The sequence below is a fragment of the Ptychodera flava genome, chromosome 8 (assembly GCF_041260155.1).
Source record: "Ptychodera flava strain L36383 chromosome 8, AS_Pfla_20210202, whole genome shotgun sequence".
NCBI lineage: Eukaryota > Metazoa > Hemichordata > Enteropneusta > Ptychoderidae > Ptychodera > Ptychodera flava.
In genome coordinates, this window is record NC_091935.1 from 38,097,942 (window position 1) to 38,218,203 (window position 120,262).

At 37.0% G+C, this 120,262-nt stretch overlaps 4 protein-coding genes and 1 pseudogene across 5 annotated transcripts in view; all 5 read left to right on the forward strand.

The window, feature by feature from the left end:
• The first annotated feature begins 1,431 nt into the window (after nucleotides 1-1,431).
• Nucleotides 1,432-65,827, forward strand: LOC139139265 (thimet oligopeptidase-like). 2 transcript variants are annotated; one of them, XM_070708112.1, is made up of 17 exons: nucleotides 1,432-1,857; nucleotides 37,600-37,739; nucleotides 40,147-40,265; nucleotides 40,964-41,095; nucleotides 42,088-42,125; nucleotides 45,547-45,659; nucleotides 46,687-46,741; nucleotides 47,297-47,461; nucleotides 48,114-48,275; nucleotides 48,801-48,866; nucleotides 49,108-49,320; nucleotides 53,096-53,169; nucleotides 54,326-54,557; nucleotides 55,297-55,428; nucleotides 60,623-60,739; nucleotides 60,945-61,876; nucleotides 63,534-65,827. In XM_070708112.1, exons 1-16 carry the CDS (start codon nucleotides 1,696-1,698, stop codon nucleotides 61,029-61,031), a joined length of 2,007 nt encoding a protein of 668 aa, XP_070564213.1. In that variant the 5' UTR covers nucleotides 1,432-1,695; the 3' UTR covers nucleotides 61,032-61,876; nucleotides 63,534-65,827. The 2 variants fall into 2 exon arrangements, with proteins under 2 accessions (XP_070564213.1, XP_070564214.1); XM_070708113.1 differs by lacking the exon at nucleotides 53,096-53,169 and adding an exon at nucleotides 53,686-53,759.
• A 2,985-nt stretch (nucleotides 65,828-68,812) lies between these two features.
• Nucleotides 68,813-81,342, forward strand: LOC139139266 (arylsulfatase B-like). Its single transcript, XM_070708114.1, has 7 exons — nucleotides 68,813-69,083; nucleotides 73,177-73,363; nucleotides 73,675-73,850; nucleotides 74,299-74,509; nucleotides 79,192-79,441; nucleotides 79,749-79,915; nucleotides 80,681-81,342. Exons 1-7 carry the CDS (start codon nucleotides 68,838-68,840, stop codon nucleotides 80,938-80,940), a joined length of 1,497 nt encoding a protein of 498 aa, XP_070564215.1. The 5' UTR covers nucleotides 68,813-68,837; the 3' UTR covers nucleotides 80,941-81,342.
• A 5,546-nt stretch (nucleotides 81,343-86,888) lies between these two features.
• LOC139139267 (arylsulfatase B-like) lies at nucleotides 86,889-93,924 on the forward strand (annotated as a pseudogene).
• A 6,550-nt stretch (nucleotides 93,925-100,474) lies between these two features.
• LOC139139268 (arylsulfatase B-like) lies at nucleotides 100,475-105,441 on the forward strand. Its single transcript, XM_070708116.1, has 7 exons — nucleotides 100,475-100,860; nucleotides 101,976-102,162; nucleotides 102,496-102,671; nucleotides 103,115-103,325; nucleotides 104,053-104,302; nucleotides 104,551-104,717; nucleotides 104,984-105,441. Exons 1-7 carry the CDS (start codon nucleotides 100,483-100,485, stop codon nucleotides 105,241-105,243), a joined length of 1,629 nt encoding a protein of 542 aa, XP_070564217.1. The 5' UTR covers nucleotides 100,475-100,482; the 3' UTR covers nucleotides 105,244-105,441.
• A 4,082-nt stretch (nucleotides 105,442-109,523) lies between these two features.
• The window catches only part of LOC139139269 (arylsulfatase B-like), an 11,215-nt gene continuing 476 nt past the window's right edge, over nucleotides 109,524-120,262 (forward strand). Inside the window, exons 1-7 of the mRNA XM_070708117.1 lie at nucleotides 109,524-109,835; nucleotides 110,586-110,772; nucleotides 113,406-113,587; nucleotides 114,788-114,998; nucleotides 117,032-117,281; nucleotides 117,551-117,717; nucleotides 118,051-120,262. The exon at nucleotides 118,051-120,262 is cut by the window's right edge and continues 476 nt beyond it. Coding sequence (XP_070564218.1) covers nucleotides 109,590-109,835; nucleotides 110,586-110,772; nucleotides 113,406-113,587; nucleotides 114,788-114,998; nucleotides 117,032-117,281; nucleotides 117,551-117,717; nucleotides 118,051-118,310 — 1,503 coding nt within the window. The 5' untranslated portion in view covers nucleotides 109,524-109,589 and the 3' untranslated portion in view covers nucleotides 118,311-120,262. The remainder of the gene's footprint in view (nucleotides 109,836-110,585; nucleotides 110,773-113,405; nucleotides 113,588-114,787; nucleotides 114,999-117,031; nucleotides 117,282-117,550; nucleotides 117,718-118,050) is intronic.

The window sequence follows — 120,262 nt, forward strand, 5'->3', positions numbered from 1 at the left end:
CATAAAATTATCGACTTGGTTCTGAGTTCATAATCTTATAGATAAAGTACAGAGTATTCATCCATGAAGACATGACCTTGATCCCATCAACAAAGACAGAATTTCTTTTCATAGTTCATATAGGAAGTGATAACGATATTTGATGGTTTGTCATTGTTAATTCCTGCTTTCTATTAGATTTGTATCGCTGTATATTTCCATTGAAATTTTCAGTGTTCTCTTACCTAACACTAAATACACTTTTGATTGTGGCTGTAGGCCACTGTGGAATATCTTCAAATGTAAGTCATTTATCATACAGTTGCTCAATATTCTTTTGTTAATTAAGGGTGCAGGACAAGTGTAGGGCCCTTAAAATGAATTCTCTGCACAAACAAACAAACAAAAAAAACCCAAAAAAAACTGTGCACCTAGGCCTAACCCATTTTTTGAAAGCCTAGATATTCAGTGGAGAATGATGTGATTTGTATTTTGTAATCGTTGTTACATAAGGATCATGTGACGATCAATTTGAAAAAATCTCTAAAAACTAGGTTTTTTCCTTCACTGGTATAATGTTTCTTCCGTGCCTTAAAAAGGATTGTTACTGGGTGCACAGTTTTTTTTTTCATAAAAGATAAATCAACAAAGTCCGGTAGATAAAACAGATCTACATAACAGTGATTTTGTCGAGTGAACGAAGCTCTAAAACAATGTCTGAAAAATGTGTCTTTAAACTAACAAGAAGAAAAAGAAAAATATGAAAAAAAAATCATATCATATGAATACATTCAGGATGGGACGGGCGTTTTTTTGAAAAAAATAAATTTATTCCAACAAAAGTGGCAAAAAAATGTGATCTACATAACTGTGAATGTGTCTAGCAAACGAACGAAATTACAAAGCAATTTGTCTGAAAAAATCAGTTGTACAAAATAACTAAAAAGAAGAAAAAGACAAATACCAGTATGTAAAAAAACAAACATATCATCATATAAATGTATTCAGGACCCATCCTTCTCCTTCAAGTCTTACGAGGCTCGCCGAAACTATGTGATAAAATCCTCAGCTTTGTTCATCATCTTATAGGTGAAATACAATGTATTCATCCATGAAGAAAGGTAACATTTTAATTGCATAACGTAGGATTGGAGGGTAACTTTAATCCTTGGGATGGATGGGTGTTTTTTTTCAAGCAAAGTAAGTTCAAATAGTGACTTTGATGGTAGTTTTTTGTTTACCATAAACACTAAGCGCCATGTCTACATAACTGTAAATAAGTAAAGCAAACGAAAAATGTACAAAAAAAATATTGAATAACAAAGTGATGTAACATGTTCATAGTGCAGTTTAGCCGTCAAAATGAGTTCAAGGCGCTTCCTTTAACACCAAGTCTCACCGACTCGAAGTAGGTGGGTGTTTAATTTTTGGCTCGATGGTGTTGCGCCCTCTGTGGACGAGTTTCTCTGTGAGAGGGAAGTGTCGGATCGGAAGTGTTTCTATATGGTTAAAATCCCGGGCTGTAAAGAGGACCTCGGGTAAAAGGATGGATCATCAGTTGTTTCGCTCTTAACTGCACATGTTTCATAAGTTCCACTTGCAGCGATCTTCTCCGATATTTTGCATGGGCGTCTTCATTTCATGAATTCGTGACACCTGTTACAGCATCTTCGTTGGAAAAGCGGGAGTAGCACCCCCGTTCACCGCAGAAGCAACATGGCCGAAAACTATCACTTGGAACTGAACCGTCTGAGCTGGGATTTGACCCCAGAAACTATCAAAACACGAACAGAAGAGCTCATAGAGAAGGCAAAAGCGGTGTATGATATTGTTGGTGCTCTCAGCAAGGACGAAGTGACATTAGAGAACACGCTAAAGGTAAGAGTTTGTTCTCAGCATCAGTACATGAGTGAGAGCTTTAGAATACTGAATAGTAGATCTCACCCATATGCATGCATGTGCGCACATGCCAGCGCGATTCGTTCACGAATCAAAGGTTTCGTACAGTCGCACAGAATTCGTCCGGTCCGCCGTTACATTTTATCACCCTTGTTATCAAACGGTAGACCGTGTATGCCCGTATATGTTTGCGCCGTGATTATTGTTGGCCAGCCTTGGCTTTTATCGTACGCGGGCCGGGACGCCATTGATTGCAGGGTGACAGACGCCGTTGCCAAGCCACTGACAGCTTTTACTCAGTGAATGTCAATGTTGTTTTATCGTACCTAACCGTGGCAATATAGCATGACCAGCAAGTTCGTAGCTCCATGGATTAAATCTCTTTACTTGTAATTGTTATAGTACTTCCAAATTACCTAGCTATTCTTAAAGATACTGTCAAAGATAGCTTGGCGTCTTCGTTATTATTACTGGTAACTTTTACTACCGCTGGATTATACAATAGTAGTTTGAATATTCAATTCCAATGTCATTTGCCTTTGTCCTCAGTTTATTCACTGCAGGTGGTGCATCCTTGGCCGAAGTAAATTTGTCTTTATATCATTATCAGTCACATTTTCTTACTGAACGTTCGTATGTCGCCCATTAAGGTTTATTCCGGAAAGGGAAAGTGTTTCATGGTGTGAAGATGCAGAGCTCTTTTATTTTACTCAGTCAAAGTGATAGTCATGCGACCATTATTTCATTGTCTTATAGTTGCTGACCTAACATACACCAAGATCAGAGTCAATATTCTCTCAGCATATGCAAATCACAACCATTGTGACATTGTGAGAGAAAGTGAAACCTTAATTATATTCAAGTAGATTCTATGGGTATGTGTGTACATACAGTAGGTGCTGACCTGCAGGGCCACTCAAAACCTGCTTTGCTATATCTTGAATCAACAGCTACTGAGTGTTTCAAGAAACAGAATTACATGATGGCATGGAGCTAGAAACGGATGATGGTGACCAATTCCAAATTAAAGTACATGTATTTCCCCATATCCTGAGATTTTTTCTTTATTTGGTAAAGTTCTGTAAAATAGGGAAAAATTCTTGGCAAATTTTTGTACTTTTCTGTAGGTCAGAGACCGTGCAAAAATGAAACTATCAGATATCCTTTGGGGCGTACCCCGTTTTCATAAGCAATGTTGCAGGAAGCACACATAATTATTACTTGTAATTGTGGCGCAAACAGTTTCGTAGTCTTTGCGTGTAAATTAATAACCATGCTTAATTTATAAATTATAGGGCTCTTTATCATGTTTCAACTAAAATGATTACTGCGCATGCAGATAAGGGGTCACTAAGGGGATATACCGTCTCTGTTGTGTTGTGATGAGGTTGCAAGCTGTCTGCAGCTGTAACAGTAATTTTTCTGATACATAATTTTATTGGCAGTAACTTGTGAATGGATTAACTGCGCAGTTGATTTGCCCATGTGTTGACGTGAGAGATGATCAGTTAAATCCATGAAGTGAATTGGATTCAATTCAACTTGGGAGAATCTTGTTGAAATGTAACAGGAAGGCAAAATGTTGCTCTTTGAGGTGTTCAGGTGTTCAAAAAAATTTGTGGTCTGTCTTTGTATTGGTTGTTTATTTAAGTAGTTTTTCCACGAGTTACTTTAAGTATATTGTAAGGCTTTTATGTGCAAAATTGCTGTGATTAAAATACACAAATTTATGCAAAGTGTTTTTGTACCACTGGTAGTGTAATGTATGTGTGTTGTTCAGAAAAAATGAGAAAGCCAAATGTGTCAACATTTTTTAGAGGTATTTTAGGAGTAAGATTTACTTGGCCATTTTTTCTTGTGGTTGTAAATAGTCAAGTTCTGAAAAAAGACAGCAGATACCAATTTCAAGAAATAATTTTTGATACAAACCATGAAGTCATGTAAATCGTTAAGTTTTGCTGTTCACAATAGAATTTGATCAGTATAGATATGTATGAATAAGCCAAAGTTTGGAGGGGAGGAGGGGGGGGGGGGGGGCGTGTTCATGAGCAAAAAAGCTACCTTAGTCACATACCAAATACAGTAAACTAGTGAAACCTGTAATGTAACCTTTGATGTACAGCCACTCACAGACCTACCATACCATTAAAATTTACCTGCCAATCAACCGACATACTGCACCTCTAAACACACTACATTTAAACATCTGCCAAGTCAGTAAAAAGTGGTATTTAGCCAAAGCCATACTTATTTCACATCTTTGGCTAGATATGTTACGGCAGCAAGTCCCTAAAGTCACATTGACGGTATCTGTGTTTTTGCAGGCCTTTAAATGTTCAATTTTAGCTACTATAGACTATAGTCTATAGAAGCTACTGGGATGGGTATCCGTCCGGCGTCCGGCGTCAGTCTGTATGTATGTATGTATGTATGTATGTTCGTTTGTGAGGCGTCCGTCCACTCAAATATCTTGAGAACCGCAGTACTTACTGATTTGATATTTGTTGTGTAGATGAAAAATATGTATTTGAGAAACCACTTTTTTTAATTTTTTGATATTGTTGACAATAGGCAAATTAATGCCAAAAAAGGTGTTTTTGGTAAAAAATCTTCTCCTTCATAACCACTGGTCAGACAGCTTTGTTATTTGGTAACAGGTCCCTAGGGACAACCCAACTTAGATTTGTTCAAATTGTGATGAAATATGCAAATCTGTATTTTTAAGGAATTTTTTTGTCATTTTTGATCAAAATTTGACTTACATTGTAAGTAATTCTTGTACTGTATAAACCCTATCAATTCACCCAGAAAAAAATAATTAATGTGATTTTAAATAATTGAATTAATTAGGAAATCATCAAAGCCAAATAATTTTAGTGTAGAATTATCAGAAAGTTCAACTTTTTTTGACAGTTCATAGTGAAATGCTTACCATCTTGGAGGATTGAAACATGTAAAGGCAACTTTCCTGAATCCCAACTTTGACATATTCTGAACCGTCATTTATTGTGCCCTGTATGTTATCTAACAGAAATTGCTCAAAATAGTTTGTCATGATAGGGTGGTCAAATAAATAGAGATAGAGAAAGTTCTAATTTCCATTTATGGTTGACTTGGTAAGGATAAAATAAAATTACTTTTTGAGGAAAACAATAGAGTGGTCAATTAAAGAGTGGCAAGTGATGGGGTTTTTATGGTAAAGCTGGGCTGTAAGATTCCTCATGTGCTATTTATAGCAATTATGCAATCTGTGTAAACAGTGCAATGAAAGTGCTACATGATTCCTTATAATGCTTTTGATGACCGTGAACTTCTTAAGTTTACATTTGTCTCTTCAGTGTGCTTTCTCTGAGTACGTATAGTCTCAACTTATTCAACAGAACTTACTTACAATGTTAATTTGAAAGTTAAAATGTGCTTGGTTAATAGGATGAAAATACTGATAAAACGATAACCAGCTTAAGATTCTTTATAACCTGACAGATATGCTGTTATTTTATGACGAAAATCTTGATTTATAACCTGACAGATATGCTGTTATTTTATGACGAAAATCTTGATTTAAGCAAGTCTGTTTACTTTAATTAGAATGTAATTAACTCTCATTTATTAGCTACTATAGACTAATATAGTCTATTATAGAAGCTACCTTGGGATGGGTATCTGTCCGGCGTGCACTGTCAGTAGTATGTATGTATGTATGTATGTATGTATGTATGTATGTATGTATGTCCGTTTGTGAGGCGTCCGTCCACTCAAATATCTTGAGAACTGCAGTACTTACTGATTTGATATTTGTTGTGTGGATAAAATATATGATTTTGAGAAACTCTTTTTATTAATTTTTGATATTGTTGAAAATATGCAAATTAGCACCAAAAAAGGCGTTTTTTGGTAAAAAATCTTCTTCATAACCACTGGTCAGACAGCTTTGTTATTTGGTATACAGGTCCCTAGGGATAACCCAACTTACATTTGTTAAAATTGTGAGAAATATGCAAATCTGTATTTTTACAGAAATTTTTTTTCAATTTTGGTCAGGCCATCCCGAAATGAGCTATCAAAGATATCCACCTTTTTCATCAATACATGTGTCACAAAAGGTTATTCTCTACATAACACAGCGGAGCTCTGTCAACTGTTGAGTCGCTTGTTTTTTCAAAACCGCTGGTCAGACAGCTTTAATATTTGGTTTACAGGTCCTATGATGACCTTAGTGAGATAATTTCATACAGTCAGGAAATACTTAATTTTGTATCCATGTCTATAGTAGCTTCAGGGACTTTGGCCCTATGTTTAGTTAAAATGCAACAAATGGGATATGCTATGCTTCAGTAGTTTTTACCGAATTGTTCTGATGGTGAAATATGAACTTGGCATGGTTGAATGAAGAGGACACAAAGATTTTTTCCTCACTTCTTGCAGGAATTAAGTCTTCACTCCTTGTTCCTTGGCGTCAAAATATCTTGAGGTGAATATAGCCAATGAATATATGGGTCTGTAACGTCTATCAACATATTGGTAATTATTTATAACTGTCAGAATCTTAAAGCCAACACTCAGCTAGAGTACTCAGGTGTCAAAACACATTAGCCGTGCTTTTAGCGCCTGAATTCATTCAAAAATATCATAATTGGCATTTGACAGGCATAATATTGGACTGGGATATGAACTACAGTAAACTTAATGTATTGTACATTAGTAACATAGACCTTACAGTAATTGCTGGATCAGATCAATGAAGAATGACTCCATTTCATGTCGTGGTACTATAAGAGAGAGTTACATTTCTTGATTTTCTGATATTTTCCCATACTCGTCAGGAATCTGTGAATTTTGTGCCAAAATTATTCTGCATTATTATTACATAAGGCAGCATTTTGTGGAATCTATGGAAAGGATTTTAGTCGTGTGACCCTGTAAGGTCATAGCAGCATGTAGATTACAGGTATTGGCCGCACCTATGAAGCATGCTATATGCAAACTGATGCTAGATGTCATTTTTACCATCTGGTACGTCAACTAATTAATGTCAGGACAAAACTGTAGCAAATCAATATTTTGAAAATATCATTTTGCCATTTCATGTGATTGCTAATTTTAGAGACATAGGGTTTACTTTGAAGCTGGACTTGGACTCTCAGGTATTACAGTCAGGTAATGTTGTAACAAATTAAATAGCGTCATTTTATCTTGGGAGCCATGGATTATGTAAGTTTTAAACCAGTCTGCATCGTCGCACTTAACTCAGTCGTAATCCATGGAAGGTATTGGTCTGATTATTTTTTTGCCATATTTGATCAGCTGAATCTACTTTATGCTTTTGTCTTGTGTTTGTGCATACATATAAGATATCATCTCGTGGTACTAGATGAAAAAGAGAGAACAAAAAGACAACATGTTATTAGGCATGATGAATTATAGATTACCGTATAACCAGTATGAGTAGCACTTATGTGCATCTGTCATATATTGATAGAGCTCTTTAGTACTTAGTAAAGGCAATAGGGACCTAACAGCGATGGGGACTTGAACATCCTTTTCTCAAATTGTCTGAATAAAAAATTATCAAGAATGTACCGATGCAGTTGTGAAAAGTGTGACATCTCAGTTACTCTACAGCTCAAGTGTGACTTTAGACTCTGGAGTGTAATTTGCATGCAAGTTTCTATTTGAAAATTTCAATAACATAGGAACGTTATAAATTGTACCTTGTTTTTTATTGCTTTACCTTTTGCTGTGTAGTGCGGTATATACTCCATTGATCAGCGTAAGTAATGATGATGGTTATTTTCCAGAGGCCTGTAGAAGATGTTGGCTAGTCAAGTGATTTCCTTCACCTGTACAATTTTTCTCAAAATGCAGCCAATTGATTAAACCGGTACCTTGGCAGCACTTTGTGTACCGGTATAACCCTATTCATTTACACACGAACTGTGTACTATTCTGCGTGTACCAAAATAAAAATTCTAAATGTTCAACCATACAGTTTTATCGAGAAGAGCATTGTGCAAAATTGTATAAAACTTGCAGGTCGGGCACATGTAAACTAATGCTCTACGTCACCAAAAATATAATCAAGATGAGCATGTATTATGTATGGGAAATCCAGATAAATTCATTGAACATAAAAGCACTGGACAGTGTGTACTGTACAATATACCGGTATGGAAAGTTGTGAGATGATACAGGCCTGTAGGTCATCATAGCATTGGGTGTGAAATAATTCATTTATTTAAATGTTGTATGCTATCTGTTCTTGTAGAACTATTTAGAATTCATAGAACAGCAATTGAAACATGGGTCAGCAGGCTGGGGTACAGTGTAGACTGTTTTACAGCATCCATCATGTGTGTGTCAATGAAATGCATGCAATGTGACTTCAACTTGCGGAGAGATTATACAGTTTCACCATTGTTATTTTCCCCAATTTCCAGTCATAACAGCATTCAATTTTCATATTTTAATCGTTGTTCAGATTCCTGTTGGCATCCTGATGTAATAGTTGCTCATAAAAATTCTCTGTACCAAAGTTCCGCAGGCAGTTTTAATTCAGCTAAAAAGGGATCAGGGAGGGCTCCCATTCATTAAAACGTAAAGAGATGATGTCATCGAAAATCGTAAACATGCCCAAAAATAGATGATGTCATCAAAAATACCTACATGCTCCCAAATAGATGATGTCATCACTCTTTTTTGGTATTGTGTAAAATTGATTCAAATAATTTCTGTTCATTTCAGAAACAATTCAGCCACAGATAATTTTGAGTAATTTTTTGAAGTGCTTGTGACAAGCATGTTTTGGTTTTCACCTTCTGTAAATATTAACCCTTTCCTGCCAAGTCGGTGAAAATCCGCTTGAAATTCGGTGTACATGTAGCCAGAATCTAAGTACTGGTGACCGTTATTCTACCAACCCGGTGGAAATCGGGCCCTTTTTGGGTACCCCCTTTCCTGCCAAGTCGACGGCACTACGTTTTGCTATCCCCTGTGCGTTTAGGGGTCATCCGAGGAGAGGTTTTCTGACAAGGAACGCCTTTTCCCCTCGAAATGGGTTCGCAGGGAGTCGATAGACAGGGAAAGGTGCAGAAACCTGTCCGCCAGTCCCCCACACCCGAGGGGGGCTGGTTTTTTTTTACCGCTTTTTAGCGGACTTGGCAGGATAGCATGGTGACGTTTTCTGGTGGAGTTGGACGTACTTGGCTGCCTGGCACTATAGAGATTGCTGCCGAACTTGACCAACTCGGCAATGCTAATCTAGAAGGCTACCTCTTGTAAACGACTTGGCAGATATGCCGATGGTGCGAGACGAAAGTCACTTATTCAGTTGTGCGTGACTGAAAATGAGAACGTATTTCTGACGGGACGGCTCGACTTGTTCCTCCGATGGAACGGATATGAACGACTAGGAAATACCATTACAAACTGGTGTCCGACGTACTAAGCTGGGCTTCAGCTCTGCAAGTTCAAGCCAGGCAAGTCCTTCACCGCCTTGGCCGTGCCATTCAATGGACGTAGCTTTGGATTTTTTATTTATTCCATCGTCCGAAGTATTGGCTCTGGTTTGCAGGCAAACGTATCCTCTTGCCGATGCATATAACTACGTACGCTGTTTGCGTACAGAGAATTCAAAAGGGGACATAAGGTCAATGCGTAGTCTGTACGGGGATACCGCCTGCATTTAGCAGGGACTGCTTTTGTTATGCAAACCAGCTAGCAGTACAATATGGCTGCCAGGCATGTGGACACGTCGATGGCTAGAACAATGGAAGCATATTGCGTTGCACCCGTGCATCGCAAAAGTGAACTGAAGACTTAGGTGTAGTGACTGGTTATCACTGGTTAGCTGCAGCCCAAGCCATGTCGGTACAAACCCGTACCTGACTGAGGACCACTCGACTCTAAGTCAGTAATGAACGGTAACACTCGTAAACCAACTCCCAACTGAGCTGGCTAAACTACGTGGAGCTGTGCTTCAATGGCTCAGCCATGTCGTTAATACAACGGCAAAAACGTAGTTTTTGTGCTACACTGCCAAGTCGTTGAAGGTACGTATTCAATTGACCCTACCCTGGGGAAACAGGACAGGTTTGCCGGTGCTGCTGCACCCCTAGCACGACCCTCAGGGTCTCTGACTAACAGACGAGTGAGGTGATGTTTGTGCCTAGTGGACGTGCGTAATACTGAAGGAGTTTATTCCGAAAAAATAAACATGAAACGGCAATAAAATGACGCACTCCCAGGGGCAAACAAACCCGGTGACCTCAATTTTTTTCTGCAGTAACCCTTGAGCTCCTTCCCCTGTCTACGGGCATGTAGAAATTATCGAAGTCTAACACGTATAAGTACGGCTAAAACAACCCTGAAAATGGGCGATTTCTGCCAAAATGCCTGGCAGGATAACATGCAGGAGAGCCAATCTTTTGCAGGCACATATTATGGGGCGGTTTTCTACTGACTTGGCAGGATAACGGACAAGGCGCTCGGCAGGAAAAGGGTTAACCATGTCAATGAAAAAGTGAAAACAATGTTTCAATTTTAAAGTCTAGTTTTTCCTGTCATTGCTGGACTGCTGGTATATGGTCCTTTTCAACTTATCCCACTGCATGATGCTGACAAATCCTTTGAGAATTGTGCAGAAATGACTGAAAAAAGATAATTCTAGATGGTAACCCAACCACATCCTTAAAGGAAAATAACAAAAGCTGTAGCAAAAACAGTTATGGAAATAAATTATTAATGCGAAAATCAAACCAAACAAGACTCTCAAATGAGATTATCAAAAGATAAAAACTCCTTATCTAATATTGATTAATGTCGGCAATATAAAGAAATAGATCAGACAGCTGAACAAATATTTTAATTTTGTAATAACAGTCTTCATTATTCTTTCATGAGTCTGAACGAGTACTCTTAGTCTCAGATAATGATAAGCTATCTCTTTTGACGATATTTTCATCCTTCCTCGATGGCGATTACTGATATTATTTATGCATCTCTTGAGATAAGGATAGCTCCCCGCTGAAGACTCATTAGAGATTGATGAAATTTTTCATGAAATGTTCAGCAACAGTGACCGTAGGTTTAGAATGCTTGTTGTGACCTAACTCACAATGTTTTTTAGGATTCTCCAGGGACTGTGCCAGTCGTCAAAAGACATTGAATGTGTGAGGTGAATGCACATAGCTACTTCTGTCTGCAAAAAATATGCAACAGCTAAAAATCATTGTAGCATTCAAGTTTTTGTATCGCAAATTATATCTAAGGTAAAACATTTTGTGAGTTTTTGTAAGCGATGAGTTTCTGCAACCCTCCTGTTGATGTGCTTCCTCAATAGCATTTTTTCTACATATCCCTGTTCTACAGTCTGCATGGCAAGTCTGCCCAGCTCTAAAAAACCTATATTTGCAAATATGTACACTTCAAGGATGGTACAGAATGTAGAACTTCATTGAAATTCAAATACATGTGAATGGTAGACAGTGATGGTTACATGAGAACGATCTTGCTCATACTGGCTTTTGCTCAAATTGGAACTACTCTGTTGTAATGCTGACTTTAATTGGCTGTTTGTGTTCGTCAATTGTCAGAGAATGCATGTGATATAATGGCATCAACAGCATTCTGTCCAATAATCCCTACAAACATTTATCTTATGGTGTGATGATAAAAAGTGTGAAAAGTGTGCAGTCGTGTGACAGGTTCATTATCATTCAAGTTGTCATGGAGAGATGCTCCCAGCTTTGCTTCAGACCATCTTCTGAATCTGTCAAGTATATCTAATGTTGTGTTGAAACATTTGCCACATTTGTAGCAACACTCGCGCATGATAGTGCAGAATTGAATGGAAATCTTTATTTGCCTTGCAATCCAGCTTGCTGATAAATACCTTATATGATAGACTGGTAATGTGGTATAGGTGTTTAAGCATTTGGCAACGTTTGTCGCAACACTCCCCTTTGATTAAAAGTGTAAAAATGTGAAACTCAATTTTAGGCAAAGAAAAACTGAAGCCATATTCATATTTGCTAGTTATTTAAAAATTTTCCTCACAACGATATTACAAATACATAAGTATTTACAAAAATTTTACTTACATGAAAAATTTATGAAGGTCAACTGTATTATTCCGTTGTGGATGAAATGAAATTTGAACATGGAGCTGTAGCTAGTAGCCATGTCTTATAATGAGCATACAATTCATGTCCCTCAGTGATCGGTTAGAATTCATGTTTTGTATTCAAAACAGGAATCTCCAAGGGGTATTCATTCTGAGTCCCAGAAGCGATGACGCTGCTTTTCGTCTAATGTGACATGCGTCTAATGTGATCAATGATTGATGACTGAACCTAGTTTTCAAAATCAGACGAGATTTTACTGGAAAAAAATTTTAATTTTATAAGTGTTTGTCCATCCCGCTGTCAATATTTCTGTCGGGGGAAAATTACCTTTCAAAAGTAGTTTCATCATAGATTAATTACTATCTCTAGACTTTTATGCCATCTCAAATATTAAAATCAGTGCCCACAATTTACAAGCAAAAGCGATAAATATATTTTGAGTCGTACTTTCGGTAAAATGTTCTGCCATTGGTGTTGACTCCTGCAGATCCAGATTACCCAGAGAATAATACACCTCTTGTCAACCTGACGGCAAGATTTCACCTTTTCTGAAATACACCCAGACACTGCATAATTCATGTGCATACACATAACTGACGATGCGACGAGAACTGCATATTACATAGATAAACTCTTGCCACCTCAGCAGAAGACGCTGCCAGAGGCGTGTTATCAAGTCACGTCGCAGAAAGGAGACGGCGTCTCAATGGAGCCACAGAAGCTCCTTACATTCAGTCTTGGCTTCTGTAACGTTCTTGAATCTTTTTTTCATATTAGTTGATTATGACTCTGATTTATCTTGCTGTTCAACAAAACCCCGTTGCCAAATGACAATGCTTTTCATCCATCATGGAATGCATGACGTTTCTTGTATCTAAGTGATACTGAGTGATAAAAAGAAATATTTCTCTTGTGATATATGCTGTTTTTGTTTACTTAATTAGTTAAATTTCATTGGTACAAGCTCATTCTTTTGAAACATCTGATTGGCTCACTCATTTCTGTATGCAAATTAACTGGATGTCAACAGATGAGCCTATCTCACCCTGTTTATTAGATGATAGGTCCAAAGAATTCTCATTCCACAGAGCAACACAGATGTTGTCCTGATCCGACATTCAGGCAGATATGGCTTCTATCAATTTCAAACCTTGATGACTCATGAGTAAATGTAATATAGACTGTGAAAGACTTAAATCATTTACTTCTGTAGTCAATTGAAGGTAATAGTAACCAAAATGAAGCAGAGGAACTCAGAATATGTCTGGTGCTCTGTACATGTAGTGGACAGGCTATCCAGAAGCGCATCCAAGATAGCATTCCACACTCAGATGTTTTCATCACCCTCCGCGATACGCTGCGCCAATTCCTCGTGCGTCCTGTGTGGTATTTTCCTAATAACCTCATATTAATGTAAATTACTCCCAAACAGTATGACACATCGAACATGTTTAAAATTTGAATCATGGATATAGCGTTTGCCTTTCTTGTAATATGTGGTTTTTGAAGAGATAGTTTTCAGAAACAGATGGTAATAAAATATATGCCACTCCTCATTGCAATCACCAACGTTGTGATTGAATGCTTTCAGATTTTGATAAAAACAAATAATCAGACTATATAATGAGTGTTGTTTTTATTTTGATGTACATGATGTGTCAGGGTTGAGTAATGTGGTCACATTCCACACGTCCCAACCAAGCAGGCACGATCCACGGTGATTCTAAACGCTTCCCCATAATTCGATGCAAGTGCACCGAATCGTAAAGAGACAACCTGGGAATTCTCTATCAGTGAAGATTACACTGCTTGTCCACAGAGCAGCTGCTTGATTTGAGGCTTTTTTCAGTCAGAGGGAAAATTTCACCTGAAGATACTCATATCCAGCACTTTGCAATGGCTGAAGCTAATAGATGGCACTCATCATTCAAATTTCTACAACAGCTTGACTGTGCAAGTAATATTTTCAACATTGCTGATAACAATGCAATTTCTGTATTGTGTAACGATGTCAACATTTCTGATTATGATCAAAGCTGTTTCCTTGCAAAGGCGTTCAGAGAAATTGAATTTTCTACATGAAAATAAGGGTTTGGGTAAAGTCTATTGAAGCAGGATTCAAGCGGGTCCATAAATTGTCATGGCGATGTGTTGGGGCAATATATATTGATTGTGTTTGGAGAAGGGCCTCGCCAGAGATCAAATGCTGTTTGGCGTATCTCAGGTTACCAGACATCAAACTTTGTTCAGGGTATAATATCCAGTTATAAGTAGCATGTCAATATTGAAACTGCATGTCTTGCTCAATGTGAGCGTTACATTGTATATGCTGCTGGGTGGCTGCCAGTGTAGAGATGCGTTCAGTTCTGTCTTGTTTGCATTGTCTCTCTCTAAGCTTGGTGAACAATTATACAAAAAAGTGGGTAATGCAAGCTGAGGGAACATTTCAGCCGTGGGCCGCCTAGTGTTTTAGGGCAAATCTATTCATATGTTAGTAACCACACCAGAAAATACATTTGCACAATACTAGAATATGCAAAGTATACATTGTTATGTAAACTAACCACCCCTCTGTTTTTGCAGGCTGTGGAAATCATTGATAGGTAGCTCAGCACAGTTCTATTTAGCCTTGATGTGCACTAGGTTTTGTAATTATCAAAACATCCAATAGTACAAGAGTAGTAAAAAAAATCATTTGGCTCATAAATTTGATTAATATCTCATAATTTTTAATTGAACATGCAAATAATTTTTGTCTCCTGTTTGTTCCAGTGTACGGTATATAGGCATAGAATCCACACAGATTAGCCTGTGTTCATATACGTTGTTTGTATTAAGTTGGCTGCTGGTATCCACCAGGTACATTTAATCCCATACATACATCTGCCTTCTAATATCAAATTTTTATTAAATCTTCAGATACATCTTAAACTACAACAAAGTTAATCTTCAGATGGATAAGCTTGTCAGAAAAATATGCAAATATACTGAGAAATTCGTTTGCTTGGATAATCATGATCAAATTTGTCAAATTATTGGAAAATTCTCATAGGCTATTTTATCTTTGAGGATATTGTTGTCCTTAACTCTTTTCCTGCCAAGCGTAGTTTCAAATGAGCAGTTTCACGTTATCTGATTTTCTGTATACACAGAATTCTTTCTTTGAGTAGATGATTATTTGGAAATCATAAAGTATCATGTGTAAACTTTGTACATTAAATAGGGCTCCAGTTCATTGTAGGAAATGAAATTACTTCATTGAGCACCTGTTATTCAAACCATGTCAAAAGTTTATCTTTGTCCAGCCCTACATGAAGGCAGGTTACCAGGCACTGAATTCATAAACCTGAAATTCAGTGCATATCAGCTCATTTGAAAATACCACGCAGTCATTTAGGTTGTCAAAGGACTCATATTGACAAAATATTCTCAGACTGAAATGACCCATAGTAACTTTTCCATAAGATCATGATTATTCAGATGAGCACACAAGGCACAGAGCACATACGTGGATGATATACATGGACAATTGTATTAACGCTCGTTCTGTAACAGCGTATTTTGCTCAAAATCTATTTTTCAAGGTCTGTTCAACTCTCAGTAATCTGTTCACCCAAGATTAAATATTGATTGGCTTCTCCTTGTAAGATGACGAACAGTTGCAAGTTTGGTGAGAAAAAAGTGCATCTATGCAAATTGATGCAAATCACCCAATTTCCTGGCTTCTTGTTTGTCCCATTTCAGATATTTCAAAAGAATATAACTCCATTCTGGCTGAGTCAAATTTTGTGAAGTTTTCACACTTCGTTCTTTAAATACTATACAACAACTTCTGTAATGATATCTCACTTACATTTGGAATAAGAGAAATTTCCATTTTGGTTATCATGATTTTATTCACTGTTTTGAATGCTGGTCTTTCAATCTCTGCCAGAACAAGAATAGACAATGCAAATCAAAAATGCATTTTTCTTTTTCTACATAAACTCTACCTTGCAATGAGGTATTAAAATTCATTTAAAGTACAGTAGTTCGTATATTTTACTTAAATTAATTCTTACAGTGTGTTTTTACTCCAAATTCGTGCCACCATCATCCTTCAAGTAAACTGTTGCTAGGATACTATAAACTTAACCTTTCACCACTGTGGTTTGAACCAATCCCATTGTTTTCTTTGATATGGTTGGACCTCCGTAGAGAGAAATTGGGTGAAAGGATTCAGGTCCTCTGCTTTTTGAAAACATTATAGTATTAGGGAGTCTTACATGACATAAGAAATATTTCTGTGATACAGAGTGTGTTGGTTAAGTGCAAACCTTACACAGTTGTATCCAGTTCTGGAATTCATGTGGATTTTGATGTCCTGTAGGCTTTCCTCTATTCTCATAGCAACAGATTGTATAACAGATGTGTTTGTATATCAATCATTCAACTTGAGAAGTTATTTAGCTCGAAGGGGCTGAGATATCCAGCCAAGTCAACAATGACTGAATGACAAGGGGTGGGAGAGAAAAGCACACTAGCCTGGAGAATGAGGGAATATCATTCCCTGTACGATACATGTAGAAAGGTCACAAGGACCTCTGAGAGGCAAAATATCAATGAGGACTTTTTCATATGAATTGATATAAATTTGGGATGTCGTTGCCTGTATTAGTTTAGAGGTAAGGAGTGGTAAAGATATATGTCAAGTTAGTATGCATCTCATAATTGAAAGAGTTAAACTTTAATTTTCCTCAAGGAGACCTTTAACCATTCTCTTTCAAAATCATGAGTAATAACAAATTACCATAAATTCACCAATATATGAATTTCAAAATGATCCTGTTCCTGTGTCAACTCTATGGGAAAAAATTAAATTTTCGATTTTTACAAAAATAAGATGATGAAAAGTTTATTTTATACTCTCAGAGCTTCAAAATGATCCCAAACAAGTGGTAGATCACAAAAATATCCTTGAAATTTTAGCCATATAGATCAGGCCATGTGAGCCAGTGAATGACAATGGAAAGCCTGGTCTCCTTGTATGAGTAACACATCAGGTACCAGTACCTTAGGTATACCAACACCTGCATTCCATAAATACCCTGAAATTGCATCTTTGGATGCCCTTTTTACAGTGCTGGGTTGCTTTCATACCTAAAGTATTTTGCTTACCCTGCAGGTGTATGTGATCATGGGGTATGCTGTAGTTGGTTTAACACTGTGAGCGCCCGAAGTCTATTTTTGTCACCTTTATAAAATATACCACAGTCAAATTTTTCTGATTTTTGCCAAAATTTTGGTAAAAACTGTAGCTGATGAAAAAATGATATCTTTTTGGTCCAAAATTATGAAAAAACTTACAGAAAAGTTCACAAAAATTGGTAAAATATTGCATTAAAATTTTGGTGGGAAAAATTACAGCAGACCAGTCAAAGAGTTAATCATTTGCCAGGTTTGCATTGTAATCACAATGGACTGTCGGTTGCTTTGACAAGTTCCAATATTGTCCTGTCTCAGAAAGAAATCCATCATTTGCCATTCGTCACTGAGATGGTATTTTACTAAAGGTCACTCAAATACAGTGGTAATATCAAAATTCAAATCCAATTTCCACACGAATTTCCCGGGAGAGCTTAAGTTTGAGGACGCAGAAGCCAGCTCGTAATTTTTGTAGTGCATTCTTTGTGTATGTGTACTGGTTTGTTGCATACTGGCATTCATGTCCATCAGTTCAGACTTTACAACTATGGTAAAATTATGAGTGTAGATAATAGCAAATTATATGACAGTGTGGCTAAAATATGCAGTTGAATGGTAAGCCCAGAAAATATATGACGTAAAATTGTGCAGCAGTGAAATAATGACAATTAGCTACATGATTGTACCATAGTGGGTATTGTGTCCCATTCTGTCAAGATTTTGCTGATAGTGATTCTCATAGTCGGTTTCTGACTGTTTGCAATGACAATTAATGCTGATTGTGTCTCTGATGTTTCTCAATCTACTAAGAATCAGGTGGTTTTCATTTGCAGCTTTCAATTCTGATCCTTTGAACTCAAGCTCTTACAAAGTCCTTGAATACGATATTTCATGAAGAAATCCAGAGTGACAGTTGCAATTGCCACACCTGCTGCAAGGTTCACACCAACTGAAAGACAGAACATCACTTTCTGTTTTGACGCTTACAGTGCAGTCAGTCTTTCTGCATGTACATGTACATGTACACACCTTATATAATGGCGCATTCTTGATTTCTGATCATGTGTGGCATCCACTGTTCAGTAATTATCTGCAAAATATTTCTCATACAAAGAGCAGCTACATGTATGCCAGTATGTTCTCATTATCACTTACTTTTCATATTCTACTTGAGCAGTGTTGACCTCGACCTTTCACCTCAGAGCCGGTAATTTTACCTGTAATACACTCTGGTAATTTATCTCCGTGATTTTTCAGCTGTCAATATCAAGGTGATATTTAGATCCATCATCAGATTGGATGTATCATAATCGATGCTTCCCAATATTCACATCTGCATCTGGCATAATTTATTTTTATTCTCTGCATCTGCCCTGATTAAAGGTGCACAGAGCGTGAGAGTAGAGATTTATTTGGTGTGCTGATTGGAAAAAGCATTGCTGACCATGCATGTTTGTAATTCTACCCGGCCAGTGAGTAATAATTTCCTCTTCACAGTCGGAATTGAAGTTTAGAATCCATTGAGGGCTTTAGCAGGATCGATTGGCCTTGTACAGTTCAGGTGTGTGGCTGATGTAAATCTGACTTGAGTGGGTGGTGTATTGTATTAGAAGCTTTTCATCGTACGGTCTGAGAGTCCATTGAGATGACAAATCCATTACCTGTCACAGGCCATTGAATTAAACACATGGTACATCAGCTCAACAAAAATCAGGTTCAAAAAAACTTTAAAATTTGTTTCGAGATACTTGAGGATGTCATGTTTTACCTGCATGTATTCACCATATTGAAATATTTTTATCTTCTCTGATGAATAAATTTGCAATTCGTATTACACCTATGGCAATATAAAACTTTGCTTTTGTGGGTACCTGCAGATAAAAAAATACTCAAATGCTTCTTTCTTCTTGGAAAAAATCATTTATGTAATTCTTGAAAAATTGATGTTAATATAATAAATGTAGGCTTTCAGGCAAAAAATGACTGAATGTGTTCATATGCTTGGAAAGTGATTGTGGCCATGTAAGCAGTAATTCCGCAATATGTAATTCCTGTTCAAATTTTATGGCACAATGCACAACTTGAGTGGAATCATTTTGTGAAAATTGAATTTCTTCTGTCTAATATCTTAACAAAAATGGAACATTGATTTTTGTTCACATTGAGTGTTGGCAGTACACGCCTTGAAATTGAAAGACCTGAATTTTTTGCTCAGGCTTTCCTCGGGATACTTTAAACAATTACATTTTGAAATCATAAATAGAAATTAGGGGTCACTGTGCAAAATTTGGTCCTAGCAAAACAAATTTTCTACTATATATGAACAGTTGAAATTCAAAATGGCTGACACCGTGGTGTTAACTCCAGCGGAGAAAAATTAAATTTTCAATTTTCATAAAAGTAAGATGAAAACTTTATTACTTTTGGAAGTTTGAAACGAGTCCACACAAGGGGTAGACAAAATATGTTTTAAAATTTTGAAAGTCTGAATATCTGACTCTGTCATTGAGGGGCATTATACCTTAATATGATAAACAGACGCAATTTTGCAATTGGATGTTCAATATTGGTAACTTTTGGGTGATTTGCTTGTCCAGAGTACAAAATATTGCACTGCCAACCCTGATGGTTTTCTTGCTGATAGTATAGAATAATATTTTATGATGTTTACGCAGAAAAGTGCAGAATGTTTCATGCGTAATTTTTTATGCAAGCCTGTAGTCATGTCTCAAGTTCACAGCATAAAGGAACACCAAGACTGATGTTACCTTGACACATTCGGTCCCAGGTTGTTTGAAGGAAAGCAAGCATAAAATTGTTACATTGTCAAGCAGTGGTTATTTTGTATTGATTAATAAATAGGTAGTGCTTATGTATATATAGTCCCCACGGACACCGTCCGGGGGGACTTATAGGTTTGGTCGTGTCCGTGCGTGTGTGCGTGTGTGCGTCCGTCCGTCCGTCCGTCCGTCCGTCCGTTCACGCAGATATCTCAGAGATGCCTGGAGCGATTTCATTCAAACTTGGTACAAGGATTACTTCATATGTCATACAGATGCACGTCGATTTGTTTTGTGATACGATCCAATATGGCTGCCAGGCGGCCATTTTATTATGATTTTTCATGTACAGAGCCATAACTCAGACATGTTTCAACTGATTTTATTCAAAGCTGGTACAAGGACATTGACCAATGTCATAGATATGCACATCAATTTGGTTTGTGATACGATCCAATATGGCCGCCAGGCGGCCATTTTGTTATGATTTTTTCATGTACAGAGCCATAATTCAGGCATATCTCAACCGATTTTATTCAAACTTTGTACAAGGACATTGACCTATGTCATACATATCCACATCGATTTGTTTTGTGATACGATTCAATATGGCCGCCAGGCGGCCATTTTATTACGGTTTTTCATGTACAGAGCCATTACTCAGGCATGTTTCAACTGATTTTATTCAAAGTTGGTACAAGGACATTGACCAATGTCATAGATATGCACGTCAATTTTTCATGTGATACGATCCAATATGGCTGCCGTGCGGCCATTTTGTTACGATTTTTTCATGTACAGAGCCATAACTCAGGCATATCTCAACGGATTTTATTCAAACTTGGTACAAGGACATTGACCTATGTCATACATATGCACATTGATTTGCTTTGTGATACGATCCAATATGGCCGACATGTGGCCATTTTATTACGATTTTTTCATGTCCTGAACTACAACTCAGACATGTATCAAGCGAATTTATTCAAAAGTATTTTTATCACAGACCTAAAGAAGAGGACTCTATCCTCTCTGAGGACATGTAATCAAAGTACCCATTAACAAGTGGGGACTGTGTCATCAACGATGACTTATGTATATATAGTTCATCATTGTCATATTGCTCTGCAATTGTGTCACAAAGACATCTTGACCAACTCACAACCAGTCATGAACCATTTACAACCCCATGTTGCCAACAATGGTGCCAAGGCACCACGGTCTGTGCAGTCACTACCCTCTTTGGTAATCTCAAATATATTTATGTATGCTAGATGTCCCGTTTTAGCAGAGTTTAAAAATGTACTATACATGTATGTAGGTTGTAGGCCATGCTAAAGGTGAATTAAATGAGATTTTGATAGATGGGGTCAGACAGTCATCCTGATAGTCAAATTTGGAAAGCGAGAAAACAAAGGGAAGAGTTGAAAGGTGAAAGTTGGGGAAAATTTGAACATGTGATTATAGTCTCCATCTACCATGTGTTACATCTTTACTGATTATTACAAGACTGGTAGCTTGGTTTATCACAATTCAGGGGTTTACAGCCACAATGAATGGTGAAATCTTCTCCCTCTATGTGCAAATATGGGCAAAAATGTGATGAATTATGCACTGGTAATTTCATGCCTAATTTTATGAATCTAACCAATCTGCCGTGCACGGAAGGTACAACATGGCAGCAGATGGGTGTTGAGAAAAACTGTCACTGCAAACTCCAATGAAGGAAAAGCACTGTTCAACGCCTAAAACCACACATGTACATACAGGTTTAAAATACATGCACTCATAATGCAATGTCATGTTTCTGTTGGGATTGCATAGTGAATTTAACTCAACAGTTGCATTTTAATTTCTTGTACCTTGGTCATTTCTCCTGACCTTGAACAAAACTCGACATAGTCACGAGTACAGGTACTTGATTTGTAACAGGAAACCTATTCGTGCAAAACTGCTGACTCAGCAAGTTCCTTACAATCCACAAACTTTTATCTTCCTCCATCTTTATGTACCTCAGTTCAAGGCTTTCAAATTACTGGCAGAAAACAGGCAAAAAATTTGGAGGGAAATGCAGTATACATTGTGTGGTTGGTATTATCGTTCCAGGCTGTTATGATTAAATCTGATTCAGAAAACAAAACTGAAAGCTACCGGTACATGACATGCTGTGCAGATGTGGGCCCACAGCCATTGGTTTGGTTGATGATACACGCTCATTTATGAGTAAGACAAGCGGCACTGTATCAGCGTAATTTTTGTGACATTAAAGGTTTCATGTTAAATGAGGGCAAAATGTCAAGCATGGCTTTGAATAAAAGATGAGTAGTAAATTGATCGATGTCAGAGAGGCCAGATACTCAAAGAAAATAATCTGATTCTTTGCTCAGCTGCACAGATAAGAGAGAAGATACACATGTATTTCACATATACAGAATATGCTTTTGATGCAGTATATCATGTACCAAAAAGTTTTAAACTTTGCTCAAACTTTCTTAAACCATTGTCTTTTATAATACTAGTAGAATTCAATTGAGGGTCGCTGTGCAAAGTTTCGGAATTTAGAAACAGCCGGAAAGTTAGATAGAAAAATTACCAATATGTGTACATACCGTAATTTAAAACATCTTCTACACCCGGTTATTCCTATGAGTAAACAAGTGATAAAAATTCCACGCAAACAACAGACCAGCCAATTATTATCAAAATAAAAATGGAAAATATTACTTATTGCTTATTGCAAGGCAAGTCCAACTGTCCACTAAGAGAGTAGTATCACAGATATGGTGGGAGATTTTCAAAACACAAAAAGGCAAGATTTCTTTCATTCTTCTTTGTATTAGGGATCCATGGATAATAAACATAAATATGCATGGCAAACAAAACTCCTTGTGTTGTTGACCTTGAACCCCTGCCCTTGAAAGCAGTTTGAAAGTGCAAAAGTCTCATCTTTGAAATTGTGATTCAAACTTCCATGAAAGGCAGGTTTATTGTTGACATTTGTTGTTTGAAGTATTTTCAGATTGTATATGGATTCAGAAATGCTCAGAAAAAAAAAGTATTATCATAATAATTGATGGTCAACATGACTAGCATTGGATGTGATGGTGCCGACTTGGTGCCGACTTGATGCCGCCTTGTATCAGCGCACTGTGCATAGCCAAGTAATCGACACACAACTTGCATTCAATTACTCTGTAAGATAACCTAGACCCTACATTACCTGCGGTTGAAAAAATTGAATGGTGAGAGAAATGGTGAAAAATTACTGTTTTTTTCCAACAATGTAAGGGAAAATTACTTTGCCAATGAATAAAGAATGCATGTTTTTTGAGCTTACCATGTAATCCACTGATTCATAGAAGGTATGTATTAGAAATTTGTCAGTCTCATTCCCCTGCAGTGCAAGACTTTGATATTCATACTCATGAATTTTTATACACATCGCCTGGATGAGATGAAGAGGTTGCATCTTATACCTTTTCAAATTTTCATGAAGTGCCCATAGCCAGACCCATCTACTGCGTTGCGTCTTTTTCAGTCTCCGTAGGACTCCCAGGAGAATTGGCTACAAGTTGTTGAATATCCACTGCTTGGAACATACATCAACAGAGAGAATAAAAAATGAAAATAATTTTGAAGATTTGGCACAAACAATATTATATGAAGTACTATGCAAGGCAGATAACAATTGTGGTTTTGTACTTCAATTTTTGATTCATCTGTTGGAGGTTTAATCCAGCTTTGTGTGTACTTGAAATATTGTCAGCAGTGACTGCCAGGAGCAGTTGACCTCCAGGTCATGACCACAGCTCTTGGAAATTTACACTGAAAGCCAGTCCCATGGGATATTGCATTACCCGACCTTCAAGACATGTCACATGACCCCAATCAAGGTCAAAGGTAATTTGCAACTTTGGGTATATAATGGTAGTTTTCCATTTTCTTATTATTTACATCGTGGAAATTGTTACTTTCCTATGTCTATATTTTTGATCATCAACGTTCTCTTTTTATTCCCTTTTGTGTTCAATAATTTTTGGAATATTTTCCACTGAAAATGTGATAGAGTTATAGAACCCACCTTGTAATGCTGGTGAAGTTTGTCACACATTTGATGCAAAGCGACTAACATTAAGATTGATTTGATAAATGTAATCATGTGTGTAGACTTAGAGATGCAAAATAAATGAATTCATTAATGAGTTATAGATGGAAGAACTTCCACAATATTATTCAAAGCAGCACAATTATCCATAATTACTGTTAATACAGAACACAGTTTCAATAGTATGTGAAGTCTGCACAGCCCACAGCATGTTGCAAAGATTTCTACATTCATTCCCTATACATTTCTGAAGAATGACCCCCACTTTCCGCATAAATTCAACATTTTTCAAAATTTCCACCTTTTTCAACCTTTCATGTGCAGACACAAGAGTGTCAGCCAATGGGATCCCTGTTGATGGGACAATGTGGTAATAATGAAAGGACTCTTTGATATGAAATTATTGAAATTGTACAGACTCATATTTTTCTCCCTAAAGTGCATAAGATTTCATCAATGAGGTACCGATTAAACCCTGTCATTTATCTATTTCCCAGCCTGCATGATCATTTCTATGTTCAGAATTGTATCATTTAGCCTTTATGCCAAAATCATCTTAGAAAAACCCAGAAAAGAGTGGACTTGAGACTTTGTACCATTTCTTTTGCATCATCAATTCTTTATTCAGTTGTACCAGTATGGTACAAGCATAAAACAGTACAGATTAATATTACTCTAGTATCTAGACAGTAGTTTAGGGCTCTGTTTAGGTTTTACATAGCTCCATATCATACAGTGAGATAGAAAACTGAATGAAAGTTGCCTGGGATAAAGATTAACGAGATCTTTTTAATCTGCTTTCATGAAGATTGCAAATGACTGAATGGATGTGTTTAAACTCACATCAATATTTTACTGTACTAATCACATTCAGCTGATGAAACACATGTATTCATGCATCTCTTAAGGTAGGACGCACCTTGGGGACAGACATTCGGACTCTCAAACTTTTACAATTCTCTTCTGATACACCACATGTGGGGGTTCATTTTAAAGCTCTTGGTAAAAGAAAACTTATCACTGGCTTAGTTTTTCGAAATTCGAAAATTTTTATTTTTCTCCATAGAGTTAACACAGGGATGGCGGCCATTTTGAATTTCTAATATCGGTGAATCGTTGGTAATTTGTTTCTCTATAGTACCAAAATTTGCACGGTGACCCCCTATTTTTATTCCTGATTTTGAAAGAGAATGATTGAAAGATTCCTTGAGGAAAGTTAGAGCAAAAGTTTAAGTCTTTCACTTTCGAGGTGCATACTACCTTAACTGTGGCTTTATTGGTCAGATTTACCACAGCAGCAGAGCGATATTCCCTAACTACCCATCATGCTCTGAAGTGTGACATCCAAATATTTTCATTGAAAGGGATGGCTTCAATTGCTTCAGATGCAGGTATTGATGATATCGCGCCTTGTTCACTGAAATGGTTAATGCAAATAATGATGTTCCAGTCAAATTGTCATAAGTGGCACTGGGGAATTGAGTCAGACATTGTCTCTTCAATGGAATTAATGTTCTATAATGAAGTATTTTAGAGAACGGTTTTTTTTCACCTTTCAAGGCTATTATATGATGAGAGCATTGAGAGTGAACACAGGTGTTTTGTATTCTATCTTGATATGAATTGTAAAATGTGGTTGGATATTAATTACAGACTAAAAGAATACAAATTGCTATTTCATTTTGCCAGGTATTTAAAATTTCAAATCTTGATGTCATGTGACCATTCGTTTAATTTTTTTACATCAAAAGTATTGAACTGAGTCGTTTTTAATCTTTTCACAGAAAAAAGTAATCACTCAAATCAGTCTGTTTCTGATCAATTATAAATGATTCAACTTGGCATTTGGTCTTTGGCGGGTTACATTATGAAAAGTAATTCCTTGATTATTCTGTTCTGTGTATAGTGTAATTGGTTGACTGTATGTTCAGGATCTTTCAATAGAGTCAGACCGGTGTAAATCTGATTATCAAGGCATGCCACACAGTCTGAATCTACACGTAGATTTTTATGAACTTATTTAGATAATTGTGCAGGTGGCTTTTGGATGAACTTCATAAGACTCATTTTCAGAAACCCCTCTATATATCATATGATTTGTTTATATTTTACGGCTATCTGCTGATATTACAATTTTATGTGCCTCTTCTTCATAGAAGTGTTTTGTAAGTTTAGAGGCCTCATCAGTGGTTGTCAAGATACCGGTACATCTAGCTTAATTCAGATTTCAGTTCTTAAATTTGCTATGGTTTCAGAATGAAGTACTCTCTGTTTGCAAACCAGGAAAATAAAATAACTGTTTCAGTTCAAGGAACTGTAAAGTGTCAGAATACTCTATCATCCTCACAAGATCTACTTGTGTGCAAGTTTCTGTATCTGTTGCTATGGTAGTTACCCTTTGGAATTTGCATGAGAAACATACATGTTGTAGTGACATATACATAAAATGTGATTACTAGGATTGCAAACGGGATAAAATGCGTGGTAGATTTAAAGTAGGCAAAATGACAGTGCTGTTAAACTGTTTATTGTAAATTGTATTAAACTAGTCAAGATGCTGACAGTATGTTTGCATTTTGTCAGTCGTACTATTTTATTGTTGGAAAAAACAAGGAAAGCCTACTGGCAACAGCTATTGGTTTAAATTTATGGAAACAGCACAATGATCGATAATTATTCTTTTAACACTCACATGTTGACTTAAGTTTCAGTCTGTTGTCTTAGACGATAAATGCAAAACAGGAAGCAGAATGTCATAAAATGCAGGATTTTGTTTCAAAGACTGCAAGGCCGTTTGTCTGCAAAGTGAAAGCACTGTTTAATTGATGCCTTTGAGAAGCTGGGATTGCCAGATACAAGGCCGGAAAGCAGCCTGGCGACTTGATTGGATTTTTTCCAACACAACTTGAAAGTTGTCATCTGTTATGATTAGTAGCAGTTAAACAGTAGCGCTTGTATAAAAAAAATCAAATGCAAAAATTAAAATTACACGAGTGATGATGTCATATTCTACATATCATAAGATTGTATTCACAAACCCATAGCTAACTGCAAAAATCTGATGACTTATTTCCATCATCATAAGTGTAAAGTAATCTTTCATAGCTGACATTTTTTCACATTTGGTACACTATTGGAGGCCTCATAGGCAGGTGTTGCTCTGCCATGTAGCAGAGAGATACATGATGGATATGATTTACCTGGGCTTTCATTAAGGTGTAGACACCTCAAAATTGAAAGACTCAAACTTTTGCTCAAATTTTCTGTAAGGAAATTTTAAATCATTCCTTCTAAAATCAAGAATAAAATCAGGGGTCAGAGTGCAAAATTTGGTGAAGACAAATTACCCAATATTTATGAACTTATTAAATTTAAAATTGCCCCATCTCTGTGTTAACTCAATAAGGAAAAATTATTTTCTGATTTTCACAAAAATAAATTAGTAAAAATTTTAGTAATTCCATGAGCTTCGAAATGAGTCTCCACAAGTGGTAGACCAAAAAACCATTTCAAAAGTTTTTTAGAGTTTGAATATCTGTCTCTGAGAGGCATTCTATCTTCACAAACTATACAGCTGGACGCTTTACAAACCCGCTCCACCTGTGGGCTGTACATGAAAGGTATTCAATCATTTCATTGGTGGCTGACATCTGACAAAAGCAGTGATGGATTTTACCGGCCATCCTACACTTCAACTCTCCTGACTTTTATTCATGAACAAAAACACCTACACAAAGAAATAATGAAGATGGTGTTGTCTGTGCGATACTTGTAAATGTCTTTTCCGTTTTTTTCACGGTTACTTGACAAAATAAAACATCTGACAGATGCTGGTGTCATCCAATTTGTGCAAAGAATCTCTTGAAGCAGACGTGAATGGATCATTACAGATTGCACATCTTCCTGTTTTAATCTTGCTTTCTTTTGAATCGACAGTTCAGAGCAAAGTCTGCAAGGCCTCTGATTGTGTGAAGGCATACTCGTATTTCTGCTGCGTCTATCCTTTTCTCATGTGGCGCATCTTAATTACTGGTTTGCATTGATGGTGACATGCAATGTGTCATTCACATGTATAGTCACTCCTGTGAGACTATGAATCCATTGTAAAGATTTTATTGGAATGGAAAAATGAAGGATGGACAGGCGCTGAGACGTGAAAGTTGATTCATACTGTGCGTAGTGTAGAGTCAGTTTTCCATCAGGAATTGTCAGTACTTTGTATCAAGGGCCGGGTGATATGTATAATTCTCATCAGCATAGTTCAAGTATGAATCTGCGTTAGGTATCATTTTATAATCGTTTAAAACTGGCGTCACTCATATGAAAATCCTGGCATGTAGCAGCTGCCTCATGACAATTTTTTGTTTGTTGAAGGAGCAATCTCAAAAACTCGTGCAATAATATTTTCATAATATTTTTGTGCCCTTTGCATTTTTTCCGTCAGTCTCATTGTAGTTTAATCTTCTTGCAACTTCATAATGTGTAAATGAGTAATACAATATACAACAGAAATGTCTTCTTAATTTTACAATCATCAGCGTTACACATAATGCTACAATTACCAGTCCGGGTCAGCTCCAAAATTGGAGCGCTATACCATAATATTTTCCCCCTCTCATTAGCCAATCAGCGGCCAGCGCGCCATCAGTAAAAATTGTATTTCCTGGCAACCTCCACATGCGTCCTTCGTTACGTACGCCATACTGTGTCGAACTCCCGCGCCGTATTCTGTCATAGTGTGGCCACTCTGTCTAAACACAATTTCAAAATCGCGTACCAGTTTTATTCTGGCTAAGACAACCAAACCCCATATATCGCTGTGATTCCTAGACTCTGGCTTGAAGTCCTGCGAAATATAAATCGTGTACCTACACAGATCGTTCAGAATACCCCATTTGTGTCGGAGATGGCAGCGATACAAATTCTACCGTATGGGGAACAGTTGTGTGGCCACTCTGTCAACACATTTTCAAAATCGCGTACCATTTTTAGTCTGCGTTTGACAACTACAAAACAGGTATTGTTCTAAAGCTCTGACATTGCTCTTCTTTCTTGCAAAATGTTATACGCGTACCTACACAAATAACCTTTATAACAGTATTTCTAATAGAGATGACGAACATCCACAAAATGATTCTCGGTACTTGAGCGAAATCGATAAACTTGGGGTAGAAATGAATCGTCAATATTTCGAATATTTGTTCACTAATCGGACTCCTTGTTGGACATGACCTTCTGCAGAACACGTGGATTATGTTGACTGTCGAAATTCGTCGAAATTCACAAGACAGGGGCTTAATAAGCGGCCCAAAACTGCCGATCACACTTGGTGGGTAATTTGTGACAAAGCGTGACCCGTACTTTATTAATGATGTAATCTAGTCGATGATTGGCTGAATGCCGGAATACATTATCATAATGAGTCTCCAATTTTGGAGCTGACCCGGACTGATTACCTGATGTACATCCTGTATATCAGTCGCCCACCAAATGTCATTGTGGTTTGGTGTAGGGATATTTAGGGGCAGTCTCTAAAGCAACATATTCTTTCCATAAGAATGACACCGACTCACACATGGTATTTAATACTACAATGTAGTTACCACTATCATTATTCAATGATAGCAAAGGTGTCCGTATTATTTTCATCGCATCTCATACTGTCATGTGATTGTATCTATACGATACATGTAGGTGATTTATTCTCAGTAGGAGTGTATTTCAGACTGCACATCAACTTGCATAGTATTGCTGGCATTTACTGCCCATATAGTTTTTGGATTCAGTTTATGATCATTCCAATGATCACAGTTGTAATGGAGGAGCAATGTATTCAGATTGTTGTCGCAAAGTGTATCACAGTCTTGCTTCACAGTAAAGCATGCCATCAAATCAGAGAATGTATGTGTGCCGTGAATTGTAAATCCCTTCATTTTTGTTCAAATTACCTGGCAGATATCATCCTTGCATATGCACTTGACTTAGACAAATACATTTTTTATTTGTTATTTGTCCACTTGTTTCTAATCATGTGTCGGAAAATGCCTTTGATGGCACCCATGGGTAAATACACATATTCTGTGGGAGTGCTTGCCGAAGGTCAGTGAAAACGCTGAAGGAACAGTGATACGATGGCACTTGGAATTCAACTGCTGAACCACAGATGCAAGTAATTTCCTCAAGGCCACTTGATAATAATGATTACAAACCTGAACAGAATTAAGATTAAAGTCATTGCTGGCAAGGAGATTGTATTTTAATTGATGACGTCACAGACCGGGATAGCAATATTAGCTTACGTCTTTTGATACAAGATTGACACCCTTGCAAAACTCGTAAAGTATTTAAAAGGGAAATGAATAATTCTGTTTTAAAAAAAACTGTACACTGAGTTCAAGGATAGCCCCTGTGCAGGTGTCTGGATTACTTGAGGTTAATTTACGTGGAATTACAGTCTAGTTACTGTGATCAGTGATCAAGATGTCTACTTTCAAATGTTACTGCGCATGTAGCATGCAAATTTTGTTATTGGGTAGATTTGCTCTGGTTAGAATCTGCCAACAAGGATAGAACTGCCGTGTGGAATTAAAGTACTGTAAATTGCTTTTTTTGATTGTCCACTTGCATAATGCAATTTTACGGACTTCTGAAGTATGTACCGGAGCAGTTCCAACAAGTATGGCCTGGACATGTTGAAACTGCTCTTATGTAGCTCCCACAGTAGTGTCATTTACAGCAATAAGAATTTATAGGTTTTCTGCATGAAATGAGTCCATAAATAGAATATGTAGTGGAATATGTAATGTACTGTACATGTACCAATACAGGTACTATATTAGGTGAAAACCCAAGAATCAATGCATTTGAAGTGTCCTTTGTAGCACTGCCACTGTATTCTAGACTGTTACTTTTGACAATAGAATGCTTACACTGAGTGCAGTGAAACCTTGTTAATGAAATGAGAGAGAGAGAGAGAGAGAGAGAGAGAGAGAGAGAGAGAGGTTGCAATACAGGACAATAGACAGGAGACAGGGTACATAAACCATATCTGATGCACAGTAGATTTCATTTGAGTGTTGAAAACATAACACTTTCAGCTACAACCCTTTGATGGATTGATTGCAGTGTTATCATAGCAATGGGTTTTTTATTAAGTTACATGAAAATCAATGGCCTTTTGACGTTTACAGTATTAAAAATTCTAATGGTTTGGTATGGCTCTGATATTTCTTTTTTCCATCAAGCAATCAATATCAAAGTTGTGCAGTGTATTCAGTGTCAGTTTTCAACTTCCTCCGTGACCTTTTGCCATTTACCACAGTGATGTACCCACTAGAACTGCTACTGTATAGTCAGCCATGGTGGAGGGATCGTGATTCAACTTGGAAAGACATGAAGCTATTAGTAACATATAATGACTTCAGGTTAATAAAAGGAAATGATATGCAATGACAAAAGAAACCAAATATGAACTTGAATCCATTACTAGTACCCTAACTTATTATGTGATAACTATATTTCTGTGGGGTAGGGTGGAGGATGTTGAACTCAGAACTCTGCAAAATAAAATTGTTTTTATTTGTAATTGTGACTTCGAATGTGGATAATTGTGACTCTCAAATTATGGCTATTGTTATTGGGATCACTCAATGGAAATCATCAAAATGTGCTCACATATTCAACAGCGATAAATGATGGAAATATAGGAACTGTATGAATAGCTTAAAAAGGAGAAATTTTCCACAAAACCAATTTCATTTCAGTAATACCCCACAGCATGTAGTCAGGTAATGAGTTTGTTGGAGTTGAATCTGGCACTGCATGATGGTATATTTGGATTTTAAAACTTGGAAGTAGGTGCTAATCTCGTCAAGTTACAGTAGTGCCAATTAAGTGTATACTAACCTAGATGCAGTGTGAATTGTCAGATAAAGTGGCTACTTGTATGGATGTGAGATATTCAGGTTTCCAGGCAACCATTTAGTGTTGTGCCTCATATTACCCATAATATTGCTTTTCCTGTAGAAGGTAGGCTGCATCAAAAGACTTTCCGAATTGTTTCATTGGTGAATGTCTGGCTTGTATGGAATCATCAATGAAAAGAACATCGACTGCTTGTTGCCGTTCTCCTGCTTTGCAAAAATCTAATTTTTCTCATATGAATAAGCAGTCTGGCTTTTGTGTTGAATATCAATTGCGTAATTTACTCCATTTCATAGCATGAACACTTTTAAATAGCAAGGGCACTTCAAAATTTCATGACAAAGAGTTTGCATCATCCTATGATCTGCTTGACAATTCCAAAAGAAATTTAAACAAAAATTATGAAATGTAGCAACACATAAAATATTCCAATATTTACATAGTTAATGTCATGTAATATGATTCTGGTATGTCCACTTCTTTTGTTCTCTATCAATTGAAAACACTCAGAAGAATATTCTAGATGCGCATGAAATTACCTTAGAAATAGCAATATTATGTGATAGATGTGTTTGAATGTTAGTCAGACCATCTCCTCAAAAGTTTAAAAGAATATGCAGATATGCTAATTCCTGAATACACACTGTCATTCCCATTATTAAGTGCTGGATTTTTGAAATTGATGGGCCGCAGTCGTCATTGACTGAAAGTAACCAGGAACTATTTTCAACTTGACGATTTTGGGATTTAAAAATGATTAAATTACATCTTTTTCATATGAAATACAATTGTTTGTAAATTATTCCTAAAAAATTTGATAAACCTTATAACAGTGATTTAAATATATCTATGTGCCGTTCTATGATGAAAATACTTCAATTTTTAATGGGTTTATGCCTCTCTCACGGAGTATATGACTGTCATTCACAAATTGACCTAAAAATTGGGAGTGAAAACAATCTAAGAGAGACACATAATAAAAATGTTGCAGCACAAACAAGGAACTATGTACCTTCGAGGCTTGATACTATTCGCCCCCATGTCAGGAGGGTGAATGGTCACCTGCCCTTGGGCATATAGTCCCCTGTTTGGGCTATAATAATGTGTGTTGTGTTTGTGTCTGTTTGTGGATATAGATATACATACTTGTATATATCCTGTATGAGACTGTAGACAGTACATGTGTAATAATTATTCTAATTATTTGTAATGCGGCTGCCTTTATTCCCATGCTTCAGTATATGCACTACGTCTGTACATACTGCAAAATTGATGAAAACTTGTAATGAGGTTATCGGCTAGTTCATCCCTTTGTGTATAGTTGTTTGCTTCATGTACCCCGTGGGCTTTCCAAACATCAGGTAACTATAGTGACAGTGGATGTAATATGTGCTGTATTGTACAATTAATGAAAATATGAATTTGTTTTTGCCAGTGTTGCAAGGGTTCTCTGTGTAATTGAATCATTCCTTTTTGAAGCCCCAGTAGGCCTTGTCAGCCATTTGTGTGTGTGTGTATTATAAAATGCATCCTATTAATAAATCAATGAAAAAGCATAAAAAAGTACAGGAGCGCGGAAAATACGTGATCCATTCAACTTATTATGGGTAGTTTGAGGCAGTTCTCATCCAAGGACCCTGACATCTTCAACAGCGGATGTAAATCATCGAGACAACTGTCATAATATTAATGAGTTATGTTGCCTTTATGTGTGCGCTATGCTCATAGACCGAAGATGTATTTCCACTCAGTGAACACAAGGTATCAATTCAGTCTTTGCAGAGTGAGAATTAAAGCAGTGAGAAGAATTTACTTTGATTTGAAGGAAATGAAATGTTGTAATTCAGACTTTATATATCTTCAGGATATTTTTCATGATATATTATGAGTGTGTAGCCTTGCAAATTACGTCCTTCAAGGTTGGCATACTGTTATTCTCCAAGGTTAACCATTTTCATGGAATTTGGTGAGAAACTTGTGCATACTGCTGAGTCAGGAGAATATTAAAAGTAAGAATTTAGTTTCTTACTTTTGATATGATCCAGTATTACAATTGTACCTGTATACCTGTGTAACAATATTTACTTGCATCAGAGTGTGTGTGTTTATAGTATTTGCACTGCACTGTAGTGCAAATACTGAAAAATTATGCCTTTCCTTCAATTCTAGATCTTTTGTTCTTACTCAAGGCACAAAAAGGCGCAATGTTTTGGTATTTGCACTACACTATGTATATGCACCACTTAGTCATACAGCCTACAGTCCCTCGCAGACCTGTGTAAAAGTTCCGCTGTACAACCTGGTCTGCTAAACCTGCATCAGGACCTTAAAGATTAATCATAGCACTTATACAAATACAACTTGCCCTAAAATGTCTTAAAGGGTCTGTCCTGTCATACAATTTTCATGATTGGGGAATACTGGGACGTAGAGAAATAAATAATTTGTGGATGTCAGCTGATATGAAAGAACCATATCATGAGGTGAATAGAAAGTACCACACCAACATTGCAAGGTCATAGGTCAATACACGTTATCAGGTTAATTCTGTGTGGATTTCTTCACAGCGAAGTCACGGTGACAATTATGTTATAGCAGTAAACTTTGCAACTGCTGCAAAGTGTACAGAAGGATAAATTTAGATGCTGCTGTGGTATCTGTGCAAGCACCTGGCTGGAGTAGTTTGTTGCGCTGGCATCTTGAGTTCATTTCTCTACAGATTCAGGGAAGATTTGATGTTTTATTAGAGAACAAAGCGTGCTGTTCATTTTCAATGACGACACATCAATCCAGGGGTGTACCTGGTGCAACATGGTCCATTGAGGTACCATGAAAATTTAATTCAACCCTTATCAAACAAACTGTGTGAATCATCCTTAGTCATTTTACAATCATGCCAGATAGTTTGGTCACCTGAAGTTTGTTCATAAATATTTTAGTATAAGGCTAATCGGAGACAAGATTATAAAGACTGCTCCACAAGGGGCTTTTTAGAGGCGGGCCACCTGTCAGTCTTTCAAGCAATCTATTCATATTTTCATATATAACCATACAAAAGAAATCATTTTCATACTAGAAGAATATGCAAATTATGTATTGTTATGTAAATTGTTATCCCCCTGTTTTAATAAGCTGAGGAGAACACTGAGAAAGATACATGTACAGTGTATACTATCTTATGTACCGGTATTTATAGACTTTGAATGAATTTCATATGGTAAAGCCACCTATAGACACATCATATCTGATTTCTGCAAGATAAGATAATGCCAATTTTCATAAAATAGGACAGTTTGCAAAAATGATAATAGACTGTCACAGAGAAAAGAATGTCTCCTCATCAAGCAAATAGTCTTGCACACCTATGCACAATTGCACACGTCAAAACATATGGAATTTCATTGCTAGGTTACTCAGGTTGGTTGTCATGGCAGTGAAATGATACCCCTTAGTGATGACTTCCTCCCCATGAGTGAGTCATGGGTAATCAGTGAGTGGATGTCTGTTGTTGCCTGTTGCATTGCCTAGGAGCAGAAGACTGCAATGGTTTACATGATGTGTTGAAACGCCTGGATTTTGAGAAATGCAGGATTTTTCCATCCCACTTTACATTGAAACAAAACATTGTAAGATTTTTCAGAGTTTACTCATGAATTTTAGAGAACCTCCTTGAATCTTGCCACATTATCTTGGAATAAGTACCGTAATGTATCGTTTGCCAAATGCAATTATAACTTCCGTGATGGGAATTGTAATTACCCTTTTCCCATGGGAGACATTCTCGGAATTAAAGGAATTTAGCGTGCAAATACTGATGGAAAATGTCAATTTATATGAAAATTCCCCTGACTACACATTGACTAGGACATACATGTGACAGAGTCCTGCAGTGATTACTGTACAGACTCACCAAGCAATGACTCATACAGGCTGTGTTTTATGTAAGCACTGTGTGCCCAAGTCAAACAGACTCACCTCTGTCAAAGAAGGGGGTGTGACATTTGAATAACATACTATGTTTGCAGTGCATGACTTTTGAATAATGTGAGGATGCTTAATATTAATATCAATTTCATTAAATTATAGTGGATTGCAATGTTGTAGTGTCTATATTTGTGAGGAGGGATTTTCCACAGTGATTGTACTTTATCCCTCAGTGCTTTGCAATACATGTACGAGTACCCTAGCAACCTGGCCAGCAAAGATTAAAATTTTTCTCACCAAACATAAACTTCTGCTTGTCAAATTAATGATTCCTAGCAATGGCCTCATGAAAATGTTCATGTTGAAACAACTCTTTATAAATCTTCATTGGGTTGGCCTTAAATTCTCTGTTGCTTCCATTGCATTGAGAAATAATTCATTAAAAGAAAACAGAAATCCCTCCCAGGTTTCGACTGGAAATGTTGGGATGGTGAGACAGGTATTTATTCATTTCAGTGCATTTACATCAACAACAATACCACTGTTAAACACCTGTGTTATCAAATATGATGGTCAGACTTTTATTTGTGGGTCAGTCATAATCAAGGGGCTCTAGATGATTTTCATTTGTTATGGACATATATCTTCTATTCTAACTGATAAAGCAGTAGTTGTATGTATCTAACTTGGTCACATAAAAATATTTTGCATATTTTATTCAGGTTCGGCTGTGCACCCCACAAAAATGCCTTAAAAAGTGTAAAAAGTAGCATTATGTTATGTCACTTCAAAATGTACAAAGTTTACGATGTTTTGGATATTGCGTTAAAATTGTGGAACTTCTAGCTTTAATACACATGTTATTCCAGATTATATTACCAGGCCCTGCCAGTGGCATTTTGATTGGTCGAGCTGAACCACGTGACTGACCACAAATACACAGTAATGATTTTTTTACGTGCCCGTGAATATGAATAATAAGATAACAACTCAAAGTATCGTAACTCTACAGCTGAAACGTAAATCATAATCAATCACAAAATAAAATGGAGCACTTGTAGGTCAAGCTGAGATATTTTTTCTGAAAACATCTCCGGATTTGCCAAATTTTTACAGCGCACATGACAGTGCGTAGCGTATTGCTCAGTTACTGGGGCCCAGTTGTCGTTCGCTCCTGAAATTTTCGGAAATTTTGACGGTTTTCTTGGGTTTGTACATTCGCTGATAATATAATGGAAATAACAGACTCCGCTCTGACCACTAACGATTCTTTATGGGTGGGGGCTCGAGGAAAGTCAAATTTACGGGCTCGGCAAGCCTCGCCCGTTAATTTTTAGCTTTCCTCTCGCCCTTGCCCACAAATAAACGTTAATGGTCAGCGCGTCGCCTGTTATTTCCAAAATACCTATACCTTTTTATCTTCATGTGATTAAATCTAGGGTGCATAGAATAGCATTTTGCTGTGAGTGAACTCAATGTTTCTCTTCAGCATGCTGCTGCCAGTTTTAATGTGAAGAGAGGAACCTCAGGAAAGATTGAACTTTCTCAATAATTAAAAAGTATCTCACATTTTGTTTTAGTAGGGCATTCACATTTACCACCAGAAATCCCGTAAGGAAACACACATACTGAACACTCTTTCACATTCCATAATTAATGGTGGATCTCTCCATCTTTCCCCCAGGCCTTGGCTGACAACGATGTTGACTACAGCGTGGCACGCAATGTCCTGGATTTTCCCCAGCACGTCTCTCCAGATAAAGACATCAGGGAGGCTAGCACCGAGGCAGATAAGAAGTTGTCAGACTTTGACGTAGAGATGAGGTGAGCTGCCGGGCTTTGATGTGCGTGTTGTATGTATTTGAAAGACATTAGGGCCAATTTGCACACTGAGTATCGGCAGATAAACACATTTATTGCACATTACATCTGTGTCCAGGCATTGGCTGCTTTCTGAAAATGAAGGTTTTGGAATACCTGTGGTTATTTCACATTTATGGCTGTGCACACTTATGTCATTTCTTTTATGACATTTGATATCTTATTGCTGAGTTCAACATTCTCTTCATGGCTTTTTTACGTCAAAGCCTCTAACGCTAGACAAAGAAGCTGGATAAGTTTGCTGTCGTGTCTGAAAATTTACTACTATGACTGTGATTTCAAGCCTACATTTATTATAAATAATGGCTACTCCAATATCGGTTGCATGCACAATGTGTGGTTTTCACAGTGTAATAAAAGCTTCCTAAATTACCATTTAATGAAGAAAGTAAATTTTCCTTTTGCCGGTCATGGCCTGTAGGCATTGCATATGACCTAGCATGCTCTCTGACTGTGTTCCTGATAGCCATACACCATCATCCATCAATATAAATGTACCGTCATCAATTTTAAAACAGAGCTCTAAAAAATGCCCAGTCCACATTTCGACACTGTTTACGCTCCAATCCAGTTATCATCCATTCATTTTTGCTGCCTGCACTTCTAACATTCACCCAGTAATTTCCTTTTTAACTTAGGCATACACGTTACGGTAAATTTGCTAACTTGATCAAGCAACATTCCTATAGCAAGTTAAATTATCATCAGTTCCTCTTTGTTCAATGTCATCATTATTCTCTGTGAGTAACTCATTTTGGTTTGTCCGTTACTTTAACAGTAAAGGACACTAGAGGGCAGTGCTCATATCTACACTTCAGGCTTCGTAGCTTTGGATCACCACATGGGCTTTTTACCTAATAAGGTGCAGAGAGATAACAATGTTTTTTCACATGACATGTTCTTCTAAACTTGAGGGAATAAAGGGTGACGTGCTTATCATAATTGTCTATTTATTGGCAAGGGTGAGGGGAAAGTAAATAATTAACAGCTGAGGTAAAGCCCAGCATGTTCATTTGGCTGTTGTCTCACCCAAAATTCATAATACCGGTAAATATTTATGGTCAGTGTGGAGCACTTCATTTGTATTAAATTGCCAACAAATCAAAAAATGTCTGCACTCTTCTCAAAATTTTGTGTGTGAAAGATCAGGTTGCCCTGGACCAGCAAGTGCAAATTATACAGAACATTCAGATACGGTACACCGAGGGGGAACCCTGATAAAATGCCGTGGGAAACCCAATAACACTTATGTGCTCACCAACCTTAAGAAAAACACTGTTGAAAGAAACCCAAATAGCACTGATGTATGACAAAACTATCTGTATAGTAGATGGAATGAATCAAAGTCTATGCATCAGGTTGTATCAATAAACATTCATTAAGACCTGTTTTTCATGATAACGCATGTTCTGGAGCCAAAAAATGTCCATTATATTAAGTGTCAATGGTCAGTCACATGGTCCCCAAAACTGTCAACTCTCAGAGTATGTCAACTTTGTAGCAGTACTTGTATTCCTACCATGTGACATCTGTCACAGATGTTATAGCATAATACTCTGTGATAATTCTAGGGGGAAAAATTATACTTTTGTATTTTCAAAGGAAAACCAAACCAAACTGGAAAACCTTCACTTAATCTGCTGGCCTAAAAATGAGTCCACACAAGTATAGACTAGAAAAGTATTGTTACAGTAAAAACTTAGGCCTTCTCAAAACTCTCCAAAGCACCATCTGGTTGCGAAGTAAATTTTCTTGTTCTAATCCCAACTTGTCAACTCAACCAGTGTATATGGATACTGTCCACTGTTATTGTGGACTACTGAATTTTTGTCTCGGCTAGAATTCACGTTTTGACAATAAGATTGCTCAGTGTAAACATGGTGATGTGTTTTCAAGGCTAATATTGTTTAAACCAACGTCATGACTTTTGAAAAGAAGAATGTGAAATTGTTTTCTTTGAGTGTTAACAATAGCATTGTTTTCAAAGTTTATAATTAGTGTCACTTTCATTAAATTGCGCAGTACTTGTTAACAGACTCCTAAGCTGCTGCAAAGTATATTTAATGTAGCTTTAAAATGGAGCACATTTTATGAAAATTAATATTTTGAGCAGCAGCCACACAAGTGTAAGATATTTGAGCCCATGTTAAACGTTGCCTCTAGAGGGCGCCATATAATGAGATTTTTATGTCTGCACATAATTGTGCAGAGTTCAGTTGTATGGGATGCCTTTCAGAATATACAATGTGTTTAATGAAGGAAGCATTTCATGATTACTTATGTAACTCTGCATAAATAGATAAGCATGGATGTAGTAAGTTTCCTCACCTACCATTGTTTCTTTCTCCAGCATGCGTCAAGATGTGTATGACAACTTGGTGGTCTTACAGGCGAAAGTCAACACAGATGAAATGGAAGCAGAGTCCAAGAGATATCTTGAAAAACTCATCAAGCTTGGCAAACGAAATGGTAACAGACATGAAAATATCCTGCATTAAGCAGTACAATTTATGTCAAAGTGCACCATGTAATAGAGCACATGGTGGGCAGATCAAAGATTGAGTGCAGCTGCTAGTCACAGAGTCTGTTATTGTTATCATGCAGAATCTCTAGCAAAACAACACTGACAGCGTACTTTTATTGTGATAGTAGAGCTGTGCATATCTACTGATACAAAATGCATTCCAGTACAGCCTGGATGGCAGATAATGGATTTCTATTCACATTTTTCCATAAGAACTATTTTCTGTCTGTGCACAAAGACACCAACCTTATCAAAAGTTATCCAATGTCACCTAGTAGTTTTACATCAATATATATGTTTGTAGATGTCTATACAATATGTGTGTATATGTTTGTGCCATATATATATATATACATATATATATATATATATATATATATATATATATATGTGTGTGTGTGTGTGTGTGTGTGTATATTATATATATATATAATGTACATATATATATATATATATATATATATATATATATATATATATATATATATATATATATATATATATATATATATATATTTTTTTTTTTTATTTTTTTTTATCTGTGTGGGCCTGTCTACCTGTCCCTGTATGTGTCTACTGATGTATGACTGAAAGATTGACCTGATATACGCTTGAAATTGGTGACTGTTGCTTTGGATTCTAGGATTGCATTTACCAAAGGACATCCAAGATCAGATGAAAGCTCTGAAGAAGAGAGAAAGTGACATCAGTATAGACTTCAATAAAAACCTGAATGAAGAAAATACTACATTGGAAATGACTGAAAGTGACTTAGGTACAGTTAGGTGTTTTTTAATTGTACCTGCCACCACTCCATAATCCTGAAACAAATAACTGTAAGATATCTAGGTTCATTAATTCATATACTTCTGGCCATTAGGCAAAAGGCTAATGGAAAAAGGAAAGAACATTAATTTGTCAGTAGTTTTGGTATTGTTGATTAAAGTGTAGGTGGTTGTGAGTAATTGTTTTCAAGTTAGTTTTGTTTTTATTTTTGTTCACTTGAAGTCCTTATTAAAAACGTGATTTACTAGACACAACTGTAATTATCAGTTCTGCTACAGCTGCCATTGGTATGTGTATTTTGGTATTATGTCTTTTGTAGGCAATTTCAATCACACAAGCCATCTGTCGCCAATTGATGTATGCAATACCCATCTGCTTTGATTAATTGTACATAATTTATGTAACTGTGTTCCATTTAAAATTGTTCATCGATGTGTGTTGCAGCAGTGAGGGACGTTGGTGGGTGGGGTAGAGGAGATGGGGTGGGGATCAGGTGTTTGAGTGGCTGCCTCATAGAGGAAGCTCCTGCACTAACACTTTCACCACCATGGTATGATCACATGACCCAGCCCCATTCTCTACCTTGACATTAGACCTTTCTGCAGGAAAATTGATTGTCAAGGTTGAAGGGGCATATTTTTGATGCATTACATTGATTTCAATATACCGGTATGTTCTTACAGTACTCATGCCATGACAGTTTGTGTTCGCCACGGAGATTTTAAAATGAAATCCATGAATAAACTTCGCTTTCTGTTCAATCATGTCAGGAATATATCTCCTTAACCCTTTAACTGCCAGGTTTTGGTACATTCCTGTTGTTTTCATTCAGGAGGTTGGACCTGTACACAATTCAAGAGGGGTGAAAGGGTTCACAAAACCATGACAAATACCGGTAAATTGTCATGGCATGAAAAGCTTGCCTTGCCTGACAGAAGTAACGTTATCTGATTCTATTCTTTTATCACTTTCCATCAATAGCTGGAATGCCCGAAGATTTCATCAAGAGGCTAGAGAAGGTGAGTGTTTACCATGGTTACAGAATCTTTGAAGGTTCAGATCATCCTAGCACAATGCACGTTTATATACATGTAGTAACCCAACACAAGTCATGCTTTGTTGGTAAGATGTTGTTAAATACTGAAAGATTTGTAGAATTCTAAATTTTTGTTGAATGTTTTGATTTTGAAAGCATGTCAAAGTGCATGGTTTTTAATTCAATGCATGAATGTGTTTATCACTTTTAAATGATAAGGCTGAGAATGAGAAAAACAAAAGTAAACAAAAATAACTAACAAGTGAATGATATTTTTTAGCTATAGGAAGAATACATAAATGTCTGTGAAATTGTGTTCTGACCTTAAAATATGTAAATTCCTTAAATTTAAGTCACAGATGGGAATGACACTTAATGGGAACCTTATGACAGATGACCAAATCAATTACAATGTAATGAAATGATTGTCTTGAGACAAAAGTAGCAATATACCTACATTCTGTTACACGTACGTAATTTTTGTGTTCTCAACAGACAGAGGAAGAAAAATGAACTAGTTTTATGAGAGAGACGTGACAATGTTAACAGTAAAGCAAGAAAAGCCTGGAGATGTAATGTAAATCAGGGAAATTTGATGCTATGAATGTAACTTTTATTGAAGGGAGAGGTTGAAATTATGATGCAACTGATATTTGTAGCAAACTGATTCACTTATAAAAATTATTCCTACACCACACCGACAAAGTTTTACAGCACAAATCTGCCAGTTCACATACGGTACAAACAAGTGCAACACGGAGAGTGAGAATTTGGCATTTTGGCTTTACAACAAATTTGAGCCAGCCAAGAAATAGATTACTTGAGAAGCATGCACTGAAATATTACCTGGGAAGATTAGATTGAGCAATCTGGAGATCAGATCAGATTATAGCATGCCAATCTGAAGTACAGCCATATTTGACCTGACTATGTATATAAGCAAGCAAGCAATAAGCCAGATTAGAAGTGCTGGTATTTTTGGCAGTAGTCCTTACAAAATCACATTTCATAAAGTTAGGCTTGATGTGATATGCACAATCAAAACCAGACCTCAAGTAAATATCAATTTTAAAAATTTTGAAAAAAAATTGTATCATTATCATTTTTACTAAATTTTTATATTGACTGAGGGTCTACCCTTCTCAAAATGTGCTTTTGATATTTCAACCATTTTGTGTGCGCTAAACTAGCTTTGTTACGAAATATCAAAGCTTCTGTGGAAAGATTTACCTGTAGTATGAGTTGGAATTGCCTTGGATAAGAGACTTAGCATTTAATCAGACACTAGAGAATGTTACCATGGCATTTCCATGGCAATCTAATCCAGGGTCTAACTTGGCAGATGAAGGGGACGTGTATAGTGCAATTGAGGTCAAATGTCATCCAGGTTCATTCTAATAGAGCTATTGTTTCCCCTTTGGAGAGTGAATATCAAAGTCTTCCCACTATTCACCCTGTGCTACTGAGTAAAGTTTACTCTCAATTGTGAAGGCATATCTTTGCTCCGTGTCTGTTTAAGGAAGCAGTGACCATCTTGACCGTACTTGTTCATGACAGTACCTCAGTATAAACTCATTTGCAAGTTTAGTTTCATTTGAACAACCCATCCAGCAAGATTGTATGTTATGCTTTGAATGAAAGTTACTCCCTATACAGTGTGTACAAAGTTCAAATATATCTACCTCTTGCATGTATGATAAACTATTTGAGGTTTCTGCAATGAAATTTGAATAAAAAAGTTAATACACATATAAAAAGCATTCACTTGCTGTTTTTCTCTTCCTATCATATCTAACTGGGTTTCAAATTGTACTCTTCTGTACTTTGATTTGTTGAGATTGAGACACATTTCAGTCACTTCAACAATAACATAACAACAATGAAGAAAGTTTCCTTGTGCCAGCAACTTTTAAAAAAAAAATAGTTGTCAAGATCTGAGATGATTAGTAGGATGCTGTTAGGTTTCTAAACATGATTTCTTTTCATTTGAAACAAGTTGATGTATCTTTCATAAACTTATCAACCTTCATTAACGTTCATTAATCATTAAGTTCAATCGTCATTGCTTACCTCTTGGTAATGGTTTCACCCTCTCAGATAAAATCTTTCTGGACCATTCCAATTCTGTCTTTGAGGTGTTCAGGGGTGTCAGGTTCACTCGCAGCTAACAGGGTGTACTCCTTTACTCCTGTCTTTCTTTGCTTCCGACCGGCCTCCAACACCTCACCTTCAGTTCTATCCTCCTTGCAAGAAATTCCCACGAGGCTATTTCTGGGACTGCTTTCGAAAATACCAACAGCAAGTAGGTATAGAAGTAGTTTTCACTTCTGGCTCATTTACATACTGTCTCTCTCTCTGTCTTTCTTTCTCTCTCTCTCCATCATCTACCATCCTATCCCACAATCAACCCTGCGGCTTCTCGATCGGTGCTCAAGGTTTGTTTCAAAGAAAGCAAAAAATCATTGCAAATATTTTCAAAAAAGTCAATCAATCAATTTAAAAAGGAAATGGTGGCAGAGAATAAAGATGTTGGTTGAAATATTAGGGGCAAGAAACCAAATTAACACAAATTTGTTATTGTTTCTTTAATAGTCAAGTGGGAGAGTTACTATAGTAAGTCATTGTACCATAATAGTAACAAAGAAATAATGAAAAGACAGCAGAAAAGACTGATATTTTCAAACTATTGTTGGATTTATTACATAGAAGTTGTTGACTACATTGAAATTGCAGTATACATGATATACTAATTAATGTGAAAACTTTTAAGTAAAACGTTTTCTAATACATTTGACTCTTAGAGTAGCAACTCAATGAAGGGGCACCTAATGCTAGTATGAGTCGGTGTGGAATGAATATCCTATGAACCACTGTCCAGAGTAAAGTCTGTGTTATGCATATCTGACAATCCACTGTGCAGATCTAATTATCAATTGCAGCCACTCTGACATTGCTGAGTCTTTTCACAACTAAACCAAGCCTGAGCACTTTTTTGTCCCAGTTTTCATTCCTCCTCCCCAAACCCCAACTTTTTACAGATATTTCCCAACCAATAATGCATGGTATCAGCATGTTTAATTCATCTACCATCTTCTCTGCACATGCTTAAAATAATGTCTCCCTAACAAATAACTCGCACCCGACAAGATTCACACATCCTAATACTTCATGGATTTTAAATTTTCAATAGAACACCAAAAAATGAAAAAAAGAGTAGTAACCAATATTACAAGTCTATTTGTTCCAACCCCGTCCTAAAGAATCACAGAATAATCACATGACACTTTCTGTCTGAGAATTGAAAGTACCAGGATGTGCGACCTCTTGCTTCAGCTGAACTGCATTCATCTTTTCTTCTGCAAAGATTGCCTCAGTATTCAAAACTGTTTTCATTCAACTTATAGAATGCTGAAGGGAGGTATAAAGTTTCTCTGAAGTATCCAGACTATTTTCCAATCATGAGAAAATGCCGTAACCAGGAGACCAGGAAGAGAATGGAATTTGCCTTCAATTCCAGGTATGTATGTGTGTGTGAATGTACTGGTAGTAAGTTATAAGGCTTCATGATTTTATCTTTTCATAGCCACTTATGTACATATATTGACATCTGTCTGACACAATTGAAAACTCATAAAATCACTTCAAATGTTTGACCTATCACTATGTATTATGTTTTATATTTTTCTTGAAGTGCCAAATGTCGGGTCATTCAGAGTTTGACTTTCAAACAATAAATTGTAAATCCAACTTCTTTATTTGTTCAGGTTAAGTGTAATGTACCGGTACATACTCATTGTCATCTGAATCTCAATGAACATATATCATTCTTGGTCAAAATAGGTACTCAGAAAAATTGGATTATTCATACTTCATACAGGTAACTGTGAATACAGACTGATTGCTGTGGAATGAAATCATTGCACACGGCATTCATTGGAATTGTCATCAAATGCAAAGTTTATGTTTGTTTATTGTCATGATTCTTCTTTGCAACCTACTGTCAAATTTACAGATCTTTCATACATAGTCTTCAATCAGAAAAGTTACCAGACCCTTTCTAGTTCAATAGTTAACTGATGTAAAAACTTTACGAAAATCATTATTTTTTTATACTAGCATTGTACAGAGGTACTTTGTCTGCAGAAGTGTCCAGTGACAGTATGCTCCTGACAAGTTCTTGATAATCCATAAAATTTTGAAAGCTTTTGAGAAATCTTTGAAAAGTCCTTGAGAATGAAATTACGCCCTGGAAGGTCCTGAAAAATTGATAAACCACCAGTAATTTCCAAATTGTGAAATTATCGGTTGCGATTTCACAAAAATTTGCCACCTGAAATATGGTATTTGGACCTCAAAAAGTCCTTAAACATTGCTGAAAAGTCCTTGAGTGTACAGACAATGTGTGTCATACAAATATATGTTTTTCTTCGTGTTCTGACTGGATAATAGTCAGGACAACACCTAATATTGAAATTGGAGATGACACTCTTTATTCTGGTATTCATTGTTTCATAAATATGTGTTCATATTCTCAAAATTTTCAGATGCATTAGTGAAAATACAAAGATTTTAGAAGAACTTGTAGAAATCAGGCAAAAGGTAGGTTATAATTTACTCACTATGTTCATCTTTTGAAATAGATAGCTATGACTGTATGGAACTACTAGCTATTTTACAAATATATCCTATGGTTTTCTGTATGTGCATGTGTTTGCTTGTGTGTATGTATGAGCAAATGTAGATGTATTCTTCTTTGTTGCAATGGTAAAGATGTATTGGTGTGTAAGTAGGCTGCGATGGTAAAGACCAGTGTAGAACAAACTTTCAACGTTGTCTTCAGTAGATCAAGTCTTGCATATAGTTTGGGTACGCAGAAACTGAAAAAGCTTTTAATGAAGCAAAAAGATAAGTAAAGTTTAAAAAAATTGCAACAAATGTTGTGGTTCATGTCACACAAATATTGACCATTGCCTGATGTCGGTATTAATCAGTTAAATTATAGTTAGTAATGCTTTTTGTGTGTTTATTAATCTTTGGAATTTCTAGAAATGCTGCGAAACATACATAGTTTGACAGACAGTGTAAAACTCATCTGTGGACTGGAAATCAGTGAAAACCTATGATATACTTTAATTTCCTTTCGTTACATTCCAGAAAGCTGACCTGCTTGGCTATCCAACACATGCCGCTTTCATCTTGGAGCTGCGCATGGCCAAGACTCCTGAAGCGGTGGTACAATTTCTCAGGGATCTTACTGAAAAACTCCGCCCTCTACAGAAGGAGGAACTTGAAGTTATGTTGCAATTTAAGAAAGAAGAGGTTTGTTTTCCATTTTGCTTCCCTATTAACTTTTGTGTAGTCAACAATGCAAAATGCTCATATTGGTAAAATGTATATTCTCATTCTGTTAAAGCTCCAGCACATCCAGTTCACCTTTTTGTAGATGTGTCAGTGACGCAGAAGGAAATCGCTGTATGCTACATTTACTTTGCTCGCTTTGTTTGTATTTTATTCCGTGCATTTTGAAAGAGAATGGTTTAAAGTTTCATAGAGGAAAATTCAGTTTCAAAGCACATACTACCTTAAAGCAAATATCATCTATCAAGCATTGAACTCAAGTGAGAATTGTAACATCAATAATACTGGTCAATATCAAAAATAATCTAGTATCCTTTTCGAGAAACATACTCATATCAAACACCACCATTAACCTTCTGAGTGCTGTAATTTCTTCTACAAAAATTGTAGTGCACAATTTTACCAATTTTTATGAATTTTTCTTTAATATTTTGACGATTTTGGACCAAATGGACATCACATTTCATTGGCTACAATTTTTTCTCAAAATTTTGGCAAAGATATGAGAAAAATTGACTGAAGTTTATTTTATGAAGGGGACTAAAAAAGACTTTGGCACTCAAAGTGTTATAATGTCCCTTTTCTCTTTATTGTGTGGTTTTTAAACCCTCAGTGTGAGAAGTACAAGCTTGAGAATGACAACAAGATTAACCTGTGGGACATGAGATACTACATGACCATGGTAGAGGAGAGAAAGTACGCTGTGGATCAGAATAAACTGAAGGAATACTTCCCCATGGAAGTAGTCACCAAGGGATTACTTGACATTTATCAGGTCTGTACTTGTGGTTTGGATGCCTAATCTCCTGTCTTTGAGGAAATATCAGAATTCCCACATTTTTTGTATCATTCAACCATGTAAGGCAAAATTCTGTATGGAGAATATCAGCACAATTTCATTATGACCATTAATTCCTATGTAAGTAGAACATGATTTTGCCGACAATTGTGACCATCATCGTGCTATGAAAGAAAAGTGAGATATTTGCCCACGTAGCTGATGCTGAGGTAAAAAACAGTTTGCGTCTGTGCAGCCATCTTGTTCACTACGAACACAAGTGTTCAGAAAAATAAGAAAATCTTTTCATGTGCATTGTAAAATTTGTGACAGTAAATTTTCTCTAAGAATATAGGTGAAGGATTTTCTATTACAACAGCATATGTCACTATTCTTGTCAAAATGTGGACTGGAAACTCACTATTTATTTCTCACATGTTATAGCAAAATCTGCTTTCAGTTTTTGCCTTTGTGTCATTGCCCTCACAAATGAATGAATTATCTCTTTTTCATTTGTCTTAGGAACTTCTTGGTTTGAAGTTTCAAGAAATTCCAAACCCTCCAGTTTGGGATAAAGACGTTACAATGGTAAGAGCAACTCTGGTTTAGTTTTCCTAGGTATTGATGTGTAAGCGTCTTGTTTTAGTAGGTCATTTTAGTCATTCTCTTTGCAAATTATTTTCTCCAAGACTAAAGAGCAGAAATAGCAGCTTACGAGATGAACTGTGTATTTCTAAGAATCAAAAAGCAGTCCACCAATTTACGGAACCAGTTTCCTATTTGAAAATTGCTCTATCGTTCATAAAAAATGGATTTTTTTTCGCTGCAGTTCAGTGTGGCAGACACTGCCACTGGTGAGTTCATGGGTCACTTCTACCTTGACCTCTACCCTCGGGAGGGCAAGTTTGGTCATGCAGCCTGCTTTGGCCTTCAACCAAGTTGTCTCTATGGTGATGGCAAACGCCAGCCAGCTGTCGCGGCAATGGTGGCCAACTTTACCAAGCCAACTGATGAAAAACCGTCCCTTCTTACCCATGATGAGGTAGGTCCCAATCCATCCTTGACAGCATGTGAACATATCATCAATAAGACAAGTTCTAGAAGTTCCAATGCAGGATAACTTATATCCCGCTATGTAAATCACTTCTCTCCTTGGAAATGAATATTCATAACAGTAGTATTCCATTGTTATGCAGCAACTGTCTATTGCAACAAATATTCCGCCACCTGCGTAATCCAAGATGTGTACCCGATGTAGATGTATATTCAGACCAGTTTAGTCTCTTTACGTGTGAGTCACGCGGCTCTCGAAACAACATTTTAGAGATGAAATTGTAAAACCATTTCTCCAGCAACCCATATGTATATATATATATATATATATATATATATATATATATATATATATATATATATATATATATATATATATATATATATATATATATATATATAAAAAATATGTGTTGGTCATTCTCATGACTGCATACACTTAGTCACACACACATATGCACACTACTGTAGAAATCTTCAGAGAGCTTTTTACACAACAATCAACAATGTAGAATCCATGAGTTGATTATACTAAATACTGCCAGCTAGTGTTGACTAGTTCATTTCACACATACCGGTACTGACAGGACAAGGCAGCTGCTATGTGCCCCTCCCACTGTCTGCATAAGTAGGCTAATCACTTATATGATGTACGCTCAGAACTGCATTTCCCTGTATGATCAGAATACCATCAACTGTGTGCTGTGTAGCAACGCATGAGGAGAAGAGATTTTTGTTCACAGCTGTGTCGGGCAAAGATTACGGCTTAAAATTGTGACACAGCTGACACGCCTTAGAAATAATGCACACTGATAAAAGATTACTGTAAATGAGAAAGATGTTGCACGAAGAGTAGAGGCTTTTAAAGAATCACCATCAAAATACTTTTATCAATAATATTTCATTATTGTACCAATCAGTAACACTTTTCGTAATGTATTGGTGTGATATGATATCTTTTGTATCACAAATATCAAAGTGTATCAGCACTTCAGCCATCAAACAAACCTAAACGCTTCACCCTTTCTTTAAACCAACATGAGTTGCAAATGTCATTTGGTGGCCGGATAAGATCAAGGAACAAAGGCAATAAGGGTTTTAGATGCGTGAAGTATGAGGAGCTTTGTGTACTTCTGATAATCACTACCACTGTGCAGTTTAAAGGAATCATCCACCCACACTTCAATCAGCCTTTAAAAGTGTAAGAAAGACTGTTTTTGTAACATCTATGATCTATGATGAAAAGATGAGAAATGCACCATTTATTTTTCCGAGAAATTAATTTTTATTAGCTACTATAGATTATATCTATAGAAACCATCAGTATGGGTGTTTGTGTGACATGCAGTCTGTATGTTTAAACATGTCTCTGTGGATTGATTTAATATGTATATGTATATGGGGATGTCTGACCATCCAAATATCTTGAGAACTGAAGTACACGCACCTAATTAGCAAAATTAGTGTGTGGTATATAAATGCATCATGGGTATATTGCCAAAAGTTTTTCTTTTCATTACACTATCAAAAATATGCAAATGAAGTAAAAAATTCCACATTCTGTCAAAAATCGTCTTTAAAATCACTTGTCAGACAGCTTTAATATATAGTATGAGGTCCCTAGGGATAACAAAATGCAAATTTACTCAAACTGTGATGAAATATGCAAGTTTGTATTTTTTAAGGCAATGTTTCGTTTGGAATTTTTGGCCAAAAATTTTTTTCTGAGAAACAACATGTTAGATAAATTTGAAATTTGATAAACAATATCTTGTGGATAAACATTACCCTTAACTTAATTTGTTCAAATTGTGGTAAAATTAGCAAGTGTTTGGCAATTTTTGGTCAAAAGATAATCTCAGAATGTGTTTGTCCATGGGCTTTGATATTCAGTGTAGATAGACATAGAGATGACCATTGTCCACTTTGTTCACTTGGAGGTAAATTTAGTAAGATTTTATTATGCGGCAATTCTTGCAGAATGGCAGTTTCCATCCTGGTATAATCCAAGTGATGACGGTGTATTATATACCTAGTGAATACTTCTTATGTTTAGCTTTGAGCCAGAATTCAGCACATCCTAATGTTCCCAATGAATTATGTAAATTAATAAATTTATAAAAGGGAAACAGAGTGAATGGTTTGCCAGTTATGTTCAAGCACTGTCTTGAATGTGTGTGCGTATAGTTGCGTCAATGTGATGAAACATGAGCAAGCAAAAATATGGTCAGATTTTGGTTGATCAAGCAGTATTTAGAAAATAAATTTGGTGAAAAAGGTGATCACAACACACCTCTCCTGTGGTTACAAAATATCACACATGCACTTAATAGGTTTTGAATCATATTGTATGCCTAATATCGGAGTCTGGCTCACGACCATTTGTATATCCGTACTTACCTACAGGCAGGCATGTTTATTTCTAAGTTGATGACAAGACTCCCATGATTCCTTAGCCAGTGCATCAAACCGTGAAAATTTGATCCTATCATCAGGGCATTGCCCCAGCATGCTCAATGGAGGAACTAGCCAATAAGGCCGGACAAATTTTGGTATCAGAGGCTCCATTTTGCCTGATAGCAATATGTGTTTTTGTGTATGACTTTTAAAAAATCACACTTCCTGCGCAAAAAATAATGATAAAAAGGCTTCTCTGACGCAAGTATAAATCTGTATATAGCTGATTACTGTGTGGGCGGATGATTCCCTTAATAATGATGTAGAATATTTGCATCTGTTGCATGATGCATCAACGATCAAAAGATTGTGTCTTGATGTATAATAGTTGCGAGACCTAGTCTCTCCTTTGCCAATCTGTAGACTTGTTTTCAGGCCTTCTGCAGTAAAAATACGATTTTAATACAACTTTCTCAGTGTAACTTGTTTTAAATGGGCATCAAACTCAAAGTGTCAAGACTCATATCGACCACTGACTGCAAGTGTTACATATGTTACACAATAAATCTTACTTTAGTTGATACAATTTTGCAGATGAAATTCGTATGGTAGCTTAAAAGCTTTAGCAATGTATTTTCAACAGATTTACAGATACTGTAATCTGCTTTGAGTTATAATATGGAAAAAAGCATTGCTATACATCAGGATAACATGGAGAGACGCGCTGTTAAAGCATAAAAAAGCATATTTTATTGTTATGGTAGTGCATCACTGATGATCCCTGCTTCTTTTTTATTGTGAAAATGAACTGAAAGAATATAATTAGATCGAGTGTGATCATGCAATGCAACAGCCGTCAACTCAGCTTCAACCACACGGTGATTTCATCACAAAATGGTTACCAACTTTACCTACAGGCATACTATTTCTTCTTTCATTTGAACTTTTTTCCAATGTCCGGATCTCGTTGCATGTTCTGTACAATGCTTGATAATTCACATCACACAGTTGTCCTTCTTAATCCTCTATTTCCATCCCATTCTTTGTTTGTACATTTATGTTGCTATGTGAAATCAACAGGTGAACAGACGCAACACTATGTGTATCTATGCCAAACTGAATCGGGCCATGGCGTTTCTGAAAAATGGACACAAATGGCGATAAATTTTTGATATCACAGTCATTTATATCTCCAAAACTTTGCAGTAAATTCTTTAACTATATGTGTATAATTCCATATGATAAAACCTTTATAGCCCTCATATGTGTTTTGCAGACCTTGGTCATAGGCTGTAATAATTTTTTTTTTTTATCATGAATATCTGTGAATTATTGTAGCTATCCAATGCTTTGTCCGCTTCTTACAGGTTGAAACATTTTTCCATGAATTTGGTCATGTAATGCATCAGATATGTGCCCAAGCCAAGTATCGAATCTTCAGGTACTTTTATGAATCTCATCAGTTGCCATGGAAATTGGTTGCCTCACCTTTGACCTTTCTGCTCACTCTCATCTACCGTGCTTGAGTTATTTTGGAGTATGAATTTTTTTTTGCACGTTTTATGTCGGTTTAAATAATCCCAAGAAGCATGCTCTTTTTATGAGCAACAGATGTTCCCAGTTACAGCTTTGCAAAACCCTAGCAACCATGCGACTCAGGGAATTTTATGTCTTCGCTTAAATCATAAACTGAAAATTAAATTTGAATGTACACGATAAAAAGGAGATGCGAAACAAGATGATGTTGGATGCAGCAGAGAGGAGATTATCATTGTGTGGCAACCAATAATCCTTGTGGCAACATTCCTCCGTGTATGTAAAACTATTAACCCCATGGCCCCTTTTACATGTTGCCTTTTGCCATGCTCACAGCTTTAACAACAAAATTCATCCTTGTATAATGTGCCATATTTTCCTTTCCTCTTTTTCTTTTGCGATTACCTTATATTTCTTTTAGGTAGAGACTTTCTTTCATGAGTTTGGCCATGTAATGCACGATATTTGTGGCAAACCCAAATTGGTATTTTTCAGGTCAGTTTACCCTGGTTATAGCGATCTCTAGTGTGTGTTTCCTACATGTATGTTTGTGTGTGTGTTGTAATGTGCCTCTGTATATTTGCACTCCATACTATGTGTTTAACACAGTTTGTGGAGTGACCGTGGTTTTGACCTTCATGCATGTTTGCATGGTAGTCCATATGAGAGAATATTTGTTTGTGTGTGTGTGTGTATGTGTGTGTTTGGCTGTGTGTGTGTGTCTGTATGTGACCTTTACATAGGATCAGTAAGATAGTCAAGTTGTAGACAAATCTTCAGCATTTGGCAGTAGTCAAATCAGTATCATCCTTTGTGTGAGTTTGTATAAGCAGTGTTCAATGCTCAAAATTGCCACATGCGATGACTGCAGTCAGGGCACACATGTTTACAAGCAGAGATCACAAAAAACAAATGGAGACATATATATTTCAATTCAGTCATTCTGTTTTTCACTCATTTCCTTCAACTTTTATGTACAAAGGCAGGGAGAAAAATTTAATTTCATCATTCTAGAAATTCTCCTGTATCAAATTTCATTTGCTTCCCACTTTCCTGTGCAGTGGGACTCGCGTGGAAAGAGACTTTGTGGAAGCTCCCTCACAGATGCTGGAAAACTGGTGTTGGGAGAAGGAACCCCTACGACGCATGTCATCCCACTACAAGGACAACACTCCTCTTCCAGACGACATGATAGAAAAATTGGTCAAAGCCCGGAATGCCAATGCTGGAGTTTTCAACCTCAGGCAGATCCTGCTTGGAACATTTGATCAGACCATTCATACCTCAGCTAAGGTTAGTAGTACAAGGTTGGTACAACCCGGGAAAGTCGTGGAATGTTAAAGTCTCCTGAAAAGTCCTTGAACAAACCTCTAAAATGTAATTATGTCCAGGAAAGCCCTGGAAAATTAACCAGCCACCAATGATTTTCAAAATCGTGAAATTATCGGTCTTGAGATTGTAAAAATGATGTCTACTGGTAAACATGATATATTGTAAATTGATACTTTATTATAATGGTATTTTGGACCTCAAGGAGTCCCTGAAAATTGCTATAAACTCATTGAATTTTTAGTCGCTTGGAGTGTATGGACCTTGGTAGTATGAGTTGTTCAGGGATAGAATGACACATTTTTGTTCTTCATTGCTATTTTTGTCGTGAAGTGTAAATTTTGACTCCTTGTCTTTGATTTTAAAGAGCATATTTGATTGTTTATGGCACACTAATGTGAAAAAATCCAGGAATATGTTCATCTTTGTACCGTCATCATCTATTGTAGGGATTTGAATAGACATTTTACAAGGTAATACTGATCATATTTTAGTCCCTACAGTAACATATTGATCCCTCATAGAGACAAAGTACAAACAATTTCAGAACATCTGTTCCTTCATTTAAGAAAAAGGTGGTTGATCTTGTCATTGTTATGGGTTTGGGGTTAAGGGAGCAGCTTGTTTTCTATTTGGAGGGAAATGGAAGCATGATTCTGCAATTCTGTAACTTCTGCTGTCACTGAACTCTGACCCTTTGCAGGCTGATACCAGAAGCATCTACGCTAAGCTGTCTGATGAAATCCTTGGTATCTCAGCAACCCCAGGTACTAACATGTGTGCCTCGTTTGGTCATCTAGCTGATGGCTATGATGCACAGTACTATGGTTATCTGGTAAGTAATTTTTTTCTTAAGCTTCATTAACCATCCCCAAGCTGTGGTATTTCAAAGACCTATACTAACTGCTCATACTAGTATGAGATCCCAAGACTGTACTGTTCTGTTCTATATGTTATTGAATGGTAATAACTTGGGATCAGTAGCTGTTTCACCAAACTGTTCACACTTAGAGTGCTGAAGTCAGTTTTTGTCGCCTTTGTAAATGTAATGCGGACAAAATTTTTTTTCAGATCCAGACTGTTTTTTCAGATTTTTACCAACATTTTGATAAAAAATCTGTTGCCCATGAAAAGTTATGACCATGTGGTCCAAAATTACCAAAAATTACAGAGCATTAACAAAAATTGGTAAAATGTTGGACAAACATTTTTGTGGGAATAATTGCAACATTCAAAGGAACACGATTGGAACTTATTTGGCATAATTGGATGGTGAAGTAATGCAGATTTAATCTACAAAATAATCTCATCTGCTTTTCTTTTAGCTACTATAGACTATAGTCTATAGAAGCTATTGGGATGGGTATCCGTCCGGCGTCCGTCGTCAGTCTGTATGTATGTATGTATGTATGTATGTATGTATGTATGTATGTATGTATGTATGTCCGTTTGTGAGGCGTCCGTCCACTCAAATATCTTGAGAACCGCAGTACTTACTGATTTGATATTTGTTGTGTAGATGAAAAATGAGAAACTATTTTTTTTAATTTTTTGATATTGTTGAAAATAGGCAAATTAATGCCAAAAAAGGTGTTTTTGGTAAAAAATCTTCTTCATAACCGCTGGTCAGACAGCTTTGTTATTTGGTATACAGGTCCCTAGGGATAACCCAACTTAGATTTGTTCAAATTGTGATGAAATATGCAAACGTGTATTTTTAAGGAATTTTTTTGTCATTTTTGGTCAAAATTTGACTTACATTGTATGTCATTCTTGTACTGTATAAACCCTATCAATTCACCCCCCAAAAAATAATTGATATGATTTTAAATAATTGAATTAATTAGGAAATCATCAAAGCCAAAATAATTTCAGTGTGGAATTATCAGAAAGTTCAACTTTTTTTGACAGTTCATAGTGAAATGCTTACCCTTTTGGAGGATTAAAACATGTAAAGGCAACTTTCCTGAATCCCAACTTTGATATATTCTGAACCACCATTTATGTTATCTAAAAGAAATTGCTCATAATAGTTTCTCATGATAGGGTGGTCAAATAAATAGAGATAGAGAAAGTTCTAATTTCCATTTATGGTTGACTTGGTAAGGATAAAATAAAATTACTTTTTGAGGAAAAAAATAGAGTGGTCAATTAAAAGAGTGGTAAAGTGATAAGGTTTTTATGGTAAAGCTGGGCTGTAAGATTCCTCATGTGCTATTTATAGCAATTATGCAATCTGTGTAAACAGTGCAATGAAGTGTTACATGATTCCTTATAATGCTTTTGATGACCTTGAACTTCTTAAGTTACAAACATTTGTCTCTTCAGTGTGCTTTCTCTGAGTACGTACAGTCTCAACTTATTCAACAGAACTTACTTACAATGTTAATTTGAAAGTTAAAATGTGCTTGGTTAATAGATTGAAAATACTGATATTAAAAGATAACCAGCTCAAGATTCTTTATAAAACATAGGGTTTTGAACTCTACAACGTGTTGAGCGGTCTCAGTCAGAAAAATGTAACAACTTAGCCGGCTATTGAACCACTCTTTTTTGGGAGTAGAGATTTAGCCGAGTGGTTCTGTCTGTGGCCTCTCAGCTAGGCGACTGATGCCGTATGTTGTGGGTTCGAATCCGATTGAAAACTATCCGTATTTTATAACCTGACAGATATGCTGTTTTTCTATGACGTAAATCTTGATTTAAGCAAGTCTTGTTTACTTTAATTAGAATGTAATTAACTCTCGTTTATTTGCTATTATAGACTAATATAGTCTCATGAAATATGCAAATCTGTATTTTTACGGAATTTTTTTCCATTTTTGGTCAGGCCATCCTGAAATGAGCTATCAAAGATATCCACCTCTTCATCAATACATGTGTCACAAAAGGTATTCTCTACATAACACAGCAGAGCTCTGTCAACTGTTGAGTCGCTTGTTTTTTCAAAACGCTGGTCAGACAGCTCATAGACCCTCGAGAAAAACGGGACAGGCAACTGCGATAGAGAACAAAGGGTGTATGGGATTAGCAGCTTGCGATCTATCTTGGAATAATTAAGAGGTGTTAATGGGTCGGGGACTGCACAACGTCCGGTTCATAGACACGTGCATGCGGGTATACGGTAATAATGTTTCGGATTACAAGTTATTTCGGATACCCGCAAGTCCATTTTTAGAAATAAAAGTGTTACAACTATTTTGAGAAGAATTCGTCAAAATGGTTTTAAAGTACTTTTTACATATTGGTAGCGAGATTCGACGCAACTAGAAGTCTGCAGGGAGTCAGTATGTTGCTGTAAAGTGACAAAGTTTCGAATAGAAATCTGAAACACATACCGCTGCAGTTCCAGATTTGACAGCAGTTGACATCACAGAGTTGTTTACATTCCGCAATCGTCCGTGTATCTCCGAATTTTCCCTCGTTTTTGCAGTTTTTTAACCGTCGGAATATTTTCTGTGCGAGGAGTGCTCCATGATTCGGTAAAGTATGTATGTTAACTACTGAAATGTTGTTGTTTGAAAACTGTGAACGGCCAAATTTACGAGGACAGCGTTCAGCTTTGTGTAAATGCATGTCTACCTTACTGCTTCTGAATCCATCAACCGATGGATAGTCCCGATTTATCGCGAAGTTTCTCCTGACAGCGAAAGTCAGTGTTACAAATGTATTTTCTAGTACTTTGCGGATGTAAACATGTGTAGCTTATCCGAACTTTGGTGTTTCTTTAGGCTAAAACAGTACCAAAATGTTAGAGGTCGTGTATTTGAGCTCCGATGGAGTAGTCATTTTTGTGTTCCCTGATTTTCGTCAAATGTTGCGTGACAGATGAAATAAAGGTCAGATTTTCGTTTCGCAGGACTGGGGAAGTGTAAACCTGTCTAACTTGTAAATGTTTGTTGTTGTCGGAGATTTTTATGGTAGGGAATGTAAACTTATATTGTCGATATCTAGCAAGAGTTTTCTGTAGCGTCTATGGCTAAATGTACACAGTTTTTATCGTCTAGTTTTTCCCGTTGGCTTCGGCTTGAATCCAAAATGTGATCTTCATCGTTACCAGAACATTCACCATGACTAGTATCAAAAAACCCTCAAAATTCTCTGTGTCATTACTCGGAACGTGCCATGCAAGAGCAAAGTGTACATATTCAGAACGTCAGGTTCATCGTTAATGAGATTCAGTGTTAAGTACGAAGTATTGTTGTTGGGAACCGCTTGGCAAATAAACTTTAATGTATTCAAAGATAGATCGCACAAAGAAACCTCAGCAGTTGCCTGTCCCGTTTTCTCGAGAGTCTATGGACAGCTTTACTATTTGGTTTACATGTCCCTAGGATGACCTTAGTGAGATCATTCATACAGTCAGGAAATACTTAATTTTGTATCCATGTCTATAGTAGCTTCAGGGACTTTGGCCCTATGTTTACATTACACACTTGTATTATCAGTAATTTTCAATATTGCAACATTCAGCTATATGGCACCTAACACTTTTGAGAAATTTGAAAAATTTGAAAAATCCAATTATCCCGAATTAGTTCCAATCGTTTTAAGGGTTAATGAAAGTGTCAGGTCTTCTAGTCCACAAGTCACAATCTTTGAAAATCAGGAAATGATTGATCATGATATCATAAAAAATGATATACCTTGAAAAGTTATTTTTTATCTCAAAAAGTCCTTGAATATTGGTGGAAAATGTCTTCTAAAGTCCTAGATTTTTAAGTGACTTTAAGTGTACGGATGCTGTACGTGACACCTTTCATATACCAATCTGCAACAGTCATCAACAGAAACTTCTCTAATAGATTGTAGACCAATGAATATTATCCTTGACAAGTACTCATAAATTTGTAAATTGATTGACATACTTAAACAAAGGAAACATAAATGAATACATTAACTGACAAAATGAGATGTTCTCAGGTCGTATAATTTTGAAATTTGTTCATTGAAGAACTCTCAGGTTAGGCACTGTACATTCAGTCAAATGTCAAAAATCTGATGTTCACAAAATTTTATGAAGAAAGAGTTATTCTCTCCCATACAAATTTTCCACAGAATTAAGTTATAGAGGTCAATTTTGATTTCAAATCTCCATAAATGTTACAGTGTACCATCGCTTTTCCTATTCAGAGGCTGTTTTATGCACTTTGCTTTCCAGAATTTATCAGAGAATAGTTTGCATTTCTTTGAACTCTTTTGACCACTTGCATACTCTTGCTGTTTCTGTATGGGTGTCAAATGAGCCCAGCATAAAAATGTGGTTTAGCCAAGCCAAAGAAGTGTGTAACAGTTTGGTTAAATAAAAACAATAAGCTGAATTTGCAATTTTTGAGTCGTATATATATATATATATATATATATATATATATATTATATATATATATATATATATATATATATATATATATATATATATATATATATATATATATATATATATAAAATGAATTTAATACACATCATAGACAGAAAATTAGAAAGGGTTGAAACACCAAGAAATGGAGTATTGGAGTATTCAATTTGTGGAATGGCCGTTTTTATTGAGATATACTTTCAAAATATCTGATAAAACTGCACAGTCATGCTGGCTACTGAATTGCATCGATTGATGGGAATAAAACGAAGAGAAACTTGTGACAGCTGCCAAACTTTATTCCAACATAGACATTCAACTGAGATTTGGATAGGTCTTATCACTTTTAACTGGGAGACTTACAGTTGTAATGCTCGCTAATTATCCCACTGTTAATGAAGTACTGAGGCACTGTAGGGCAGTGGTTACGGTACCAGACTCAGTATCGGATGATGGTGAGTCCAAGACCCAGTAAGTCCAGAGTAACAGACTCCCTGTCAAAAGATAGTGAGTTGGAGACGCTAGTCTTGTGTTGTGCCCCTGAACCAGGCACTTTACTCCTTATTGCTCCATTTGATAGTAGGTTATGGATACCTTATCCTGTTTGATGAGCATAAGAAAATAATACTAAAAATATAAAATGCATGTATGTGATTTTTTGTTTTGATTACAGTGGAGTGAAGTATTCTGCATGGACATGTTCTATTCTCGCTTTAAGAAAGAGGGCATTATGAACCCCAAAGTAGGGATGGATTATCGAAAATGTATACTGCAACCAGGTGGCTCCACTGTAAGTAAATCAATGTTTACTGTACAACATTTTTTGAGTCATGCAGGTAAATAGGTTTTTCTATTCTGAGTGCATAATACCATTGGAACATCTACCGGTATGGTATCTTGTAAAGAAGATTAGGATTTTGCAACATGCATATGTACCACATATTGTACCTAAGTCACACAGTAATCATTATGTACTTTTTTGATCATCACTCCAGGATGCAATTGACATGCTGAAGAATTTCCTTGGAAGAGAACCTACCCAAGAGGCCTTCCTGATCAGCAAGGGACTTCAAGAGAAGTAGTGACACAACCAGACATGCTCACATCACAGACAGATACCCACTTCCAAGTGTATGTGTAAATGTTCTCCCGTGAGCGGCTACTTCTGACACTCATCGCGATAGTAGGAGTGAAATAAATGTGATTGTAGTGGATGCCAGTATCAGAGAGATCGGTCAAATTGATATCCTGAGTGCAATTTTCTGAATTAACAAAAGTCTCAACCCATTAATTGCAGTGATTGGAGCAACAACCTCCTGTGTAATTGACACTTAAATAAATAAAGACCAAAATCATATTCCAAACTTTTCAGATGAGCGTTGAAATGTTTAATATATTGACTATCATTAATGTAATGTCTTTCTTAAAACTAATCACGTAAGATGAGAATGTTCATGTGTCTGATTCTTGTTACTGATTGCAAAAAAGCAAATGAGTACAAATTTTATAATTTGACAACGAATTAAAATTTGAAAATTTGGGAACAGAGAGGTTTATTTTGAGGACTCAGTAGAGGCTAACCTGTGTTCCTCTACTCTGATGGTATTGTCAATTTTACATTGCAAGTTCTCATACTATGCATTTTGTAGATGAGTTTTAAAAGGGCCAGTACCTGTAACGTTGCATTAGTTTTCCACAGTTTTTTTTAATGTCAACTTCAGTTTCTTGTTCTACTCCCAAAAGCATGTTGAGATACACAGTATTCAGCTTGACAGCTTAGCCTATACGTGCGTAGACTGCGTTGTTGGCAAGTGAATTCTGATCTGGATTAGAATTCAACTATAAATATTAACGGTGTGTTTTAATGCTTACAGATGCTGTATTGACAAACTACTACCCTTTCAGAATTAGAGCGCGAAGCACTGCAGTGAACTGCAATAAAACTGCTCACACTAATTAGTTTCAGCTGTAACCAGCTGCAAAGTCGACAACATTGTATGTCCCATGCAGACAGTTTGTCTGGGGAAGTTGAAATAAAAAAGATTTGTACATGGACCAGTGCATGGTAATGTTACATTGTATCTTAATCTTGAACACAGGGTGCCAATCGTAAACTCTCATTTACAACTCGAGCCTCAGACAGAGCTAGTTTTGCCTTTGTACAAGCAGACTTTTTGGTCTTTATCAAGTAGCCTTGTTCAACACCAAAGTGGCCACGGCTACAGCGAAACTAATTAGTGTAAGCAGTTTTATTAGCTACTATAGACTATAGTCTATAGAAGCTATTGGGATGGGTATCCGTCCGGCGTCCGTCGTCAGTCTGTATGTATGTATGTATGTATGTATGTATGTATGTATGTATGTAAGTATGTATGTATGTCCGTTTGTGAGGCGTCCGTCCACTCAAATATCTTGAGAACCGCAGTACTTACTGATTTGATATTTGTTGTGTAGATGAAAAATACGATTTTGAGAAACTATTTTTTTAATTTTTTGATATTGTTGAAAATAGGCAATTAATGCCAAAAAAGGTGTTTTTGGTAAAAAATCTTCTTCTTCATAACCGCTGGTCAGACAGCTTTGTTATTTGGTATACAGGTCCCTAGGGGTAACCCAACTTAGACTTGTTCAAATTGTGATGAAATATGCAAATCTGTATTTTTAAGGAATTTTTTGTCATTTTTGGTCAAAATTTGACTTACATTGTATGTAATTCTTGTACTGTATAAACCCTATCAATTCACCCAGAAAAAATAATTAATATGATTTTAAATAATTGAATTAATTAGGAAATCATCAAAGCCAAAATAATTTTAGTGTAGAATTATCAGAAAGTTCAACTTTTTTTGACAGTTCATAGTGAAATGCTTACCATCTTGGAGGATTAAAACATGTAAAGGCAACTTTCCTGAATCCCAACTTTGACATATTCTGAACCGTCATTTATTGTGCCCTGTATGTTATCTAAAAGAAATTGCTCAAAATAGTCAATAGAGATAGAGATAGAGATAGAGAAAGTTCTAATTTCCATTTATGGTTGACTTGGTAAGGATAAAATAAAATTACTTTTTGAGGAAAAAAAATAGAGTGGTCAATTAAAAGAGTGGTCAAAGTGATAGGGTTTTTATGGTAAAGCTGGGCTGTATAAAGATTCCTCATGTGCTATTTATAGCAATTATGCAATCTGTGTAAACAGTGCAATGAAAGTGTAACATGATTCCTTATAATGCTTTTGATGACCTTGAACTTCTTAAGTTTCAAACCTTTGTCTCTTCAGTGTGCTTTCTCTGAGTATGTACAGTCTCAACTTATTAAACAGAACTCAATGTTAATCAAAGATATCCACCTTCTTCATCAATACATGTGTCACAAAAGGTTATTCTCTACATAACTCAACAGAGCTCTGTCAACTGTTGAGTTGCTTGTTCTTTCAAAACCGCTGGTCAGACAGCTTTAATATTTAGTTTACTTGTCCATAGGATGACCTTAGTGAGATAATTTCATACAGTCAGGAAATACTTAATTTGTATCCATGTCTATAGTAGCTTCAGGGACTTTGGCCCTATGTTTGCAGTTCACTGCAGTGGCTTCGCGCTCTAATTCTGAAAAGGGTTGTAAATAGTTGGTATTTCAAAATGCTTCGGAGAGTAGAACAAAAACTTGCAATTGATATGCAAAAACAAAACTTATGAAACAGTCCCTCTAACAAGATCTTTATCATGTATTTTATTATTGTAGAAGTATTTATCACAACTTAAAGGAAAAGTTACAAACTTCAGCTCTGATATTTATGGTTTGCTGTCATCTGACATATTTATGTCAACATTTACTGTCTTTCATACCAAAATTGCATTGCAATACTGCAGTGAAAGCCTATTGAACTTGTATCCTCGATCGACTAGGCAACTGGATAATATATTGAACATGATTGTGAAATGAAATGAAATTGGCTTCAACAGACCACATTTACTGTACAAATACATGTAACAGAGCTCAAACTTTAATGTTTTTTGTGATTCTGGGAGTGACAAATGACACATGGTGACAGACCAAACCAAACATACTCCTGGGAACATGTATCGCTGACAATGAGTAAACTTGCACATTTCCTAACTCTGGCATTTTCCCTGATAGTAATTTCAGTAACTTTGATGGTTCATGGAACGTAAACCATCCTTAGCATATATCTGACCAATCTTTCTGATACTAATTAGTTGATCGATGTCAGTAACCTGTGATGTACTGTAACATATCATTCCTGTAATAAAAAACAACATACATTTTTGTACGTGTAAGAAACTTAAGCTGTGAAAAGTGACAACGATCAACAGTGATTGGCCGGAACTAAACCTATTAGGCTTGATCTTACATAGGCAACAACTTCACAAGAGTAGAATGAGATGTCGGCCACCAGTATACAAGAAGAAAAAAATAAAAACTTTTTTTTCCAAACATTTTGAGGTAAAAACCAGCACTTCATTGAAACTTTGTTTTCTCAGTCTTCCCGGTACACAGCAGCAGTTTCTGTTCAGATGCTTCATCAACATTTGTCTATCATGGACCTCTACTGATGCCCAGCTTGTTCCTGAATTCCAGTGATGTAATTGTGCATTAGTCAAGTGTGCTCTGCCCATCCACCCATTGATTGCACAGTGGAGACAGGATTTGTCTAACTCAGGGGACATAAATTCCACACATATACTCATCAATCATATGTCTGCCAAATGTCAGGGATAAGGGCCCTTATGTTGTAACATCATACTTGTATAAGTAATTTAGTCGGTACTTGAATGGATACCTTTACTGTGATACCTCTGCCATATGGTTCTTCTAATCCATAGTACACACTGTCTGCCAATGGCACCATAAAAAATGCCCTTTCTACTTTAATTAAGGCAGTTGTCATAACTGCAAAATTCTATCCACGCAAATGTTTGATGAGTCAGATTTCAGACTATTTGTTTGCTTCATGGCTGATCTCATCATGGGATGGCATTTTCCTCTTTCAGTTTTCTGGATGTCAGCCATTGATATTTATTTTTGTCCTTGAAATACAGAATCTGATGTGAAATTTCATAAAGCAAATCAACACATTGAGGGTCTCCTCACTAAGGTACTTTCTGGCTTGCTAAGACCTGAAATCACACAAAATTCAAATGCAAGGATTCTGATTAACTTGACAAGAGAGGGGCATTCGTTAGGCCAAAGGGATTCTTTGTACAGCATCTACTCAAATTTCTGAAAGATATAAGGTAGGTCAGTAGTTTAACAGCACATGAAAATTTGACACAAAATCAATATGCCTTTACTTGACAGTGTTCACATACATTATGCACAATCCTATAACTGTGTGCCTCCAGTATAGAGGATACCACTTTACGTCACCACATGGTTCAATAAATTTGCTTCATTTTTGTCACTTTACTGTCTAGGATTTTGATCATGACGATTCACAAGCTTGGAAAGCATCAGCTAGAACTTCAGTGAAGGCTAAGATTTTGAACATTACCAACAAGCTCACTCCAGGGTCTGTGTTTAAACTCACAGTGACTGAATCACATGTGAAGGGATATATTTCACGTGCTTCTATCGATAGTTCTACAACCTGGTTCTTTGCATATGTCAGCTTCACTTGAGTAAACTTAATCAGAATTTCTGAAGCTACTTAATTTCTTTCTTCCTGAACACATCAATATGTTTTAAACTCTTTTTGCCTCTTAAAGTGTGATAAAAATGAAAGTTGTCATATATTTTTCTATTGAATTCCTTTGCCTCTACGAGACTAAGAGAAAAATGGACCCAGTCTGAGCAGCAAATTCTGCCAAAGCAAAGCATTGGTATGTGTGAAGTAACAGAAATAAATGGTCATTTGTATGGATACCTAGTTTGCTTTGTGGTCATTTTTAGCTCACGTGTGTAAACACGTGGGCTTATGTCATAGCGATGTCTGTCTGTCTGTCTGTTTACACGATAACTCAAAAACGCCTAAACGGATTCAAGTCAGATTTGGTACACAGGTACCATATGCTCCTTGCAAGAAGTGATTAGATTTTGGTTAGTGTGGCTTGCATATTACACCATAGGGACACAGTGTTTTGGGCAACCCTCAGACCTGAAGGATAGGTGCGATAATGTAACCCGGGGCCTTGCGACTTCAATGTTTCTGCTCGAGCGCAGACTCCCGGCGCGGCGCTGACCCTCCATGGCAACTTTTGTGTGGCATCCAGGCTACATTATTGCAGATATTACCCAACGGAAAGCAAGCCTATGTTGTCACCCGAATATAATGGCCAGTTTTATGTGTGTTTGTAACGCACATGCAATTTTATTGAAAATGTAAAGAAAAATCCTCTACTGTCACTTGTGCCAGTCGCAGACGACACCGCAAATTTCTTTTCAGTGTTCTAGAATGTGCTCATGCGTAGACGGCACTTTTAAACTTTTCCAATCAACTGATAACCGGTATTATAAACAGTTTTGAAAACATCCAGTAACTGGTATCTTTGCATGTACCGGCTTCAAACTCAGTCTTCCGTAACCGTAAATGAAAGAATCCCGACAGATTGCTTGCGTGTATACATTAGATTAAGGTACACTGCGTTTCATCATAGACCCGTTTTTCTCGAGGGTCTATGGTTTCATATATATGATACTACAGAGGACGAAAACGACAATTCTCCATACCGTTAAAATTGCCGTTCTGTTAAAATTTTCTCCGTTTCTGACAAAAAATTGTCCGTTCTGACAAAAATTAATTTCTGCCCGGAGACATTTCTCCGTTCGCTATCGAGTGCTTAGAAATCAAATAAGAGCTACTCATCGGCGTACCTGACACACATATTACATATGATACTAGTAAGGCCCAAAAAATAAAAAGTTTGTTTCTCATCCTCGCGCGCGTTAATTCAGACCCGCCGTGTCAATCATTTTTTCTGCTCATGAGGAAATAAAATGAAAAAAAAAATAAATAAAAATAAACGCAAAAATACGCGACGATAGTGTATAACACAGTGCTGTATAAAACAAAACTGTAAACAAAATAACTGACACTAACATTCCATTCAGAACTGTACACATATGTCACTATTCTAGTAAGCTGTAATGACTGTGCATTGCTGCACTAAAGTCAAACCACAGAACTGTTGCTGTACAAAAATACTAAAGCAACACTGCTGTGCATTTATCTCTACGTGCAGTCCTATGTTGTTTTCACATTTTTTGAAGAATAAAAAAAATTGAGAAGAAAAAAAACCCGCGTCACCGCATCATTTTTGCAATATGTCTAGGATGAGAAACAAACTTTTATTTTTCTTGGCCTAATAGCATGTTTACCGAAACAGTTGTGTAATGACGGCTGAGGAGGTGTAATTGAAGGGCGACACATGTTCTACATCATCATTTTACGGAAACCTGACAAATAAGTTATTTCATGCGGATATGTGTGGATATATAACTATCGTTAAATCCCAGCCGAACTACATTGTACACTTCGATTCCCACCTCTCAAATGATATAAGATGCATACGTGTTTTGCTTGTTGTGTTGTGCTTTGGCCATAAAACCATATTCCCTGTCAAAAATGTCTTCGCTAGACATTTCTAACCCGTCGAACGCCGGTCTCTGTTATCGTGCCATTGATTACCAAAGACAAAGAAATAGTCTTACAAATTTACTCTTTGAATTTTACAGTATCCATCGGTGCAATTGAAATGAACTCGTAAGCTTAGAGCTTTCTGACCAAATACCGTACAACCACATCAGTCACGGATAAGCTTTGACGTTTGACGTATAGTCAAAAACCTTCCAACCAACCGCGACCAGGGGGAGGGGATACTCCCGATATATTCACAGGGGATGTGCCGCCAAACTTAGAAGCACCTACCCGTGTATACTTCAAAACGTGACCTATTATTCTGGATTTATTATCAAAATCAGGTCTACAGTGAAGGACTTCAACTGCTATTCACTAAAACTCTTAAAAGGGATTAGATTGATACCCCAAGGGACAACCTTACAAGTTCGCAGCAGTTGAACAGCGTAATGCATATCACGGCCAGCCGGCGGTCTTCACAAAGTTTGGAAGTATCTTCAAGTTGCTTAACGTCATTCTTGTGCGTTTTCAGACGGAAAGTCTGCTTAAAAAGTTATGTTTTTGTCGTTAAAAGGTTACTCATTCTGGCTGCACATGCCCGTAACATCATTCAACGGGAGTACCCCACCCCGGGACTGCGCCTTTAATTTAAAACCGCCGCGTATCTGGGAAACCAGCTAGTATTGTTTCGAAACACACACACATATACACCTGCACATACAAACACACATACACACTCATCTGCATACACACATACAAATTGAATCAGGTGTGGATTTGATAACAGTCAACGCTCGTGAAATCGTCCGGGGCTGTGTAGTATACACTGATCCCGAGCAGAAGTGGACGTCGATGTCTTGACAAAAATACATTTCACAGTAGAAAATCCGTCTGAAGAATCAGTATCAGCGTGACCTCGACGCCGATTGATATAGATTATGGTAACCATAACCAGGTGCACCACTTGCAATATACAGATTAACTGACCTGTCGATACCCACCCGGTCAGTTACCCTACACGTCAGCAGTAACACCATATGTAGGACAAGTTTAATATGCAAATGAACATAGACAGGAAACACATTTGCTATGTGCACAAGGTATATCTCTCTTCAATGAGTCATACCAACAAAGTTGTCGAGCATGAAATGAATAATTGCCTCTTGACACAGTTATTGAATTCTTCTTGTATGCCTCAACCTGTTTGACACAAATGTATATTAATTTTTAAAATGCATATTAAACCCGAAGCCCTATACCCATACTGCGATTAATATAGCACACACTGGACACTGAAATGTTAGTTCTACTGTTGTGGTTATTTTATTTTCCAATTTTCGCAACTGGCCTCGCCAGTCCGAAACCACACATTATCTTCATCCTAGCCGATGACCTTGGCTGGCACGATGTTGGTTATCATGGTTCGATCATCGAAACACCGAACATCGACCGATTGGCCGCCGACGGAGTCAAGCTTGAAAACTACTATGTAACTCCTCTGTGTTCACCAACCAGATCTGTACTAATGACGGGACGTTACCAGGTAACTTACGATTACGTGTCGAAAAGAGTTGAAAATATATCATTTTTTATTTTAAGTAGTTTTCTACATAGCCTTTCGGCAGTAAAATATTCGAAACCAGGTGAAAGTCGATAAAACAATTCAATACTAAGAAAAAGTAAAACTCATAAATGCTAAATCACAGTAACAATTTTGTTGAAATCGTAAAAAACTTCCAATATCATCGAGAAAAGATGCGTCTCTAATCTTGAATATATGCGTTACAAATTGTCGTCGCGCTGGAGCGACTTCGGACGTTTGAACGTCGCAATATAGGCACACTCCATACTTACTGCAAATGCCATTCCGTGGTTTCGTCATGTGCATAAAAAAGGAAATGTTTTAAAGTTTTGTTTCACTGTGTAATAAAAGCATTTCAATATACTTCCAAAGAATAATAGTTTTGAAACTTTTGTTTCTGTTTTTAGTATTAGTCTTTTAACATAACCGTAAACTTGTTTCATCTGCGCATTACTTATGTACTGAATAATCTTGTCGCCAAATGAATCAGCGCAAAATGCGCCAGCCTGTTTATCTAACAATATGCAAACATCAAATTTCAAAAGCATACAGTAACCATTACCCCTCATCTATTTCCCTAATACATTAAAGTCTATACCATGCCCTGCCCGTCGCATTTTGATTGGTCGAGCTGAACCACGTGACTGACGACAAATATACAGTATTAGTTTGTTTACATGACCGTGAATACTGTCGTAACTTTACAGCTCAAACGTAAATCATAACCAATCACAAAATAAAATGGAGCACTTTTGGGCCAAGTTGAGATACTTTTTTCTGTAAACATCTCCGGATTTGCAATTTTTTTTAAAGCGAGCGTGACAGTGCGTCGCGTATTGCTCAGTTCTGGGGCCAAGTTGTCGTTCGCTTGGGAAATGTTCGCAAATTTTGACGGTTTTCTTTGGTTCGTTGATAAAATAATGGAAATAAAAGACTCATCCCTGACCACTATCATTTATGTATTGGCGCAGGCTCGAGCTCGAGGAAAGCCAAAATTAACGGGCTCGACAAGCCTCGGCTCATTGACTTTTGGCTTTCCTCTCGCCCTTGCCCATAAATAAATTAATGGTCAGCGCGTTTCAATATTTGTTCTGATTATCTACTCTGAACTTTTAGCATAGCATCTGTATTTTTATTCTCGACATGTATCTTGGTGATACTTTTATCATTTTCAACTGTTGTGTTTATTTTTGGTACTATGTTATATTTTAATTGTAAGTGTTTGTAGTTTGTTGTATATTTTGTATTTTTATTCAATGCATGAAAATCCATTTGTGGATGACTTCGTTACAGTGTTAAAAAAAAAAAGTTCAAAATTCAAATATCCATGTCGCACCCGTTCAGATTAGTCCAAAATTGTCAAATCTGTGATGCAGTAGCGTATGAACGACTTTATCGAGTCACATGTATGCATGCTGTCAATCACGTTATAAAAGTCAAGTTTGCGTATCCATTACCCAGGTAGGGATCAAATTACTTACATCATATTTATCCTGGTAAAAGTTGGAAATCAAAGAACTCTGCTTCATATCTTGATATGTTCCTACAAGTAGGTACTAATGGGCTACGCACTAGCTGTATGACACAATGGATGATTTCGAGTTTGAAATCATAAATTATCCCCACTTGTCAAGTAATATTCCCTATATCATACCAGTATATTGATGGCGCAAATGCAGCGATCTGATTGGTCGAGACGCAAAATGAACCTTGATATATTGGCGATATACCATGGCTTGCACACGCGCGAGCTATCGGCAAGAGCCAAAATCTTTTTTTGACGTTCTATGCGAGAATTTTAATATACTGTTATGATATAATAGCAATAAACACACCAAGCGAAGGTATACCACTCGATTTTGACCAATTCACTTCATATATGCACTCGCTATCGCTCGTGCATATATGTGGTGAACTGGTCAAAATCTCGTGGTATACCATCGCTGGGTCACGGTGTGCTTTATTGCTTAATTATTACCACCTTTCTACAATACTGAACGATGTAACCTCGGCAAACATGGTTCACACGTGGCAATTTGCTTACTTTGCGCAGGTGGCTGAAGCATACGCTAAACTTGACTTTCGATATGTACCACGAAACTTTATGAAAGACCAACGCAGTCTGGTACCCCTGCCTAAACTACTTTTGATGCTACTTTACTGCATATATTTCCTGTAATCAATCCTACAGCATGACGTGGAAAATGTGCCGTCTAGTTAATTAAAATAAAAAATAAAGATGACGCCCTATAAAGTTTTCTAATTAGCATGGGAATAATTTACTTAGTCATTTTGATATTCGAAGCGAGCAATCCCTATTTTGCTCGAACGCTGTGTGTTTCTCATAGCTGAGCCTAACATTCCGTGACATTTCGCGGCCAAATGCTATATCTAGTTGAAATAGGTATATCGACGTATCGATATTTCGGCAGAGAGAGACTTGCACAAGTGAAAGTTTATTTGATTTTCACACTTGCATTTTCGGTCCGTCCCTATATATACCGATGTATCGATATCCCCCGTATGACAATCGACATACGGGACATTCTGGATTATCTAGTACTTCTGTTTTGCAATCAAACTCCATCAATCTAACTTTTTCAGAATTCACAGCGTGTGCAGTACATTTTGCGGCCATTCAATTGTTGAAATAAGATATTATATAACTCAAATTTGAAGTTATCTGGGAAATATGATTTTCCGTAACATGTTGAGGAATGTTCGATTCTAACCTTGCTATTGATCGAATGCTCGATGTTGTTATCAGTGTACCCCTTGAAAACAACGATTACTGCCGCGGAAGTAAAGGCTCCAAAAAACGTGACCGTGGGCAATTTTATTTGAACAAGATAAAGAGTAATGATGTTATCATCATCATTTTTATGTCGTAAACCTTCCATGTGTGCATTGTACACATTTGCCACATCACATTCCGATGACGACAGACATACACCGAAAGTGACCGTTCGTCACTGATATTTGCTACTTCTACTTGTACAAGTCTATCTTCGCTTCTCTTTACCATGTCATCTATCTTGAACGACACCATGCTGTTCCATCGGGACTGTGTCAATGACAATGACAATGACAATGACAATCCTCAGGGGGGAGGGAGGGTACCCGACGCATGACATCCACGGTATTACCTGGGCAAAACAATTACTAGCTCTCATGTTATGACTAACCACATTTAATCCTGCGAGTGAGCTAATTTACATCAGACTTTCACATTCGTCGCCATAGTTCCTTTTCCAAGCTAGGTTTTATATAGTTAGCACTTGGAAATAGCTTAAAATCCATCCACAAAGAAACAGCGAATAACGATCAAACGAACGCAAATGCCACTACCAACAAGGCTCTGTAGTAACATAAAATTGTATAAATCCTTAACACTTTGACATTTTTCGACATTTTTTGCATTCTTACATCTTGCAACAACGTCACAAATAACCTTGCAACGAATTTAGCCCATAACGTCCCTCGCCCGCATCCCCGCCAAATCGAATGCGACATCCTGGCAATAGGTAACTCTATTAGGCTAAAAACTGAAGTACCGAGTTCATATACATGTTCAGGAATTCTTCAAGCATTGCAATACAGAAACCGGGAAGCTCAACCCTTATGACGTAACAAAACAATTTCTTTACAATATCCTTACTAATAACATATTTTAGATTACTAATGCCGGTGAACTTGTGTCCCGAAGGGTATACACTCAGATTTACAGTAACCTCACCCGAATGGAGTGAATGAATTTCACACAGTATAGAATTAGTTTACCAACTTAATGTAAAAATAGTATGAAAGTATATGTATTTGCATCAGAAGAATTTCTATAAATGCACATATACAGTATAGAATTTCTATACATACACATTTACATTCGACTTCCTACCTACAATTATTTTACGCATTCCCAAAAACGATATATATTAACCATCAGACTGCATATTGCTGATCAATAACCACAACAATAAACGAACACCTTGAGAATTGTGTATACATGTCAACTAGTTCTATTTAACAACAGATAACCGTTTTTGTGATTCAACAGACTCACACAGGCATGCAACATAATGTTCTTGTTGCCCAAGAACCAAAGTGTCTCCCACTGGACGAAACTCTTCTTCCACAGAAATTGAAAGAAAATGGCTACTCAACCCACATGGTGGGAAAATGGCACCTTGGATTTTACAAGTGGGACTGCGTGCCAAATCATAGGGGTTTTGATACCTTTTTCGGTGAGCGACACTTCAGTTGGTTTGCCCACGGTGCATGAGCCTGTTAGTTCATTTTCTTTAAAAGGGGCGTTATATGCAACGTGCAGTTTGTTAAGATTTCCATGAAAGTACCCGCGTATTGTAGTGTTTGTTTTTTTCGGTTGTAGATTTCCCAAGTAGAAGGAGAATATGAAAAATGCTATCGACATGCCCAATTTGCAATATTTTGCATAAAACATGTAATGGGAAGCACGTCATCGTCATAATTATCGTTATGATAATAAGTCTTATCACCAACACTGACATCACATTTCCCTTGGCATTTGTCTCAGGTTTCTATTTGGCATTGGGAGACTATTACAACCACTCAAGACCCACTGGTGGACATTGGGCCTATGATCTCCGGGACAATGACAAAATGGTGGCAAAAGACTACGAAGGTGAATACTCAACCTTCTTGTTTGCCAGGAAGTCACAGGAAATCCTTTGGAATCACAATCCAGATGTCGTAAGTATTATTGTGATCCAATGTCTTGCCTAGAGTCCATATTGCATTTACTTCTTGGACTTTTCTGTCTGTTAAATATCGTCAATTTTATTTCACTTCTTTTAAATTACACAATTCAACTACCTAAGCATATTGGCATATCTCCATTAAGTTATGTTTCAGAAAATGCAAATTATCAAAACACCGTCATCACAGTTATCATGTTGTCGTTTGACATGGATTGAGACCAATATCAAGTGTTACTGTTGAAATTTACTCTTAGCTGAAGCTTGACTTTCCATGTCCCATACCCTACATGTTTAGTTGTTGATCGTTTCACAGCAATATATATTTACGGGTGTTCTTCATTGCATATCTAAAAATATACGGAAACTGGTTTATTTATAGGCTATGTAATTCTTACGCATGTTTTTTATCCACAATTCCTATCTGCTGTTTTGTTTTGTAGCCCCTATTTCTATACCTGTCATTCCAAGCCGTTCACGGCCCTCTCCAAGTTCCTGCAAAGTACTCCGACAAATACGTCGGTAAGATAGACGATGAGGACCGTAGAGTGTACGCCGGCCTCACAACGTGCATGGACGAAGCTATCGGTAAAGTCGTCAACACGCTAAAGACAACTGGTCTCTGGAATAACAGTCTGATAGTGTTTTCGACAGGTTGGTGTCTTCTATCATTTTTGTTTACACAATATAGGCTGTTCTCTGTTTCAAATCCCCTTTCTTATTGCACAATAAGGAAGCATCAACTAACTAACATGGTAACTTCATCTATCAGACACTGCTAAAAGACAGCGACAATAGATTGCGCAGTCATCGGATCATTATTTCAAAATCTGTCTTTGCATGGTCGCTTTTAGACTCGATGTTTTAACGTGAGAGAAGAAACAAAACGGTAAACTCAGCAATTTCCTTTAAGACGAAATTTATTACAAAAAATAAAACTAATCGCTAAGTCAAGGGATAGAATAGAAACTGTAAAAGTTTACCGGCTACTTGTTTCAGCTGGGACGGTCCAAAGCTCCAGAGTTGAGTCTGACACTGAGACAAATGAACAATCCTTTGGCTTGATTGCAGGCTTGAGGTTGTGCAAAGTCCATAGAATAAATCCAGCGTGGCAGTGAAGGTCTTGAAAATCTTGAAATTAATACTGCATGAGTTTCCAAAGTCTTGGTGTAACACGCCGGTGACACGATCGCAAATGTCTGACTGAAAATTGTTCATTCCCCTATTTATACTCAAATGGTTACATAAGAGAACTTAAGATCAATCTAGAACTTCTATTGATATGCTAATTACTGCTTTAAAATATCTCCACTTGTGAATAATTGAATTTCCAGAAAGTTGTAAACATGACTAATTTACTTCAAGGTCATGAAGGACAGTGACCTTAAAGGTATGGAAATCGATCCCAGGGCCTAGGAGTGGCACATGTAAAACAGTGTGTATCTTTGCGTCAGAGGCGGAATAAATCTATTTATCCAGGAAATCTTAATCCCGACTGCTATGTTTGTACGCACATAGAGCCAGTCGACGTTAGGGACACAAAAAACAACACAAGGAACAAACAGGCAGTGGTTTGAACAAAATCAATGTACCCGGTACTTCACCGATGTCTGTAACTCAGTACATGAAAATATTCGTAGCTTGACGCACTTTGAACATAGCTCGTAACAAGTGAGAGCGGAAAGCCCACAGAACTACGTGTACAACTATAACAGCCACTCATGTAGTTGGCGCTCAGTGAAGATTTTTCGATCAACAACTTTGACGGATGATGGACTGACCTTTTCTACCGCAATTGTTATCTCCCTCGATTCAGCACAAAATTTTCGTATGGACTATTGATGCGGTGTTTACAGTTGTTACGTAGTGGTAATCCTAGTCGTATTTACGAGTGCTGCGTAAACAGTCACTGAATAAATTTGCACGCATTTACGAGCACTGGATATTACTACCGTTTTTAATCGAAACCGTCCGTATACGCACATGACAGTTGTGACAAAAACAACACAAAAATCTGGCGTACATTGTTACTGCATTACTTTGACCAAAAAATCACCCAAATGCCGAACGGTGATCATACAGAACTCTGCTGCAGGTTTCTGGACTAAACGACCCCAACCGACGGGTCCCAGTCAACTGTGCCGGGCTCGACGTCTACTCTATCAGCGTCAACTCAAACTTTCACTCCAGAAAACTTTACCCCCACAAACTGGGAATATACTAAATTTACCTTGAAAAAAATTCAAACTTTGTATCGTATTGAAAAAATCTTCCCGGGCCACGGAGCAAATTAAAAAACCAACAAACCCCAACAGAAACAGTTGAATGATCATTAGTGTGCAAGGTCGCTGTATTATATGTCAGGGTGAAAAAATCTAGCTTGAAATTTCTGGACAGTACAAACGGCGGGGCAGAATTAGACAAGATTACGACCAATGTGTTACCGCCGATGGTACATAACTTACTGTTGATAGCAGGTAGTTCGGTGTCCAGTGAGAACACGATTCCGAATATATCACGGCTGTTGATTTGAGCTGCCTCCGATCGAAAATTTTCAACACAAAGACATGATGTCAATAATTTTGCGAGATTATAAGTACCCGCTGTCTTCTCGCCAAATAGCTGCGATCAAGATCATTATGATAGAAGCAATTGACCGCCGAACACCTGCTTGCTGATCTTATACACAACGTGTAAAAATTGATTATTCCTGCTGAGAAATACGACAGCAAATATTGCAATGTGAATTTCTTACTATCTTCCTCGCAATGGTTTGCATCTGTGTTTATTTTATCACGGTCACTGGACCATTTCTGACGATCATTTACATACAAAGAATCAGTTGACACTCATCGTGGGAACACATTGCAAAGACGTTCACAAAATTTTCATCACATTCATCACATTACCGTAATCCCCGTTTCAAAGACGTAGGAAATGTATAATGATTTGTTTATCTTGAAAATTCCCGAACTGAAGCCTCTAAATACAAAATGATTTTTCTTCTGAACAACTTCCCGACAACTTTACAATCACACTCTGGTCATCACATGACGGTTGTAACCGTACATGTGCTGCTGCCATGGAGAATCAAAAGACTTCAAATCAACAGTCAAAACGTACGGAAAAAATATCAATATCCAAGCAATGTAAAACAATAATTTGATAAGGTCAATTTATTGTATATTGTAAAAAATCTCCAGACCACTCGGAACAGCGTAAGATTATGATCTCACTCATTCGAATACTACACTCACACGGTAGGGTAAAAATATGGGAACTCAGATCGTTATATACTGCTTCCGTCAAACGAGTCCGCTTATCTAAAGACAGTAAAAATGGTAAAAAAGACGGTAAAATGACCATAATTATTATTGCTTGTCTCTGTAAATTTTGCCGACTATTCGTTAGTAGTTGTCGAATTTCTTGAGTTTGTCCGAAAACTATTTCAGTGAATGACGTAAGTTTCAAGACACACCCGAGTGCGAACGCAATATCGATATGGAGATAGCAAAATCAGTCACAGACAATCGAGGAAGAACATAAGAGTCTATTAATCTGCGATTTAATTCATCCTAGGTTACCATGAAAGTAAAAAGGTAATGTTGTGCCCTGGTTGGGAAAGAAAAGTTGATTAAGTTTTCAAAAAAACGTCAGCTAATACTCGAACAATTTAGTAAAAAACTAGCTCAGAAAAACGTATAGAGAAGAACGACATCACTGATCACGGCGATCTTCAGATCTTTTATCATGTTTCAGTCTGAACGGTCAACATTTGATGCTATAATCTATGTCAAGTGTCTCTTTTTGGTCAAATCCGACAGAGATGAATCAATCACGATTTAGTTTCATCGCCCCGACCCGACAGGAAATACATGGGCACCTGTATACATGTAATCGTGGCATAAACGTATCCAATGCCCGTCCACTGCATGAGCCATTGACTAACCGTGCATCGCGAGCAAACAACGGTTTTGGACGTCACGAGAGCATTTTTTTTCGCAATCTGTGAGCGGTTGAGTGGTTTGGGTAGGCTGCATACATGTAGATCGGAATCGAGTTGATTTCGGCGGAAAACAGTTAGAAAGTAGTTTTTCGTGCTCCGTCCAAATTGGATCCGCATGTTGCCGGTTTTGTCCATGGTAATCAGCAGAGCTGTGGTGGGAGGCCGTATAACGCCGGGAATACACGTCATCGTACGCAGGGCTATGCCACAACATACTTCCAAAGGCGATCTATCGTAAAATATCGTACTGCAGGTCAACATATACACATCACCCATTCATAGGCCTACAGGTACACATATCAACGAACAAAAAGGGAGAGGCAATCTGCTTGAAACCATGAAGTAGTCCGTTTGTGTCTGAATTCATTGAGGCGCGTGTTCAGTAACCGTTGGTCAAGTTTTTTCGTTCAGTAGTAAGAATCGTTTATTCATTGTTGACATCGTAATCGATCCGATGTACACACCAAATGTTTGATCGTTTGCACCTTTGCGCGTCCCCTCGTGATTGGCAGCTGTTGAATGCTTTCATCTATTGTTTGTTGGACGCTTCGAACACAGCATCGAAGCAGTTTTGGCATAGAAAATCAACTTAAAATGGAAAAAGTGAGAGAATTTCGCCAACAGGGTGATGCCACAAGTATTCACAAAACGTAATATGTTGGAACAGTGCTTTAATTTACACAATGGTTGTTGAAAGATCCAGATTTTCGGGAGCATTCGTTGACGTTGTTACCATGTGCCACTCATGTTGGATTATGAATCCCCAGGGAGATAGGGAATGTTCTAGATTGATTAAACTCAGGTCATGAGTATGGGGAAAATGACCTACATAACAATATAAATCTGCGACCAAGACATTCTCAAATTGCATTCTCTCATTTTCAACATCGTTTTAATGAGTATTGTGTCATTATGCTTTTATGAGAGTTAAAAGATATGTTGCATTAAGTCAACTGCGCAGACTCGACTGGACAGAGCTAGTGAAAGAAGCAAATGTTCACCCGTCAAACTTAACATATTCACAAGTGATCACAGAATTTACATGAGAAGCTATTGCAAACAACATTTATTGTACTGACAAGTACTTAAAGCAGGGAGCCTGAACGAAATAAAGTCTTTGTTTTCAATACAGCCATGTTAGGAAGTGGAATAGCATAGTTTATTGTTTGTTGTGACGGCGAGGAAACTGTGACTTCATTCCCAAAGAAGCACGTGACTTTGTGGATTTAGAAATGTAAAAGCAAGGGTCAAACTGGGGCGTTCGATTGAATTATGTGATAACAACCATTCTCAAAACCCTGAGCATCAATAGCAATTGTTTCTACTTCAGACAACGGAGGGGCTGCAAATCATGGAGGGAGTAACTGGCCATTGAGAGGTCAAAAGGGTTCTCTTTTTGAGGGAGGCGTGAGGGGTCCTGCCTTCGTAAGTGGTCCTGTCTTGAAAAACAGTGTCAGAGGAACAGTTAACAGAGATCTGCTGTACGTTGGCGATTGGTTCCCAACGTTTGTACACCTGGCCGGCGGCACAACCAATGGTACAAAGCCATTAGATGGTCTAAACCAGTGGCAAACTATCAGGTACTTACTGTCACACAATTTGTTACCTAATAAAGACTTTTTCCTCATCGGAACACCTGACGGGCTGATTAAGAAGCAGACGCCTTCAGAGAGATTGAAAGACAGGGAGTGAGTAGTGTGAAAGATGAAAGACTGTTATAGATAGACAGAGAGAGCCTGTAAGAGAAACAGGGTGAATTTCTTCTCGAGAAGCAAGAATAAGTTCATATACCTTTTGTCTCTTCAAGACAAATCTTGACTGTCGCGTATAAGTGTCAGATACCTTATTTCCTAGCATCTTCATTAATATTTTTCATCACATTTGCAGTCGGGATATGCCCTCACCGAGAAAGGAAATTTTGCACAACATAGACCATCTAGAGTCCCACCCACTTCATTCAAGTAGCGAACCATTCCAAGACCCTTCTCTATTTGATATCCGGATCTCAGCGTCTATAAGGATGGGCGACTGGAAACTCTTGACAGGAAGAACTGGTAAGCGTCGCACAATGCACACATACTATAAGAACCTCTCTTACAGTCTGGGGGAGTAACTAATAATGTTAAACCACAGGGGACAGGGGTAAGTCCCGTAGGGTTGGGGAGCAGTGGGGATCTTTGTGCAATAGTTTATGCCACGGTTTATTTATTAATTTTGATTGTGAAATAAATATTTCGACGCCAAACCGCCTGACTGCTTTCTTTATTACCTAAAAGTCATTTTCTCCTCTCCAACCTGTGTACGCACCATCGTATTTGCTCCGCAAACATTGCCAACTGGTTAATAATCGGCTGTCCGTATCAGCGGATTAATTGATTAAGTCAACGCCACATCTGTTCAACACGTCATATTTTAGTCAGTTGGCAATGTTTTCGGAGCAATTAAAGTGGTTTGTGCACAGGTTGGGGAGGGGATATGGACTTTTGGATAATAAAGAAGCAGTCAGACGGTTTGGAGTCTAAATCTGTTTTAGAAATATTACGGTCAAAATTAATAAAACACAACAAAATAATATAAAATAAACCGTTGCACAAAGAACCCCACCCCAACCCAGCGGACTGACCCCTGTCCCCTGTGTTTTGAAATATAAGATATTGCCTACCAGCATTACCGAGTGCAAGTGTCTGCAAAACGAAAACAGAACTTATTAAAGAAGACTGTACTAATATCTTCCTAAAACTGTCAGGACGTCTATCGCCCCATCCATTCTTGTACAAGGCAGTCGTTATGTCTACCATTACTTTTAATTTTTTCAACAGGAGCTAATTTTTGGACAACCCCTCTTGGGCTCGGCTACAGCGAGGATAACACGGAACATGGTAACCCTGTGTTATTTAACATCAGAGATGATCCCGAGGAGAGAGAAGACTTAGTTAACTGCCGGCCTGATATTGTGCACAGACTTCTAAAGCGACTTCATTTCCATAATAGCACCGTAGTGGTTCCAGTTCATTTAAAACATCAAAAAGAACTTTCTGATCCTATATTTCATGACATGGCATGGTCTCCATGGGAGTAAACTCCGAGAGGTGATTAATGCGAGGAGACTCTCGTAATGTTTGCAGATATGATTAAAATGAGTGTAATATGATAATTCTTATGTCTCTAAACGTAGCCCTTTTAAACAACAAAGTACCTGGAAAGTGCCGGCAGCTGAGCGATGCTGTTTTAAATCAAGATAGTTGAATATGGCAAATCTACATAAAATGAGAGATAGCATAATTGTTGTGATTCATTACAAATTTCGTGCCCACAGAGGAATAGACATTCTTTCTGCTGGTGACGTTCTCTAACGCCAATTACCGCTGAGGTCCTTTGTTCTGTGTCATAGGCTTTGAACTGAAATAGTCATCAATTTTTGTAAGAATCTCTTCTAGAATAAATGCCCTCGCACTGGCACAGCCATCTCTAGAAACCTAAAGAGTGTGGGACCTCTGTGTTGTTGGTTCTTTGCATCGTGATCTCTCACAAGTGTCATATATATTGCACCGCTTAAATATTTTGTCGCCATCTAGTTGTCTGCCATCAGAGTAATTCAGTAAATTCTCGATCGGTTTCGAACTCAAACCTACAATATCCATTCACCTAGCGAAGACATCTGCGATCATAACCGCTCCGCTAAATTCCCCACCACTTTTTGAGTATTCTTGACACGTGGAGTTATCACCCCCCGCACCAGTTTGGTAGTGTCAATCGTCGATTCCGCTTTGCGCTTACACGGCCCATGGACGTATATACACGTCAAACTCTTGAGTGATTCCAATGAAGGGTAGGAGTAAGTTATTACAAAAATGAAGGGCGACGCCCTGATCATTAACGTTTATTTATGGGCAAGGACGAGAGGAAAGCCAAATATTAACAAGCCTCGCCCGTTAATTTTGGCTTTCCTCCCGCCCGTAAGTAGTCAGGGCAGAGTCTGTTATTTCCATTATATTATCAACGAACCCAAGAAAACCATCAAAATTTGCGAAAATTTTCCACGCGAAAGACAACGGGTCCCAGAACTTGTACTACTCAAGCCCGGAGGCTTTTTTTGGAAAGAAGTTTCTAAACTTGGACCACAAGTGCTCCATTTTATTTTGTGATTGATTATGATCTTTGTGCAAATCACAATTTAAGTTTTAGCTGAAAGTTTACGATACTGTAAGTTTATATTCACGAGCGTGTAAATAAACCATCGCTGTGTATTTGTGGTAAGTCACGTGGTTCAGCTCGACCACTTAAAATGCGACGGACAGGGCATGGCAATATGATGAGCCACAATAGAATAGACTCTCTATGACCTGCGTAATAAACAGTCGAATATCGTGGCATCGTCTTGCAACTCTTGTCCCATGCAGGACCAGAGGAATTAACTTTCCACAGACAGCTGTATCTGCATGGTGGATGAAAAGACGTTGGCCTATATGGGGAATATTGGATGTCTAGAGTTGAAATCATGAAGACAGAAAAACGACACCATCCCCAATCGATCAAGCCACCCGTGACGTGGTCAAGTATTGTTGTATTATGTGAAAAAAATCGATTCCTGATGGTGCAGTGAAAGAATATAACGATATTTTGAAGTTCTGTCCAAAATAGTGAAAGCTTAAGAGAACAGATAATATAGTCCGATGTCTATCCACACGTCATCGTAGAGAAAATGCAAACATGCCATCTTTACATAGAAGATTATTTTAAAATTAATGGTCATTTATCATCATAAAATACAACAAAACAGTGAATAGTGATTTCATAGAGTAAGAGGCACATACAAACATATATTTACTCATTCTGTACTGTGTCAGTTCCCTATGTCATATTGCAAAGTCAAAGGATAAATATTAAAAGTTTTCTGTAGAGTGTTCAAGAACTACAGATTTCGCTTACTTCCACTGTTGCTTTTGACGGAAAATCTCATCGAAGCTGCATCGTCCCATATGTCCCCTGTTTCAATCATTCATTTCATCTCAATACCCAACGAGACTGCTAGTCTTCGAATATCACTCAGTCCATCTTGACATAGAGCCAGTTTCTTAATTTTGTATAATATCGCTGATAATCAACACTCAGTCTGCTATTCATCTACGCTCATACGCTAAAGCTCAACAAAAGGTGTCTAAAAGCGTAATTATTTGTTCATCGCCATTAAAACTAATCTATACCGTGTGAACGTGCGTATATGAGGTGTACTTATGTACACCTCATATACACATTCAACGATTACTTACACACTCTGAATTAAAGAAATGAATGATGAATGTCATGCATTTAACCTTTGAACACCACACGTGATCAGATGGCATCAATCACTACGTAAATACCCTTATTAGTTTTATTAATGCTACTTATTTACCCAAAGGCAAGTTAACCTTTGCCTTTTAAATTAACGGCACCGTGTGCATTTCCGCCTTGCCTTTGCTTGGGACAAAATAAACTTATTCTCACTTTGAATTAAGCAGAACCTTGAAATTTGACCTACAAACCTTTCAGAGAAAACATAGCATAACATTGTCGCTAGTAATGGGAAAGCGTTGGGTAACAGATTTATTTGAAATCCCCCTCAAGCTGATTCACAAAAGCGCAATATATTCAGACAGAAAAGGCGAAAGTCATCCATTCTGCGATTATCGCACACGCTGAGCGATAGAATGTTCGTTCTGATGTTTTGTTCGGTGTGCTTGCCAGTTTTCGCAGTAGGCTTCGCTAATCCGAAACCACACATTATTTTCATCCTTGCCGATGACCTTGGCTGGCACGATGTTGGTTACCACGATTCGATCATCGAAACGCCAAACATCGACCGATTGGCCGCCGATGGAGTCAAGCTTGAAAACTATTATGTAACACCAGTGTGTTCCCCGACGAGGTCTGTACTTATGACAGGACGTTACCAGGTAAATTACACTTGCATGTTCAAACGGTGCAAAAGGATCTTTGGACTTTTTTCGATGATAGACGAGAATCGAATAACACTTTTGTCGAACGTTATTTAAGCAACGTATTATTGATAATATACTTGTAACATAACTAACATAATACATTAATGTTAAACATAGCACAAATGTATATGTCACTTTTGATAATGGTTTTGACACTGTAAGTAAACGGCTGCTTTGTCATGTGAACAAAAGATTTGTTTCTAGTCAGTGCGGGTCATCTCAGGACCTGTAGTGTGCGTCATGTCTTTTTTTGAGTTACGTACTCATCGCTACAGCTATCCTTGATATCCCTGTTTTGCATGTCTAAAATTGCTAAAAAGAAACGGAAGTATTTGCAGCCAGTAATAAAAGCCAATAACTTATGTATCAATAGTGACAAACCAGCATTGTTAGGAATAAAAAGGGAAAAAAAGAAAATCGCATCATTGCTTTACTTTTGCTGAATGTTTATGACTAGGAACAATTCTTTTTGCCTAAAGCTTTGCTAATAATTACTGAGTTCTCGATTATTATCGTTTCATTCACACAGACAAAGATTAAAGTCCACAAGGGTGCTATATCGCTCAATACAGACACCCTTTTTCACCTCCAACAATGTGTTTCCCCAAACCCATCTGTACGTTTTATGTGTGATAGTTTTCAATGGAGCCTTCTCAATAGTGATATACACGAAAGGGCTTTACATCTGCAAAACGTCAGCAGCATTTATCAATAAATGTAAGGCGCAGAAATGCTAAACCATTTCAAATATCTATATTGTTGACACTTAGCAAAACATCAGAGTAAGTCAACTTTAACTATAGAATCATCTTGAAAATAGATCATGAGGTGCTTTCTGTAAATACTAAATGGCGCTGTACACTTTATATGATCGAACTGGTGATTATGTGATTCTTTACTTTGATACTCAGAGCAAGACATCCCTACCTGCCAGTAAAATTAGTCATTCTACATTAAATTTCATTCTACCAATCCACATACATACATACATACATACATACATACATACATACATACATACATACATACATACATACATACATACATGCATGCATGCATGCATGCACGCACGCACGCACGCACGAACACACACATACATACATACATATCACTACGTAAATACCCTTATTAGTTTTATTAATGCTACTTATTTACCCAAAGGCAAGTTAACCTTGCCTAAAAGTTTAAATTAACGGCACCGAGTGCATTTCCGTCTTGCCTTTGCTTGAAACAAAATAAACTTATTCTCACTTTGAATTAAGCAGAACCTTGAAATTTGACCTACAAACCTTTCAGAGAAAACATAGCATAACATTGTCGCTAGTAATGGGAAAGCGTTGGGTAACAGATTTATTTGAAATCCCCCTCAAGCTGATTCACAAAAGCGCAATATATTCAGACAGAAAAGGCGAAAATCATCCATTCTGCGATTACCGCACACGCTGAGCGATAGAATGTTTGTTCTGATGTTTTGTTCGGTGTGCTTGCCAGTTTTCGCAGTAGGCTTCGCTAATCCGAAACCACACATTATTTTCATCCTTGCCGATGACCTTGGCTGGCACGATGTTGGTTACCACGATTCGATCATCGAAACGCCAAACATCGACCGATTGGCCGCCGATGGAGTCAAGCTTGAAAACTATTATGTAACACCAGTGTGTTCCCCGACAAGGTCTGTACTTATGACAGGACGTTACCAGGTAAATTACACTTGCATGTTCCAACGGCGCAAAAGGATCTTTGGACTATTTTCGATGATAGACGACAATCGAATAACACTTTTGTCGAACGTTATTTAAGCAACGTATTATGATAACAACATGTAACATAACTAACATAATACATTAATGTTAAACATAGCACAAATGTATATATCACTTTTGATAATGGTTTTGACACTGTAAGTAAACGGCTGCTTTGTCACGTGAACAAAATATTTGTTTCTAGTCAGTGCCGGTCATCTCAGGACCTGTACTGCGCGTCATGTCTTTTTTTTGAGTTACGTACTCATCGCTACAGCTATCCTTGATATCCCTGTTTTGCATGTCTAAATATGCTAAAAAGAAAACGGAAGTATTTTGCAGCCAGTAATAAAAGCCAATAACTTATGTATCAATAGTGACAAACCAGCATTGTTAGGAATAAAAAAGGGAAAAAAAGAAAATCGCATCATTGCTTTACTTTTGCTGAATGTTTATGACTAGGAACAATTCTTTTTGCCTAAAGCTTTGCTAATAATTACTGAGTTCTCGATTATTATCGTTTCATTCACACAGACAAAGATTAAAGTCCACAAGGGTGCTATATCGCTCAATACAGACACCCTTTTTCACCTCCAACAATGTGTTTCCCCAAACCCATCTGTACGTTTTATGTGTGATAGTTTTCAATGGAGCCTTCTCAATAGTGATATACACGAAAGGGCTTCACATCTGCAAACGTCAGCAGCATTTATAAATAAATGTAAGGCGCAGAAATGCTAAACCATTTCAAATATATATTGTTGACACTTAGCAAAACATCAGAGTAAGTCAAATTTAACTATAGAATCATCTTGAAAATAGATCATAAGGTGCTTTCTGTAAACACTAAATGGCGCTGTACAGCTTTATATGATCGAACTGGTGATTATGTGATTCTTTACTTTGATACTCAGAGCAAGAAATCCCTACCTGCCAGTAAAATTAGTCATTCTACATTAAATTTCATTCTACCAATCCACATACATACACATACATACATACATACATACATACATACATACATACATACATACATACATACATACATGCATGCATGCATGCATGCATGCACGCACGCACGCACGCACGCACGAACACACACATACATACATACATATCACTACGTAAATACCCTTATTAGTTTTATTAATGCTACTTATTTACCCAAAGGCAAGTTAACCTTTGCCTAAAAGTTTAAATTAACGGCACCGAGTGCATTTCCGTCTTGCCTTTGCTTGGGACAAAATAAACTTATTCTCACTTTGAATTAAGCAGAACCTTGAAATTTGACCTACAAACCTTTCAGAGAAAACATAGCATAACATTGTCGCTAGTAATGGGAAAGCGTTGGGTAACAGATTTATTTGAAATCCCCCTCAAGCTGATTCACAAAAGCGCAATATATTCAGACAGAAAAGGCGAAAGTCATCCATTCTGCGATTATCGCACACGCTGAGCGATAGAATGTTCGTTCTGATGTTTTGTTCGGTGTGCTTGCCAGTTTTCGCAGTAGGCTTCGCTAATCCGAAACCACACATTATTTTCATCCTTGCCGATGACCTTGGCTGGCACGATGTTGGTTACCACGATTCGATCATCGAAACGCCAAACATCGACCGATTGGCCGCCGATGGAGTCAAGCTTGAAAACTATTATGTAACACCAGTGTGTTCCCCGACGAGGTCTGTACTTATGACAGGACGTTACCAGGTAAATTACACTTGCATGTTCAAACGGTGCAAAAGGATCTTTGGACTTTTTCGATGATAGACGAGAATCGAATAACACTTTTGTCGAACGTTATTTAAGCAACGTATTATTGATAACAACATGTAACATAACTAACATAATACATTAATGTTAAACATAGCACAAATGTATGTATCACTTTTGATAATGGTTTTGACACTGTAAGTAAACGGCTGCTTTGTCACGTGAACAAAAGATTTGTTTCTAGTCAGTGCCGGTCATCTCAGGACCTGTACTGCGCGTCATGTCTTTTTTTTGAGTTACGTACTCATCGCTACAGCTATCCTTGATATCCCTGTTTTGCATGTCTAAATATGCTAAAAAGAAAACGGAAGTATTTTGCAGCCAGTAATAAAAGCCAATAACTTATGTATCAATAGTGACAAACCAGCATTGTTAGGAATAAAAAAGGGAAAAAAAGAAAATCGCATCATTGCTTTACTTTTGCTGAATGTTTATGACTAGGAACAATTCTTTTTGCCTAAAGCTTTGCTAATAATTACTGAGTTCTCGATTATTATCGTTTCATTCACACAGACAAAGATCTAAGTCCACAAGCGTGCTATATCGCTCAATACAGACACCCTTTTTCACCTCCAACAATGTGTTTCCCCAAACCCATCTGTACGTTTTATGTGTGATAGTTTTCAATGGAGCCTTCTCAATAGTGATATACACGAAAGGGCTTCACATCTGCAAAACGTCAGCAGCATTTATCAATAAATGTAAGGCGCAGAAATGCTAAACCATTTCAAATATCTATATTGTTGACACTTAGCAAAACATCAGAGTAAGTCAACTTTAACTATAGAATCATCTTGAAAATAGATCATGAGGTGCTTTCTGTAAATACTAAATGGCGCTGTACACTTTATATGATCGAACTGGTGATTATGTGATTCTTTACTTTGATACTCAGAGCAAGACATCCCTACCTGCCAGTAAAATTAGTCATTCTACATTAAATTTCATTCTACCAATCCACATACATACATACATACATACATACATACATACATACATACATACATACATACATACATACATACATACATACATACATGCATACATGCATGCATGCATGCACGCACGCACGCACGCACGCACGCACACACACACATACATACATACATACATACATACATACATACATACATACATACATACATACATACATACATACATGTACATACATACATACATACATACATACATACATACATACATACATACATACATACATACATACATACATACATACATACATACATACATACATACATACATACATACATACATACATACATACATACATATGTATATACATACGTACGTACGTAGGTACGTGCGTGCGTGCATGCATATACGTACGTACGTACATACATACGTACATACATGTATGTCTCAAACACAGAAGGCATATAATCCACCAAACTGCGTATCGCTGTTCAATGAGCACTATGATAAAAGAATACATGATGTTTAAAAAAACTCTGATGTCTACCAAAATGCTATTTGATAACATAGAATTAATTTGATAACGTCTACAGACTCGCACAGGCATGCAACATCGTGTTCTCTGCGCCAACGAACCAAAATGTCTTCCATTGGACGAAGTTCTACTTCCACAGAAATTAAAAGAAAGTGGCTACGCTACCCATATGGTCGGGAAATGGCATCTTGGATTTTACAAGTGGGACTGCGTACCAAACCACAGGGGTTTTGATAGCTTTTTTGGTCAGTAACAATATCTATTTGTACCCCATTTTGAAAGTGCCAGTTTATTCATTTTCTTGGAAAAGGACATGATGTGTTGTGTGAAGGTTTTGATGATATCCAGAAAAGCACTCGATTACTGTAGTATGGGGTTTTCTTCGGTAGAAGATCTCCTAAATAACATATAATCAAAACGTTGTCGGCACATATGTCGGTACATTTGTATGTATTTGTATGAAACACGTTTGCTTGTCCTTGTCTCAGGTTTCTACCTAGCAGTTGGAGACTATTTCAATCACTCAAGAATTACTGGTGGACATTGGGGCTATGATCTCCGGGACAACGATAAAATGGTGGCAAAACAGTACGAAGGTGAATACTCAACCTTCTTGTTTGCCAGGAAGTCACAGGAAATCCTTTGGAATCACAATCCAGATGTCGTAAGTATTATTGTGATCCAATGTCTTGCCTAGAGTCTATATTGCATTCACTTCTTTTAAATTACACAAGTCAACTACCTTAGCATGTTGGCATGTCTCCATTTAGTTATGTTTCAGTGTATGCAAGTTGTAAACGTTGTTATCAAAATACAGTCATCACAGTTATCATGTTTTCGTTCGACATGGAATGAGACCAATCAAGTGTTGCTGTTGAAAGTTACTCTTAGCTGAGGCTTGACTTTCCATGTCCCAAACCCTACATGTTTAGTTGTTGATCTTTTTACAGGTATTAAGTATATTTACGGGTGTTCTTCATTGCATACCTAAAAATAATCGGAAACTGATCTATTAAAGGGACAAAGTCGCCCATTTTTGATGAATTTGTTTGATACGAGATGCTACTTATATTGTTTGACATGTTAAGAGATGCTGAATGAATGGGTGACACCCTGGTTTTAGACACGATACATGAAGCCATCGCGAAAATGAATTAATGGTCATGACCATTAATTCATTTTCGCGCTGGTTTCATTTAATTTGTCTAAAACCAGGGTCGAATATATGCATGGTCACCATTTCATTCAGCATCTCTTAACATGTCAAACAATATAAGTTGTATCTCGCAAACAGAATTCATGAAAAATGGGCGACTTTGTCCCTTTAATAGGCTATGTCATTCTTCCTTCTTTTTTTCCACAAGTACTATTTGCTGTTTTGTGTTTTAGCCCCTATTTCTATACCTGTCATTTCAAGCCGTTCACGGCCCTCTCCAAGTTCCAGCACAGTACTCCGACATATATCTCGGGAAGATAGAAGATGAGCACCGTAGACTGTACGCCGGCCAAACAACATGCATGGACGAAGCCATCGGTAAAGTCGTCGACACACTAGAGAAAACTGGTCTCTGGAAAAACAGTCTGATAGTGTTTTCGACAGGTTTGTGCCTTCTATCATGTTTGTTCACACACTTATAGGCTGTTCTCTGTTTCGAATCCCCTTTCTTATCAAATAAAAAACATGAACTAACATCGAACTTTGTTGATATTAAACTCCTACGATAAAAAAGTTATCTATACCAATGGTTTTGAAATTTACACCCGTCGATAACTTTGTCGACCAGATAAGACATTGCTAAAAGACAGTGAGAATTACTTGCGCAGTGTCAAAATTCGCCTTGCATGATCACTTTTAGACTCGATGTAAATCAATGGTTAAGACTTTCAAATCACATTCTCCCGTTTTCACCATCTTTTTAACAAAACTTGTGTCTCATTAAGTCTACTGCGCATACTCAACTGGACAGAGCCTAATGAAAAAGCAAATACATTCGCAAGTGATCACAGAAACATGAGAAGCTATTGCAAACAACGTTTATTATACTGACAAGCACTTAAAGCAAGGAGCCTGAACGAAATAGAGTCTTAGTTTTCAATAGAACCATTGTCAGGAGGTGGAATAACGTAGTTTATTTTTTGTTTCGACAACAGTGAAACAGTAATCTACTGCCAAAAAAACACGTGAATTTGTAGATTTAGAAAAGTAACAGCAAAGATCAAACTTGGGCGTTCGATTGAATCATGCGATAAAAACCATTCTCAAAACCCTGAGCATCAATAGCAATTGTTTCTACTTCAGACAATGGAGGGTCTTTAGGTCATGGAGGGAGTAACTGGCCATTGAGAGGTCAAAAAGGTACTCTTTTGGAAGGAGGCGTGAGGGGTGTTGCCTTCGTAAGTGGTCCTGTCCTGAAAGAAGTGTGAGAGGAACAGTTAACAGAGAACTTCTGTACGTTGGTGATTGGTTCCCAACGTTTGTACACCTGGCCGGCGGCACAACCAATGGTACAAAGCCATTAGATGGTCTAAACCAGTGGCAAACTATCAGGTATTTACTACACACAGTTTGTTACCTCATAAAGACTTTTTCCTCATCGGAACACCTGACGGGCTGATTAAGAAGCAGACACGTTCAGACAGTTTGAAAGACTGGGAGTGAATTGTGTGAAAGATAAAGGACTGTTATAGATAGACAGAGAGAGCCTGTAAGAGAAACAGTGTGAATTTCTTCTGGAGAAGCAAGAATTAGTTCACGCCTTCTGTCTCTTCAAGACATAATTTGACTATCACGTATAAATGTCAGATACCTTATTTCCTAGTATCTTCATTAATATTTGTCATCACATTTGCAGTCAGGATATGTCCTCACCAAGAAAGGAAATTTTGCACAACATAGACCATCTGGAGTCCAAACCACTTCATTTAACAAGCGAACCATACCAGGACCTTTCTCTCTTCGATATACGTGTTTCAGCGTCTATAAGGATTGGCAACTGGAAACTTTTAACAGGAAAAAGAGGTAAACGTTGAACAAGACATACATACTACAGGAACCTTTCTTACAGTCTGGGGGAGTAACTAACCATGCTTAACTAAAACGATTTGAAGTATAAGATATTACTTACCCAGGATTACCAATGGCAAATGTCTGCAAAACAAAAACAACAGCTTATTAAAGAAGTCTCAGCCAACATTCTCCAATAATTGTAAAGATGTCTATCACCAAAAACCATTCTTGTGCAAGAAAGTCGTCCTGACTACCATTTACCTCCAATTTTTTTTTAACAGGAGCTAATTTTCAGACAAACCCTCCTGCACTCGGCTACAGGAAGAGTAACATGGGACATGGTAACCTTGCGTTATTTAACATCAGAGATGATCCCGAGGAAGGAAAAGACTTAGTTAACTGCCGGCCAGATATTGTGCACAGACTTCTAAAACGACTTCATTTCCATAATAACACTGTTGTGGTTCCAAGTCATTTAGAACGCCACAAAGAACGTTCTGATCCCATATTCCATGACATGGCATGGTCTCCGTGGGGGTAAAACCCCAAGAGGGGATTAGCGCGAGGAGACTCTCGTTATCTTTGCAGATATGATTGGAAATGAATGTAATACGATGGTTCTTACAAAGTAATAATGTCTATAAGCGTAGACGTCTTAAACTGCAAAGTAGCCCGAAAAGTGCCAGTAGCTGTGCGATGAGCAGTTCTAAATCACTGCGGCAAGATAGTTGACAGTTGCAAATCTACATAAAATGAGAGATAGCATTATTGTTATGTTTCATGACATCTACTGGTGACGCTCTCTAACGCTGGTTACTCCTGAGGTTATTTGTAAGTAAGTAAGTAAGTAAGTAAGTAAGTAAGTAAGTAAGTAAGTAAGTAAGTAAGTCAGTCAGTCAGTCAGTCAGTCAGTCAGTCAGTCAGTCAGTCAGTCAGTCAGTCAGTCAGTCAGTCAGTCAGTCAGTAAGCAAGCAAGCAAGCAAGCAAGTAAGTAAGTAAGTAAGTAAGTAAGTAAGTAAGTAAGTAAGTAAGTAAGTAAGTAAGTAAGTAAGTAAGTAAGTAAGTAAGTAACTAAGTTAGTAAGTAAGTGTTTCCTATTCTGATATATACCATAGATATCCAATGAACAATATAGTGGCAAATTATTGAGTTGAAATGCGAATCCAATGCCGTTAAACACAGATATGAGACATAGCTAGTACGTCAGATCGGAAGAGGACTTTTTAGAGAGTTTGGCTAGACAGCGTCACCTAAAGATGCCAGTGATATGACCTGTACTGCTGCTACTTGTACACATAATAGCTTACAAAAGGAGAAGACTTTAGCGGGACAAGTTGCGCTTGGATCTTTCATTTGTTCCTTTTGAAAACTACAGGCAAAACCAACAAAAGTATACGATTTTGACATGGGCATCAAAGGCAACGCATAATTTCTGTCTTTCATTTTGTTTGAACCACGTTTGAACCTCCACGTGTACTTTATTAGCACTATTTGAACATAGCTGTGCAAGTCTTAGATTTATCCGATTTCGTTGTGGTCTAGCAGTACTGTTCTGACTTGTTAATGAATATTGACAAGTTTATTTGCTCTACAATTAAAATATGCATTTTTACGTCACATGATATTTGGCCCTCTGCTGACTTCTAATTAATCAGAGAAACAGTGCTTTGGTATGACATATAGTTTGCTTCGTTAAAACAAAAATATCTATGGCCAATGAGTTTATTTTATGAAACGTAGTATATTGAATCGAAATGAAAATCAAAACGAAGTCTTAAACCATTGTCAATATCACCATTGTATTTATTGAATTTTTTAAGGCCTGTCTTCGATCCTTGCTTGTATTACTTCACATTTGCATTAATGTGTGTTAGACGGTGTTACAGAGATATTTTATCTCAGACAAAGGTTAATGAACCTAGCGGTCATCGACACCAGTAAAATGGTTAATTAAAACAACAAGATCTCAATTATAAGTCGATATGCATACAAATCATATTTTTAGACAAACGCACAATAACGCTAATTCCATTTTACGAGGGTGTTTACGAAAGTCAGGACGAAAACAAGAACATGTGTCACAGTGAGGTTTGAATATCATTTGTATAATATATTAATTGTGACACTGACGTTTATGATTGGATGTATCATTTTATCTTTAATTCATGTCTATCGTATGATCCAAGCCACGCCTTAAAGATAACGTTTACAATCCCATCCTTAAACATACAACGAGCAGTCTGGGTTGCTAAAGGGAGAGATTGGAACATTGAGAGGGGAACACGGCGGACCCAAGACATTTAGACTATGGGAGAAGCGTATCTTGGGCGATGGCAACTGTCAAGCTTGTCTACAGGGAAATAAAGTCTATGTAGTACCAATGAACTCTAAACGTCTCGTGTAGTCAATACACTGAAGATCCCCAGGTACCTCTCGGCAGGCCAAGGCGAGTTCAACATATAAACTCCCCTTTGAAAGAACGATTAGTAATCGAGTGGCCGTAGTTACTACTTTGAAGAAAAAACTTATAGTAACAACGGTACTCCGTTACAATGAAAACCAGCTGTCAGGAGTAGATAAGAGTACAGCTTGATTCTGACTCAGCTGCTATATCATGTGACATGGGGCAGTATAGCAGTGTTATGCTTTTATCTATAGTGTACAAGAGTATACTCCCCTGTGTGTGTTTTATTACGGGTGAATATATAGTCATTTGATCAGTGCATCTACAGCGAAACAAGTTATCAAAGCACTTATACAAGTTTGATAACATTTAAATCAATTTCATCATCATCTATTCTCGGGCTGTTTTCACTGCAAACTTCCATTATATTTTATTTGTGATATTATATTTAAAATTTATATATAAACAATGACATTGCGTTCAAAACGCATTATGTCGGGTAGGTTGATGCTTTGTCTTCTAACGCACTTTAAGGAGAAGAATATAAAAATGCACTTGTTTTGCTAAGCAAACATTACAAAAAAGCCACAAAATCTTACAGTGATGTCTTAGCCACAAAACCATTTTCTCGACCATAATAACAGGTAATTATTTTAGCACGATCTTGTAATTTGACTATTCTGCTCTTATACATAAATTATTCAACTATTTCTAACGACAATTATCATAAGTACTACACAGTATTGATTTCAAGTCAGAGGCAGTGTCGGGGGAAAATGGATCTACAGTCACTTTATGGGACCACTTCGTTGTTGTAAACATTAATGTTGTAAAAATGCAGATATTGCTGAAATAGGTAGACTCGTACAAATGTCGTTTTATTCGCTTCTGTAATTTTAGATATTCGTTGAAATGTAAAATTTAGGTCATAAAGCATCGAGTGAGAGGATGGCTATCTGACAGAAGGTAGGACACGTGCATTGCAATATCTATTTTCTGAACTTATGAATACTAGTAAATTTTGGAACTTATCAAGAATCAAATACGTTGTGAATATGTTGTCGTGTTTAAAAGAAAATGGAGGTCTCGGTCCATCAACAAATCCCATGAACAGATCATTGCTATGTCAGAAACCTTTATCAAACATTGAGGAGCGCTGTAGTGGTGATATCTTGAATATCACCCAAAATTAAGAAAAAGGCTACATTTTGAGGTCAATTGAATGATATTCGAAGACGACAGCTTTTCCGGATCAGATGTTGAAATGAAAAAATATTACTGAAACAAGAAGCATAGGTGATGATACCGCTCTTCGGTGTTTTCCTTTAACGCCCTAATATCTGCGAAATAAACCGATTTCAAAATATCCTCCGTTTTCCAAGAGTTTTCTTTGAAAAAGACTCATTAAAGACTGAGAATGTGTATAACATTGTCATAAGTGTCGAAAGTGGCATGTAAATTCACATTTTTAACATCATTTTAGATTTCCCGCCATTTTCAGACAGAGAAGATAAAAATTACAACAACGAATTGTTGGCCATCATTTGTTGTGCATTCAAGTAATGCCATCATTTTTGTTTCTGGTATGATCACGATGGGTATGTGCAGGAAATACTGTTTATTTTGTACTTTTCCGTGGGGGCGCCAATTTATGGGTGCGGCACCCTATTATTATTTTGCCTGTTAAAACGTGTAGGCATGGTTCAAATCAGCGAGCAAATACACGTCCTTCAATTAGCACATTTACTGGGCCCAACTTCGGTTTGAAAATAAAATAATGAAAAAAATATATGAAATCGCAGCTATTGGGGCTTTAAAGACAACAATTCAATAATTGAAAATACCTGATTCTGTCTGTCATTGGATTGTACGTTTATAAAACACGTATAATGTTTACCATTTTAAATTTAAAACACTTTATGACTTTTGAACTATAAAAGTAGTGAACGAGTGCAGAAGAAATTGAGCTCCATAATTTCACAAATGCAAAATTTTCGACAATTTGAACATATAAACTATTCGGAAATAATTGAGCTGGCCAGAAGTTCAGTAAAATATCATATTTCAATGACAAAACGTTCAAACAATAAGCCCTTAAAATTTACATTTGGGTGTTTTGTCTTTTATCTGCCTGTGTGAGTTAGGTCTTCCCTAGGAATATCCGTACCATCTTGTTTGCCAGGAAGTCACAGGAATTTATTTTGGAATCACAATCTAGTGTTGTAATTATCATTGTTATTCAATTTCTTGCATTAAATCCAAATGACATTTACTTCTCGGATTTTCTAAATTATGAAATATCTTTTTCACTATCTTTCTTTCTCTAGATTATGCAATTCAAGTATCTTTGGCATGTTAACATGTCTCTTTTTAGTTATAGAATTTAAACGTCACTTGTAAGGGAATGTTCCCTACTTTATCTTCGACATATGACATAATTTGACTGTAAACATTTCATATAGCCTATTCCTAGCATCCCTGTTTATATTAATAACTTTATTTCAGTAAAGGTATGCCCTCACAGAGGAAAGAAATTTTGTATAACATAATTTAATTTACAATCCACACAACTTCATTCAATATGCGAAGAATATCAAGACTCTTCTCTCTTTGATATCCATATCTCAGCGTCTGTTTGAATGGGCAACTGGAAACTATAGACAGGAGAAAGAGGTAAAGGTTGCTAAAGAAACATACTGTCAGAAGCTCCTTCACGGACTTTGGCTGCATTCCTAAACACCTCTGGAGGGAGCGGCGGGAGGATTCACGGGGAGAGGGAGATTTAAAATATAAAGGGTATGTTTGGGGTACTTGAAAGGATTTAGGTACTTAAAGGGGGACTCGAAACAAAACTATCTCTGATTTATGTAAAATTTGTGTTAGGTTGTCAATTGAAGCTAATGTTTGGTTATTTTTGGGTGCTTTTGTGTATCCACTGCAGTTTCCTGCCTGAAGCGTGATGAAATTTCTAGCACAGCCATATGTGTACAGTCGGCATTGTTTAAAATTGACTGAATTCATGTCCAGACTAGATTCCTTTGTTATCAATAACAATGATAATGGTCCTTACGTTTGCATATAGAGAGTATTTGCAAAACACAGTTTGTTATTCTAGCATGATGTTGGCCAAAAGGTACACTTAATGTCTCTGTTATACAAATATATTGATTGTGTACAGTTTTCCTGACAAGTTTGGAAGTCACCCTGCTTTCAAACCTCCCTCTTGTGATAGTAAAAGGGACAATAGCTGTAATATTTACCTTGAAGTTCATTTATAGTTTGGCTTAAAATTGTACTATTATTGTTTATCGAGAAACTTATTACAGCCTAAACGTCAATATTAACAACACTTAAATATATACATATAAACATCAGGGAAAATATTTAATAGTTTACATGTAGACTACCATTGGAAGTGAAATAATAATTTTGGTGAAATTCCAATTATATCATATTTGTTGTCCAGATCTGAACTTTCAAACACCCTATTTGAATCAAGTATACACTTGTATCAATTGTCAAACACTTATAAAAGCACAAATTTAGTTAGTTTAGTATTGTAAAAAGTATTCATAGCTTTCTCATGAACACTAATGTATAATGAATCAACATTTTCGGTGAAATTCCAAAATCAAATTAAATGTACACATATGCACTTGTAACCATCCTATTCTAATCAAGTACAGTTATGTAAATTATCCAGTGTCTATATATGCAGAAATATTGCGAGTTTTACATTGAGAATAAATTATTCACAGTTTTGTTATGGACTCCACATATATAGTAGATCTAAATTGTCGGCGAAATTCCAAAATCGAATTTCCTTTACTCATATGCACTTGTAAACACTTTATTCTAATCAAATACATTTATATCAACCAACCAACGTCTCTAAATGTACAGATTTTGTTAGTTTTATATTGGATAAAGTTGTTCATGGTTTTTTCATAGACTACCATATATAGTGAATCAACATTGTCGATGAAATCCAGAAATCGTTTTTGTACACTGTCACATGCACGTTTTACCTGCCACTTAAAGCAAAGTGTATTTATATGAATTATCAAACACATGTAAATTAGAGAAAAAGCTTGGTGTTTATTGGAAAAATGTCAATAGTTTGCCCAATGGACTCCTATGTATTGTGATTTGATATTTTTTGACGGAGCACTATATCAGCCACATTTTGCCTTCTTTTAAGGGGAGGGGCTTCAAAATTATAGCAAGTCAGAAGTGTGAGAAATTAAACGCTTTGCAACTTTGTTAGGAGGCAGTTGAAAAAATTGGAGAACTTTTTTCGGAATCTCCCTCTCATGAGGTCTTTGTGAATGCAGCCTAAAGGAGTAAGCAATGGTGCTTTATGACTAAAACGACTGACGATAAGAACAATTATCACAAACTAGCTATTGCCTGACTGGGATAATCAATGACAAGTCTCTGCACTAATAAACCAAAAATATTCAAGTTCTTGTGACCGATGCGGAAGACTATGGTAATATTCTCCTTTAATTTGCCGATGCAACTGTTATCCCAATGATTTATTCGTGTGCAAGAAAATCGGTAATCTTTTGATAAGGAAGTGAGCTGTGGCCCACTCCTCCTGAACTCGGCAAAAGCAAGGATAACAAGGAGCACGGTAACCCTGTGTTATTTGACATCAGAGATGATCCGGAGGAAAGAAAAGACTTGGTTAACTGTCGGTCTGATATTGTCCACAGACTTCATTTCCATAATAGCACCGTAGTGGTTTCATTTCATTTACAACAACAGAAAAAACGTGCTGATCCTATATTTTATGACAATGCGTGTTCCCCGTGGAATTAAATATTCCGTGACGTGATTAATACGAGGACACTCGTTATGTTACTAGATAATATAGTTTAAATCGAATACAAGGTAATTGTTCTCATAAATTTATTAAGTCTGCAAATATATCTGTGGTAGGCAACAAAGTCCCTGGAAGTGCAAACAACTGAGTGGTGCACGCTTTTAAATCACTGCAACAAGAAGGTTGAGTATGGCAAATCTACAGAAATGAAGGATAAGGATTGTCAAATTTCGTGCCCGATGAAGAAGAGAAATTCTACTCGTCACGTTCACTCAACCCTTAGTATTCATGTAGTCATTCGTTCTGTCCTCAGTTTTTTTACTGTAGTCATTATCGATATGTCATCAGACATGTCAACCGAGATAAATGCGCGCGCAGTTGGCACTACCATCTTCAAAAATACAAGAGTGGGTTTACAGTGTTATTAGTAAAGCAGTTCGCAAACTAATTATCACGATTGTGTTGTTGTTTTTGATATTATTTTTACTACTTTACCAAAGTTGCCTATTTGGAATTATCCTAAATACAAATACCTAATATTATTTCCAATTATCGATATACATGCATAAATAAGTAACACTTCATACAAATAAAAGCGAAATGCGTCACTCATAAAGTGCGCTCTTTCGAATTCCCTATAAAACGTATATTAATGCAATTATTAGTTTGTGAACTATAGTAGCACAACAATACTAAATTTGCATTGAATCCTGGGATCTGGCATTTTTGTAGGTCACTTTCAACAGCCCCGTACTCATACTACGGATTAGATTTTAGATGTCCCACCCAATACAGTGGAATTCCATTGAGTGTGTGTATATATATATATATATATATATATATATATATATATATATATATATATATATATATATATATATATATATATATATATATATATATATATATATATATATTATATATATATATATATATATATATATTTGAACACCACACGTGATAGGATGGCATCCAGACCATTAAATTTTTCAGCATTAGTTATTAGTTATTATTAAGGTATCTAAGGCAAGTCAACCTTTACCTTTTAAAGCAAATGTGCTTGGGACAAAAACCAAGTTATTTTTTGCTCTGAATTTTACAGAATCCATTTGCATCCTTTAACTTTGTCCCGTAACTGTTTCAGGCAAAACATAGCATAATTCTATTTGTTTTAACTTAATTTAATCCATCATGCAACAGGCGAACGCCCATTTACAGGATGAGAAACCAATAACTCACTACCAAATGGAGCAATGAGTGCCCTGCTCAGGTACACAACACCGTGATGGAGTCTCGAACTCACCACCCTTTGACAGTGAGTCCATTGCTCTGGACCTAACAGGTGTCCAACTCACTATCCTTTGATAGAGAGACCGGGTACCTTAACCTTTGCCCCACAGTGCTTCCTAACAAAAGTGATGGAAAACCTTGAGCATTGTATTCAGTTTGCATTTTTCTCTCAAGCTGATACACAAAAGCGCAATATATTCAAACTGAAAAGGCCAAACTTCCCATCAATTCCGTGGTTATCGCACTCGCTGAACTGTAAAATGCTTGTTCTGCTGTTGTGTTCGGTGTGCTTTCCAGTTTTTGTAGTAGGCCTCGGCAGTCCGAAACCACACATTATCTTCATCCTAGCCGATGACCTTGGTTGGCATGATGTTGGTTATCATGGTTCGATCATCGAAACACCGAACATCGACCGATTGGCCGCCGACGGAGTCAAGCTTGAAAACTACTATGTAACACCAATGTGTTCGCCAACCAGATCTGTGCTAATGACGGGGCGTTACCAGGTAAATGGCACTTATGTGTTCCAACATCGAATTGAATAACACTATTGTTGAATGTTATTTGATGAACGTATTGTTTATAACTAACAAAATACATTAATAATAAATGTAGCACAAGGGTATGTATCATTATTCCAATGGTTTTGACACTGTAAATGCATGGCTGTTTTGTCGGATAATAGTTAATAGTTACTGGGTGCTCGATTTTTTATCTTTTTATTCACACAGACAGGGATCAAAGTATTGTTATTTATGGAAAACCCCTCTGTAGCACGCAAGTCCGATAATGGCGTTAAAGACTTTCCCAAAATCAATCTTAACGTTTTATATTCTATAGTTTTCAGTGGAGCCTTTTTGACAGTAAAATATAGGCGAAAGAGCTTTACACGTGTAAAATGTCAAAGGCATTATTTAACAAACGTAACGCGTGGAAATTCTGTATCATCTTTAAATATCTATTTTGTTGACGTTTAAAAAAACATGAGAGTATGTATAATTTAAGTAGAGAATCATCTGGAAAATAGATCATTCAGTTGCTTTCTGTAAACATCACTAAACGTTGTACAATGTTCTATGATGAGTCTGGTGATAATGTACTTCCTTACTTTGATATTAAGAACAAGAAATACCTACCTGCCCGTTAAATTCATCCTACATCGTTAATTAAATTTCATTTTATCGATTGTGTCAACCCATCCATCCATCCATTCATACATATATACATCCATCCCTCCATCCATCCATCCATCATCCATACATCCATCCATACATCCACAACACCACCCACCCACAAACCCCACTCACCCCACACATACATACATACATACATACATACATACATACATACATACATACACACACACACACACACACACACACATACATACATACATACATACATACATACATACATACATACATACATACATACATACATACATACATACATACATACATACATACATACATACATACAGTCTCAAACACAGCAGGCCTATAATCCGCCAGACTGCATATCGCCGTTCAATAAGGACTGTGATAAAAGTTGTTTCAATAAGAGGGTAGATGTGAAACTAATGCTATTTCATTACATATAATTCATTTGATAATGTCTACAGACTCGCACAGCAATGCAGCATCATGTTCTCTACGGCAGTGAACCAAAATGTCTTCCATTGGATGAAGTTCTTCTCCCACAGAAATTAAAAGAAAATGGCTACGCTACCCATATGGTCGGGAAATGGCATCTTGGATTTTACAAGTGGGATTGCGTGCCAAACCACAGGGGTTTTGATAGCTTTTTTGGTCAGTAACAATATCGATTTGTACCCCATGTTGAAGGTGTCAGTTGATTCATTTTCTTGAAAAAGGACATGATGTGCTGTGTGAATGATTTGATGATATCCAGAAAAGCACTCGCGTATTGTGGTATAAGTTTTCTTCTGTAGAAGCTCTCCTAAATCAGAGGAAATCAAAACGATGCCTGCACACTTTATAAATTTGTAATATTGGCATAAAACATCTTATCAATATCGGAATATCATCATCATCATCCTTATCATCATCATCGTCGTTGTTGTCATAATCATTTGCACAATCACAAATACATGCGTCACATTTTACTTGTGCTTGTCCCAGGTTTCTACCTCGCACTTGGAGACTATTTCAACCACTCACAAGTCTTTCATGGACATTGGTTCTATGATCTCCGGGACAACGACAAAATGGTGGCAAAACAGTACGAAGGTCAATACTCAACCATCTTATTTGCCAGGAAGGCACGGGAAATTCTCTGGAATCACAATCCGAATGTCGTAAGTATCACTCTGATACAGTATCTTGTCCAGAGTCAACATTGCATTTACTTCTTGGATTCTTCCATTCGTGAAATATCGTCAACTTTATTTTCATTCTCTTAAAATACACGATTCAACTACCTAAGCAAGTTGACGTGTCTCCACTTTGTTATGTTTTAGCGTTTGCAAATTTTAACCTTTGCAATAAAAATACCGTCATCACAGTTATCATATTTTCGTTTGATTTCGTTTGACATTCATTGAGGCTGTTACTGTTCAAAGTTTCTCTGACTGAGACTTGACTTTCCACGTCTTATAAAACTGCATGTTTGCTTGTAGATGCACAGTTAACTATATTTACGGGTGATCTTCATTGCATATCTAAAAATAAACGGAAAGATATAAGCTATGTAATTCTTACATGTGTTTGACGATTCTTATTTTGCTGTTTTGTGTTGTAGCCCTTGTTTCTGTACCTATCATTTCAAGCCGTTCACGCCCCTCTCCAAGTTCCAGCACAGTACTCCGACAGATATCTCGGTAAGCTAGAAGACGAGGACCGCAGACTTTACGCTGGCCTCACAACATGCATGGACGAAGCTATCGGTAAAGTCGTCGACACACTAAAGGCAGCTGGTCTCTGGAGTAACAGTCTGATTGTGTTTTCGACAGGTTTGTGCCTTCTGTCATGTTTGTTTACACACTTACAGGCCGTTCTCTGTTTCAAATCACCTTTCTTATCGAATAGAAAGCATCAACTAACGTTGAACGTTTGTTGGCATTAACCTCAGAAGAAAAATAATATTATCACTACCGATGATTTTTCAAATTTAAACTTGGTGGTAGCGTGTCGATCAGACACTGCTGAGAGAAATCAGAAATTCATTGCACAGTCGTCGGATCATAATTCCGAAATCTGTCTTTGCATGATCGCTTTTAGACTCGATGTAAATCTGTGGTTAAGACTTTTACATTGTATTCTCCCATTTTCACTATCGTTTTCATGAAATTGTGTCATTTTTATGAAAGTTGAAAGCTGTGTCGCATTAAGTCAACTGCGCAGACTCAACTGGACAGAGCTAGTGAAAGAAATAAATGTTGGCTAGTCAAACTGAAATACATTCGCAAGTGATAACAGAAACAAGCAACTAGCAATTAAGGCAGAGTCTATCCGAAATAACGTCTAGGTTTTCAATACAGGCATCGTCAGGAGGTGGAATTTCGTAGCTTATATTTTGTGGTGGCAACAGTGAACCAATAAGTTAACTCCAAAACAAACACGCGACTTTGTGGATTTAGTAATTTATCAGCAAAGGTCAAACTTAGGCGTCCTATTGAATCCTGTGATCACAACTATTCTAAAAACCCTGAGCATCAATAGCAATTGTTTCTACTTCAGACAACGGAGGGGCCGCACGTCATGGAGGGAGTAACTGGCCATTGAGAGGTCAAAAGGGTTCTCTTTTTGAAGGAGGCGTGAGGGGTCCTGCCTTCGTTAGTGGTCCTGTCTTGAAAGAAGGTGTGAGAGGAACAGTGAACAGAGAACTTCTGTACGTTGGTGATTGGTTCCCAACGTTTGTACACCTGGCAGGCGGCACAACCAATGGTACAAAGCCATTAGATGGTCTAAACCAGTGGCAAACTATCAGGTATTTACTTCACATTGCTGATTACCTCATAGAGGCTTTTTCCTCGTTAGAAGCAGACGCATCCAGGCGTGCAGCTACAAAGACACAGTGAACAGTGAGAAAGATAAAGATATAGATAGACAGAGATAGCCGATGAGAGAAATAGTTTGCATTTCGTCTCGAGAAGAATTAATTAAATTTAGTTCCCGCCTTTTGTCTCTTGAAGACGTTCCCAGCATCTTCGTTAATATTTATCATTGTATTTTCAGTCAGGGTACGCCCTCGCCAAGGAAGGAAATTTTGCATAACATAGACCATCTGCGATTCCAACCACTTCATTCAGGTAGCGAACCGTTCCAGGACACTTCTCTCTTTGATATCCGTGTATCAGCGTCTATAAGGATGGGCAACTGGAAACTCTTGACAGGAAGTATAGGTAAACAACGCACAGGACACTTAATATAAGAACCTTTCTCACAGTCTGAGGGGCAAACCCATCATGCTAAATTAAAACTGTTGGAAGTATAAGATATTACCTCCCCAGGATTACCAATTGCCAGTGTCTGCTATACTAAAACAATTTAATTTAATAGACACGACCTAGCTAACATTCTCCTATAATTGTCAGGATGTATATCACCGAATCCTTTCTTGTACAAGAAAGTCGTCATTTGCTACCATTTACTTCCAATTTTTCAACAGGAGGTAATTTTTGGACAACACCTCTTGAGCTTGGCGGCGACAAGGATACCAAAAAGCATGGTAACCCTGTGTTATTTAACATCAGAGATGATCCCAAGGAGAGAGAAGACTTAGTTAACTGCCGGCCTGATATTGTGCACAGACTTCTAAAACGACTTCATTTCCATAATAACACTGTAGTGGTTCCAGTTCATTTAAAACGACAGAAGGAGAGTGCTGATCGTATTTTTCATGACATGGCATGGTCCCCTTGGGAGTAAATATTTCGTGAAGTGAATAATATGAGGAGTCTCTTTATGTTTTGCAATATTATTCAAGTCGAATATAAAGCAATTGTTCTTATAAATTTATTAAGTCTTCAAATATATCTGTGGTAGGCATAAAAGTTCCGGGAAAGTGCCAACAACTGAGTGGTTCACACTTTCAATTCACTACCACAAAAGGTTGAGTATGGCAAAATCTCGTTCTCGAACAAAATTTTCGCTACTTTGTCATGCCAAACACTTATAAAGCAGATACTAAAGTGTTTCTTATTCTGATCAAATTATGGAGTTGAAATTCGAGTCCAATGCCGTTAACACAGATTTGAGACATTGCTAGTATCTTGAATCGGAAGAGAACTTTTCAGAAAAAGTTTTGCTAGAAAGGGTCACCTAAAGATGCCAATGATATGACTTGTACAACTCTTACTTGTACACATAATAGCTTACAAAAGGAGGAGACTTTAGCGGGACAAGTTGTGCTTGGATATTTCATTTTTTTAGGAAACTACAGGAAAAACCAACAAAAGTGTACGATTTTGATGTGTGCATCAAAGGCAACGCATAATTTCTGTCTTCCAGTTTAAATTGTTTTAAACACATTTGAACCTCAACGCACACTTTATTAGCACTACTTGAAGATAGCTGTGCAAGTCTTAAATTTAAACGATTTCGTTGTGGTCTAGCAGTACTGACGATTTGTTGATGAAAATTGACAACTTTATTTCCTTTAAAATATGCGTATTTATGTCACATAATATTTGACCCTCTGCTGACCTCCAATAAATCAGAGAAAACAGTGCTTTGGTATGACATATTGTTTGTTTTGTTATAAACAAAAATGTCCTGCGGGAATGACTTTATTTTATGAAACCTAGTACATTGAATTGATATGAAAATCAAAACGAAGTTTTAACCTATTGTCAATATCACTATGGTATTTATTGAATATTTTTAGGTCTGTCTTCTATCAGTCTCCATGTGCATTAAAGTGTGTTGGGCGGTACTCCGTTACAAAGAAACCCAGCTTAGAAAGAACAATGAAATTGATTCAAATGTTATCTCATTTGTGTATTGGTTTGTAAAGTTGTTTTAAATTTTACTACAGGACCAGTACTTGCAGTTAAAGTTGCGGCAAACAACAGAAGGATGATAGTTTTGTTTCACAGTAGGCGTCCACTGCAATTGTTTAGATATAGCAATAAAACCAGTCAGCGGTAGGAACTGATTTGTGTGTGTGTGATTTTCTGTAGGAAAAAGAAACTAAATGGTTCAAAATATTCAAATATTGATAAGATAATTTAATCTCTTTTCAACTTTTAACTTTTTTGGGCAAACAACTTCAAGAAATGCCAAGACAGCTTGACTCTGACTCAGCTGCTATATAATGTGACATGAGGCGATATAGCAATGTTATACAATTGCCTTTATCTGTAATGTACCAGAGTATACTCTCCGGTTTGTGTTTTATGATTGGTCAACATACAGTCATTTGATCAGTGCCACTATATTGGCAAAGTCGGGAACAAATTCTCAAAGCAATACAAAAGTATGTTAACATTCAGATCAATTGTATAGTGCATTCTCAGGTGGCTTTCACTTGCTGCAAAGTACCATTACATGTAATTTGATATATATTAATACGGTTTAAAATATATATATAATAAAATGACATTGCATACAGTACACAACACATTATGTCAGCTAGGCTGATGTTTTGTCTTCTAACGGACTTTGAGAAGAAGGATATAAAAATGCCCTTATTTTGCAAATCAAAAGTCATGAAAATATCACCGAAAGTTCCGGTGATGCCTTAGCCATGTAACCATTCTCTCGAATATAATAACAGGTATTATTTTAGTATGATCTTGTAACTTCAGCATTCTGTTCTTATACATAAATCATCGACCATTTGAAACACCAATTATCACTTAGTAGACATAAATGGTCTCAAGGCAGTGGCCATAATGTCAATGGTAAACTGGGTCAACAGTCAGTTTATATGCCCACATCGGTAATGTGAACACTATATGAAGAAACACATTAACAAATGGAGATATTGCTGAAATGTGAGGTCTCGTAAAAATATCGTTTTATTTGCCTGGTATTTTATGTATTCCTCAAATTGTAAAATAAAGGTCCTTAATCACTGAGTAAGAGGATGTCTCCTTGACAGAAGCAGGATGCGTGCATTGAAATATTGGTTTTCTGTACTTACCTATACGTGTGCATGCCGGGGCTGATCAATAATCAATTGTTGTGAACATGTTGTCATGCTCAAAAGAAATGGGAGTCTCAGTCCATTAACAATTCCGATTACGAGATAAGTGCTATATTAGCAACCTTTGTCGAACTTTCAGGAGGAGCACAGTAGTGTTGATATCTTCAATATTGAACAAAATTAAGAAACTGGCTATAGTTCAAGATCATCAGAGTAATATTCGAAGACGATAGGTCTTCGGGTGTTGAAATGATAGAAATGATTGAAACAATGAACATAGGTGATGATACCGCTGTATGGTGTTTTCATTAAAGACAACAATTCAACTATTGAAGTCACCTGATTCTGTCTGGTATTAGACGGTACACTTACAAAACACTTTGGATATTTATCAAGCACTCCATAACAATATCACCTTTGAACTAAAAAAGTCATGAACAAGAGCGGAAGAAACTGAACCCCATAAATTCACTGATGCAAATTTTCGATAATTTGCATATATCTGTATGAATTGATCTGTAGAACATACAAATAATACGATAATAATTGCTTTAGAACTTGAGTAAAAGTTATGTTCTGACAAAAAGTTGAAACAACAGGCCTATACAGTTTACATTTGGGCATTTAATCTATTGTGTACATATGTGAGTGAGGTCTTCCCTAGGAATATCCGTACCAGCTTAAAATTTACATTTGGGCATTTTATCTATTGTGTGCGTATTTGAGTGAGGTCTTCCCTAGGAATGGGATTTCATCCCTGTGGATGAAATCAGGAGAATGGTTCTCAGAGAAAATGATGTTGCGGCTAAAAGAAAGTCAGAAAAAAGCATAAAAAATCACATATGCAAATATTGTCATTATTGGTATTATCTGAGTGAAGGAATCCTCACAAAACGACAATCTAAAGTTCAAACCTTTGAGGTTGACCAAAATCTACATCATTGAGTCTAATAATTTAAACATGCAAACTGACGGGTTAATCGTTGCGCAGCTTTAACCCAAAGATGAAAGCTACCATTAAAGTGATTTAAGAGGTATTTGACCCTAACTTCAGATATGTAAATATCTTTATCATTCGAACAAACTTAGAGGAAGACACCCAATAAAGAAAGCTAAACCAAATTTCCTGTCATCGCATCAACGGCTCTCAGAGAAAGCTCATTTTAGGTTTAATATCCTGAGATTTACATATGCAAAATTTATTTTAATTTGAACAAGCTACACGAGCACAAACAACCTTAGGTATATACAGACCAATTATGAAGCAAATAGGACCCGCTAGTTTATTACATATCTATGTTGTAATAGTAATATCAATGTTATAGCCAAGAATAAACTGATTGATATATTACTTTGAATCTATTATTTTGCATTGTAAAAATTTTCACCGACTTCAATCAAAATCTTAAGAGCCATTATCGCGATATTTGCAAATGTATAACATCATTAAATATGTAAATATCTCGATAAAGGCTTTTAGGATTTTATTTGAAGTCGGTGAAAGTATATGTAAATATCTCGATAAAGGCTTTTAGGATTTTATTTGAAGTCGGTGAAAGTATTTACAATACAAATTTCTACAGAGCAAAGAATAAACAGCTTGACGTATTATTATGGTACTATTATTTTGTATTGCAAATATTTTCACGACTTCAATCAAAATCCTAACGGCAATTTATCGAGATATTTGCAAAGGTAAAACATCGTTAAATACGCAAATTACTACGTATTGTACATGATAGGTGAAATGGTCCTATGTAAAATTCATATAATCTTTATTTCGAAAGGAAACTTCAAAATATTTTTAAATATCGAAGTGGTCCGAATCCGATTGTGGGAAGGCGGATTCAGTTTCGATACTAATGCACAGAGAACAAATAAAATATACTACATTAACGAAAAGCGGCAATACATGTCTAATACACGTTTTGGCAACACAATAAAATAAAATTGTGCAAACACAATAAAATCAAAGCAGTGTCGGGCACAGGTGGAAGTTGAACCCTATAACAAGATTGATCAGGGGTAACTTCATAAATACTTCCTCACGCACACATTGCGCATTAAAATTGCGTACAGCAAAATCACGAGTGCATGTGATGACAGCAGGTATTGCACAACCACAATGTTGACCCCGCTGTTGTGTCTCCTCTCCCTCCCATTGCTCATGACGGTCCTCGGCAGTCCGAAACCGCACATTATCTTCATCCTAGCCGATGACCTTGGCTGGCACGATGTTGGTTATCATGGTTCGATCATCGAAACACCGAACATCGACCGATTGGCCGCCGACGGAGTCAAGCTTGAAAACTACTACGTAACTCCTCTGTGTTCACCAACCAGATCTGTGCTAATGACGGGACGTTACCAGGTAAAATGTTCATGAAAAGAGACGCACGAGGTATTCTTTAAGTCTTTGCAAAAATTCTGGATGAAATTTTGGATGAAACTGCCATTTACTATTGATTACAAGATGATCAGATCAGAGTTACTTTATTTTAGATCAACTACTCTAACAATCAGACGTTTCTCGGTATATCTGTTCTTCTGTAATAAGAATTGAAGCACACATTCTAGACAATAGATCACTTCCTACAATAACTCAATCGAATGTAAATATTCAAATAATGAAACACAATATCATCATTCGGTTAGAAAATTTCAAAAAGAAGCATTCATCTACATATCAAATCATGACTTATTCTCACTTCGACTTGTGGTAAATATGATTGTACTGTCGTTACTTCTTGTTTAAGCTCCAGAAAGATTTCATTTTCAATTCACTAACATGATTAACGTTGCACATGTTCACCAACATGCCGGCTACCTTGCCAAGGATGACAATCAAGTAGCACTCTCCACCAATCATTTGTTCAATAAAACTTACCTGACATACGTAGGTCTGTAGTGTGATGTTACTGCTATGAGTTGTTGCAGGCGTTTTAATTTCATCATGATTGCAACCGGGCAACGCTCATGCGGTCACACGGATATAGGGAATGCACGATTAGATATCGTTGATGATCCACACAGCGTTGAAAAAGAACACATAGCCTAAACCGTTTCGATAAATATTTTTAAGTGCAAACAGTTGGACACATTAACATGTACATGTCTACAGATCCGCATGGGAATGCAGCATCACGTTCTCCTCGCCCAAGAACCAAAGTGCCTCCCTCTAGACGAAGTTCTTTTGCCAGAGAAATTGAAGCAAAGTGGCTACGCCACGCACATGGTGGGAAAGTGGCATCTGGGATTCTACAAGTGGGACTGCGTGCCAAACCACAGGGGCTTTGATACCTTTTTCGGTGAGTGAAACGTTTAATATGTTCCATGGACCTCCCGCATAAACAACCGGGGTGCACCTTTCACAACGTACAAATTTTCTTTGGTAGATGGCCAATGGAATAACGATCTTCTGAAGACGAAATGTCGAATGAGTTTGAAAATAGACCTTACAAGGGCGGCCAATTACTAGTAAAGTAACAAAATTAAATTTTCTGTCAGAATAATAAACCATAGGCGTGTTGGTATATGTAATTTCTATCCAGCTTATTCGTCTATCACAGCCGATTAAGAGTTATTGCCTTTATTGATTGTTCGAACATAGGATGAGTAATACAGCCCCATAAACACATGGAATCTACCGTTTATTTCAATATATAAGAAGATTATCTTTTCTGTCATAAGATTGGTAAACAGAAGAAATTTATTGGCGCGGAAATTTTAAGTAGTCAGCGCACAATATTCCGATCCACGCAGCGAAAATTATTTTCAGAGGATCCCTGAGTGTCCAGCTCCATATCAAAATGATAAGCTGTACATTGATTTCAGATAGACCACATCAGATTTAAGATCCTTACAAATCAATTTATCACAGCAGAAGCTGAAACAATATATTGTTAAACAATATATATTGTTAAACAGTACAGTGCGATGAATTAGCTCAGAATGCGATTCAAAATCTAGCAAAATTTTTAGCAAGATACATCGTGTTCCATCTTTCAGGTCTTTTTATGTAACACATGACCTTTTTATGAAACATATGAGCTCCAGAAGTCCCTTCTGATAACAAATCATGGTGATACATCACTTCCTGTATCAATTTCAGCTTTTCGTGTTAATCAAAGACAATCGAACAGATACGTAATATGATGACAGTGAAATGAAACTATCAACCCCATAAAAGATTATGAGTTATTCTTTGGATAAATGTTTATCAGGTATTACTAATATTTGGGTCTGTCAAATGCATTAAAAATTTGTGTACAGTGCTTAGAAGCAACCCTCCACAACCAGGAAATGTTTATCTTACCGTCATGTTGCTAAGCTTGTAATTTTTAGAGAGTTGTCATATTGCCGGATTACATTCAGCATGTTTCACTCTAAGATTAGCATAAATTATCTACCCGTTTGTCCTTCAACAAAGGTTTTACCCAACTCCTACCCGACATTAAAGTTAACCGATTTCCATTTTGTTACGACTGAAATATTGTAAGTTGTTTGTTGAGGACAGTTCACAAATCATTATTGAATTCGTAAACAGTTATGCATTTTCAAAGTATCGGCCCTCGGGGTCTCTTAATCTCGTCAGTGCGGTGAAAAAAGAACAACGTACGGAAGAGTAGTCACAGCATTATAAGCGTTATTAAGCTGATCGGTGTTGGCATGGCTGATGAAAACAAGTAAAGTGGCTGGTGCAGTAGGAGAGAGAGAGAGTGATAATGCATAAGGCCACCAAATATGTGTTACCAGCACCACCCGGGAGGGGTATTCCTGATATTTTCATACGGGGTTTGCCGCCCACGTGGAAGACATTTACCCATGTATATTCCAAAAATATGACCCATTGTTAGAGATTTGCTTGAGAAAGTTGAAGAACTTTCACCTTCATTCTGTCGAATGCGAAGGGGGCCTAAAAAATGGCGCACTTGCTTTGTTATCGACCCATGCCTAGGGTTTTTCGGATGCAAATCGACCCATGTTTAGGGAATTTCTCATGAAAAGTGAATCATTCGAGCGGCACATACCCAACCCTTACCACCAAATCACCTTAATAGTCGCCTTCACCATGACTATCACATACTAACACTACCTTCACCATTGCCACAACCGCCATTCTCATCATTAACATCACTAATGCTACCATACTTAGAGGTTCGGAGGTAGCCCGTAGATGCTAACGATTGAATGTTTGCTGGTGTCAACCATACGCACAAGCCCATAATAATTTTAATAAAATTTTATACTAGGACTGTGAGCTTTCTGACTTGTGCATGGTCGTAGGGGCTTTTGCTCACGTTTTGTTGCTGTATACTCAACATAAAATAACACGCTGAAGCAAATGGTAAAATTAATAAATCAAAATAATTATTACCAAGAAATAATGTATTTAGTACCTCTGAGCTAAATACATGTTACTTGCTGTACAATACTCTTCAATCTACACAGACTTCTCAAAAAACACCTCAACTTTTCACAGGCATGTGGTATGAATCATCATACAAAGACTACATAAACCAGTTCACAGTAAGTGAGGCTACCCACAATTCTCCATGATCTGTACACACGGAGATCACTCACTCACAGGTGTTGATCTTCTCATTATTCACAGTGAGAAATCAGAAAATTATAATGATCAGAAATATGTTGCCAGAATTTCGAAATATGGACCGAGTTGTTCTCTGTACAGAAGAAATTCAGTTCAGTGACACAGTAAGTGAGGCTACCCACAATTCTCCATGATCTGTACACACGGAGATAATAATTATAGATCGGGAATACTGCAAAACTGATGGTGTTTATCGTGCATATCTCGACGTTTACGGTAAAATATCACGGCTGATAATTTACGGTAAATGTCGCCAGGATGGAGCGATATGGGCATGAGTATATGATAATACCATTTCTTTAATAATATTATCCCTTTTCTCTGCCCTAGGTTTTTACCTTGCAGGCGGAGACTATTTCAATCACACTAGAAAGTGTCATGGGCATACACTCTCGGCCTATGATCTAAGAGATAACGACATTATGGTGGCAAAACAGTACAATGGCCAATACTCAACCACCTTGTTTGCCGAGAAATCCCAGGAAATACTTCAGAAACATAATCCGGAGTTTGTAAGTATCACTTCGATCAGAGCCTCAACAGTTGTGGCTTCTTGCATTTTTCTTTATATTCGCGAATAATTTTCCTATTGGAAAATATCTAATGCAAGATTTGTTAGCCTTGACATATATCTATCTATCTATCTATCTATCTATCTATCTATCTATCTATCTATCTATCTATCTATCTATCTATCTATCTAGATAGATAGATAGATAGATAAATAGATAAATAGATAGATAGATATCTAGATAAAAGATAGATATAGATAGATACATATACAATACAATGAAGTGTTTTCTGTATAGAAAACTTCATTGTATTGAAGTGATATATATATATCACTATATTGTATTGTATGTCTATCTATCTATCTATCTATCTATCTATCTATCTATCTATCTATCTATCTATCTATCTATCTAGCTATCTAGCTATACAATACAATGAAGTGTTTTATATATATATTTATATTGCTTTTTCAACTGCTAACTAAAGGTTATATATATATATATATATATATATATATATATATATATATATATATATATATATATATATATATATATCTATAATCGCAATCATACCAATCCATAATCAAATAACACTAGGTCAAAATTTGTAAGACAATAGTTGTAAACATAGACACAAAACAGCACAGAACAGACAGTAAATAGACGGTACACAAACAAAGTCAAATTCATGAAAGAAAGATATATGGACCTCTGGCAAAAAGACCAAGAAGTGATGTCAGGTGTTTCGAAAATAGTAAGCGCATCCTGCCCCACATGTGGCACCCGCCATATATATATATATATATATATATATATATATATATATATATATATATATATATATATATATATATATATATATATATATATATATATATATATATATATATATATATATATAGATAGATATATCACTGCTTGCTAAAGGTTAGAAAGGGCGTCAATTTAGACTTCACATTTTAATTTGACACAGACGTTTACATCGTATTTAGTCCATGTATACTCGACATTGTTGCTAAATGAAGACCTGACGCTGGTGCTTCTTTTAATGTTCCAATAGCAGTAATATTTTGCTTGCCAGTGATCGTTTGTAGTTAAGCTTGTTTTTGCTTTGGTGTCAACCGCATTGAAAACACTACATATTTATTCTGCGATCCACTTTATCCAATGTTCCTTTTCCCCCTTCTATGTGTTCAGCCGTTGTTTCTGTACCTGTCATTCCAAGCTGTTCACGCCCCTCTCCAAGTCCCGACAAAGTACTCCGACAAATACGTCGGTAAGATAGACGATGAGGACCGTAGACTTTACGCCGGCCTCACAACGTGCATGGACGAAGCTATCGGTAAAGTTGTAGACACATTAAAGAAAACTGGCCTCTGGGATAACACTTTGATAATCTTTTCGACAGGTCGGTATCTTAAGACTTGTTCGACTGTTTACCTACTTCACAGTTGTGTGCTTTGAATTGCCGTTGTTTTCTTTGCTGTTATCGTTGCAAGCTTTCCATCCAAGTACATTTTTTGCCCCCATTGAGCTACAGGAGAGAATTAAATGACTGTGTCTTTTTAGCTAAATGTTTTACTGGTATGTATAACTTTAATTTAAGCCAGCTTGTCACATTTAAATCTCCTGATGACACTTCCATGAAGATGCCACTTTAAACTGAATGTTTTCGTTAATCGTTTTTAAACAGAGCTTTTACTCGAGTAGTGTTATGCCCTTTCATGGCAAATCTTCAACAAGTGTTTGGTCATACAAGTCTATTTTATTAAAACATTACACGTATAGGATAAAGCCCGAGTACGAGGGCTCTTCTGGTATATAAAGTCCAACCCAACGATAAAATGTCGAGGCGCAGGCCGAGACATTTTATCGTAGGGTTGGACTTTATATACCAGAAGAGCCCGAGTATGAGGGTTTTATCCGACTTAAAAACTATCGCCCCTAACTGATATATTTTCGTTTTCAATGTATTTACGTCAACCGTCCCCTTTGTCAATGTAACATGTTTAGGATATGAATTAAAACTTTTATTTGTGAAATAGCCTTCCAATGTAATGGAACATCCTATAAATGCCCTAGGGCACATTATATAAATGCCCAAGGGCAAAGCAGATTTTGTGTTGCAGCTGGTTTCCGCTGTATTACCAAATTTGAATATTAAAACGTACCAGATGTCTACAGAATATGACATGTTCACTTTTGATTGGACAGTACTTTACTACGGCGCTGTCATTCGTTTCTGGAATTTGGTGACCAGGGCTTTACGTGTAAATAAAACACCCTGAATTGAGCACTCTGATTGGTCAATCAACAGTGGATAGTTTTTAAGATTTGGTAAGAGAATGCTTGAAATTTTTATCCTGATAACACTTGTACTTGGGTGGGAAAGTGCCACTGTAAAAATTGCCGTCTCTGTTAATTTCTCTGTTTTGTTTTGTTCTGTTTTGAAATTTTTTGTATTTTTTATTATTGTTTTATTCTGCGTTTGTCTTTTCTGTTTTTAATTTTGTATGTGTAACTTGTTAAATGTGTGCTTTTGTGGAGGGTTGCTTTTGTATAGGTGTTAGTCACCTGTGCGACTCATCCTGACTTTATGTCAAAGCTGAATAAAAAACAAAATGAAACCACAGGTGCGTGCAGCGTTGCTTGGATAGTCGATCGAAGGCCTAGGATCGAAGTGTTAGGCCTGAGGCTAACCTCAGTATTTACACTAGTACTAAGGTTTGGCATTCGGCTTCACACTTCAATACCAACCCTGCGCGCACCTGTGTATAAAACTACTGCCGTACACTTTAAAAACATCAAATAGCATCATGATCCCAGGACACTGTGATATACCCGCCAAGCTATTATTCACCTAACAGCGGTTTCCTAACTATATGTACTCAGCGAATAATCATCGCTTGTTACGCTTCCGTTGAAAGCGGAAATAATGTTGTCTATTCCCGGGGATATGAGGGCTAAATTTTATATTTTTCTCCACATAATGCACTTTTAGGCTTTGGTGAAGTCTTTGTTTAAGTCAATAGCAAAACACTTTACCAAGTTCATGATATTTGGATGATGTGGTAATAGTTTAGCTGAGCTACCTTCGAAGTATATGGGTTCAAGTTTCATACGGTTAGTCTAGGAAGATATGTCTTTTAGAAATAGATACATTTGCATGAAATAAATACATTAGAACATACAATTTGAACAATATATACTGCTGCAGTTCAATACAGTAATTTTACCTTAGGGCGGCATAACATAGGTCAATGCTCGTATTATGTCAATAGTGGATAGCTGTAATAAACCGAGAATCAACACCATAAAACGGTAAAGTCGAAGTCGTATAAAGGCCGCGACGCAGATTTCGATCGCATTCTATCACAGTTGCCCCCATAAAACATTTGACATCACTAGATATGGCTAATGAACTCATTATATTTCCTCCAGACAACGGAGGGGCTGTAGTACAAGGAGGGAGTAATTGGCCCTTAAGAGGTCAAAAGGGCTCCCTTTTTGAAGGAGGTGTGAGGGGCCCTGCCTTCGTAAGTGGTCCTGTCTTGAAAGAAAGTGTAAGGGGAACAGTTAACAGAGAACTGCTGTATGTTGGGGATTGGTTCCCAACGTTTGTACACCTTGCAGGCGGCACAACAGATGGTACAAAGCCATTAGACGGCGTAAACCAATGGGAAACTATCAGGTACTTACTCAACCTATACTGTTTGTGACTTCATTGAACACTGCTTTAGAATTTGCAAATCTGATGGACAGACTTAGGGAAAGACATGATTGGACAGGTAGATCTAGATAGTGTAAATTGGATGGAGACACTGGCAGATACAGAGAGAAAGGAAAAGTGACAGCTCTGAAGTGACCTTTCTCTCAAGTTTAGTCTTCAAGATGTACATTGAATTGTACGTAGTTCAGATGCACTGTTTCGTTGTATATCACCTAATAATCATTTTTCAGTCAGGGTATGTCCTCGCCGAGGAAGGAGATTGTTCATAACATAGACCATCTACATCCCCGACCACAATATTTGAGGAACGAACCATACCAGGACCCTTCTCTCTTTGACATCAGTGTCTCGGCATCTATCAGGATGGGTAACTGGAAACTCTTGACCGGAGACAAAGGTAACTTCCATACGAGATACTTGTAGTGTCATTACCCCTCCATCACTGCGAGGGGATAAATGCTCGATAACGTGAGGTTACTTAACGTAAAAATATAATCGTCAAGTAATGTGCTAGTATATTGCTTAACCAGAATAACTATTCACAAGACTAGTGTCGACAAAAGTAGACAAAAAGTTATTACCTATGTGTGCAATATGTGGTATTTACTATAGAGAGACTCTCTTGACAATCTACCTTTAACCAGTGATGCTGTTATCGCAACTGTCCAATCTTTTCCCAGACAAAACTCTTCCTTGATTCTCTACCATCAATTTCAATGTCTCTCAACAGGAAGTGGTATTTGGACAGCCCCTCCGGAGCTTCGATACGTCAACACTTTTAAAGAGCATGGCCTCATCACACTATTCAACATCAGGGATGACCCAGAGGAGAGAAATGATTTAGTCCACTGTCGGCCTGACATTGTGCACAGACTTCTGCAGCGACTACACTTCTATAATAACACCGTTGTGCTACCCAGGGAAGAAAAGCATCAGTTTGATCTCTCCGATCCCGTAGTTCACGATATGGCATGGACCCCATGGCAGTGAGTGATCGGTGCCAATGAACTATTCTAAATTTATTATGTCTTTGGATGTAACTGTTTTAGTGATGGAGATGGTTCTAAGGAAAGCGGTAACAACTGTTAGATGCGTGTTAACGATTCGCTGCAGCGAGAAGGTTTTGTAGGGTTATTCGGATGAAGTGGAAGATAGTAAATTATTTGTGCCGTGTCAACACCTGATCGCGTCCATGGAACAAGAGGCACCCCCTTGGACATTGCCGATAACACTGAATAGTCATCAAGTCGTTTGTTCTGTGACTTCAGTCTTCGACAGTTCATCTTATCGGACATCTTGATAAATACGTTCGGACTATGTTCTGGGGAAATTCAGTCTCTTCCGTTGATTGTTTTTCGGCTCTTTGTACTCTCCCGAATGTAAGGAAAACTTTGGACTCTTCAGTCATCTGTCATAGCCTATATATTTTGCAGAGGAATCTTACAACTTGCATGTGAAGAAGGAAATTTCACTTTGAATGAGAGCTTACAAATAAGTAAAGTAATTGTTCATGTCATCAATAGTCACTCATCATTTGTAAGATCTGTCGTTTCTGTGCGGAATGAATTATGGTCAATTATACTCCAGTGGATAAGTGAAGCGGGAAGTGCAACCATGAACTTTGCTAAATACTATCGTGTGCTTACGAGAAAGTTTCTTGTGTTGCCGGGAAAGTTTCTTGTGTTGCCGGGAAAGCTTCCCTTGTGCTCACGAGAAACTACCTTGTGCTCACAAGAAATGTTCTCGTGCTCTCGAGAAACTATCTTGTGTTCACGAGAAACTATCTCTTGAGCAAATTGAACATGATGATACGCATAGAGCGATCATTTATACTATCATCTTCGAAAGACTGTTCGCCGATTTACAGATATCAACAACAACTAACATCGTAGCACGGAACTACTCCAGCATGGATTATTGATGTAACGCCATCCATAACTTGGAGAATTGAATTGGAATTGTAGCCCAAGTTCAAGCATTGCTTGGATTTTTTCTAGTGTCGGTGAATGTGGGAGTTTACATTACTGTTCAGTTGGCGTAAAATTCGCCGCGAGTGCAGAACCGTCATCATTGTTTTCATTGCAACACTGTCGGCAGGTTTGTATATGTTAAAAAGAACAGATATTGTAGCACAGTGCTGAGCTAAGACAGATAATTGACCTTTCAATATCCATAAATTGTAGAGTCATTCGAATAATAAGCTACGTTGAATCACTCTTTCGAATGATTTTATTTGTGTGTTGGCGAATACGTCAGTGTAATTTGTGTGCCTGTTTGTGTAAAACTCGAGACGACCATAAGACTCAAAGCACAAAACGGCAAAACCACATCGAACAGATGAAGTGACCTCGACTGCAGCCCTTTGAGGCAAGAACTTCAGCAATAAATGGGCAGATCGTCCATGTAGCCGACACGAACACGAAGTGTCTGTTAGCGGCTACCAAAAACTAAGAAAAATAGTCAAGAATGAGCTACAAAATCACTATCAGTTTTAAGTTGCAGGTAGAATAAGTCTGTGCCTTTGTATAAAATACTATAAAAATAGTAGAAAGTGAACAACCAGCTGAAAGTTAGTTGAGGAGACCTTAACCGCATATCATTTGCATGTCATTGTCGGCTACATGGACTGTGTGCCAGTGATAAATGGACAGGTATCGAAATAATGTGATCTATTCAGAAACAAAGCGCATGATGTTTTGAGCCAACCGCAATAGTATTACCGTTGACAATTATCTTCCTCGGGGAATCGCCATGCGAGAGGATGTCGGGATACAGAAACAGCGTAGAGACTCCAAGTCTTCAAAGATAACACCATTTATTTCTTATGTATGGATGTTACATATAGTTTCTTCTCTCAAGATGTTGTCCCTTCGTCTGAACTGGTATTCGTAAAGACACCTTGTATATACAATTCAATCTGTACAATCCTTATTTACATACTA

Coding starts and splice junctions, on each gene's coding strand:
- LOC139139265 (XM_070708112.1), top strand. CDS start 1,696: ATGGCCGAAAACTATCACTTGGAACTGAACCGTCTGAGCTGGGATTTG. Junction 47,462..48,113: donor TGCAATTTAAGAAAGAAGAG/GTTTGTTTTCCA, acceptor TTAAACCCTCAG/TGTGAGAAGTACAAGCTTGA. Junction 48,867..49,107: donor GGGATAAAGACGTTACAATG/GTAAGAGCAACT, acceptor TTTTCGCTGCAG/TTCAGTGTGGCAGACACTGC.
- LOC139139266 (XM_070708114.1), top strand. CDS start 68,838: ATGTTAGTTCTACTGTTGTGGTTATTTTATTTTCCAATTTTCGCAACT. Junction 73,851..74,298: donor GGAATCACAATCCAGATGTC/GTAAGTATTATT, acceptor TTTGTTTTGTAG/CCCCTATTTCTATACCTGTC. Junction 74,510..79,191: donor TCTGATAGTGTTTTCGACAG/GTTGGTGTCTTC, acceptor TTTCTACTTCAG/ACAACGGAGGGGCTGCAAAT.
- LOC139139268 (XM_070708116.1), top strand. CDS start 100,483: ATGGAAAACCTTGAGCATTGTATTCAGTTTGCATTTTTCTCTCAAGCT. Junction 102,163..102,495: donor GGGTTTTGATAGCTTTTTTG/GTCAGTAACAAT, acceptor TGCTTGTCCCAG/GTTTCTACCTCGCACTTGGA. Junction 102,672..103,114: donor GGAATCACAATCCGAATGTC/GTAAGTATCACT, acceptor TTTGTGTTGTAG/CCCTTGTTTCTGTACCTATC.